General features: G+C 36.3%; 1 protein-coding gene across 1 annotated transcript; it reads right to left on the reverse strand.

Annotated features, from left to right (window-relative positions):
* Window positions 1–10,042: 10,042 nt before the first annotated feature.
* Window positions 10,043–106,573, reverse strand: LOC138176031 (guanine nucleotide-binding protein G(i) subunit alpha-1). Its single transcript, XM_069106764.1, has 8 exons — window positions 106,038–106,573; window positions 42,313–42,355; window positions 42,080–42,221; window positions 34,915–35,072; window positions 28,392–28,520; window positions 15,253–15,382; window positions 14,218–14,371; window positions 10,043–12,165 (listed from the first exon to the last, which is right to left on the reverse strand). Exons 1-8 carry the CDS (start codon window positions 106,153–106,155, stop codon window positions 11,975–11,977), a joined length of 1,065 nt encoding a protein of 354 aa, XP_068962865.1. The 5' UTR covers window positions 106,156–106,573; the 3' UTR covers window positions 10,043–11,974.
* Between the last annotated feature and the right edge of the window lie 37,606 nt (window positions 106,574–144,179).

Raw genomic sequence — 144,179 nt, forward strand, 5'->3', positions numbered from 1 at the left:
ATTCAGATAAAATGACTGGTATCAGGAAAGGGCTATTTAAAGTGAACTCACTTAAAGTGGGGGATTGAAATTCAAATTACATGAGGGGAAAATGTTTACTGACTTTATTTTGAAAAAATGAAACTAAAAATCTTGAAACTATTATATAGCTTAAGTTTATGAAATACAGTTGTAACTATGCAATAATACTTAGAATGAACAAAGAATGAAATACTCATACTTCAATGATTAACAAGCTCTTTCTCCCTTGGTCACACCATTCCCATCCTAGTGATTCTGAAACCTTGGCTGTCATCATTCAAATGACATTCATTGTCCATCAATTACTGTACAATTCCTGATTCTTTTTTTTTTTTTTTTTTTGCCTTTTGGAGGGCAATTGGGGTTAAGTAACTTGCCCAAGGTTACATAGATAGTTTTTTTTTGTGTGGGTGTTAGGTGTCTGAGGCTGGAACTGAACTTGGGTCCTCCTGACTCCAGGGCTGGCACTTTACTCACTGCGCCACCTAGCCACCCCCACAATTCCTTAATCTTATTCTTCTCTACCAATTCACCCTGTTTTCCCTCCACTGTCTCACTCTAAGGCTACTCCACCACTTCCACTGTGTTCTCTAGAACATATAGGCAACAACTTGATTTTATCTTGTCTTTTTCTTTTCCGTTGCTTCCATCTTCTGTTTTATCAACACCTGGCTCCCTCCTGATGATACAGACTCCTTGGACCCCCTTTCTAGTATTAGTTGCACTCTCTCTCATTCTGCTTACTAACTAGTCAAGGTGCAGTTGGAATACTCTTTGCTTGATTCCTATCACCATTTCTAGTTGTTGGAGATTTGGATATCATCTTTACTCATTTTCTCTGACCTATCATATGCAATCTGTTTCCAAGGTTTGTTTATTTTACATCCATTACTATCTCTCCCATATTACTCCTTCTCTCCTTTGACACTACCACCACCATGGTATAGTCCCTCATCACCTCTTGCCTGGAATACTGCAATATCTTTACAGTTGGTATCTCTGACACAATCTCTTCCCATGCCAATCCATCCATCATTCTCCTGCCACAGTAATCTTCCTAAAAGTCTATGTCATACTCCTACTCAAAAAAGAAAAAAAATCTAGTGGATCCTTGTCATTTCTAGGAAAAAAGTCCTATATAACCTGTGTCCACACCCACTCACCTTTTGGTCTTAACACTATTTTGTGAGACAGTGACACTGGCATTCTTGATATTTCTTTAAAAATATACTCCATCTCCCTACTGTGCATTTTCATTAATTGCCCTGCCACCATGCCTGAAATGCTCTCCATTCTCATCTCTGCCTCCAAGCTTCCTTCAAGTTCCACTTAAAATCCCACCTAATAGAACAAACCTTTTCCATTTCTCCTTAATTTGAGTCCTTCTTCTCTGTTGATTACTCACAATTTATCCTGTGTATGACTTGTGTGCATGTAGTCATTTGCAAGCTGCTCCCTACAGTAGACTGAGAGCTCCTTGAAAGCAGAGATTGTCCTTTGCCTTTGTATCCCTAGCACTTAGCACAGTGCCTGACAAATAGTAGCTTTTTAAAAAAAATATTTAATGACTTTAAAGACTTCTGAAGTCCTTTCTACTTCTACATCCATGTTTTCGGCACCTAGAATAAGTGGTGATTATTTTTTGTGTAATTTTTTTCAGAAAAAATTAACAATGGTATAACTTTCATTTCATGGTCAGTTTTCATAACCATTTTTACAAAAGGACCATTTTTACAAAAAAATAATTTTTAGCTTCATCAAATAGAAAAAAGGCTTCAATCTATAGTTATGGTCTTTCAAAACAAATGCACACATTAGCCATGTCCAGAAATGTATGTTTTTCTGCATTTTAAGTTCATCACATCTGTCAGGTGAGTGGTATGTTTTATCACCATTCTTTTTAACTATCATTGTACAGATCAAATTTATGATTTTGTAATTGCATAAATTGATTTAGTTCTCACTTTGCTCTGTATCTATTAATAAAAATCCTTTTAGTTTCTTCTGATATTGTCAGTTTCATCATTTCTTATGAAGCAGTAATATTTCATTGCATTCACATACAATATTTTGTTTAACCATTTCCAGTTAGCTTCCAATTTTTGGTTACTTCAAATATCCTGTTTTATTATTGTATGTATAAATTCTTTTCCTTTTTTGGGTGTAGAGGCCTAATAGTACTACAAGTGGATCTGCACAGCATATTAACTTTCTGGCAATAGCTGTAAATTGCATTCCAGAATGGCTTTACCATTCAAATCTTCACCAACATTGCATTAAGGTACCAGTATTTTCAGTCCCTTCAACATTTGTCATATTCTGCTTTTCTCCCCTTTTCCAGTCTTGTATGTGTGAAGAACTTTAAAAAAGTTTCAATTTGCATTTATCTAATTATTAATGACATAGAGGGGGGCATCTCTAGTCATGCTGATCTCTCTCTTGCCACTGGATCCAGATGGCTCCAGAGGAAAAAGTGAGCCTGATAGCTTTGCACAACCTTCCCTCACTTCAATTCACTTGAAAATCATGGCATCACCTTCCTGATGGCATGTTCCTCTTTGTCACAAAGAGCATTTCTTCACATAAGTGTTGATTACTTGGATTTCTTCCTTTGAAAATATTTTGACCATTTATCTATTGCATAATGGTTGTCTTATAAATTTGAATTCACCTGCCATTTCTCCTTCTTTTGTTGTTTCATCAGCAATTTTTCAGTTTGCTTTTGTTCATATTGCATTTTAAGCATTTTAAAAAAGTCATAATTCATGTAGGCTGTGTCCCACAAGAATAAATGTCAATGGCAGGGACAGTTATTGAATTCAAATTAAGCCTGGATTCCTAACAATAATAATGTTATCTAACGTGTATACCACGCCTATTATGTGCCCACACTGTGGTAAGTGCTTCATAAATATTATTGATTCTTACAACAATCTTGAAAGGTAGGTGCTGTTATTATTCCTATTTAAAATTCAGGAAACTGAGTCAGAGGTTAAATGACTTGCCCAAGGTCACATAGCTAGTTGGTGTCTGAGGTCAGATTTGAATTCAGATCCTCTTGACTCCCAGACCAGTACTTAATCCTTAGACCACGTAATTGCCTCTACATCTTCCATATTGCTTTCCAGTATTTCATAAGGAGCCTGAAGCATTGTAAAACTTTTCATGCTTCCTGAATCATCAGAAATGTTCAAATTATGCAGAATACAGTTTGTTTTCACTGCATTATGAGTATTCTCCTTCATAACTATTTGCTATGTGCCCTTTTCTTCCATAATAATCTTAGATATTTGAATAGTAAATAGTACTCACATGATATAGAGGGCCAGTCTTGAACGAAGTAAAACCTGGGTTCAATTCCTATCAGTGACAGACGCTAGCTATGTTTATTAGCAAGTCACTGAACCTCTAGGTAGCAACACTCTATACTCCAAATTACAGATAGTTTGCTGATTTGAGTGGACAGTTTTTGCACTGACAAAAATCACAATCCTGAGCGGGGTGGAGTCAAGATGGCAGAGTAGAAGCAGGACCTCTGCTGGGCTCCAGCTTCCAACTTCCCCAATCCATATAAAAAGGGGACTCTAAACAAACTTTGGAGCTGCAGAACCCACAAAATGACACAGAGAAGCTAACTTCCCGCTGAGGGCAGCCCGGCAGGCTGGCAGGAATTGGCCAGCGCTGCGCTCTGGGAGTCCAACCCAGCCCCACGCCCCCGAGGCTTTAGCCCCAGGGTAGGCCTGACCAGCCTCTGGCTAGAGGGACTCCAGATCAGCAGCAGCTGTGGCTGTTTCCAGATTTATCAACACATAGATGTGAAGGACAAAGTGAGAGGTCAGTGTAGTCTGGACTTTGGGACCCAGTAAGTGGGACTATGTGGCTTTTGCCCCAGGCGTGAGAAGCCCCTGAGACGTTGGCTGGTCAGCCAGCACCACATGGCAGCTTCAGCTTCTGGCCTGCAGAGTGTAGGGAGACCAAGCACCAGTCTGAGGGGTAATTGCTTTTGCTTTAACCTTCTTGGATCTGGATTGCAGTCTAGGATGGAGGTCCTGGAGTGTGTGTCCAGCTTGCCAGAGCATGTGGAGACCTCACAGAGGGCACCCATCTAATACCTCCAGCAGCTGAGAAAACACCAGAGTTTGGGATGAAAGATCCCCTGTCTGGTGGCAGAGTCCTACTATGGCAAAAAGCCCAGGGGTCAAGTGACTGAGGGGCGACATGACCAGGCAAAGGAAACAAAGCAGACAGGAGATTCCAACATTAGACACCTATTTTGGGGACAAAAAAGAGCAAAGCATGGAACAGGAGGAAGACAGTGAAGTCAGAACTCCTGCACCAAAATCTTCAAAGGAAAATATGAGCTGGTTACAGACCATAGAGGACCTTAAGAAGCAGATAAGAGAAGTGGAGGAAAAATTGGGAAGAGAAATGAGAACGATGCAAGAAAATTATGAAATGAGAGTCAACAGCCTGACTGAGGAAAATACTACCTTAAAAAATAGACTAACTTCAAATGGCAAAAGAGGCTCAAAAAGGCAATGAGGAGAAGAATGCCTTAAAAAGCCGAATTTGCCAGATGGAAAAAGAATCTCAAAAGCTCACTGAGGAGAATCATTGCTTCAGAATTAGATTGGAGCAAATGGAAGCTAATGACTTTATGAGAAATCAAGATGCTGTTAAACAGATCCAAACAAATGAAAGAATAGAAGGCAATGTGAAATATCTCATGGGAAAAACCACTGACCTGGAAAATAGATCCAAGAGAGATCATGTAAAAATTATTGGACTACCTGAAAGCCATGACCAAAGTAAGAACCTAGAAATCATCCTTCAAGAAATTCTCAAGGAAAATTGCCCCGATGTTTTAGAACCAGAGGGCAAAATAGAGGTTGAAAGAATCCACCGATCACCTCCTGAAAAAGATTCCCAAAAGAAAACTCCTAGGAATATTATAGCCAGGTTCCAGAATTCCTAGATGAAGGAGAGAATATTACAAGCAGCTAGGAAGAAACAATTTGAATATTGTGGAAAAACACAATCAGGATAACCCAGAATCTGGCAGCTTCTACACTGAGGGATCGAAGGGCTTGGAATATGACATTCTGGAGATCAAAGGAGCTGGGATTAAAACCAAGAGTCACCTACCCAGCAAAACTGAGTATCATGTTTCAGGGGAAAATATGGTCATTCAGTGGAATAGCGGACTTTCAAGCATTCTTGCTGAAAAATCCAGAGTTGAATAGAAAATTTAACATTCAGATACAAGAAGCAAGAGAGAAGCATGAGAAGGTAAACAGGGAAAAGAAATCATAAGGAACTTATAAAAGTTGAACTATTAACATTCCTACATGGAAAAACAGTAATTGTAACTTATGAAACTTTTCTCAGTAGTTGAAGGGAATATATATATATATATATATATATATATATGTCTCTGTATATATTATATATAAATGTATATATTATATATAAATAAATATAAATTATATTGTATAAATATATATAATTATTATATATATGTCGAAAGGGGTATGGGAGAAAATACGGGAGAGAGCAGATTGGAGGAGGGCATATACTGTGGGACTGCTATTTTGGGGCGATGGGTAGGGGGAAAACGGGGAGAAAATTTGTAACTCAAAATCTGGTGGAAATGAATGATGTAAATCAGAAGTTAATAAAGCATTTGGAAAAAAAATCATAATCCTGAAATCACTCAACACCCCCCCCCCCAATTAAATAAACAAAGTTAACAATTTTAAGAAATGGGTGAAATGATAACTTAGAATATTTGGATTATGCAACCAGAATTCCTCCTCCCTCAATATTTTGCTTCCTAGACTTTTTCTTCTCCCTTTCTGTATGCAGTTGAAATCTGATTTTATTCATTATTCATATACTTGAGTCATTTACATATGCATATTAAAAAATCTGTAGTCAATGTCTGAATGATCAATAATTTAGACTATGTGCCTGCTGACACCTGGTTTATTTAATAATATCTGGAGAAGTAGGGATGGTGAAAAAAAAATAGTAGGTGATGGGTAAGATCATTTACTGGCTTAAGCTATTACCTTATTATAGATTTAGAGCTATAAGGGATTTTAGAAGGTGACAGATGAGTGAACTGAATGCCAGAGAGGACCACACAAGTAGTGTCAGAGGCAGAATCTGAACCCATATGTTTGACATCCACTTTATCACACTGCCTCTCTAAAGAAAAACTTCCAGAATGGGGAAAATTGTACAGTGTCCATTCCAAAAGTAATTTAGAACACATGAGCGTACAAAAATCATCTATGCTGACATAGAGGCATCAATGACACACAAAGATGAAACAAGTAGACTTTCATAAATTTCATCAAATAATATCTTTAGTTAAAAGAAGTATAAAGAGAACAAGGTGTTAGTTTTTAAATGATAAATATTTGGTTCATAACCCAATGTAGCTTTAATGGCTCTCTAAGAACAATTCTCTGTATTTGCTAAAATGATATCATACTCTGTGAAAGATGCAAGTTTGCAGATAATTTTGTGTAATGATCTAAGTATCAAAATCAAGCAAGGCATAAAAGAAAAGACATGCTCACCTCCTCTAGTATCATGAAGGATATCCTGGAAGAATTAGAATAGAAAGACCTATGAATCTCCAAATATCAGTTTTGTGGTGACATTGTACTCATTTTAGAGTCCCAGAACACTACAAAGCAATCTTAGTGGGTAATCAGAGAGTAGTAAGTTTACCCATCACAGTGGAAGGAAAAAGTGAATGAAAAATTGAATAGTAAACAGTACTCACATGATATAGAGGGCCAGTCTTGAAACAAAGAAAAATCTGGGTTCAGTTCCTATCTGTGATACATGCTAGCTTTGTTATTAGCAAGTTACTGAATCTCTAGCTAGTAACACTCAATACTCCAAATTAGATAGTTTGCTGATTTTGACATGCAGTAGACATACAGTCCATTAAGTCAGCTTATCAATATATAACAATGATGACTCACATTTATACAGTGCTTTAGAATTTATAAAATACTTTTGTCACAAAAAGCCTAAGGCAAGTAGTTCAAGTATTATTATCATTCCTATTTTATACGTGTGGAAATCAAAACTCTAAGAAATTAAATGACTTGCCTACAAAGCTTGTTCTCAGCCAACCAATCAGCAGACATTACATATTTCCTGTGTGCCCAGCATTGGGGACGTGACAAAATATTAGTCTCTTTTCTCAGGTAGCTTACTTTTGAGAGAAGAAAAAAACAAATTTAAAAATTGATACAAAACACATACTAAATAAATTCTAGGGTATTTATAAGAGTGCAGCAGGGGAGGGGGAGCAAAGACTGCTAGCAGCTGGGAAGATCTCAAGGTCATAGATTTTAGAATTGGAGGTCAAGTTCAGCTTTCTCATTTTGTGGATCAGGAATTCCATAGAGATTAAATGACTGGCCGAGGTTAGGATAGTTAATCAACATCTGAGACATGATTCAAATCCACGTTTTGATTCCAGGGCTAGGAATCTGACACCACATTTCCTTTTTATGAAGACATTATGGAAATGGTACTTCAACTAAACTTTAAGGGAAACAATTGATTTTGAAAAAAAAATCCTTTTATTATCATGAATTTATCAATGAGTATCCTCTTTATAAATAGAACAGAGAGGATCCACTGTGAATCTCTCATATGTAGCTTCTGTACATATAAGTTAATGAGGTAGTTCTAACACTGCTCTTTCTGAACTTCCTTTTACTCTTCTTTGTCTTTTTGGTATTATCCCATTCATATGCCTAGTAGTGCGTGTGTGTGTGTGTGTGTGTGTATCCAATGAGATTGGAAAGATGAGTTTGGGGCCACATTGTGAAGAGCTTTAAAAATTAAACAGAAGAATAAATATTTTATTCTAGAGGCCACTGTAGTCTAACGGGGAGATACTTGAGGCAGAGACAACAATTTGGAAGCCTAAGCAAGAAGTAATAAAGGCATGAACTAAGATTGTAGTTATTGAGAAAGGGTAATATAGACCTATGTTGACACCTATATAGCTCCATTGGGTTTCATTATTATCTCGAAACTGATTATTATCTGATATAAGCATGAACTAAGATTGTAGCTGTTGAGAGGATATATATATATACATATACACACATATGCAGACATACACACATATGTCAAAAAGAGCATGTAGAGAGAAGATAGGGAGGGAAAAGGAGAGGAAAATTATGGACATGATCTGGATATTATACTAGCAAAGAAGACTGAAGAGTTGTTATATGGGTAGGAAAAACAAACCATAATAGTGTAATCAAAGGCTCAAAGAGAAAAAGGTATTTAGGAAGAGGTTGGTCAATAGCATTAAATGTAAATCAATAAACATGAGAAGTGAAAAAAAAATCAGATCCAGCAAGTAAAGGATCACTGGCAACTTTGAAGAGATGAGTTTCAATCAAGTGTTGAGGTTGAAAGGTTTGAGAAGACAGGGTGAAGGTAGTGAGTGTGGATGGCTTTTTTAGGAGGTGGACTGAGAAACATTAGCCACACAGAACAAGAACTTAAAGGGACGATAGATGCAGTGAAGTTTTGTTTGTTTTGCTTCTTATTTTCAGGATAGGGGAAAAAGGCATGTTTGGAGATAGTGAGGAAAGAGCCATTAGAGATTTGAAAGAGGAAAGGGAGGAAATGGTCACGTTGCAATTTGCTGAAAAAGATGGGAAGGGAAGGAGAAAATGGGATCACATGCACATATAGAGAGATTGGTCTTGGCAAGAAGGGCTTTATTGTCAAAGAATGAAAGCAGTAGAGACTGGGAGACATGATGAATGACCTTTGAGATAAAAAGAATGGGACAAAAAAGTGCTCATGTCTAATGTCTTCAATATTCTTAGTAAAGAATGAGGATAGGTCTTTAGCTAAGCAAAGTGGAAAACCTATTACTCTGTCCTAAGAATGAATTTTTAAGTAAGTCTTTTTCTATATATTTTTTTCAAATCTTGTGTACTGGAGGAATTTAAGGATTATACATAATAGTAGGCATTTCATTATGTACTTGGATCCAGTGTTATTCATTTCATACCCATTCAGGAAGTACAGGTATTACTATATTGATTTATATGCCTAATCCAATATCTTATTTCAGAAAACTCAGCTTATACTCACAAAGGCTTTTTAGATTATGAGGAACAGAGAAAAGAAAAAGAGCTCACATGCCAATAGTTAAGGGTGACAAAGAAAGTAAACTCAATTCTCCATACTGCCAACAGCTCTAATAAATAATGAAAACTTGCAAATGTTCATCAATCTTAGAATAATGGTATTGTAATAAAATACTTTTACAGAGAAGTTGGGGTATGCATCTCAAAAAATGTAAATTTATTATGCCTGATATGTAGAAAAAAAAACTTGGCAGATGGAAGGTTGTATATTTAGTTTATAGCCTGACTTACAAGTTCCATTCAAAAGAGGCTAATGATTAAAAGGAAAAAAATGCCAATATGATGATGTGTCTTCTTTATTCTTGCTTGAAAAGAAACTACTTCTCAATTTAACAACTCTGTTTCCTAAGGTTCTAACTCACCAATGCAAATGCCAGCTAATTTTCACAGCAGGGAAGAAGAGCACTTGGGAAATTCAAAAGTTACTCTTCTGCAATGACACTCACATGGAGGTTTAATAGGAAGGGTATAGAAGCCATGCTTTATTCCTTAATGAAAAGTTCTTCCACATCAAAGTGCTGGCTGAGCTTAAGTCATATCACTTTGGGAAATTAAGCCTTATGTAAGACATATGACACATTTTTGGGGGAAATATAAGATTTAACAATTTTCTGCTGCTCTGTACAAAGAAACAAAACAAAACAAAAAAGAATGGAGCAAACTGCAGGTCTAAGCAAAGAGGAAATACTGAGAGGCCTTGGCAAGTTTTATGACAGATTAAGAGAAAAAAATGGTAAAAATAGTTACTGAAACACCTATTGGACTGCAATATATTCAGAATTCACAGTAATACATAAAACCCACAAACTGGATTGTAAAATTTTAAAAATCTTAAATTTATTAGGCTTTATGAGTAACACAGAATTACACAGAGTAAAGTTCAGGTCCTCATCAGTGATGGCTCACCAATGTGTTTTTTTTGTTTTGTTTTTACTTTTAACCCTAAGTCTTATGATGAAAATTTCTTCATAGTATAATTTTACTTTATTCTCATCTTCATGCTGTGAACATATATAGCAGTTCTTCCATCAATAAATTCAATGAAAAACATTTTTTTTCAGAAAAGGCACATAAAGAATTTAGATCAACAAAGTTAGAAAATTTTGATAACTTCCAATTACTTCCAATTATTTTTTTAAAAAGCTTTTATAATTGAGACTGACATAAATGCAAAGTCATGTGTAAGTACTTTAAAGAACACAGACACACAAACTGAAGGATGCCAACTGGCAGAGTAAAACCAAATATGAGCTAAACACCACGTAACTCGCCTACAAGCAAACAACTGAAAAAGCAATTTTTCTGGGATAAGCAGAAGTCCCTTTGTATTTTTTGCTGGAAATGGCTTAAACAGGTACATAGGGAGACAAGCCCAAGTAATGGGAGAGTAATTTTTTTTTTATCAAAGTGCAACATCTCAGTGATATGTAACACTTAATGAGTATAGACTATTATTTACTTCTAATAAGTATTAGTACTTATACTTTGAAAACATAACTGTTCGTGTTTAAAAGAAATGAAACATTCAAAAATGAAATAAAACAGACCTAAGACACGTGAAGGCAATATGAATACTCTAAAAGAAGAAAAAAAGGGCAATTTCAGCATATCAAGATAATAAAATATGAATCTAGTTATACAGCTAAACTTAAAGCTTGTGCTGAATCAGTAGTAGACTATTCAAACTATCATGTATGCTAGGTACAAGGAGTTTCCCAAAGGAAATACACAAATAAATGTCTCTAAATTTATTACACTCACATTTTAGCCCACAAAAATGCTCTCAACATCCACTTCAAATTACTTATAAATAAAAACTTATTCATTTAAAATGTATAAAAATTAATCTTGGCACCACCATTAAGGCAATGCATATTTATCAATCACATAGTAAATTTAAGGGTGAAAACTTAAATTAAATGAATAAAAATTAGGTATAACACTAAGTGTGAGACTGTCTACAACATATCCAAAAAGTGAAAATGCATCTTAGTTTTGCAACTGAAACCTAAAAGAGAATAAGGCAGCATGCACCTTTAAAAAGAAAAAAAGAACTAAAATGTACAAGATTTGTTTAAATTATCAATCCAAAGGCAAGTATATTCATCCTCTTTTTTTAAGAGCATTTTAATAAAACAACAAATTTAGAGGACAAACCAAGTTATTAAAATATTTTGTTCAATGTTTGTACAAATAACATTCCTACAATTACAAGTATACATACAATCAAGGTAGTTTTTCAATGTTTCTTAGTATTACTGTACTTAAAAATTTACAAGACATGAACATAAATAAAGCTGTTTAAAACTGGCAAATACAGTACTGGTCTATCATTCAGCACAAGTCACTTTATATTTGTCACCTTGAAAACCATTCAGATTAGAATTTTGTGAAGCCATTCTTCAAACCTAAAGATCAATAATTAAACTTATAAATATAGGTATGCACAGAATAATTTCCACATTTGCAAATATGCAAACATCATACACTGGAGCCTCGCTATAACTTTGTCCTAGGTCCCATGCTTGAGGACTCTGTTATAGGCTTAACAGTGTTACAATAAAGTCCTTCTGATATTTCCAGTGGGGAGGAGGGGAACAATCTTCAATTGAGGTCTCTGATGGACCTGCCTTGTGAATTTCATGCTACAGCTGGTCATACTATAGTGAGGCTCCTGTGTATACAGCTCCAAATTTAATTACATTTGGCTTAAGAAACTTGATTTACCATTAACCTTAAAAATCTTAGAAGAGGCCACAATCCTTTAGATTATTTTTTATGATGACATCTGTTACGGCATCAAACACAAATTGAACATTCTTAGTATCTGTGGCACATGTGAAGTGGGTGTATATTTCCTTTGTGTCCTTTCTTTTGTTGAGGTCTTCAAACTGACACTGAATATATGCTGCTGCTTCTTCATACGTGTTTGAACCTTAAAAAGGAAAAATAGTGAAACAAAAAAATTAAATAAATTTCAAGTTAAAAAAAAGTAAACTGTTCAGCAAAGCTAAGCCATGACAAAAATTTTCAAGGTGGAAAATGGGACACAGGTTCAAATTTCATCTCTGATGAATGCCTGTTGGTAAATTCCTTCTCATGATGCCAACTGGCAATGCATCTGCTACTTTTGTTCTTTGAGATTTGCTTGAGACACATGAAGGCTGACTTGCCACAGTCACATATATGTCTAAGGCAGAAACTGAACTTAGGTCACCCTCACTACAAGGTAGGCCCTGTTATTCACTACAACTAAACAACTGTTATTCACTACAACCTTAACAACATGATTTTTTTTTCTTTTTTGAGTAAATTTTGTTTATTTTTAACATATATATATATACATATATGTTCGAAGTTCACTCCCCTCTTTCTAATCCTTCCCTCACTCACTGAGATCATCAATTATATATGTGAAGTCATGAAAACCATATTTTCATATTTGCCATGTTAAAAAAAAGGCAAGAAAAATAAATAAAATGAAAAAAATCTGCTCGAATCTGTACTCATAGTCCATGAGTTCTCTCTCTGGAAATGTATAGCATTTTTCATCATTACTCTTTGAATCATCTTGGATCACTGGAATGATTAGAGTAGTTAGTCTTTCATAACTGATCATCATTACAATATGGCTATTTCTGTGGACAATGTTCTATTGGTTTGATTACTTTACTGTGCATCAGTCCATATAAATCCTCCCAGGTTTTTTCTGAAACCATCCTCCTTGTCATTTCTTATAGCACAATAATATTCCATTACTATAGTTAACCCAACTTAAAAAAAAATCCAACAATGATTGGAATAGAATTTTTTTCCCATAAAGCAACATTTATTCCTGCTTAGCATTATTATTAATTAACTCTTATAAATAATTTCTTACACACATTCTCTCATTTGGTTCTAAATTGCCCTATGAGAGGAGTAGGGTGTGTATGTATGTATATGTGTATGTATATATGTATATAAACACATATATATGTATGTGCGTGTGTGTATTAGCAGTAAGAACGGAAAACCTTTCTGAAAAAGGACAATTCCATTTTTATCTATGACACTAACATAGTGATATTAAATATACCTTATCTTATGAATTAAAAACACAAAACAGAAAATTCTTCTAGCAATTTGCTTACCTTTCTAGACCTCTCTATTGCTATGCCCCAATACATGTTCTAGGTTTCAATTATTCATTATCTGCTGTATACTTCCAGTACCTCCTCTGTACCTTTGCTTGCTGCCTATTCAATTGTATCCACCTTTCAAGACCATTTTAAAAATAGTACCCTCTTCATGAAACCTTCCTGGATTCCCAGGGGAATACCTATTTCAAAATGGCTTTTTGTTCTTGTGATTTTAACAAGGTATTTTGTTTTCTAAAAACTTACTTTGTATAAGAAGGAACAAGGAAGAACTGAACTAAAGAACACACTCAAATAGAGTCTAGTTGTGTAGCCCCAAGCTAGATACTTCACTTCTCAATCAGTGATCGACATAATGGTGCAGGGTTATAAGTGATGGTAGAGCTACCCTGCTGGTGGGAACTCCCTTCCATCCCTACACTTGGAATGCAATCATAGCTCTGGTCCAAATATCCAAAAAATGTACCAAGTAATGGCTTAAAACATCAGGATGGACAACTTCCTCCAAGGCAGATTTGCAAATATAATTCAATTTATACTCCTAAATAGTTACTTAGGCCCTGATTAAGAGACTAACTAACCAACTTGGGGCTACACAACCTGACCTTGTCAGAAACATGCATTTGATCCCAGCTTTTCCCCACTTAAGAGCCAGCAAACAAATTTTAATCCACTAAGTGACATGGACTTTCTTCCATTATGAAACAGATCCTTAATAAATGTTGGTTTTCTCTAACTGGTTCTGGCAAGAACAATATCATATAAAAGTATGATTTTCCACTGAGAAAGTGTTCAGCTATACATAAAGAATAAGTGACTTGACAAGTTTTCCAAAGAAAGTAAAATACCTGCATATTCAGGATAGCAGATAGTGAGAGGACTCCTTTTAATTTTTTCTTCAAAGAGATCCTTCTTGTTTAGAAAAAGAATAATAGATGTGTCTGTAAACCATTTGTTGTTGCAGATGCTGTCAAACAACTTCATACTTTCATGCATCCGATTCTAATGAAAAATAACATAAATGCCATTATATCAAGAGTAACAATAATTGTATAAATGCACTAGCTTCTAACAAACCAATTCAAAACTAGCATCCTCTCATTATTAATGTGACATGAAAGTAAGGAAAAACCACAAGTTATAGGTTTTACTTGACCTATAACATATTTTAGAAAATTATGGTTTGGTAGGTTAAATATGATAATTAAAAAAAAACCTTCTTAACATTTACAATTTGTGTAAGGTAGCTCCTTAATGCCCCATGTAGTGCTGAAAAAATTTACTGCCCCTCTATTCTTTACCTCTCTCCTAAATTCATCCTTCTTCCTCCCAAAAAAATCTAGGTAGTAGCTTCAGGGGACATGTGCATTTTTTCTACATTATTTCAATACGAATAATGAAAAATTTATATGTAACAGATAACATATTGCTAAAATGTATTGACTGATGCACTGCTGTACGTAAAACATTGGGAAGTACAATCTTTGGTCTATGAGGAGTCACTTCATAAACTATTGCCATCTTTTGTACCACAGGTGTCATGTACTTATAGATATGAATGCAGAACTTTTTGTCTTCTTAGGTTCCTTTCTAAGGGAGTGGGAGGAGGAAGTGAAGAAACTAGAGTTCTTCCGCCTGTGGGAGTTGTGGGCCTGTCTGGAATGCAGAATTCATTATGTTGGATCACCAGAGATATTTAACTTACTGAAACCATGCCATCAAACCAATATTCCCTCCCTAGCAGATCATTTAGAACTAATAAAGGTCTTCTAGTAATGCTGATCTTTCGGTCAGTGATCAAAACTTTTTTAAAAAACAATATTGGATAAAATGACAATACTATTGCCTTTGACATTCAGCTCTTCACAAGTGATTATACTTGCCATTTCTTCATCTTCAGCCAGAACGAGGTCATAGTCACTTAGTGCTACACAAAATATGATAGCAGTTACTCCTTCAAAGCAATGGATCCACTTCTTCCTTTCAGATCTTTGTCCTCCCACATCAAACATTCTATAAAAGGAAAAACAGTTTGTTGACATGGTTTCAAAATATTCAGCAATCTTAGGAATACTGAACTGTCAACAAAATAGCTACAAGGCATCCTGATTAAGGATATAAAAAAAAAAACAGTGCAACATTCTGATTTTTTAAAAGCCCAAAATTATATCTTGGGGGAGTGGGAGAAGTGAGGAAGGCAAAAAACAAATCTTTTTTAAAAAAAATACTTAAAAATTAAGAATTTGTGAACTCCTATTAATGTCACAGTACTATTGTAAAATAGACAGATAATCCCTGTCCAAGAAGAGTTTATAATGAAGCATACCTCAAAAATATATATAAAAAACATTTAGAAAGGAACACACACAATTGTACAGATGAATACAATACAAACCACACACAGTTCAAAAAGCCTTGGATGGTGTGAAATACAACAGAAAGATAAAGACCTGACCAAGTTCACATCATCAATTAACAGACCCAGGTCTACGACCAGAAAGAAGCCAAGCTTCTTTCCTTGCTATTTCAGAGGATACAGGATATAGTCTGTTCACGAAGTAGATGATTTTAGGTCAGGGCTCTGAAGAAGGGAGAGTTATAATAAAGAGACAGGAGAGACAACATTAAGTTTAAGAACTATAAAGTTAAATTAAGTTGGCCAGAGAGTTAGATAGGCAGGCAGGGAAAAAGAATGAATAACGTATTATCGGAAGACACATGGATCATAGTGGCTCATGGTGTACACAGGAAGACCTTGTGGATCAAGATGGAAAAAAAAAACAACCTGATTTTCTACAATTAGGAAGAGAGAATTAATGGAGTATTTATATAGGCGAGTGTGGGTTTCCCAACAGGCAATGACATCAGTGTTATTTTAGGAAAAAAGCCCTTTTCCTTTTCCCCTCCTTACGTACTTAGGCACTTTCAATGATAAGCACTAAACTGAAATGAGTATAGGAAATACTGCATAACAACTGTTTATGTAAGAACATTACATAACTTGGTACCGTTTAAAAAAATTCATTCATATAGATGGTGCTCTAATTAAAGCGGGCATATTTAATTGTCACAGATAAGAATTTTCCCTGTAGAGCAGTATTAGGTAACAGTCCATGACTCTATCTACTGTGTATTAGTGTCCCAATTTTTCCAAATCACCTCTGGCATTTGTTACTTTCCGTTTCTGTCAGTTTAGCCAATCTGATAGGTATGAGGTGGTTCCTCAGAGTTGTTTTATTTTGCATTTCTCTAATCAATAGTGATTCAGAGCATTTTTATGTGACTTTTGATAGCTTTGATTTCTTTTTCTGGAAAATGCCTGTTCATATCTTTTGACAATTTATCAATTGAAGAATGGCTTGTATTCCCATTCATTTTTATAGATGATAAAAATTAAACTTAAAGATATCAAATGACAACCAACAAATAATAAATCAGTATGCCATGTAAAAAAGTAATAAAATTTATTACTACATAATTCAACAAAACAAAAAAGATGAGATTAAACATGAAGCAGATGGCAATAACAATAGATAGCATTTATATAGTACTTTAAGGTTTGCAAAACACTTTACAAATATTATATCATTTTATCCTCACAACAAACCTGGGAGGTAAATGCTATTTTTATACCCATTTTACAGATGAGGAAACTGAAGCAGAGGTTAAGTGACTTGCCCACAGTCACACAGCCTTAAATATCTAAAGATGAATATAAAATTGGGTCTTCCTGACTCTATAACCAATGCTCCATCCACTTCTCAACCTAGCTGCCTCTATTTAGTTCATATGGGCAAAAACCCAAATGTGTAAATATACATTCGTATTTATATATTTACAGGCATAAATATCTATCTGCTCAATTTCCTAAGGAAAAAATAGCAACAAAAACTTTTACAAAAAATTTACTGGAATCCAAACAACTGCAAATAAGATTTTCTTCAGCAACTGAAGAGGTAGTTATGCAAAGAGTGCCAACAAACATTCTTAAAACATCTAGCAATAAAAGACCTACATTGTTGCTATGTTTAAATTTGGAACTACAAATTAGCACATTGTATAGTATTTTAAATGTACAATGTAAAATAATTCCATGCTTCATTAGAGCCTCAAGTTGGTAATTAGAGGTAATGAGAATTTTACCATGGAAGTACCTTATATTTTTCACTAGAAATGCAGGGGAAAAAACACTAGGGTAGAAATGACATAAGTGATGTTCCTTTAGTCCACAGGTCAAGGGACACAGTGATTGAGAATAGGATGTTAACCTTGGTCAGAAGGTGGTAAACAATTGTATTAGTGAGAACAGTTTAGTGAATTGCATAGGGTAAAAGCCAGCTGGCTGAGGAACAAAGAAAACTCAAGGAAGAAAGACTGGTTGTTATTTTTGTATTGGCTCAGTGTGATTGTATAATAGGTCTAAGATGCATCAAAGAAATCTAAAATTATATGATATAGTATGTTTTATATGACAGACTATGTTTAAACATTGAAATGTTTCATTTGAAAAAGAAAGGCATTTAGAGATGTACTTTTCTCTACATCATTCATTTTGAGATTTTTTTTTTCCAGTAGTGGTGATGGATTGTGTTGAATCATACCTATTGTTTCATACCCTTTATGACCAAAGGAATAAATCTGTTACAGCTGGGAAAAACTTAAAAATATTTTGTGATTTTTTTTTCACCACTTACAGATGAATGGGAGTAAAAAAAAAAAAAGGACAGGTTGTTGGAGTAATCCAAAGATGGGATTTGCAAGGAATTATGGCAAAAGACTGAGGAGGCAAAAAATTCAAATGTAGAAAATCGTATAGAGATGAAACGATTAAGAGGTTTAGTTAGGGAAGGAAGGATGATGTAGGCACTATAGAGTATTGGCCTGCAAAAGAACAAAGGGGTAGACTAACTGGAAGTCTAAGTGAGAAGGAAGAATGAATTGGGGTAGCAAATGCAAAGAGAAAGGTGATCGAGGTGTTCTCTTGCTATCTCCTTGCTAATCTCCAGTTATCAACTCCCCATTTATTATTTTGTTCTGTCATTTCCAATGTAAAGGTCATTGTCCTTGACAAAACAGAAATAAGAATTGGGTAGCTCTACTTTATCCTTATTATCAGTTATCATTCTGTCTACTGCAAGGAGAGATCCGTTCCTTGATTCTCTTTTTTCTTCCAATAAAATCCCTTTGTTGTTGTTATTAGTAACCTTTCTCAGTCCCAGTCTCAATTCTTTTTGAGCTTTAGTATTCCTAATGCTATTTTGGGGGTGATGAAACCATGCTTGGAATTTGGCCCTGCTTCTGGGCTTTGTACATTTCTTTTAAAAATCTAAGTTGCCTATTGAATTATCTCTGCATACCATCAAACTCTTTGAATAAATCCCATTTTTCTTTTTCAGTGGAAAAATTATTCCATTTGTAGCTTCAGAATTTCATTCTTTGACATCTCCCATTACTCTTAGCCGGACTGATGCTGAAGGATTTTAGTCCACGAGGACATGCAATGAAATGTCCTTCTCAAAATCTAGGGAGCATATTAGCCTATGCCCAATTTTCCTCTCCCCAATCATTAACTTTAGGATGGTGTCATGACTTCCTGCCAAGGTTCCCATTTTTTTCCCATACCAGCAATCACTTACTTTTCTGTTAGTTTAAATTAAAGAATACAATAGTTTGTGTTCTGACCTCCAAGCAATTCCTAACAACAAACATTTTGACTTTTTAAGTCAATATGGAATTTACTAAGTGCTGAGGATGGCAAGAGACAATAGGTTTAAAGAAGAAAGACCTTCAACAATATCATACCCAAATCCCACTTGTCATGTCCCCTGCCAAATTTTATAGATGAGAAGACCGTCTCAGAGAAGCTAAATTACTTGTCCAAGTTTGCTGAACTAAGTGAGAACTGGAATCAAAATTTAATTCTACCCCAGTCTCCCATTTCAAATGCTAGTTTCTCTTTCCACTGCACTTAGAATGTGTGTGAGCACAAGTAAGGTGGGATTTTTTGTTGTTTTCTTTTTTCCTTCTGGTTGTTGGGAGTTGTTTTCCATGCTCAGGTTAAATTGTAAACATCTGAAAGGACTGATCTCCTTTGGTTCCTGATAATTCACAGGTGTATTGAGTCAAGTAGGTTTTGTGCCTTCTGGCTGTGAGTCAATCAGGGGCTGAGTCTTTGTTATGTATTCTGGGAGGTTGGCATTTTCCTTTGGGGGTTGAGAAGGATCTTTTGATTTCCTGGTTGAGACTCTGAGTAGCCATGTTCAGAACCCCCTGACTGCTTAGATGTCTGTGCTCCCTCAATCCAGTGATGTATGTAAAGTGTATAGCAATATTGCTTTACTCAGACAGCTGGAGCCCGGTCTATTGGTCTTTATGCTAATTTCTCTGCTTGTATTTTCTCCATATTCAGTGGTTGACCTTTCTTCTGAACTAGTGAATGTAATTAAAGTAAGAGACTGTCAACCTCTTTTCTGAGCAAAATTTCTTTTAAAAGCAGATCAAAGAACCTGTGCTAGCAGGCTATCCTGGGTATGCTGGGGTTCTTGCTAGTACATTCTGATAAAATACTACTGTACAAATTACCTCAGTTCTTTCAGTTATATATTCCAGAGAATGTAGGTAATAGAATATCTTGTATATTTTCATATTTTCACAAGAATAACATCTTTTAGGAAATGGCTTTAATTCCAAGAAATATTTTAATATATTATTTGGATAATTTTATTATATTACATATTAATATTACCAAATTACTTTGATAAGTCAATCATGCTTGTATGACACACAGAAATATCTAGACGGAAATGATCTTCCAACTCTACACAGTTCCATCTAACACATAAAGTATTCTCTTAACCTATACACACATATTTATATATGAAACTGCCCAAATTTAAATCTAAGTTCTCCTTTTTAAAAGAAAAAATTAATCCTACACTACTTCAATCAATGGATATCATATCTTTGCCATGATTTTGTCTTTGACAAAGTTTAGAAGACTATAGTAAAAATAATTTTACAGAAAATGAGTTAGCTGACTTCAGTCAATGAAGATGAACATAACAAAAGACATCCAACTGCATACCATACACACTAAGAGAAATCAAGGTATTTTTTATCTGCTATATGAAATGAGAGCTCTACATTCATTAAAAAATGGAACAAGATATGGATAGAAAGGTCAAAATCAAGGGAAAACTGTTGGAAAATTTGAAGAAAAATACTCAGTGGGAAAATTTTTAAGCTCAAAGGCAAAACAGCATAAGTGGAAGATGCTGTAAAATAAGATAAAAGCATAACAACTTGAAAAAAAAAAAGACTGAAAACATTACAAAGCATACAAAAGAGCCTGCTTAGATGACCTAAGAATTATAGTATTAACCTTTTTTTAAAAATGAGGAAAAAGTCTGACCACCATTTTCCATGTTATTGTTCAAGACAATCTCCTAGTCTAGAAAATACAGATGAACTACACATCTATAGAAATAGGACAGCTTTTGAGAGAGATATCAGACATTGCTCAACCAGTTACATGCTTATAGATGAAGAGTTAGAAATACTTCAGAAAACATCTAATTCAATATCTTCATTTGACAGATAAGGAAACTGAGGTTTAGTGAGGTTCAATGATTTTTCACAGGGTCTCACATATATATTAAGTATCACATTCAGGACTGGAACCCACATCTTCCAATTTTAGAGTCTTCTTTAACACTGCCATGAAATTCTAGCACTTAGTCAATAAAGAAAGGCTCTTAAAAGCATTTAAGAAAAATATCACCTTAAGTAACTGTGTATGAATCATGCAGAACACAGTAAAAGACTTCAACATGAATTAGATGAAGAGAAATCAAACTTTATTCCAGAATCTTCAACTAGATATTTAGGAATGACAAATTAAGATAATCAATTATTGTTATTATTATTAAATTATGTTCTACATATTTTATAAGCATTTTTACAAGAAAATGAAAATTTAGCTAAAGTCTACAATATGCAAAGCAGCTCAGGAGACCAAACTAGAAATTTGACAAGGAAATCAAGGGTAAATATAGAATAAAATTCTAAATCACTGAATTACCCGATTAATAATTTAAGTAATATCTTCAATATTAATATATTTTAAAAAGAAAGGAATATCAAGAAAAGGAAGTTTTAAATTGTGATGATGAATATAAAGGAAGTTGGTGATGGTGAGGGTATAGTTTGTCAGAGTGGGAAATTTTAATTGCCTACCTAGCGAAAAGAAAAAGGAAGTGATAAAATATATTTTAAAAATACAAGAACTTAGTACTGTTCTCATGTCTCTGTTTACATGCAAAGTTAATGGAAGGAGGGGAATTTTTAAATGCATAAGGCAAATCTGTGTTTTTAATAACTATTCATTTTAGGTTATGAATGGTGGGGGTGAAGTCTATATGTTGGCAAAGATTGGGTATAGAGCTGTGGGTGAAGGCATAAGCAAGTTTCTGAGTATGTTTACATGACTACGATTGGTATTTCCTTGGTTTTAGCTAAAAGGCTGACTTAAATGGAAATAAAATAAATTTAATGTTTGTCAAATCAACAAATATTTATTAGATGTCTACCATGTGCACTAGGTACTGTGAGTATGAAGACAGAAATAAATAAGTCCCTGCTTTAAGTTCATTTACTAATGGTAGGATGGGAGTGGGTAGGAGAATGCAACATATGCACAAATAAGCAAATATAAAGTAGCAAAAAGTAAACTGTACTAGGGGAATCAAGAAAAATATTATAGTCCACAAATTACAGAGGAAGGAAAAAACAAAGTCAATAATTTGACTAGTCAAAGAAATGAGTCCTATAAGCATCTTTGTGACAGACATTTAAAGGTTTAAACTGATAGCCTGGCAGGTCTCGGATTCAAGAGGACCTTAGGTCAAAGCCTGCTACTATAGTATGTAGTGTATCTTTACATAAGTCTTTAGGCGTTAGCATACAAGAAATCGGTAGAGCTGACATATCTCCTGGAATGGACTATAAAGGAATGTTAAAGGAGTATTAACTCTTTGTCAAGCAAACTATAGGTTAAAAAAATCAACATACCCAAATATTACAAAAGAAGTTGATAAAACACATAATTAAAGATGATTTGAAATATGGATTTTCATTCATTCCTAATTTTTTTACATCCATCTAACAAAAGTTTTGTGCCTGGAAATATTAGCGATGGTACAAGGCCATAGCAAGACATTTAAAAACTAAGCCAAAAAAGAGATGTCACTTTTAAAAACTCTAATAATTGTGCATTGGAAAACCTTGGAAACTGAATTTTCTAATCTGCTTAAAATCTATTAAATCAATAAATTACTGGTTTTTGATGCCATATTAAAAATATAAAAAGGATACCTTTTTCCCCAATTACTTTAAGAGCTGACATATCAGGAATGATAAGATACCTGGGTTAAAAAAAAAGCACAAAAGCACCCTTCACATAATTGGTGAATGGGATTGAAATTGAAACAGGATTGAAATCATTATTTAGAAGTTTTGTTTAATGATGAACTTCTCTCATTTTGACATACTCCTCACTGTAAGGTATCTTTTTCTTCTGCTAAGTATCAAAACAAACTGAACTAACAATCAGACTTCCTAACTGCTATATCACAAAATAAAAATATATACTATTTATATTAAATCACAGTTGAGTTTAGTGTCAGCAAAAAGTTTTTTTCCTATAAAAATAAAAACATTTAAGAATCATTTAATATTTATGTTTTTAAACATTTCTATTCTTGACTTTTATAACATACATAATTAAAACATTTACATAACTCAGAAATAACCTCACATACAAATATGTATGTATATATGCGTGCATGTGTGTGTATATATATATATATATATATACACACACACACATATAAAATACGATCATGAAAATAAAAAGAGTATTTATTATATACACACACATGTATGACCCTGCTGTTTGGTCTGTGGCACCCTGGTCAAGTCACTTAATACTGTCTGCCTCAGTTTCATCATCTGTAAAAGTAGCTGGAGAAGAAAATGGCAAACCACTTCAGTATCTTTGCCAAAAAAACCCCAAATGGGATCACAAAGAGTTGGGCATAACTGAAATGAATGAACGACAAAATTAAAAAGAGAACTGTCATCAAAATCAATTAACACTAGATACTAATAAGTACTTTGTTCAACTTAAATACACTCAGGTTTTCCATTAGGAACATCCAAAATATACTTTTGATTTTATTTTTCTAAGATCCACGTAATACTTATGGACAACTGACACCAATACTTTGGCAAAAATAGTAATCTAACATTACCATTTCAAAAATAAGACTTAAAATAATTTAAGAATTCCTAAATAACCCAAGATTATCCTTAAGCCATTAAATTACCCTAAATATATGTTATAAAACTCTATCTCGTCTGTAACATATATTTTGGGTACAAATCATCATGAGAAACAGCTTTATATAGCAGGTTAGTACTTGTCTGGTAAAAGACATGACAAAACTTTAGAAATCCAGCCTGGGAATAAAAATGATGACTCAAAGATGAATTTCCAAAACTCTGGCAAGCCAAAATTTAAAGCAATTGTTACACAGCAAATCTGCTTTATGTTCTAATAGCTTAATTATTAATTATTAGTTTCTTAAAATTAATCAGTGATGAATTTTTCAATATAGGTAGTCAATATCTTGCATGTGAGAAAAGTAGCTGGGAGTATCTATACATTTTTGGTATTAAGGAAGCAAACATAAAAGACCACAAAGGCACTTAGAGGCACATAGTGAGTAAAGATCCTAGGTCTCCTGACCATAAACTATGAACTGACAGTATTAAGTGAAAATGGTATTCTACATGAATTTACATAAATGGTCTCTTCCTATAATTACATAGATTTTGTTATTCTTTCTATCTTCAAAGAATACAATGCACCCATGCCTTCACATTCAGTGCTATTCTTACCTGATTTCTCATTCCCATCATTTTAATTTATTCCTGAAATTAGGGAACAATTAATTTTAGGAGGTTAGGAAATACTCTGGAGTTTTATAACAATTCTTACACTTTTGGGTCAATGCCATGGGACTCAATAATGGAAATTACTTTGTAGTGATTGCTGAAAAAACATCTAGCAACAGTCCATTATTTATCTGGATGCTAGACATCTGCAACCCAACCCTTTAGAACAAGTCCTTGAACAGAAAAGAAGTGAAAAAGGCTTCTGAACCTTCAATCAGATCATGATTTTGTCCAAGTGTGCACTCTTCCAATGGTGTTGATTTTAACCCATGTATGAATTTTCCATTCTGTTTAAGACTTGTCCCTTGTAAATCCTCCTGAGAGGGTATACCCAAAGTGCTTAGTACTTTCTTCCTCTAGAACTCTACCTCTAAAACTCATGGCAATGCATAAAACTCAGACCTCGCAGTCACAAATCTAGCTGTAAAATACAGCCCTGAGACTTCAGCAGAAAACTTAACTAATACTTTACAATTCATAACAAATTTTCTTAAAGTGGAAAGTTTGGGGTGGCTAGGTGGTGAAGTGAATAGAACACCAGCCTTGGAGTCAGGAGGACCTGAGTTCAAATTTGGACTCAGACACTTAACACTTAATAGCTGTGATACCTTGGGCAAGTCACTTAACCCCAACTGCCCTACCTTTCCCCCCCCCAAAAAGCAAAAAAAAAAAAAAAAAGTGGAAAATTGGAAGTGGGTGGGTCTAGCTGCTATTAAAATCAGACAAAATGAGAAAGGACATTAGACAGACTAACAAGAAGGAAGACAAGAGAAAAAAAAGCAGAGGTACAATTGTATTGCAAAATATAATGATCTTATGGATAACCGTCATCTAGAAAAGATTAAATTAAACTTAGTGTAAAAGGCCAATTTCATAAAGGTGATATAAAATGTGCCTGATAAAAAAAAAGCCCCAAAATAATTTAAGACAAAACAGAAAAAAATTGACCCTGTCAGAGAAAACTTTAGTTATTAGAAAGCTTAGTTATGTGCAACATCCCATGCTCCAAAGATGGGAGAAAAAAAATGAACAGTGAATGAATACACATTTTATCTATTTTTTGATACTCAAGCAAATGAAACTATTGGGAAAGGTTCCCAGGTGGATGTACCTGCCACCCTAAAATGTTCTGTACTATGGCAACTAATGTCAGAGAATAGGGCTTCTCCCAAATTATTTGATGATTGTCAGTTTTCTCTTGGGCTGACACCACAAGCAAAATTCTATGTTATTATTAATGGAATTCTAGTCTAGGACTTTCTAGAAGACAGTTCCAAAATTTCTACATACATATATTGATTTCCCTTAGATGTATGCCTTTGTATCATAAAACTTCCAATCAGGCTAAAAGAAGATGGGGATATGTGTAGAGGGAGAAAAGGTGTTCTAAAAGCTATACATGAAGTATTAGATAACTTTCATGCAACCTCAAAATTGTTTCAATGTCTTTTGTTGTAATCTAGGTTAAACTTCTGCAAGATATGATAAAATTCAGTAAATAATATGGAAAGCTTAACTGGACAGTTCTTTCTTTTTTGGAGGGGGAAGACAGGGTAATTTTGGTTAAGTGACTTACTCAAGGTCACATGGCTAGTAAGTGTGTCTGAATGTGGATTTGAACTCAGTACCTTCTGACTCCCAGGCCAGGGCATCCTACCTGCCCCATTAACTGGACATTTCTTATAATAAACAATAAAGTATCCAGATATTTTACAATGCCCTAATATTTGAAAAGTTGTAGGACTTTCAATTGGACTTTAAGCCTGGAGTTCTATTTCTGTTTTATGTGTGTGTATATGTATACATGCATACATACATTTATATATATATATATATATACACACACATATTCTATATATGTACATATATATTATATATAAATACTTGACTATATATTCTCTCCCCCTCACCCAATGTCTTTTGCATGTCTTATTTTCTCTATTCATACAGCTACCATCCTATTCCAGGCCTCCATAACCACTTGCAGAGTATTCCAATAAACCCTCCTAATTAACATGTCTTGTTTCATGTTTTTAATAACTCCAACTAGCTGCCAAAGAGACCTTCCTAAAATGTAGGTCTGGCTATCTCATCCCTTCTTCAATTCAATATATTAAGTGCCCTATACCTCTAAGATAAAATGGTTCCCTATTACCTCTAGGATCAAATATAAACACTTCTTTCTGGTATTTAAAGATCTTGCCAACATGGCCCCCTCTTAACATTCCAGGTCTTAAACATACTATGTTGTACATTCACACTGACTTTCTTGTTGTTCTTCCCACATAAGTCATTTCCTACCTCCATGCTCCATGCACTGGCTGCCCTCATATCATTTGATTCTTAGAATTCCTTCCTTCCTTCAAGACTAATCTAAAGCACCAACTCCTATAACAGGCTCTTTCTGGTCCCCATGGCTACTAGGGCTTTCCATTCTAAGGCTATTATTCTACTCTGTATTTGTCTTATATATATCTATCTACCCATATGTTGTTTTTCTTATTAAAACATAAGCTCCTTGATGGCAGGAGGTGTTTTGGGCTTTTCACTGTAACCCTAGAATTTAGCAAACTATCTGACACAGGGTAAACCAGCTAAACAGCTGACATTGCAGTAATGTTTTTGGATCCATGACATGAGACTGTTTTATAATGGAATATCCCACTCATTAGATATAGTAATATCCCATTCAATGAATGGGAGGCTTCTGGCAATTTCCTTAATGCTAGGCATACTATAGACATTTAAGAAATAATGTTTATTAAATATATTCTGGAAAAGAGGATATATAACAAAAAATATACCATTTGTTTTATTGTGATCTGAAATTGGTCGTTTAAGAAAACAAAACTGTAGCTCTACCAAAATTTTGACAAAGATGGAAGAACTAATGACAACAACCTATAACTGGTTTGGTTAACAATATAAAATAGAGTAGTCCTGCTGCTGTAAACCTGTCCCTAGAACTTTATGATCATGTGACAATAATTTCCCATTTCATTTGAAATATACACCTTAATTTTCTAAGAACACAGACTTTTCAAATTATAAGAAAAACGGCATAATGTGAATAGTAGTAATGCAGAAGAGAATAACATATGACATAAAGATTTAAATTAAAAAACATTAGGAAGTCAAAAGGGAAAAATTAAAGCACGAAGGTTTTAGCATGTGAGAACCAGGGAACAGTCAGAAACCAAAAGATGAGAAAAACATACCATTAAGTTTTATAAATAAAGCAGACACCCTTGTATGTAAAACAAGGTATTTGGGGATTTCACAAATCTATTTTATATATCTTCTGTGAAGTTCTATTTCTATTGATAAAAATTGAAAATACAGTAAACTTCACCGTGGGACTTCATTTAACCTCTGGGGCTCAGTTCCCTTATCCACAAAAAGAACATTGTACATCAAAGAACAATGTAAACAGTTGATAATAGTGTAATATTGTGCAAGACTGAGAAATCACAAGGTCAGAGATAACTGACAGATCTATAGACTCAAAAAAAAAAAAGAGAAAAGACTCCAAAGAAATTTTCATATTTTAAGTTATTTTACATTATTTCAAATTGTTCAATAATCTGAAATTCAATTATTTCAAATAATTTCATAATGTGTATACTTTGTCAAAATATAAATTCTCACCAAAATTTAGTCTTTTGGTATATAAAAATTAGTAGCATTGGTTTTCCAACTAAAAGGGCCCAATTATGGTCCATGACCTTTATAGAATAAAAAATCATATTTAAATCTCTCCAAAAAAATTTTAATGTAGGTAGGTAGAAATTGCATGCAATTTTTTTTTTCTGGCTAAAATTTAAATACCTCTTCCAGAATACCTCTATTTTTTTCATTGGAAACTCACCTTTTTCATTTCTGAGAAAACAACTTATCACTTCTCAGCATTTGGGTCTTCAAATATTTGTACTTTTAAGCCTTATGTTTCTTAAGCAATGAATTTTAGATTTAAAACTTATACATAATGCATTTTTTAGACACTCACTTAAAATGAAGATCCTTGAAAGTAAAATGTGTTTCAACTATTCCTGTCGTTTTCACTCTAGTTCTGAGAACATCCTGCTGTGTTGGGATATAATTTGGATGTGCTATTCTGTCCAAGTCATTCAGGTAGCTGGGGAAAAAAAAATATGGTAGGTTAAACATACTGATAAAGATGCACTAGAAAAAAGAAGAGAGTAAAACATTTTCTAAATACTTGCTCTGAGGCATTAGGCAAACAGAGATCAATAGGAGAGTATGTGCCTGCATAGATGAAATGGTGAATGCTTGAATTTTTAAGCAACAAACCCAACTTTACTGGCTTGGTTTTGTTTTTTTTTTATGAATCTGCCCAACTTTTTGTGGCTATATATTTATACAATCTATATCATATCCTTATGTTGTAAGCTGAGTTGGGTGAACTTTTGGCCAAAGGTTGTAGATATTCCTCCACAAAACTTCTCTCAGACTTTGACCACCACAGTCAGGTCCTGTTTTATTTTTTCCTAGTTTTTCTTTCCAGTCAATCAGTTTTCTGCTACTTATACCAAAGTGGTTCATTCAAGTCAACCAGCTTTTGCTCTATGTGCCTGGGGATTCATTTGACCACGTCTCCAGAACCATGTTATATCATAGAAGCAGCAAGGTGTTTTGTGTGTTAGAATATAGGTTAGGATAACAATATTTTTTGAGAAATGTAACTGTTAGCTAGGAAATACCTGGCAGAAGCTATAAGATACCTAGGTAAGTAACTGTCCTATCATTTTTTACCTTACTTTTTGTTCATGCCATTCCACCCATAAAATGATCTTCCTCCTCTTCTATTCTTCAAAACCTGCTTGAATCCCACATCTTCCATAACTTTTTCTAATTAACCCAATTTAAAGTGATCTCCTCCATTCTCAAGTCATCTAGCAATTATTATCTCTTACCTTAGTATAGTGAAAATAATAGTGGATATGGAGACAGTTATGTGACTTTCAGCAAGTCACCACCTTTCTGTGGTCGGTTTCCTTATTCATTAAAAAAAAAAGGGGAGACTGAATAATATGATCTCTACAATTCCTTTGATTTCTAGATCACTCTATGACTGCTAAACATGGTCACACATCTTAATGTTGATAATGAATGTGTTACCTTGTCATACCTCTATATTCAACAGCAAGTCTTTTAAATCTTTTGTTTTAACTTTTCACAGTTATATCATCTTGCCATAAGGTCCTTAAAAAGAGCATCCTACAATCTGTTTCCACCACAGTATCTAGCAGAGTGTCTTATGCATAACACATAGTAGGCATTTAATATGTTTTCAACTGAATTGTATTATACTAGATGAGAGTAATTTTCAGAATATTCTCTGCATTTTATATTTCAATTCCATAAATATTTATTAAATGCCTATTAGGTGCAAGGCACCATACCAGTAAATGATAGGGAGAAAGACCAACAAAAAAAGCAGAACCCACTTCAGCACATTCTACTGGGAAGATATAATAGGTAAAGGGACAAGCAAAAACATGAATTTATGGAGGGAGAGAACACCAACAAAAAGGCATTTTAAATGACAAGCAAAAGAACTTATATGTGATCCTACAGGTAGTAAAGGAACCACTGGAATTTAGTGGTAAATAGAGGTAAGTGACAAGGTTAGATCTGTGCTAAAGGAAAAATAATTATGATGGATATGTGGAAGATGGAATGGACTGCAAAGAGACTTGGGAAAGAAGAAGAAACTATGCGACACTGAAACAGACCAGGAAGAGGTGCTGAGGGTTCTGAACCAGGGTGGCAATCAAGTGACTGGAAAGGAGATGGATAAAAGAGATGTGATAGTAGAATCAACAAGACTAAGCAACTAACTATATAGAGAAAGGAATCTAGGAAAACCCAGAGACTACAAACCTTAGTGACAAGGATGATGGTTTCTTCAATTGCAATACAGAAGGAAGGACAAGGCCTCGGGTGAGGAGGAAATAATAAACTCTGTGTGTGACATGCAGAACTTGAGATGACTATAGGACATCCTAGCAAGAGATTGCTTAGAGACTAGGAGTAGGTATACACCTCTGAGAGTCATCTGCTTAAAGATCAATCTGGCTGACTTGGCAGTGTAACCAACAATGGGTATACTGGTGTACACTCTTAATGACAGAGTGATAACCCATTGGCAATGTACCCAGACATCAGTCTCTTCCCTGTCAGTTAGCTTCAGTCCTGCCCCACCCTCCTGTTGGAAAATTTGAAATGCTAAGTAATGACTTTTTTTTCAGGTCAAAATGATCTTAAATTGGTAGTTATTTTCAACATTTAGGTAACTGCATAGTTCATAACCTGTAAATACTACAGCTCACCATTCTAGCATATCTGGAGTTATACTACCTTCTTGATTTCATCTATTCCAGTGTTTGGAGGTTTCCATAATAGTTATTTTAAAAGTTCGGAACCCACATAGCTTTTGGATTAAGTAAAAAGTATTCTATGAATCCAACTGACCACTAATTTTTCAATTTCCTTCTCTTAGCGCCCTAATCACAAGTGCTAATACAGTGTTGGAAAATAGAAACTGATTTAATCCTCACAATTGTCATTCTGAGATTTCATAATTCAGTTTCAAATTAGGTCAGTGGAATTTGTATGCTTATATATGCTAATGGAGAGATAAAAAACAATTTATAAACCTTCAACACATCCACATTAAATACCTAATAAAAATAAAGTGGTCTTTGGAGACCGCTCATCCTTTGGAACTTCTACTTACATGGACGAACTTAATTTAATTAGTTTTAATTAGGATACTACTATGTGCCCTGACTATGCCAAATGGTGTTTGGGGATACAAAATTGTTGATCTCTAGGAACTTAAGTTAGGAAAAAGGGGAGACAGTAAGTACTAAAGAAGGCCCAAATACAACATAGGAATATGAGGCTAATTAGTCAAGGAAGGATAGCTAGAGAAGGTAAGAATAGAATTTATCCTTGATACACAGGTATGTTTGGTTATACAAAAAGGATGGAGAGAGCATTCTAGACAAAGGGAACTGTATTCTATCTTAGAAGGGCTGCTAGTAGCCCTTGCAATTTCAGAAATAAAGGCATAGAATCATTAAGTTAGCTGATGGCTAGTTAGTGATGGAACCAGGATCTAAACTCTAGTCTTCTAAGCTGAATGATATACTATCATATAACGAAATAGGTAAATAATAAAAGAAGCATTTTTGGGAAGACTAATCTGGTAACACAAGCAAAGACAAAGAGAGATCAATGAAGACATTATAGAAATTGTAAACTTTGTAAATCAGAATTGTCCCAGATAGTTTTCATTTATTTATTTACTTTAATATTACCCATTAATATTGAAACACAGCACAATGCCTTATATACAACAGGTGCTAGATAATCTTTAACTTAATGGGAGTCAGAATAGTGGAGAACCATTCAAATATTTTTGGCAAGAATAAGTAACTAATAATTAATTCTTTATAGTTATTAGGTGAAGCAGTACAATGGATAGAGGGCTGTCCTTGGAGGCACAGGTTCAAGTCTTGCTTTTGAGATGTTGACTATTTGAGCCTCAGGAAATTATTTAAACCTCTCAGTGGTTCAGACAAATATCTAAAACTATAAGCTGGAGAATTAGTTTTCCATCTACATTGATGAGGGAGATATCTTCAATAGGAGCTCCTTATACCAATGAAATCACAGGAAAAGACAAAAAAATCCCCTTTTAATAATAGAAAGGAACATGAGTGTACACATACCTATGTAAATGTATAAACACACACACATAATATGTAAGTCTGATTGCATATATATGAGAGAAAGGGATGCAATGTTACATCCCTTTAAAAAAATATTAGTGTTAAAATATCTAAAGGAATTCTGTTGTAAACATTTTTTAAAAAAAATGACAAATTGGGGCAGCTAAGTGGCTTGGTGAGAAAAACACTGGCCCTGGAGTCAGGAGGACCTGAGTTCATATCAAGACTCAGACACTGGACATTTACTAGCTATGTGACATTGGGCAAGTCACTTAACCCCAATTTGCCTTGCCTTCCCCCCTCCAAATAAAAAAAAGGAATGAAAATAATTGACAAATCCATAATTTTATCTGTTTTGTAAATTTCTGTATCTTGCTATAAGAAAACAGTTTATGGGTGGCTAGGTGGCACAGTGAGTAAAGCAACAGCCCCTGAGTCAGGAGGACCTGAGTTGTTTGGTTCTGGCCTCAGACACTTAGCACCCACACAAAAAAACTAGCCATGTAACTTTGGGCAAGTTACTTAACCCCAATGGCCCTCCAAAAGGCAAACAAAACAAACAAAAAAAACCAAAACAGTTTAAAAACAATGAGTTTAGGGGCAGCTGGGTGGTGCAGTGAATAGAGCACCAGCCCTGGAGTCAGGAAGACCTGAGTTCAAATCCAGCCTCAGACACTTAACACTTACTAGCCACGTGACCTTGTGCAAGTCAGTTGCCCTGCCTTCCACCCTCCAAAAAACAAACAAAAAAAAAACCAAAAACAATGCGTTTACAAAGTATAAAGAGGATTCCCTACAAATTATTCAACTAGTGAGCTCCTTCTAATACTTCTGGATTTATAAAAGTTCAATTTATGCATCAAATTTTCATTAATGGTTCTACTATAACAAAGATATATGTTTGCATTTCATGCTATTAAAAGGGGAGAATGGCGTGAACCTAAAGACTCTCACCAAAAAGTGTTCTAGAACCATAGAAAGGATCCCAAAAGGAATGTGAAAGTGACTATTACAAAGTTACTAAAGTCATTTATATGGTTAAAATAAGTACCACTGAATATTAATGGTTATACGATAGTCCTTTCCAGATTTCAATTGTCCTAATAAATAAAAAATTCAAGGTATGTGGAACATTTTATTTAAAATCAAAGTCTTTCTCTGAAATATACTGAAAATACATCTATTGAAAATTATGTAAATACTTCTATTGACAATTATTAATAGAGATTTTGTGAATTACTGGCTACATACCATTAATAATGCAAAAATAACAGGAAGAAAAGCATGAAAAAATACCAACCATTATGATTAACATTTACAAAGCACTCATTCTAAAAAAGATACTGTAATAGGTTATGAATATACAAAATTATTTAAGAAAAAATTCCTGCTTACAAGAATGCTGATAATAAAGATCCACAGAATACAAACATTTTTAAAAAACTGTAATTTAACTAATGAGTATGGGATAAACACCCAAAGAACATGAGGACAATAACTACTAAACATATTTTAAAAAGATATCCTGTGGAATGGGGCAATCAAGGAAGGCTTCACCATTCACATAACCCAAGAATCACATAATCTATCATGGGCTATTTCTCATTTAGTTTGTGTGTGTGTGTGTGTGTGTGTGTGTGTGTGTGTGTGTATGAGAGAGAGAGAGTGTGTGTATGTGTTTATTTAAGCCCTTTCTTACCATTCACTAATTACTCCATTATTTTATATTCAACATTTTATGTTACATTTGACTATTCTATTATTTTATAATTTACCTAATGGTCATTTGAACTGAAAAGTCAACAAGAAAATGAAACCATCTTGGAAAGTTCAGCAAGTACAGAATATGTGTTTTTTAGAAATGTTAAAGAATGAAAAACAAATTAAATTAACAGTAGATATTTTCTTTAGAATATTTCTTTTGCAGTGATCTGTAAACTCTGGGGTAAAATCTAAAAAACAGGCAAATTTTTAAAACTGCTTGCTTTATTAGGGGTAAACTGGGGAGGCTATTCATTGAAAGATATCACTTCTATCATCTCTCACAGGGTCTGCTGAAATATATGCTACACTATTGACTAAACTGTTATTTACAGCTGTGGCTTGGCACCATCCAAAGGAATCTCTACTTCAGGTCTACATCATTAGATCATGGCTTCTCAATACTAGGCTAGAAAGGGTTCCTTAATTTGTTTTCTATCACGGACCCCTTTGACAGTTTGGTCAAAGCTACAATGCCCTCTTTAGAATGATTTTTATTTGCTTTTTAATTAATAAATGAAAATGCTAAATTTTGGTTAGGGGTTACTTAAAGACCTCTTTTCCCCCTATCCTAACTGCAGGAACCTCTGAAATTTATTTCCAGATTCCTTGGTTAAAAACCCTTGAAGTAGAACAATAATGTGGCTATAATCCAATTATATTCTAATTTCTCTGTCTCCAGCCAGACTCTTAAGATTCTCACATATACACGTGACTATTGGCATTGGAGATAGTTTTTTTTTTTTCCTGGAAATGTATTTTAAAAACATTCCTGTGATACATATTTTCATTAAAAACACATGTATTCATTTCTTTAGGCACTTCTGGACACAAAGGAAATAACTAGCAATGATACACTGAAACATACAAAATAAACATCAAAGACAACTGAAATATTCTGAGTTGTATAACAATGCATCTAAAAATTTAGCAATAAAAATTTGAATTATAAGGAAACCTGCTTATAATTATTAATGATATTTTAGTTCTAAAGTTAAAATTACTTACTATGCTGCAGAATCATTAAGTTGGTACTCCCGGGACCTGTTGAAACAGGCTTGCACACCACTATCTTTCCACAATCTTTTGATAACACCTGCAAGTTCCGCAGTCATAAAACCTTCTTCCGCAGCTCCAGCAAGTACAAAAAGTTGCCGGGCATCATCCTGAACAATTATAAAACATTAGAAAAAGGTGGGGGAGAAGAACTCTTACAAAACAAAAGAAACATTTCATTCTGTTCAAAAACCATCAACAAAAAAAGACAAACATGCTCTTTCCCCAAATCACTATATATTTATATTAAGAAAACCATTAGAAATAAAGATTTACAGAATCAGAGCATGTTATTGCTGAAATATGCTACACCTGAAATGTAGATTAGAAACCATCTGTTTCAATTTTACAGAAAAAGAAAGTGAAGTCTGGAGAGAAATGATTTTGTCCAAGAGGTCTCCCAGGTCGTAGCAGATGTAGACCTAGAATCCGGGAGTCTAGAGGACGTCCTTCTGTGACATCATGCTACTTTGCCTGCAGCACATAGACGGTAGCAAGATACACTCCCTGTCCTCAAGGAGCTTACAATCTACTGTTAAAGACAATATAAAGAGTTGCAAATGAGTTAAATTCTTATAATTTAAATAACTCCAGGTTACAAAGAGCTTTACCCCCATAAACTTTGTGAGGTAGAGAATATATTATAATCCTCATTAACATAGATGAGGAGACTAGAACTCAGAGAAGTCTGGGACTGTTTCATACTAACAGCTAAGCCCTCTATTATGACTTCAAGTATAGCACTCTTTCCATCCTGACATTCAGTCTCAAATTGATTCTTTTACTTGGGATGCACTGTAATAGTTACTTTGGGCACCTAACAATACTTTGGGGCCTAGTCTTTAAGGAACCACAGACATTCTGGGGTAAGCCTAATGAAGATTTAAGCTGGAACTTGAAGGACAGATAGCACTCAGACACTTTAGGACCTAGGTAATGAGGAGATAAGTGTTCTAAGTAGACAAAAGAGCATAAAAAAAAAATGGAACAAACATTGTGTATGTTTGAAGGGTAAAAAATAGAGATGAAAATGGCCATGGCAGAAAAGTTTATTCTTTCATTTCAACTAGAATTCATTTAACTAAATGAACCAGAAGGTTCATTTTGGGGATCAGTGGGACGTAATATTGAACAAGTAGGTGGGGCTGGATTACTGAACATCCTTAAAGATAAACAGATTTAGATTTGAAGACTAATTTATTTACCTTATTTGGATTTTTTAAAAAAAATCCCCAGATACTTTGCACTAATGAATACAAAATGAAGGGTGAATAGAAAATAAAAATGAAGTTATTTTAAAATATTAAGTAAAAAATCCATTTTACCTAAGTATCTGGATATTTTCATTAAGCTACACAGGTATGGAATGAATCAAATTTTTTTGTTTGAATTTTTAAACTAATTTTTTCAGTATTACTTTTTCACTGCACTATACATAAAGGGTATGTGGTATGTGTATGTGTAAAGGAGAGAAAATGTCTATCTTAATTCAAATAAAATAGCAATATTAAAGATTAATGGGATTAATTTCCGTTTGGGCTTTAACAAAATAAATATTTTATTAAAATATTACAATCTTGATCGAAATCATAGTGTCTTATTAAATATATCCAAAGTCCAGAGGAAAGTAACCAGGAATGGTTAAAGACCTTGAGACTATGTCATGTAAGTACTGGATGCCTGGAGCAGAGAAAATTTTAAGTGGATGGGATGGTTGTCTTCCAGTATCTGAATAATTATCATGTGAAAGCTGAATTAGATGTGTTCCGTTTATTTGGCTCCAGCAACCATAACAGGAACTAAGTGCAGAAGTTTCAAAGAAATGAACAAATTTAGTTTTTTGTCAGGGAAAACAAATTTCCTAATACTAAGAGAGGTCCAAAAATAGAATAGTCTTGTCTCACAAAATGATTGGATATTTTCCCCCACTCCCTAGACATCTTTAAGCAGAGGTTAGGTGACCACTTTTTCATTGTATTATGGTGGTAATTCTTTTCAGATGAAGGTTTTACTAGATAACATTTGAGGGCCTTTCTAATACAGAAGTTGCGATTCTATATCTAAATGTTTCATTTTTACTTTAAAAAATATCATTATGCTCTAGGAAAAGGTACATCTATATACACAGTGCATTTTTTTCTATAGGTATACAACAAATTTTGAAAGAAAATTAATTTTGGATTCTTTTTCCTCTCTAACATCAAACTGAAATTTAGGTGTTATATTAGAAGACAGGAAAAAAATAATAAATGTATCTTATCACATAACAGATATAATGAATATTATTTTGATGCCATTAAAAAGGTTAGCAATTTTTTTCATCTTATCTATTATTAGTACATTTTTTGGGCAATTATATGAACATTTTTCAGAATATTGGACAGATTAGTATATTTTTAATATGTTTTACTGGATTTCTTAAAAGTCTATTTCATACACGCAAATTTTAAAAATGTAAACAATGTTAAAAAGTATTTTCCAAAAATATTAGGTCATTTTACCTACCTTTATGTTTCAATTACATGTGATTTTATAGCTAGTGTAGTATTAACTACACTCTCTGCATTTAGTTGGTAGTCTTCAAAAGCTGCTATGGCAAAACAATTCATCACCACATGGCCAACTTAGCAATGAACCTTCCAGAGCTTAACTAGACTATTTCTGAGACAAGACCTATCTGATGTTCTTCCAGCTGGTTAGCATATGCCAGCATTTGCAGCCTACTACTTTGACCACCTTTCAGAAGTCTCTAACATGCCACAATGAAACATTAGCACATTATGGACTAAATTACATTGTAATTTTTTAAAGTCAGCACTAGATTCTTGGTGATTTATTACCTCCAGTTAAAAACAGTATTATTTAAAGATGAAAGAGATCTGATTAAAGCATCGTATTCCTATCTTGAAGTATTACGAATTTGACTAAAATTATGTGGTCTATATAACTTTTTAATTGAGTATTTCTTTTTTTAACTCCTTAATGTTTTACATGTATTATGATTAATAATAAAGGAATAACTGCTTTGGCCATTTTCAAAGAGCTTATTTCTAAGACATTAAAAGTCACAATGCTCATAGGTATTCACTGTAGCCTATATTTTGTACTTTTTAAGCAAAATAGAAAAATATCATTGTTTATAAAAAACATATGATAAGTTATAGAGAAGAGGGAGTTTTGATGCAGTTGGGTAGTAGAGAATATTAGCTGAAAGAAAACAGAGCCTTTTTCTTGCCAAGTCATAAAGCTTACCACTTTTCCAGACGTGAACAAAATGTGAAAAATAATCAAGTCTTCCAGATGGGATCACAATACATAAGCATATGTTTCCTTTTTTTAGGAAATCTCAAGAAGAATGCATGCAATCAGCTACCACATGTGATATATCCTTAATAAACCCAAAGAAAACATATCCTTAAAGGCCCAAATTCCTGTGATCGTTTGTAAAATTAAAGTAAAAAGAAATTATTTGCTACTATTGAAAATAATGCTTCCATATCATCTAAACTGCAACCAATTTATATAAACCACTCCAATTTATTTAAAAGGCTCAGATTTAAGGTATGAGCTGAGATTTCTGTGAAAAAGAACTTTTATTTAATTATATCAGCTAATGATTATTTTCTTAATAGCTGGGGGACTAAAACTGTGGACACTACAAACACATCTAACTCTAAAGTAAGATCTAAGAAACAGAATGGGAACTTTAAAAACAGAACTTTCACTATACTTATGATGACATTTGTCCTTTCTATGATTTTTCAAAAGCAACCAACCCCTCCTAAAGATGTAAAATCATCCAAATGTCAATAAATTACTAACACATATTATCATTTGAAAGACAGTAGCAGTAAATCAAAATGAATGCGTACTTTCAGACATAACACTGAAGTCAGTTATTATAAATACATACATATATGTGTATGTGTGTATACATATATATTTAATAATCACTGGCATTGAAAATAAGCAGTGGGGAACAGGAGGAGAGTTTACAAACAAGCCAACAGGACCTTATGTTCAGTCAGTTTGGAACATAACAGAGATTCACAAAAAGCATACAGAAATGTAAATAACATTTATAAAAATGGAAATAAATAAAAAAGCATGAAGAGGCTATGCTCAATTAAATCAATTTTGCCAGAAAACAGGGAGTAATTAAATTGGCAAGATCTTAGTGTGGTTTAGTAGATAGGAGAGCTACCCTCAGAGATAGAAAGATCAAGATTTAAATCCTGCCTCTGAAATATAATGGCCATGTGACCCTGGGAAATCTATTTATCCTCTCATTGCCCAAGGCAATGCTCTAAGCCAGAGGTGTGAGACACAGGGCTAGCTAGACTGAAGGCAACATTGAGGCATACAGCCAGAACCAGACAAAAACATAACCAGAAATATTTAATTAAATAAAAATGTATATACGACATAGATAATGCTGATGTGGTTTTTAAAGTCAATATGCACAGACAGGGATCCTTATGTACTATTTAATGGCTGACCCTGTTTCTATTTGAATTTGACACTACTGCTCTTAAGAACATTTTAGAGCAGTTGAGCATCTGCACTGGTAGAACCTCACCTGCGTTTCACTACACCAGGGAAATCACAGGAAAACAAAAGATTGAGGTGACTAAGTGGTACAGTGGATAGAGTGCTGGGCTTGGAGTCAGGAAGACCCAAGTTCAGTAATTTACTAGCTATGTGACTCTAGGCAAGTCACTTAAGTTATGCTTGCTTCAGTTTCCTCATCTGTAAAATGGGGATAAAAATAACATCAAACTCCTAGGTGAGTAACAAATGGTGAGGAGCAAATGAGATAATAATTGTAAAACACTAAGCACAGTGTCTGGCACATAATTAGGTGCTATATCATTGTTAGTTATTATTATTATTATTATTAAATACATTGAATTAAAGATAAGTTTTTATAAGTTACAAAGGCAAAAGAGTCAATTTAATATGACATTCTTGTTTTAGGGATTAATGTAAAAAAAGTGCTTGAGGAAGAAAGTTGAAGAATCTAGTAGGAAGAACAGAAAAGGAGAATCTGACAGTAGAAAAGACTAGGGAAAAAAGCAGAGGAGCAGAAGGGCTAGAGTCCACATGTGAGGTCATAAAAATGTAAACGAGGGTGGTATCTGGGTAAATAAAAACCAGGAACCATTGTGGTGAAAAAGCCAGTAGAGCCTGATGATGACAAATATAAAGACACTTTGCTTTTTGTTTACTTCTAGAAGAAAATTTGGCTTATAGAGCAAAATGTTGCCTCCAAAAAGGCACTGCACATGAACATGCTAACATCATAAAAAGATTCCTTGACAGGTTAAGAAACAGGAATCTGTTTAATGATTCCAATTGCTAACATCCCATGACACACAAAACAGGCAGACAAACAGTATGGTACATTAGAAAGGGCCCTGGATCTGAAATCACAGGTCCTAGTTCTAATCAGCTTCTCAGGACCCAAGTTTGAATATGCTTTTGGGTAAAGTCACTTCACATCTCTGTGTCTCAATCTTCTCATCTCTAACATGAGGGTAGAGGGCCTTTTAAGGTTCCTTCTGATTTTAAACCAAGGAATCTATGATCTTCCAGGACCTACTTTATCTACCTTCATTTAATTACTGTGGTCATCATATCCTGTTACTCTCCACACACACACAAATCCTTTCCTACCTCTATTTAATGCTTAAGGTGATCTGAAAGGGGTGAAGGTAGAAATATAAATATACCTGTAGATCTAAAAGCTGGAAGGAATCTTAGAGGCCTATACAAATAGTGTCAGGGGTGAGATCATTTTCACTGAAAAATCTGCCATGTGGGACATAGAATTATAGCAGATAGTGATTATTCTATCATTTGTAGGTTTCTAATGTCACAGTTTATATGAAGTATTCCATTATAAACATCCCCTTGTCTGTCCTTTACACTTTTTAGTACTACTAGAGGTCCTCCTCTGAAGATGATTGTTATTTAAAGTGAACCTAGTCAAAATGGTGAATGATTTTTCATAGTATATAACTAAAAAGATTAATTAGGAATTCAGTTTGAGCAAATACAAACACACGTAACAGTTTTAGCAAAATTTCGAATATAACTGCATGTATGCACTGAATTCTAAACACCAGTCTTGATTTTGGAGGAGAATGATTTTTTTGATAAAATGTAATACATGTTTGAATTTCACTGGGAACTTATGAAGGTTTTGCTATTGCAAAACAATTTGTAGGTTATATCAATTTTCTCAAGAGTCATTCTTAATTCAAAAAAACTCTATTTGTTGTTCCTATCTACACTCAGGGTGAAAATGGGTGGGCACAGGCTTTAGTACTAATCAGAGAGAAGTATTTGAGTTCACTAGTGAAAATTTTGTGGTTGTAATCACTTTTTCTTCCTTAGACACCTAAGGAATGCTCCTAAGACACCACCATGCCACAGAGCCTTAGAGCCATGGAGTCATAGACAGAAAGTTAACCTCTGGGTCAGGAGGATCAGGGCTCAAGGTGCACTAGTTAGTCAAGAAGTATTTATTAAGCATCTGTTAAACATATTGGCTATATGATATTGCTGGCTGAAGATCTGAAGCCCATGTGACTTGACTATAAAATGAAGGACAGATGTTGATCTACACTGGTAAAATGAGTTTCCTCATTGGGAATTCTCTACCCCATAGAAATCACAGGTCCAAACCAAAACAAAACTATAGCCTGTGGGAACTGAGATAATGAATTTTCCACTAACATGGACCCCCCTAAACCTTTTCCTGCTTAAAATCAACATCAGATAGTTATGTAATTTACTGTTTCAATTTAAAATGATCCATACATCCCTACTAGGTGCTGGGGGCACAAATACATGATGCAACCCTTACAAGAAGCTTAAATTTAATGGGGAAAATAATGGCAAGCATGTGAATAAGTATATGTAGAATAAATGTGAAGTAAATAAATACAAAGGTAGCTTAAGAGAGAGGGCACTGTCAGTTGGGGAGAATCAGGAAAGGTTTCCTGTAGATAAGACGACAAGGTTATGTTCTTGAAGGAAAAAAAAAATGTGAGCAAATTATTCCAAAATCTAGTAGGACTCAGTTAAATGTGACTGTCCCAATGATACTTACCGCCCTAGCAGAGTCTCCAAAGTCTATCTTTAATCTCCCCATTGCCCTAATAATAGCAATAATTGACTGAATGGTGTTGCTGTAAACAACTGCTTTATATTGTTTACATTCTTCTTCTGAATAACCAGCTTCATGGATAATTCTAAGAAAGAAGGAAAAATAAAAATTTATTTGTCTTACCAGAAAGACATGTTCTAACTAGAAATCTCACAATGATTCTTAATTTCACTTACTTCATTTGTTTTACAATTGTGCTTTTCCCTGATTCACCAGCTCCTAAAAAATGAAGAGAGACAGTTAAGAACCTTTGAACAACATCATTTATTACAAGTTATTAAGTTTTTTTAATCTTTGATTTCAGAAAGCACTTCTATCTTTGAGAAAGCTCTCATGAAATAGGCCATTTTAAATTAGTTCAAGAAAGGAAAGAAGAGAGGAAGTCTTTTTAAATATATAATTCTAAATTATCCCTATCTATACTTCCCCCAAAATGCTGTTTCTATGTCAATTTTTTTTTAGTGTATTATCTGTAACTGAGTAGAAGCATAGTAAATAGAAGGCAAACCTCAAACCAGGAACACATCCTGGCCATGTGATCCAAGGCAAATGACTCGAACCCTGAGTGCTCTAGGGAACTCTCTTAAGATTATAAATCATAAAAAGTGTGCTGACCTGTATTGGTAGAATGAGTTTCCACATCTGGGAGTGAGTTACACCACTGTAATCATATCACTATTTTATTTGCATTTATATTTCCCAAGTTATCTTAATCTTATGTAATCTATAGAGTTACTCAGGGAGGGGAAGGGAACAGAATACTGGAAAAAAAGGAAGTGGAAAAACAGGAAGATTTTACTGCAACTTAAAACTTCCCCATCAGTTAGGACTACCAAAAAATGTTTGGCTAAATAAGTAGGAGGCAATATTTCTCTGCTATTCTAGGATTTTAAAGTTGCTCCCTGAAAAAAAATTATTTTGTTATTACATATCCCAATACTGACAATTTTTAAAAATACACTTTAAAATGACTCTCATTTTATAATTTCAAATCTACATTTCTCTCTGCTAGTTAAGGTGTTCTTAGATGCTGTTTACTAACTGTCCACTCCCCTTCATTATTATCCTTAACTTATATCGATATAACTTAAAAAATAAATTATATGGTTGTGGATACAATCAAATACAAGAGACTGCTGCGCATTTAGTCCTGTCAACAGATTTGAGTAGAGGGAGAGAGGAAGAGAGGGTCATTTATTAAGTATTCCTGTCATGCTAGGCATCCTTTTTGTGGTTTTCTTGGAATTTATAACTTGGAATGAGGGGAGGGTGCCTTCTCGCAGAGGGAATAAAACTTTGATAAAAATACAGAAGGGGAAGAAAATGTGCTGATGCTGGGCTGATTTCTACAGCAGTATTTGGCATGTTCATAAGAAGAAAACAAGAAAAAAAAGAGAGCTGAGGCTAGAAAACTGGACCCAAACAACCAAACTGCTCCTCAGGGTATATATAAGCAAGTGCTGTACAAAACAGTTCTCTGATCATCTTTACTAAATCCTCTCGATTGTATAAGGCTTAATTATCTAGTTTGTGGCTCACACTGGCTTCCTTTTTTGCCATTCCGTTAAAATGGTGAAGAGAAAGCTCAACTCATGAAAAGGCAACGGAGTCAAGAGTTGACAAAATAAGCGGGGGGGTGGGTAAAAGGGGAGTTGCAGCTATGTGCTAAAATTGGGTTTGGGATTAACTGGGGATTTAATTATCCATGGTATCCCAGGCCTATACTGTTGCAAATAATTTACAGCTGATGTGAATGCCTGGAAAAAAATTGTCATTCAATAATTTAAGAAATTAAACTCAACATTCAGTCCCCATGAAAAAGGGAAAAAAATAAACAGCCAAGAACTAGATACACAACAATGGCATTTACAGTCTGAGCTTTCTAGGGTATGTGCCAATGTACACAGTTCCAAGATAAACACCCCATTACTTATTAATCAATAATAGTGTACTTGGCACTGTGAAAATCACAATCTGAGTCTTTACAACTTAGTGAAGATAACTGTTTTTCAGCATTTTAGGACTAAACAACTTTAGCAACCCATCATGATCAGCTTTTATCGAGGGGCATACATAATAATGCGTCTTCCTGTGTTTTCCCAACATTTCTGGTACTTTCTGGCTAGTATTCTGTCACATCGTTAAAACATTCAGACAGTAATATCAAATATTGGTGAACCACTGCAGAAATAAACCCTGAAATCTATAATTAACTCAAAGGCTCCCATATCCGCTATTGTGGGGTAGATACCCCCTGTGGAAGCCATGTATACCACTGCACGGGTAAAGGATTACTTTAGGTATTCATGTCCAAAAAGATGCTGTTAAGACCTTCCACAGAAAGAATCATTCCTTAGTGGCAGAAATTTTCTTTAAAACTTAATTCCCTCCTTACCTATGAAGGTGATATGTGACACTAACTACTTTACTGGACCTGTCAAACATGTAGAGTGTCTCTGTATACTTTACAGCCCCAAAGCATGACAATTAATTTTTCAGTAAAAAGTGGGACATCACTTTAATTTTACTTTCCTCTAATTTAGTAAAGTATTAGGTTACTTGATGAAGTATGTTTATTTTTCTATGGAATAGATAACCACAGGCATTAATCCTTTGCGCCCTTTTCTAAATATCTTTCTTTTAATCAATCTTACTGACAGTCTTGTGTTGATCTCATGATAGCAATCTTCTAAATGCTATTAATAAAAGCTCTGAAACGGCACTTTCTGATACATTAGGTAACAAAACAGAAAATAACAGGTTAAACCCAAATTATTAATGTCCCAACTTTTGGGAATGTAGTGAAAAGATAGGAAAAATACTCTAGGTCATAAAGTGAATGATTTTCTAAGAGATTTTTTGCTTAACTTTTCTTCAAGGACACATTCACATGACTGACCTTGTTTCCTGAGACTATGGGCAGCTTAATGTTGTAAAATTAACTATTATTCAAGTATCAATCAAATCTACTTGTGAAAACACTCTTTTCTCTCTCATTTACCTATTTCAGGTAAGAAATTAAAATCTGGGCTCAGAATTATCATGCAAAGCAAATTGAAATATAATGAAATTAATCTACTATTCCAATTTAAAGCTATATCATGTAGCCAAACCATCAATTTTACTAATCCATATGTAGATACAAGTAAATTTGAATATATGCATATATGCAGATAACATTTTAAGTAGCTTTTCAATAATGAATCCATAATATGAACATTTGATTTTGGAACCCTTAAAAATGCCCAGCTTCCCTTATCCACTACTTGCATAAAGGATAGAAAAGAGTGATTCACTAAGGGATGGCTATCATAACATTACAATGATAAAATGCATACCCTTGTGTGAAGATTACCCTCTAACTAACTTCCCTATTAGACTAGCTCATGCCTTTCTTACCCTGGAAGAAGGAAGAAAGGAATGGAATAATTCAGGGTATATCCAGGTAAACCTTTTGATTTTAAAGGCTTTTTTTTACAGCTTTGCTAAAGGAAAAAGAAGATAACTCAATTCAAACCCAATAAAATGAAACCAAGTTGTAGACCTCAAAATTCCTTCTTTTCCAGTTTCTATTCAGTCTTAAGGAGACTGCAAAGAAATAACAGAGGCTGACACTGTTTCTGTTCTGCTTTATTTTAAGGTCACTTTCTGAAGTTTAGCTACCTATGAATAAGTAAAATCACAGACACTGTTCCCAAAAAAGTCCATATCAACTTCAATTTTTTATTTTCAATGTGACATATTGAATAGGGTTGGTCTAAGAAACAGGAAGGGGTGGGTTTAAAGTCTACCTCTCACACATACTGGCTTTGTGACCCCGGCAAATCACCTAATTTCTCAGTGTTTTCGGCAACTCTAAGAATCTAAGTTGCTGGGGAATAACTTTTTTATTTTTAAATCAGGTCCTTTAAGGTAATACTATGGGAAGATCTCAATAAAGTTTTCTATATTTTCCTAAATACACAGAGGAAGATAACACTGGCATGCTTCAAAGGCTTCAATTAGTATGTCTGACTAATGGTTGTTGTTTATCACTGAATGGACATTGCCTCAATGAAACTGAGACCTATTAAAGACCTGTTAAAAAGGCCAAGGTCCACTGCATCCTGGGCCATCTCTAGTCATCTTGATCTGTATCTCACCACTGGACCCAGATGGCTCCAGAGAAGAAAGGGAGGCTGGTGACTGCAGAGTTTCTCACTTAAATTCAATTGACTTGCACGTCATGGCATCACCTCTCAGATGTCATGGTCCATTTCGAGAATGAAGGGCAAATAACAACCACCACCCTGACTAATGGTGCAATAATGCAAAACTAAGGCGTTACTAAACCTTGGATACTTAAAAAAAAAAAAAGCTTACTAATAGTAAGAGTGGTCCTTAATTATTTCACATCTTTTAATCAAGACAAGATAGATAAGTTAAAAACTCTTTTCCCAAAAAACAAATGTATTGGATATATGGTGGTAGTACACATTATAGCTACAACTATAAGATGAATCCAAATAAAAGCTCAAACACTTATGGAATAGATTTTGGGAGAAGAATGAAAGGAGTTTATATCCCCCTTTCAAGTTCATATCAACTCTTTCAAGCAGATCTGGTACATGTCTATAAAAACAGCCTTAGAGAGTTGCAGAGGACACAAAGTGGTTAAAGGATTTGCTCGTTATCACATAGTCCTGATCTGTCAGAGGTAGGACTTGAATTCAGGGATTTGAATTTTTTTTGAATTGATTGAAATCAAGGATTTCAAGGCCAGTCCTTTCCTCCATTATGATGGTTTAAAATGAATATTACTTAAACACTAATATACTGTTGATAGAACAGTGAATTATCCTCAATTGTCAGAAAAGTAATTTTGAACTATGAAACCAAAGTCACTAAATTGTGTGTTTTTTTCTTAGCAATACTACTATTACTACTACATTTCTACATTAAAAAGTAAAAACAAAAACCAAGAAAATCCCCAAGCAAACCAGGAATCCAAAGGGGTGCCAATCAAATCAGGAATGACTGAACAAACTCTGATATATAAATGTAATATAGTGTTACTGCAACATAATAAATAATGAAATTAATAGTTTTAGAGAAACCCAGAAAAACTTGCATGGACGAATACAGAGTGATATGAGCAGGAGCAGAACAACATAAATAATAAAACTGAAAAGAAAACAACACACGCCTGTAATCATTACTACTGGGGAAGCAGAGGCTGGCAGACTGCTTGTACTGAGGAATTCTGAGATAATAGCATGTTCAACCAACTGGGTCTCCACAGTAAGTCTCTAAAGAATATGGTGACTCTCTTGCTCTTTGAAGTCATTAAGTTACCCATGGAGGGGGAAAAGGTTGGAAATGCAGAACTTCAAAACCACTGCTCCAGTCACTAGTGGCACTGGCCTTGTGGGTGGCTTTTGTACCAATCTAGGAGCAGCAGAGATATTGCAAAAACATTAAGAATTATGAGCAATATATCAACCAACAATGATTTCAAAGGACTAAAGTTGAAGCATGCTCCCCTTCTTCATGACAGAGGGTAAAGGAATGAAAGTTGGCTAATATGTCAATTTGTTTTGCTTGAATACATATTTGTTACAAGGGCTGGGTTTTGTTGCATTTTTCAACTGGGGTGAAAGGTAGCAGAGAGAGGAAGTATGGTGATAGGGCTACCTGATCTCCCTCCCAGCACCCCAAAGAAGATCACTGAAATATTTTTCATTTATAACAATGAAGAAAACAGAAGGAAAGCCAGAAGGAATTCAGATAAGCAAAACACCTTTAAAATTACACGTATTTATCATGTATTTTAAAGGAAAAGCACAGATTTGTAGCTTTGCCTTTGATCTTTTTCTGTTCTTTCATATATAAAAATGCTCATTTTATTATGTATTTAAATTGGGAATTTTAAAAAACAAAAAATAATTTTTTAAAGTCCCCAAACTAATTTGGTCAAGAAATATTTCTAAATTTGAAGCATACTGACTGAATCCACAATGAAGAGCTCCACATTCAAGGTCACCTGTCACTGTAAGGGAGATGGTACCATAATGGTGCATCAGTCGGGGGCAGGACAGAATTATGATAAAAGCAGAAAACAGTGGATTGAAAAATTAAACCAAAAGACAAGTCAGGGTTACAGTAATCCCTGTTTTATGCTGCTCACTTTTTTAGGGAAACTTAGGGAAAGAGATAAAAGACCAATGTTAAGGAATTGTTCTTCAGTACAATTCCTAGCTAGGGCAGACTTTTAGACTAGACCTGTGTTGGGGTCTCTTTTTCCTAGGGCTGCTACTTCCCTTCTCAGAAGGCAATGTTAGATGGTAAGTTGCTGAGTAACAACTACAGCTTAACAAGTCGGACCCCTTTATAGGTAAGAGGAATTTCTTTACAAATGGGAGGAGGCATATTTTAATAAAGGAATTACTATCATGAAAAAAGACCTCTGTGGATTGCCCAGATCACCAGAGCTCTATAGGAAACAAAAAGTGTGGAAAACAAAGATGAGGCAAATCATATTAAAATGAGCGAAAATGACTTTTCTACACTGTGCAATTGTAACTAAGTAGCCATTTTCACAAGTCAAAGATACATGCAATTGCAGAGAGCCTTATTGTTGATGTTCAGTGGTTTTTCAGCAGCATCTGACTCTTCGTGGCCCCATATGGTGTTTTCTTGAGCAAAGATACTGAATGGTTTGCCATTTCTTTCTTCAGCTCATTTTACAGATGAAGCAGAAGGAAATAGGGTTAAATGACTTGCCCAAGGTCACATAGAGCTAGTAAATGTCTGAGGCCAGATTTAACTCAGGAAGATAAGTCTTCCTGACTCTAGGTTTGGCATTCTATTCACTGCATCACTTAGCTGCCCACCGAACAGAGCCTAAAGAAATACAAAGGGTTTAAGAGTCAGAATCCTGCAGTGATAACACATACCAGACACTTCCCACCCCCACCACAAGTACATATACATTCCCTAGTCATTCAAACAACTAGTCGTACTCTGGGTCCTCCCTCTTCATGCTCCATCTGAAATCTGAAATTTTTTCAGGTGAGGGAACCACTGTCAGGTCAGGCAGCTCCCCACACCAGACACCATTTCTTCTCTGCCACCACCTCTTTCTTCCCCCTTAGGGGCATCTACTACATTAAGCTCTTCCCTTCTATGTTTCACTGTGAATAATCAATTCCATCTCAGGGACTCTCTTTCTCTCTCACACACATATATACATTAAAAAAAAATACAAGTCTTCTCCTATGTGTCTTCTAAAATTACTTTAGCAAAATTTCTTCCCTATTTCTCTCCCTCTAAATTTCCTTTATTTCATTTGAGTAAAAAAATTCTAATCATGAATGATTAATTTTAAAATAGTTCTAATAGCAAAATACTTTTATCTAAGATAAGGAAAGTTATAAGGGGGAGGAGAGGAAATCCAAGCTTACTAATTCCAAGAGTCCATTCAAAATATTCTCAAAAATCTCCATCTACCCTTTTTATCTTCATAAGTAAGTGTCTTCCCCCAAAACTGTCAACATTCAGATTCTTGAAAAGGTTCTTTCTTTTTCTGTTTTAACCACTTGGACATGAAAAATATGTAGTTCTCTATTATGTTTAATTGAAAATTTATAGCATCTCAAATACATTACTGATAAAAAAAACTATTTGCAGGATACCAATTGGATTTTAATTGCCTTTAATTACCTGTGAATATATTTCCCCATAGCAACAACATTAACATAATATATAATCGAAGACTGCCTGAATATATATCTCAAGAAAATACAGAAACCAGGATGCCAATGTATCATCAGAATCATGAAGCACATAAACTTACAGGAGCATAGAACTTAAAACATAAACTTTTTTCTTTTCTTTTTTTTAATGGGAGAGAGCTAAGACTAGGACTCCCTACATCGCTTAGGCTGGAAGTTCTGGCTAGTTCCAATACTGATCAGTCACAAAGCTTTAACCTATTCTGTTATTAGGAAATGGGATGACTTATTTGTCCCTCCTTAGACAACCTGGTGACCCTCTAGAGGCTCACCATATTGGTGCTTGACTTAATATACAACTAATGGCTTTTAGCCCTACTTAAGCTTAGAACTCCTGAACGCTAGCAATTTGTCAGCCTTAGTCTCGCAGCAGCAAGGACCACAGATGTGTACCAACACAATAATTTCACTGCTGAAACAGAAATAAATGCCTAAGGAAGCAATGCGATGAAAGCTAAATGCTGTCATTTCTTTTTTTATTTTAAAAGACTAAAACAATCATGATAGATGGCAGATAAAACTTGGGAAACCAGTAATAAGCAAACTAAACTAAGGAAGCAAAACAAAATTAATCATCATGAACACTTTGGTATATTATACCTATTATCAAAATTAAATTATTGGGTACTTTCTGATTTTTATTTTTCATTAAACTGTTAATATGTAATTGAAGAAGAGATTAAATAGACAAATTATTTAAAATTATACAGGGCAGGGGGAATAGGAAGGTTCATTCAAGATCTAAATCTATGATCTAAAGAATAACTTTGTGAGGAGAACAGTACCCCAACTTCTTCTCACAGTTACAAGGAATGACAGTAATGTATTCCTGTGTTAGTTTCTACCAGTGTCCTAACAGGTGTGGTCAAGGTGAAAGTAAAAAGTACATACAGTTTGTATATATAATCTTTATGACTATCTTGGAAACTATGTGACAGAGGATTTGAAATTCCCATTTAAAAAGTCTGGGCAAAGACCCTTTAATTGTTAACTATGGCTGTCCAAAGAAGTATAAGGTGTTCTAAGAGTAAATTGATGTATCAAATGTCAGGTAGTCCTGATACAGTGAAAGCAGTTCTACTTATAATTTAGCATAAATTAAGAAGGCAGGAGAATGTGAAGGAAGTGAAACACGCTGAATAATCCTTTACTTTGAAAAGGCTTATCTGTAGGAAAAACACAACTATCAAAAGCCAATGGTTTTCTGATCATCTATTATAGAAGCACTAAAGTCAACATATTAATTTGAAAGCCCTGTTTGTTAACAGGGAAATTTATCAAATGGAAAACCAATGTATTAATATAAACTTGCTTGGTCAGAATTTTTTCCACCCTAAATACACAAACATTCAAATCACTGCCATCCTAATTATGAATTGAGCAAATATGCTGCTAATTAAATCATAACTAATGTTTATTATAGCCACAACATTAGATTTGAGTTGTGCTCCTCTGTAGAATGCTATAGATAATAATAATGTAAACAGCATATCTGTGCTTATTTATATAAGGAATATAATTTTTACCTTCAATATATCATATTTTACCATCATATCTTAACTTTTTCTAATGTTGATCATACATTATGATTTGACATAAAGCCAGTGTCAGGAGTACAAACCTCGATGATAATATATCTCCCTATGATAATATGCCTCCCTCTCCCCCAAGAAGTTATAATCAAATTTGTGACACATCGTAGCAGTGAAATTAGAAACTTCCTATAATTCTGGCAAGGTTTATATCAAAGATAATTTAAATATGTTGTTAGTAATGTAATGTTTAAAAAGAAGGAAAAAAAAGGACAGGATTCTCAATTGAGAACTAGTTAGAAAAGTATGCCAAAGTGCTGTCTTATCCGCAGGAGAAATAGCTACCTAGAAGAAAACAGGAAAATAAATTGATGGATAGTGATAGAACATATAAAGACCTAACAAGTATATGGAGCTGTTAACAAATAAAATATTCTCATCCCTCTAAATATACACCCTCTAAAATGACAAGAATATCATTGAAAAATTATAATAGATATAAAATGCAGAAACACTGAAGTATTTAGACTGTTTATGAACACTTTTACTTATTATTAGTCTTTTACTTATTAGGTTAAAATATGAGCCCTATAAAATATTCCCATTCTACTGGTTACACCTAAAGGAATCTATTTTTTGTTTAATACATTTTATTTCACTAGATATTCCCAAATACATGTAAAAAAACATTCATTTCCCCAAAAATAATTAGTTCCAACTTCTTTCCATCCCTCCTGTCCCTATCTCCTCAAAAAGCTAGTGATTTGATATTGATTATACATATATGAAGTCATGCAAAACATATTTCCAGATTAGCCATGATGCAGAATAAAACAGACAAAAAAAAAGAAAGGAAGCTAAAAAAACTAAACATGTTTTAATCTGCATTAAGAGTTTATCCATTCTCTCTCTGGAGGTAGACAGAATTTTTCATCACGGGTCCTTTGGAAATGTCTTGGATCAAGACAATGATCTTGTCTTGAGCAGTTAAGCCTTTCACAGTTGATCATCCCTAAGATACTGTTGTTTTTTTTTTTAATTTTTATTATCTTATTATTTATTTATTTATATTGTACAATATTTCCCTGCTCACCTCACTTTGCATGAGTTCACATAAATCTTCCCAGGTTTTTCTGAACCATCCTGCTCATCATTTCTTACAGCTCACAGCATTCCACCATATTCCTATACCACAGTTTGTACAGCCATTCCCTAACTGATTTCCAATTCGCTGCCACCACAAAATATAAACATATTTGTAGGAATGAATATAAACATTTTTGCTATGAATGTTTTTGTACAAATAGGTCCTTTTCTTTTTTCTTTGATTTCTTTGGCATATAAATGTAGTGATGGTATTGCTGGGTCAAAGGCTATGCATAGTTTAATAACTGTTTGGACATAGTTACAAATTGTTCTCCAGAATGGTTGGACTAGATAACAAATCCACCCACACTGCATTAATATCCCAATTTTTCACACCCCTTCAGCTTTTGTCATTTTTCTTTTCTTTTCAGGTTAGCCAGTTTGATAGATGTGAGATAATATCTCAGACTTGTTTTAATTTGCATTTCTCTAATCAGTAGTTATTTAGATTTTTTTTGTCCTCTTGTGACTACTGATAGCTTTGATTTCTTCTGCTAAAAACTGCCAGTTATCATATGCTTCTGATCACTTATCAACTGAGGAATGGTTAGTATTTTTTTTATAAATTTGATTCTGTTCCCCACATATTTGAGAAATGAGGACTTTATCAGAACTTGCAGTAAAAATTTCCCCCAGTTTCCTGCTTTCCTTCTAATTCTGGATGCATCAGTTTTATTTGTGCAAATGCTTTTTAATTTCATGTAATCAAAATTATCTATTTTACTTCCTTTGATCTAATGTCTTGTTTGGTGATAACCTCTTCCCTTATCCATAGATCTGAGAGGTATACTTTCCCTTGCTTCTTTAATTTACTTATGATATCACCTTTTATGTCTAAATTATTTGTACCTTTTCAGCATACAGTGTGAGATATCTGTCCTGACCCTATTGCTTTCAAACTGCTTTCTAGTTCTCTCAGCAATTTTTGTCAAAGTCCTTACCCCAAAAGCTTGTATCTTTGGGTTTATTCAAAAAGAGATTACTATGGTCATTTACCACTACATATTATCAATATACTCTATTCCACTGATCCATCCCTCTATTTCTTTTTTTTTTTTTAAGCAAGTGGGGTTAACTAACTTGCTCAAGGTTACACGGCCAGTTATTATTTCTGGGTGTGGTGCTGAGTATCTGAGCCCAGATTTGATCCAGGTCATCCCAACACTGGAGCCGGTGCTCTTACTCGCTGAGCCACCTGGCCACCCCTAAGCAATCGGGGTTAAGTAACTTGCTCAAGGTTACACGGCCAGGTGTTTCTGGGTGGGTGCTAAGTGTCTGAGCCTGGGATTCTATCTCCAGGTCTTCTCAACACTGGAGCCGGTGCTCTTACTTGCTGTGCTACCTGGCCGCCCCTATCCCTCTATTTCTTAACCAGTAACAGGTTGTTTTCATGATTACTGGTTTGTAACATAATTTTAAAATCTGGAGCTATTATGCCACCTTCCTTCACATTTTTTGGTGATCTTTGTTCTTTCAGAGGAATTTTGTTATTATTTTTTCTAGCTCTATAAAATGATTCTTTGACAGTTTGGTTGCTATGAAACTGAATAAGTAAATTAACTAGGTACAATTGTCCCTTTAATTGGTTCAGCCTACCTGTGTGCAGTTAATATTTCTCCAGTTCTTTAGATCTGTCTTTATTTGTGCAAAACGTGTGTTGTAATTGTGTTCATACAGTCCCTGGTTTGTCTTGGCAGGCAGATTCCCAAGTATTTTATATTGTCTTCAGTTATTTTAAATAGTACTTCTCTGTCTCTTAGTGTTGGGTTTTACTGGTAGTATAAGGAATATTGATGATTCATGTGGGTTTATTTTATATCCTGTAACTTTCCTAAAGCTGTTAACAATTGTGACTATTTTTAGTTGAATTTCTATAGTTTTCCAAATATACTATCATGTCATCTTCAAAGAGTTATTGTTTTGTTTCTTCATTGCCTGTTTTTACTGATTTAATGTCTTTTTTTTAGTTTCACGGCTATGAATAGCATCATTAGTACACTACTGAATAGTGAGGGTAATAGACATCCTTACTTCACCCCTGATTTTATTGGAAAGACTTCAATTTTATTCCCATTGCACATAATGTTTGCACTTGGTTTTAGATGGATACTACTTATTTTAAGAAAGGCTCCATTTATCTCTATGCTTTCTAATATTGTATGGATGTTGTATTTTCTCAAAGGCTTTTTCTACTTCTGATATAATGTTATGGGAATGGGAATCTGAAGATCTTCCCTGCCCCTAGGCCCCTTGATAGGCCTAAGTGACTATGAGAACCTTCCCTGATTTGAAAATATACTCTGCCCCCTAATAGGCTGAATGTGGTCACATGGAACCTGTAGTGCAAGGCTTGTTTTTCAGGAATTCCCACATTAATAAATATGGGTAGTATTTATTAATACTATTTTTATTAATAAAATACTATTTATTAATGTATTTATTGATAAACACTTATTATTGCAGTAAAAATTTCCTACAAAAAAGCATTTGCACAAATAAAACTGATGCATTCACAATTAGAAGGAAAACAGGAAACTGGGGGAAATTTTTACTGCAATGATAATTTATTAATAAATAGTATTTTTTATTAATAAAATATTAATAAATACATTACTTTGTGATTGGGCAGTGGGTCAAGAGGTCCTCTGACCCAGGAGAAGGCTATATATATATCTTGATGTGAGGTTTTGCTTTGGGGCTCACTTTGAGAAGAGTTGTGTGATTTAACCAGACAAGATTCTGGGCAGCCATTGAGCCCCCTGGCTTTGAAAACCCAGATGTTGGTGCTTCCCTTTCTCATAATTGACTAGGTATAGATGTAATGGTCAGACAGGTGGAAGCCTGTCTGCTGATCTGTTTCTCTGTCTGCTTGTAACTTCTGCTTATAACTTCTGTTGCTATTCTCTGAAGTTCAGAGTGCTGACTTTCTCCCCCGAACTAGGTAAATGATATATGTTTGTTTGATTAAAGTAAGATTGTTAACCCATTTTGAGTTGCTTTCCTTTAGAAAAGCAAATCTAGGAACCTGTGCTAGCAGCCATCCTGAGTATGCTAGGGTACTTGCTTCTACATATAATCATATGATTTTTGTTGTTTTTGTTATTGATATGATCAATTATGCTGGCAATTTTTTCTTAATCATCCTTATTTCCTAATAATAAACTTGCTAGTAGTTTACTAATATTTCATAATGTTCCTAAAACATTTCAGCATAATGCTCATTCCTAAAATAAAATAGTAATTTTCCTAATACTAGATTTCCTAATAAATCTCACCTGGTCATAGAGTTTGATATTTGTGACATGTTGCTGTAATGTCCTTGCTAATATTTTATTTAAAATTTCTACAGTAATATTCTTTATAAAAATTGTCACACACTTTCTTTCTCTGTTTTTATTCTTCCTGGTTTGGGTATCTAAACCATGTTTGTATCATAAAAGGAACTTGGTAGGATTCCTTTATTTATTTTTTTTCAAATCTAGAACCATCACTAGCTATCCTGACCTATATCTTGCCACTGGACTTTGAATGACTCTGGAGAAAAGAGTGATGATGATGGCTCTGCACGGCCCTGTCTCACTTAAATCCAATTCAATTGCAAGTCAAGACCTTCATCCTCCTGATGTCATTGGTCCTCTTCAAGAATGAAGAATGAAGGATGAATAACAACAAAAACAATTTTTTTTCAAATAGTTCATATAGTATTGGGATTGACTGTTCCTTAACTATTTGGCAGGATTCACTTACAAATCAATCCAGTCTTGCAAATTTTTCTTAGGGAGATCATTTATGAATTATTTAATCTTTGTAAATATTCATCTATTTCACTTTAGATTGTCAGTTTTAATGACACATAATTGAGCAAAATAGCTCCAAAAATTTCTTTAATTGCATCTTCACTGGTAGTGCTTTCACATTTTACATTTTTGATACCTGTAATTTGGTTTTCATTTTTCTTTTTTAAATCAAATTAACCAATTTGTTTCCATTTTTTTTTTAACAAAACCAGCTCTTATATTCATTTCTTAGTTCATTTTTTTTTTACTTTTAATTGTATAATCTCTCCTTTGATTTTGAAGATTTCCATTTTGGGGTTTAATTAGGGATTTAAAATGTGTTTTATTCTATTTTTAATAATAGTTTCAATTCACTAATCTGCTCATTTTCTCTTTTGCTTATATATGAATTCAGACACATAAATGTCCTTCTAAGTATTGCTTTGGCTGTATACTGCAAATTATGGAAGGTTGTCTCACTGCTGTCATTGACAATTTCTATGATTTGTTCTTCAGACCATTTATTCCAATTAATTTTTAATCTATGCTTCCATGGCCATTTATTAAATTAATTTTTTAAATTTCATCATTGTTTGAAAACAGTGAATTTACTATTTCTGTTATTCTGAATTTAGTTGTGAGGTTTTTATGCTCTAATACATGGTCAATTTTTGTGAAGGTTCAGCTGAAAAAGAAATACTCCTTTATATGACCATTCAGTTTTCTCCAGAGGTCTACCATAGCTAACTTTTCTAAGACTCTATTCATCTCCTTGACTTCTTTCCTATTTATGGTTAGATTTATCTAGCTCTGAGAGGTGAAAGGTGGGGTTCCTCCATAATGTCAGTTTACTATCTATTTCCTCCAATAGTTCATTGAACTTTTCTTTTAACACTTTGAATGCAAGGCCATTTGGTGCATACATATTTAGTACTGTTATTACTTCATTGTCCATGATTCATTTTAGCAAGATAGAGTTACCCTATTTATTAGTTTTAATTAAGTCTAGTTTTGTTTTTGCTTTGTCTAATATCGTAATTTCTATTTTTTTTTAAAACTTCAGCATAATAAATTCTACTTCAGCCCCTTATTTTGGGTGTTTATCTCTTCCAAGTGTGTTTCTTGGAAATAAAGTAAGGTAGGATTCTGGTTTCCAATCCATTCTGCAATCCATTTTTGTTTCATGAGTGAGTTCATCCCATTCACATTCAGTTATGATTACTAACTTTGCATTTTCCTCTGTCCTGTCCTCTTCTGTTTATCCTCCTCTTTTATCCTTTCCCTTCTCTAAAATCTGTTTTGCTTTTAACTACTGACTTATTTTATCCACCCTTCCTTTTATTATCCTTTTCTTTCTCTTATTTCCCTTTTGGGCAAGAGATTTATATGACAAATTAAGTATGTGTGTGTGTATATGTGCATGCATGTACATCTGTGCACATGCATGTATGCATGCACATATGTGTGTATTTTCCTCTTTTGAACCAATTTAGATGTGAGTCAGGTTCAAGTGTTGCCACCATTAACTATCTGTTTTCCCATCACTATAAAAGCTCTTTCTAGCATGCCTCTATGTGAGGTAATTTTCCTCATTCTTCCTCTCTCTTACCCTTCTGCCAGGGCATTGATTCACTTCTTAAAGAGGTCTATTCACTGAATGGGCAAAAGTGAGAACCTGAAAAATCTTTAGCTTAAAAGGGCTAAGATGGGGTAGCTAAGTGGCGTAGTGAATAGAGCACCAACCCTGGAGTCGGGAGGACCTGGGTTCAAATCCAGCCTCAGACACTTGATACCCTTACTAGCCATGTGACTTTGGGCAAGTCACTTAACCCTAACTGCCCTCAAAAAAAAAAAAAAAAAGAAAAAGGGCCAAGATCTCCCACTGCATACTGCACCATCTCCAGTTATCCTAATCAATATCTGGTCACTGGACCCAGATGGCTCTGAAGGAGAAAATGAGGCTGGTAACATCACATAGCCCTGCCTCATTCAAATCAAAGTCAGTTGCAAGTCATGTCATCATCTCCATGATGTCATGGTCCTCTTTGAGAATGAAGGACAAACTATAACCTGTGAGTAGTCTTGAATTGTCTGAATGGGGACCAGCTGGCCAGTTCCAATTGGGCAACTCCTCCCCTCCCCTTCTCTGTTCTTTCTTCTCCTCTTGTCTGAGGGTCTTCTGCATAAAAGGAAGGTAAATTTTGATGGCTGAAAGCTACCTAGCTAACTTGGGGTTTACTGGCTAGATTTCTTTCATCTCCTGAACTGGACAACAATAGGTCCGTGCCCCCAAACCACTTACTGTTCATTTTTGGGCTCTTCTGGCTCAGTGAAAGTAAATAGTACCCGGTTCTCTTTTGGCCAGCAATCCTGAGGGTCTTCTCTCCCAGTTTGATTTTTTTTAATTAAAGGGGCTATACCTTGACTCATTTCTTAAAGAGGCCTATTCACTGAATGGGCATTGCCTCACTCAAAGTGAGAACCTGAAAAGACCTTAGCTAAAAAGAACCAAGGTCTCCCACTGTATCCTGGGCCACTTCAGTCCTCCTGATAGTTATCTGGCCATTGGACCTAAATGACTCTGGAGGAGAAGAGAGGTCGGTGACATTGTACAGCCATCCCTCACTCAAATCAAAGTCAGCTGCGCAAGTCATATCACCACCTGACATTGTGGTCCTCTTTGAGAACAAAGAGCAAACCACACACATACTCACAATCACAATTTTGTCACCTATTCATTTTTTTGTATATCAATCCAATATAAGTGACTCATTCCGACAGCCTCTATGTAGAATTGCTCTAACAGCTTTAAAAAATGATTAAGTTCTTAGCATTTACATGTATTATTTTCCTATATAGAAAAATAAGGAGTTTAACATCATTGAGGCCCTTATGATTTCTCTTTCATGTTTATCTTTTTATGTTTCTTGGGTCTTGTATTTTAAAGTCAAATTTTCTATTCAGCTATGGTCTTTCATTAGGTATGCTTCAAAGTCCTCCATTCCATTAAATGTCCATTTTTGCCTCGAAGAATTATATTCAGTTTTCCTGGGTAGGTGGTTCTTGGTTCTAACTTCAGCATTTTTGCCTTCCACAATATCATAATCTAAGCCCTCCTCTCCTTTAACATAGCAACTGCTAAATCTTATGTGATCCTGTGACTCCATGGTATTTGAAGGGTTTGTTTCTGGATGCTTGAAGTATTTCCTCTTTGACATGGGAGTTCTGGAATTTGGCTACAATATTCCTGAGAGTTTTCATTTGGGGATCTCTTTCAAATAGTGATCAGTGCATTTTTTCAATTTCTATTTTATCCTCTGGTTTTATAACAGGATAGTTTTCCTTGATAATTTCTTGAAACATGATATATAGGTTCTTTTTTTGATCATGGCATCCTGGTAGCCCCCCAAAATTCTTAAATTCCTCTCTTTAATCTACTTTTTAGATCAGTTGTTTTTTTCCACTGAGTAATTTCACAATTTCTTCTATTTTTTCCTCATTCTTTTGACTTTGTTTTATTGCTTCTTGAAGTCTCGTGGAGTCATTTGCTTCTAGTTACCTAATCCAAATTTTTAAGGAATTATTTTCTTCAGTATACTTTTGTACTTTTCCCAGATGAACCATCCTTTTTTTCTAAGTGTTATTTTCTTCACAATTTTCTGTGCCTCTTTTACTTAACTTTTAAATCTTTTCATATTTTTTCCTTGCTCTCATTCTGGTTCTTCATCCAGTGCTAGCACAAAGGTCCTCTGTAATCTCTTTCTGACCAGTTTTTAGGTACTCTTACTGTCTCTGGATTGAGATCTCCCAACACTGCTGATGCTTCTGTCACCAGCACCTAGTCCCACCAGTGGTGTTTCATCCACATGGACTTTGGGTCAGCCTCAACCCCTGCGTTAGGGATTTCTCTTTCCAACCTCTTAAATTGTCTTGGGCTGGAAGGATGTCTCACTCTGACCTTTTCTTGGCACTGCGATTCCAAAATTCATTATTTAAAATTGTTTGAAGGGAGATATCAGAAGAGCACAGCTGAATGCTTTCTTTACTCCTCCATCTTAACTCTACCCCAGAAGTCTGCACCTAATGAAATCCTGATAGGTCTTTGAAGAAAGAAAAGGATGCACAGTGAATGGAGAGCCCCCTGGACGTTGGAAGAGATTTGGAAAAAGAAACTGAATCAAGAAAATCAGAAAACAGAATAATCATGAAGTAGAAAGGGCTTTTAATGGTTTTATGTCTGTCTATCTATCTATCTATCTATCTGTCTGTCTGTCTGTCTACACACACACACACACACACACACACCCACACACACACACACACACATACAATATAGCTATTACTTCAAAGTGGTCTAATCAACTTAAATCATCTCTGACCTGTTATAATCTTCCCATTTTTAAAGACTTCCTGGGGGTTGGGGAGATATTACAACTTCCTTGAGAAAGCCATTCCAGAGTTTAATAACCTTTACAATCAGGAAATTCCTATTTATACTTAGCCTAAATTCTTCAGGGTACAGCTTAAGTTCATTTCCTCTTGTTTGGTCTTTGTGGGCTGAGAAGAACAGCTGGTCATCAAAACAAGCATGTAAAGATTCATAGGACAGTCAATCCTCAACTCTGTTTGCTAAGAATCATCCCAGATTGTTTGCATTTCTAAAAATAAAAATTTAAAAAAAACTTGCTTTATACATTTGCTATAGCAAACAAGGAGGAATAAGCTTTAATGAGATCTTTCTATCCTTCTTAAGTACAAGCTCCAGTACTAGACAATATTTTAAAATCCATCAAGTGTTAAATAAATTTCAAAGTTTACCTCATCTTTCTGCCTGCTACTTTTGATTCAGAAACAAAATTATTATGTTTCCTTCTTTGCACTGAAGCACCTTTGAGAATAGTGACAGAAGAAGTACAATTAAAAAGTTTCCTTTATTAAAAAATGCTAATTGCTCAAGCAAATTAAAGAAAAATTATATAGATGATATAGCCATGATTTAAACAAAGGACTTAAAGTTCATAGCACACTCGTGGACAAGATGGAGAAATGTGGGTCTGATGAAAGTACAGTTAAATGATTTGGTTGAACAATATTCACAAAGAATTTTAACTAATAAAGAAATGTTAATTAGGAGGGAGTTCTCCAGGTATCTGCAATATGACTATGTCCTAATTCTGCTGAAATGCTGAAGGAACATGAAGAAGATGATTATCCAATATGCAGATGTCACAAATCAGGGAGAAGTAAGCTAATTAATGTTGGATTTTTAAAAAAGCAAAAAAGTCAAAAAGACTAAGTTGGAGTTAAAAGCTCAGATAGGACAGTTTTTTTTTTTAACAAAGCTACACAAATTCTTTACTTAGATTACATACATTAATTTTAATGTAAGACAGGAGTGATGTATAGTGTTCATGTGAAAAATGTAAAGTTTATCTTACAAGTTTTGTTTGAGTCTAGGATGTGACATGGATGCTAGAGAAGTTAATGAAATCATTTATATTTTGATCACATGAAAGTTGTATCAAAAGTCAATTATTATGAATTTCTAATTATTTATACTGAGTGAAAATGGGGCCATCTCTAGTCATCTTGATCTATAACTTGCCATTGGACCCAGATGGCTCCAGGGGAGAAAGTAAGGGTGGTGACTTTGCACAGTCCTCCATTACTTAAATCCAATAAACTTGCAAGTTAAGGCATCACCTTCCTGATTTCATGGTCCTCTTCAAAAACAAAGGACAATAGGGGCGGCCAGGTGGCTCAGTGAGTAAGAGCACCAGCCCCAGAGTCAGGATGACCTGGGATGGAATCCGGGCTCTGATACTTAGCACCACACCCAGAAATAACTGGCCCTGTAACCTTGAGCAAGTTACTTAACCCCAATTGCTTTAAAAAAAAAAAAAGGACAAACAACAACTGAGGGAAGGAAAAAAAAACATTCTAACCAAAAGTACTGCTACATGATCTTTATAGATAATAGTGTGCTGATGAAAAAAAAAACAAAACCAACAGTTCCATAAGAAGAGACAACTTAGTAACTGAGATCAATTTAAAAGACCAAACCAACTATCTACAGAAGAAACAACATAATTAAGAATGGCTGTTAGAGGTGGAACAAAGATGGTGGAGAGAAGCCAAGAAGCTGTCTGAGCTCTCATCAGTTTTTTCATAAACATTAAATCAAGCCTCTAAACATATTCTGGAGTAACAGAATCCACAGAAGGGCAGAATGAAACAGTTTCCCAGCATAAAATAACTTAGTAGGATTTCAGGAAAGATCTGTATTACTTGGTGTAGCAGCAGGCACCCCAAGCACGTCCTCAGGGTTTGCTGCCCATACAGGTTCTTGGATCTGCTTTGTTAAAGGAAAGCAACTCAAAATGGGTTAACAAGCTTACTTTAATCAGTCAGACATATATCGTTTACCTTGTTCAGGGGAAAAGGTCAGCACCCTGAACTTCAAAATACACAGGCAGAATTATCAAGACAGAAACAGATCAAGTAGACAGATTTCCAAACTGTCCAACCATTACATCCATACCCAGTCAACATCTGGGTTTCCACATCTGGGTTTTTCAAAGGGGGAGGAGGGGCCTGGACAACGGCTTCCCAGGGTCCAGATCAAATCACAGAACACTTCTCAAAGTGAGTCCCAAAACAAAGCTACACATCAGGGCTTATATAGCCTTCTCCTGGCTCAGAGAATGTAACAACCTTTTGGACCCACTGGCCAATCAAAAAGTATCTACTGAAAAACAAGCCTCCCACCCCAGGCTTCAGGTGCACTTTAGCCTAGGGGCAGGGAAGATCTTCCAAATTTGCATTGCCATTACACTTGGATAAAAGTGAAGTGCATCCCAGCACATAACAGTGTCAGGACAAGCCAACACAAGGCTCTTAGCCACAGCACAGATCAACAAAGATCCTCTGATCCTGGCTCAGCAGGCCAGCTGTGAGGCCTCCAGATACAGGAGCAGGTACACAAACTGCCAGCCCTGGAACCTCAGCACAACAGGCACAATTAGACAGGGCCACCCCAGCACAGTGGGCAAACCTCAAGCACCTGAGGCCCTACAGCAGAAAGCTAGTGACCAGGTCCCTGGCCCTCACTGCAAAAAGCTTGAGACAGTGCCACTTTCCTCTTCTCCCAAAACAATCCTTTTCTTCACCCATAAAACAGCCATGATGATAAGCTTTTGCAAGGTGATATGCTCAGTTTTGCTGAATAATTGATTCTTGCTTATAGTCAAGGTTCTTTGCCTTCTTGAATATCATACTCTAAGCTTTACTCTACCAGTGAAAAATGTTACATAAGAGATGGCTTATAGTCTTATAAATTTAACTCAGGAAAGAAAAAAAAAGCCAACTGAGTGTGTATGTTAAACCCTCTTTGAGCCATATTAGGAGAGCTGGAAGAACTGTATATTTATTAGGGCAGGTGGAAGACAGACAGATAGATAGATAGATAGATAGGAGGGGAAAGAAATGGAGTGGGGGGCTGACAGAAGGAAGGGCAGATTGAGGGAGGTGTTAGTCTGAAGCAAAACACTGGTGCATATCCTTTGATCCAGCAATACTACTAGTTCTAGTTCTGTATCACAAAGGGATCATAAAAAAGGGAAAAGGACCCATGTGTACAAAAATATTTATAGCAGTTCTTTTTGTGGTGGTCAAGAATTGGAAATTGAGGAGGTGCCCATCAATTGGGGAATGGCTGAACAAGTTGTTGTATGTGAATGTCATGGAATACTATCGTGCAATAAGAAATGATGAGCAGGTAGATTTCAGAAAAAACCTGGGCTTACACCAACTGATGCTGAGTGAGGTGGGCAGAACCACTGTACACAGTAACAGCACCATTATGTGATGATCAACTTTGAAAGATTTAGCTTTTCTCATCAATACAATGAACTTAGACAATTCCAAGACTCATAATGGAAAATGTTTTACATTTCCAGAGAAAGAACTATAGAGTCTGAATGCATAGCAAAGCATACTGTTTTCCCTTTTTTGTTTTTTTTTCTTTTTTCTTTCTTGTTACTTGTCCCTTTTGTTCTTATTCTTCTTTCACAACATGACTAATGTGGAAATATGCTTAGCATGACTATACATGTATAACCTATATCAGACTGCTTGTTGTCTTGGGGAGGGGAGAAGAGAGGGAGGGAAAAAAAACTGGAACTCAAAATCTTACGGAAATGAATGTTGAAATCTATCTTTACATGTGACTGGAAAAAAAATACTATTAAGTGCAAAAAAAATGGTTGCTGTCAGTCTATGGATGACTCACAGAGCTGATTCATTAGCACAAATCTTGGGTTGACATTGTAAATGGACAATGAACTGGAACAGAACTGAATAGGAGAGAAGGTTGAATTACATTTCAGAACTGTTTCATGCTGGCAAATGACTCCATTTCCTTCCTGCAGTAAATACATTACATTTTAAACATAATATCCTTTTAATGATATATGTCTATGAATCATGGAATATCAACTTCAGAAGAATTAAATTGAGCTGAGGGACAATGGAAAGACACATAATGAGTGAAAATGTTGCTTCAATGCATAGAGTATCCAAATTAAGGGAGTATTATGAAAGTGCAATGATAAAGAGCACTTCTTAAGTACTACAGTCAGTTATGGTATAATGGATTTCAAAAATTCAGATTTGTTTCTGAGTTATGGAACATTCAGAGCATAGGACAAATTTTCTTCTGTGTGAATACTTCCCCAAGAAAGAGGAAGAATTCTGAAAACTGCAATACTTCTCAAGAACTCATAACCTGCAACCCTTCCCATGCCCACTACCATAAGCAAACTTCAGGTCTTTGATAAAGTAAAGTGGCATATATATTGATTATTTTCTGATGCAGTAGTAGTTGAAAGTAGAGAAGGGCTGGTCCTCACCACCCCTACTCCACATTCACAACCCATACCTTTCAGAAGGGACTCTCTTGGCTTGTTTGAGCAGCTTCTGGGCTTCAGGCTGAGCATCAGACTGAGGCAACATATCTGGCCACTATTTATTATAGTATTTATGTGTATAGAACTGTACTATCATTTCTTATTAGGATCCTATTTTTATGTGTTACTGATGAAATTTTTGAGCACTGCATACCACACTCTATTTTTCCCATATGCATTATGGTTCTTACTGCAAGATTTCATATAACAAGGAATTTTTTGGGGGGAAGGAGGGAAGGCATACCTCCTGTTACAGAAGACTTGCCAGTACTTTCAATTCTGGATGTCATTTCAAATAAAGACAGTGCACTAAAGAGCTGGAATGTATCCAGGAAAGGGAAATGGTTTCTAAATCACTCACTATCCCATTAACCTATAGAATTACTGTGACATTAAAAAAATGACCAAAAAAAGAGTATACATTTTTTACCTACATTTTTACCCCAGGGTGGAATGTTAGCTCTCTTATAAGTGAATGTGGGTCTTACTGAAAAGGCACTGTAATATTCCAGGGCTCGATACAATTGCTATAATGTGGACTTCTCTGGAGAAAAAAGTACTAACTTCAGGAAAGGAGCTATCAAAAAATAAATACCAAATTTCCTTCATTGAACAAATACTTCTTATCTATCATGGACAAGGAACTGTCAATGACAGCTACAAATATGAAAGAATCATGGGCCTTGCCTTAATGACTCTCACTAAGGAAGTCATAGAAAACTATTATAGGAGGTAAAGATCTGAAAGTGGAAGAAGAACAATAACAAAGTACGTGGATTCAGAGAGTAACTAGTATGGTCAAAAGACCTAACCATACCATATGAGGAGTGATTCTAGGTAGTAGGCAGGCTTAACCCAGAAAAAGAGAGTATTTGGGTTAAGAGAAAAAAAAAAGAATGGAATGGAGCCATCAAGTATTTGAAGAGGAGTCATGTGGGAGAAGGCTTAGATCTGTTTTTCTTGGACCTAGAGAACAGAACTAGGATCAGTGGGTGGAAATTTGTTTAAAAAAAAAAAAAGGCTGAACAAGTGACTTAATATTGAGAAAGACTTCCTTAAAATTAAGAGCTGTTCAAAAGTGGAATGAGCTACTCAGAACTTAATGAATTTGCATCATCTCCTCATTTCTTGAGGTTTTTAGGAAGAGATAGATTACCACTTGTCAAAGATGTTGGAAAGGAGATGTTTTTCAGATACAAAATGGAAAAGACTATTGCCTAAGAATAAAAACTTCTAGATACAAACGGTGCAATGGGAGTCCATAGCAAATACAGATTATCTTCAGCAAGTAGAGATAAGGGAGATAAGCTTCTGGGATGAACAGAAAAAGACAGATGGAGCTGGTAAAAAGGAGATTTCAGGTAGATGAAAAGATGTATGAAAATTACGAAGGGAGAAAAATCGCAAAGTAATTGAGAAAATAACAAGCAAGATGTCACCATTAACATTCACTTAAACATCATTTAGGGAGGGCTCATAGGACATAAAACACACAGGCAAAAAAAAAAAAAAAAGATTTCCTATGAAAAAGGACCAAGAAAAAAAGTTTGATATTTACTGAGCTATTTTCTTTAGTTCACAATACCTAATCCAGTGTTGGACATTTTGCAGTCAATAACAAGTCGACATATATTTATTAAGTGCTTACTGTGTATCAAGCGCTGTGCTAAGCACTGGGAATAAAAATACAAACAAAACAAATAAATAAAAAGAACCTTAAGAGGTTCTGACAGATTCTTAACATACAAATTAAAAATTATTTTTAGAAGCTAAAAAAATCTGAAAAAGTTTAAAGCAGAATACAGTACTTGAATATGTAGGCATCTTGCTTGGTTGACTCAGGGCAAAACTAGAACATTTAGCACACCTTTATCTCTCAGGTCCTCCCAACCCCTTAACCATATATTCCATCTAGCCATCCATCCAGGTCATCTTGTCATCTGCTTCCTGCCAAGTCTATCCCTTTCTCTGGGGACAGTAACTTAATGAGTTCTGCTAATTCTAGAAAGTACATGCCAACTGATTTTATTATGGATAAACTGACCATTTCTGTGACCCCCTAGAACACAACTCCATTCCCTAGCCACTTTGTTGGGGTATAAGCTACTCAAAGGGAGGAACTGGCTGTGTGTGTTGTGTGTGTGTGTGTGTGTGTAAATATACTTGTACCTTTAACACTTTTAACACTTAGTATAGGGCCTGGGACATGGCAAACACTTCATAATTGCTTATTCACTAATTCATTCATCTTCATCCATGTTTCTACCAATAATATAACCCAGAGCTCTCCCCTGTATCTTCTCTTTTCTTTTTATCACTCATCAACTCCCATGTATTCACCTATCACTTACTTAAACCTAGCCAGTCTTGAGCTCAAGTCTCACAACTCCAGCTACATGCTGGATAGGGATAGGCATGTCTTAACTGGTTGTTACAAGGGCATCTTAAAACCAACATGATCAAAAATATAACTCAAAAATTTATTTTCCAACACACAACCACACCTGGCGGGGGGATTGCTGTCCTTCCTAACTTCCCTATTTTCTGCTCATAATACCATCATTTTTTTTCCAGTTCCCTAGGAGTCTTGCTTAACTCTATGCTTTCACAAATGCCCTCTCATTCCAACATTCAATCAGCTGTCATATCTTGTCAATGCCATCTCCTCAATATCTCTTGCATTCATTCTTTTCTCTCCACAATCACACTTATTCAAAACCACCTCTCACCTAAACTAATATAACAGCCTAATTAGTTTCTCTGCATCTAGACTCTCCTCTCTTTCTAATCCAACCTCTATATAACTACTAAATTGATATTCCTAAATCATATATCTAACCCACATCACTAGCCTGGCTCAAGAAACTTTTATGGCTCACTGAATAAATGGCAAACCTTTTTTGTTCAGCAATTAAAGTACTTCACAATCTGGCTCCTTTCTATCTATCCAGGCTGATTACTCATTACTGCTCCATCAAGCACTCTACCCTTCAGCCAAAACTGGAGGCCTATAGCTATTCCCTATGTACAATATGCCATTCCTTCATCTGTGCCTTTGTAGAGATTATCCTGTGTTTCAAATGCTGTCCCCTTTCACCCTGCATATCTAAGAACTCTCAATTCCCTTCAAGACTCAGCTGAAGTGCCACCTCCTTTCAGAGGCCTTTCTTTATTTCCCCCTATTATATTACTATTATACTATTGTTAGTACCTATCTACCATGAGATATCTCTGTATTAACTTATCTGTGTTCTTGTTGGATCTCTATAGTAAATTATAAGGTCCTTGATAGCAGGGACTGCCTTTTGTATTTGTACACACAAGACCTAGCAATGCTCTGGGTATAAAAGATGCAAGTGCTTAATAAAAGCTGGACTGACTGGTAAAATCCAAATTTATCCCCCATACATGCTATATTCCCTAGAGTGCTCGACAAGAATGACTTAGGTCATTACACAATTAGTCATAGCCTGAGGAGTTTGTCACAAACTGTATAAACGTGAGTTGCATATGTAAACTCCCTTAATTTCCTGATGTCCATTTTCTCACCTATTAACAAAGTAATATGTTATAACTTGCCTAACATCTATCCCAGTGTGGTTTTTAAGTTCAGATGAAATAACCGGGATGTAAATAGTTTCACGTGTTATGTCAGTTTTATACAAAAATCAAGGCAGCATTATGCTTATTATTTTAGCTATAAAAGGGGGGGACCACATCACTGGAAATAACAAACTAATTTAAACTGAATTTTTGTCATTTGGTTTTGGGGTATGATATTATATGAATTTGACATTATAGAAATTACTTCAAATAAAATAACAAAACCACCCTGAAAGATCTGGCTCAGTAGGTGTTACTGAGAAACTAGGTGGTCAGTTTTCAAATCCTGACCTCATCTCAATACATCTGAGAAACTTACCCTTTAGTTTTTAAGGACAACTGATTTCTTAGATTTATATTAAAAAATAAATTTCCTTCCTTGGATAAGAAGCAGTGGTTATATGTTTGGATTTCAAAAGTAATTCCATACATAAACATTGGTTGCACATAAAAATCTCAGAGTAAGATATTAAAGTAGAATACATAAAAGGATATGTAAAGAAAGCAAATCAACTGGAGAACAGTGCCCAGATGCAGTCAATCAACTTACAAAACCATAGAATGCTGTGACAAGAAAAGAACTCTTTGGAGGGTGTCTCTCATTATCTCATTTTAGAAATGACAAAACTGACAGAGAGGGTAAGTGATATACAGAGTGTGGACCATAAATTAAGCATCCTGACTAATGTTCTGTGAACCACATTATATACTTCTTCAATTTGAAAACAAGTTAAAATGATCAAAAGAAAGATAACCTTTTTGTAGATAATGCAAATGGTGAAATGTTATAGTAAAAAAGTATGATTCAAGATCTCTCAGTATTGAAAAAGATGGATAGTCTGTATCATCTCTAGTTTGATAAGACAAGAAATTTAAAATATAATAACGGTGCAGAAACAATAACTATAGTAATTATGCACACAAAGACTTTGGTGACACTTGTGTAGCTAACACATTAGAACTACATTAGTATGCCTTCCTTTATGAGAAAAAGATAATTTTAAAATAGAAGTAGAAATTCTGAATTTTACTTAAAGTATCAAACTATGAATACTACTTCAAAGAAGAGAATATGATGGAATTAAACAAACAAAAAATCAATACAGAAACATGTCACGAGGTTTATTCCAATAAATCTCTTTTGTGTGTTTTTGTCACTGAAATATTCAAGCAGACTTGCCTCCTGGTATGCATATGAACTTTCTAACAGTCTGATCAGTGACACGCTTACTAGAAATTTTAACATCTAAGAGCATAAACTCTGGTATGCCATTTGCCACTTAAAATTCTAAAACCTCAATTATTATCACTGATCTTTAATAATAATAGAGATCAGCCCACTCATTGACTTTGACACCGATGACTAAGAGTGCAAAGTTTTGAAAACTAGAGTACATTAAAATATCTTTCAAGAAGAAAAGCAGCAATGACTATTTTGTTTTACTACCACAGAAAAAACATATCAGAATAAATAAGAAAAAAAGCCTGTTTGGGAATTTGGAAATTACTAAAAGCTTTATTGAAGGGGCGGCCAAGTAGTACAGTAAGAGCACCGGCCCCAGAGTCAGATGACCTGGGATCGAATCCGGGCTCAGATACTTAGCACCAAAACTGGCCGTGTAACCTTGAGCAAGTTACTTAACCCCAATTGCTTAAAAAAAAAAAAAAGCTTTATTGAAGATCTAAGATCTCCTTAAAACTATTTTTTTTAAAGAAAAGGTATTACATTCTAATTTTTAACTGGTGACTTGATTAAACTACAAACCTTAAAGTGCTATATGAATGTTAGATATTACTACTAGGTAAATTTCACATTAAAAAACAGGATTAAAATTATTTTCTAACATGTAATCCTGTACTAGTCCACCTGATACACTCCTACAAAACATTAACACACAGTCTTAAATATTCAAGATAAGCAATCAACAACAGTCAGCAATAAATGGTTCTTTTAGTAGAGCCATTTATGGCAAAGGATAGTTAGTTTATACAGTTCAGTTTTTATGATTCCCTCCCTAGCTCTCTCTATTTTCCTCAGATTTTCAATACTAATATTTTACCATGGGTGATAAACATTGTGTTTTAATTCCCTAAGGATATCACAAAGGTCAAAAGACTAAATAAACTCAATTAAGATAACACAAAAAGTAGTTCAAATGGAGTTAATACTGTTTTTATATAATAAAAACACTCACAGTCAAGGTACATTTTTTTGGATAACTCAATTTAAGGGTAAAGTTCTCCAGAAGACTCTACAATTTCTACAAGGCTGTGAAACTGAATTCACGTACCATAATGTCAACTTCAAACATGAAGGATTTCACCTACAGGGAATCCTTCAACTAAGACTCTTAACTGATTCTACTCTTATCATCATCACCATTACCAGTAACATCTCTAGAGGGCATGTGACTTTGTTTTCCACCTAATCTGATATAGTATTAACAATCCGAACAAATTTCTTCTGTTACATCTTTCAAAGCATTTTAAATAAGTTTAACATAGGCAGACACCTTATTGTAAGAAAGCCCTTAAAGTGGCACTTTTTAAAAAATAGAATCAATGCTTTTTTAAAATCAGCAAACAATAAGCTTAAACATTGTACTTCTTTGTTTTTTGCTTTTTTGGAGGGTAATTGGGGTTAAGTGACTTGCTCAAGGTCACATGGCTAGTAAGTGTTAAGTGTCTGAGGCCATATTTGAACTCAGATCCTCCTGACTTTAGGGCCGGTGGGTGCTCTGTTCAATGTACCACCTAGCCGCCCTGACATTGTACTTCTTTAAGTTCATTATGTGATGGCAAAGATATGGGGTACAACAGAATACTGTTTTGAAAAGTCTGCCTGTTCCATACTAATACTCTCATAAAGGATGTACCTGATACATGTATAGATTATTCTCATAAAATAGGAGTAGCACCCAAGGTGAGCAGTTGTGATTAGCGTTATCTGTTGCCTTTTTCCAAAACAGTAAGGTCTGAGTATTTTTTCCCTTGCTTTTGTTATCTTCCCATCTCCCCAATAGTTTCTCTTTCTTTGCCTCAATGCCTTTGTGGTTTTGTTGCTTCTAGCATGCATCTTCTCTGTATACTTGGTACTACCTCTGCAACTTTCAAACCTTTGTTCTCCACGATGCTATTTCCACCACCTCTAGAAGCCCATTCAGGAGCAGCGACATTAGTGTTCAAACATGGTGGCTCCACTCTTCCTAACCAGGAAAAGGATTTATTCTAGAATTCACTGCAGATCTTTCATATCTCTTGTACTTTTGTTGCCTTTCCAGCTTCATTCATAAACAACTCTGGAAGGTCTTTGCTTAGATGGTTCTTTCACCAAACTTTCTGTTAACTGCTTTTATTTTCAATTCATTTTCTGTTTTATGATGTGATATAACTATAATCTTGCAACACCTTTTCTAAGTGTGATTTTTGCAACCTGTTCATTCTGCAAACTGGAATGGCCCCTGGTTGCTATCTCTTACTGCTTGACAAATAAATTAAGAGCATGACTTCTGTCATGATGGTTACCTGAACTGAGGTTCCCTATGTACTTCAGAAAAAAACAACAAACCTTACATTTCTACCAGACCAGATATGTATTAACAAATACAATGGAAAACTAAACTAAGTCACTTTTTCTACTCTAGATCAAGATGAGTATCAGCCAGCAGCCTAGAGGCAATAGCAAAGATGGCCACAAAGCCAGCACTAAAAACAGACAAAAAAACCTTTGTCTCCCACCAAACTAGACAACGGCCAGAGAAACAAGTGTAATCAAAAGGTATTTTAGTCTGGAAAAAGAAACAGAAAAACAATTTGGGGTAAAGAAAGCCCCAGGAGGGTTGTAAACACATAAAGTTGGTCATACACTTGATCTTGCCATCACCCACAAACGTACCACCTCCATGTTCAAGAATTCTGATATCACTTTATTTGGATATAATTGATTGGCTTTTCACCTCTTTCATCTTGCCTTATACAATCCTACTCTTCATCCACACTGTGACCTCCAATCCCTTAACCCATCAAATCTCTCCCAAGCCATCTCCCCTGTACTAGCCACTCCCTCTTCTCCCCATTTTGACTCTTTGGTGAACCAATTTAACTCCACACTATCCTCTTCTCTTGAATCTCTTATCATATAGATGACTACACCCAGTCATCCTCAGCCATAGCTTAATTCCCAACCATTCACTGCTTTCTGGCCTACCACATGTGCTGATGAATGAAGATGGAGAAAATAATGAAACCATTCTGACTAGATTCACCACAATTTTTTGGTTACATAACCTCAACTAGACACTCAGTACTATGGACACTCACTACTACTACTTACTACCACCACCACTAGTACTACTACTACTACAACTACAAAATGCTACTATATCTCCCTTATCAACCTACTCTCCATAGTACCTCTTGCAATTCTTTTCATCCCTCTTTAAACCTTCCATAGATCCCCCTCCCCTGAAAACTCTGCCTCATATTTTATAGGAAAAAAAAAATGAAGCCATTGTCATGAAGTCCTTCTCCCCTCTTCTTTATCTCCTATCACACCTTCTGCCACTTTCTCCTCCTTCCCCAACAAGGCTAATCCCTCTGCTTGTTCAAGCAATCCCATTCTATCCCATCTCCTCCAATAGACTGTCTCCTGCCTCATGCATTCTCTCTCTTATTTTCAATCTCTCTCTACCATCTTATTTCCTAACACCTGTGAACATAACCCACATCTCCCCTACCCTGAGAAAACCCTCACGTGATCCTTCCATCCCTCTTCTGCCCTTCGTAGCTAAACTCCTCAGAAAGGCCATCTACAGCAGATGTTTCCACTCCCTCTCCTCTCCCTGCCTTCTTAACCCCTTATAGTCTGGCTTCGGACTTTATCATTCCACGGAAACTGCTCTTCAAAAGTTGCCAATTCCAATGACCTCATTCTCCTTGACCTCACTGCCAATCGCTCTCTAGGTTCTCAGGACATCATACTCTTCTCATTCTTGTGTGTGTGTAGGGGGGAGGGAGTGAAAACTCAGAACGTCCCTCCCCTTTCCCCCACTCCTTCTGCTGTTAATCAGCAGCAAGCCCTTTCAGGAGGCTTTCAGATTTCCCGCCTCTGCAGCCGCTCCTCCCTTTCCCTTGCTGTCAATCAGCCTCCTTTGCCATCTCCTCTGTTGTTTACTATTGGGGAAGATGTTCACGGCCAGACTTGAGCCTGCCCCCCCCCCCAACCAATGGGAGAAGGGACCCCATTAGGGCATAAAATCTTGTTCTGCCTTTTGTAGAGTGCCCCTTCCTCATGATTGGTCATGGGGAAGATCGCGCTCATCACCTGGGGAAGAGAATAAATTCCTGTTCCTATCCTAAGAGATCTCCATGTTCTTGGTTAAATTTTGGATGAGATTTTTCATCACACATATTCTTATCCTACCTATATGACTTCTCCTTCCCTTGTCTCCTTTGCTGACCTCCTCCAGATTGTGCCCTTTAGTCTCTGGTATCCCCCAGTCTGCCTCTTTCTTCTTCCTCTATATTACAGCACTTGGTGATGCCAACAGCTCCCAAGTATTTAATTACCATCTCTCTGCTGAAGATTCTTAAATCTACTTATCTTGCCCCACCCTCTCTACTGACCTCCAGTCTCACCTCTCCAATTGCCTCTCCCACACTTCAAAGTGGCTGTTCAGTTAATATCCTAAACTCATAAAGTCCAAAACGGAACTCATCTTTCTCCCTAAACCTTCCCTCTTTCTTACCTTTCCTATTACTATTGAGGGCACCACCTCAATTCCTCAGGCTCACAACAAAGGCGTAGATTCTTCAATATCTGTCACCTCCCATCCCCACAGTCACCAAGGTCAGTGGATTTCATCTTTGCCACATCTCTTGAATACACCCCCTTCTCTTGCACTATCACTATTCTAGTGCAGGTCCTTATCACCTCGAAACTGGATTATTGCAATAGTCCGCTGGCAGGTGTGCCTGTCAAATCTCTCCCCACTTCAACTGATTCTTCATTAAGATAAACTGATTTCCGCAAAGTACAGATGTTGCTGCCACTCTCTCCCCTTCCCCCAATAAATTCCAGTGGCTTCCTACTAGAAACATACAAAATTATGTCTGGCATTCAAAGACCTCCATAAACCTAGTCCCCTCTTGCCTTTGTAGATTTTTACACCTTAATCCTGGACACTTGGACTTTGATTCAGTGGCACTGGTCTACTGGATGTTCCATGAAGAAGACACTCTATCTCTCGGCCTTGAACATTTTCTTTGACTGTCCCTCCATGCCTGGAATGCTCTCCCTCCATTGCTCCAATTACTGACATCTCTAGCTTCCTTTAAGTCCCAACTAAAATAAGTCTTCCCCAATCTCCATTCCAGGACCTTTGGTTCACTAATTAATTTCTATTTAATCTGCATACAGTTTGCTTGTATATATTTGCAGTCTTCCCCATTGAATTGCAAAGGTCTTGAAGACAGGGATTGTCATTAGCTTCCTTTTGTATGCTCAGCATTTAGCAAAGTGCCTAACACAAAGGAGCCACTTAAATGATGACTGATTTATTGTAAACCCATAATGGGGTTCTTGGAAGCCCTGGGGAGTGGCAGCAACCATTGCAAGTATAACTCTCAACAGCAACACACTAGGTCTTAAAGAAGGAACTGAAAGGAGAATAAATTGCTTAGAAGAAAAAGTGGTAAACCTTACCTATGTAATTACTCCTTGCAAACTGGAATAGAGCAAACAGAATTTGATGACTACAATAAGCTTCAAGAATTATTAGAATAAAATCAAAATATGGAGGAAACAGAAGAAAATGTAAGCTGATATAAAAAAAATAACCTCGAAAGGGAGGGCAAATTGGGGTAGGGGGGTAGTCAGAAGAAAACACTTTTGAGGAGGGACAGGGTGAAAGGAGAGAAGGAATAGAATAAATTGGGGGGACAGGATGGAGGGATATAAAATTAGCAATAGTAACTGTGAAAAAAAATTTGAAGCAAGTTTCTTTGATAAAGGCCTCGTTTCTCAAAAATATAGAGAACTTGGTCAAATTTATATAAATAAGAACCATTCCTTAATTGATAAAATGATGAAAAAATTTTCATATGAAGTAATCAAAGTTATGTATAACCATATGAAAAATGCTCTAAACTCACTACTGAGTGGAGAAATATAAATTAAAACAATTCTGAGGTACTACCTCATACTTATTAGATTGGCTAAATAGGACAGAAAAAGGAAAATGACCAATGTTGGAGGGGATGTGGGAAAAACGAGACATTAATGCATTGTTGGTGGGGTTATAAACTGATTCAACCATTTTGTAGAGCAATTTGGAAGTATTCCCAAAGGGCTATAAAACCATGCATACCCTTTGACCTAGCAATACCACTACTGGGTCTGTATCTTGAAAGAGATTAAAAAAAAAAAAAAGGGAAAGGACCTATATGTACAAAAATATTTATAGTAGCTCTTTTCTTGGTGGCAAAGAATTGGAAACTGAGGGGATGCCTATCAATTGGGTAATGGCTGAACAAATTCTGCTATGTGATTATGATGGAATATTATTTTGCTATAAGAAATAAGCAGGAGGCTCTCAGAAAAACCTGGAAAGACTTAACATGAGCTGATGCAAAGTGAAATGTACTGTGTACAAAGTTAACAGCAATGTTGTAAGATAGTGATAAATAGATAAGTTGTGAAGGACTTAGCTATTCTCAGTAATTTCATGATCCAAGACAACTCTGAAGAAATTATGATGAAAAATTATACCCATCCCCAGAGAAACAACTGATAGCATCTGAATACAGACTGAGGTTTGAAGAAGATTTTTTCCCCTTTCTTTATTTTTCTTGAGTTTGGGGGTTTTTTGGTCTATGTTTTCTTTCACAACATGACTGATATGGAAATGTTTTGCTTGCCTACACAAACTATATAGAACTGCTTGCCTTCTCAATGAGGGGCAGGAGGAAGGGAGAGAACTGGGAACTCAAAAGTTTTACAAACAAATGTTAAACATTGTTTTTACATGTAACTGGAGGAAAGTAAAATACAAACTAAATTAAAAAAATAAAGAAAAACAATCTAAAAATGGCCTATAAAAAGATCAAGGAGAGAAAAACAACCATGTTTATTGAGTTATCTGTTGTGTTTGTACATTAGATTATAAATCCTTTTAAAGTGGAGGCTGTCTTTTACCTTTCTTTGCATCTTCAGGTGACAGATGAGGAACTACCCATTTACTGTTTCAAGTGTTAGCCCAATCTCCAATAAGACTTTAAAGTCCAAGAAAGAAAAGGTCATGACATCTTAAAAGGCAAGCAAAGTAGTACATTGCTGCTTGTTTCAGGTATTCAAGGGCCTTTGAACCTCACCTTTGATTGTGTCAATTCTTTGTTGGAAACAGTATACATTGTGTTGACCTTAATATATCTAAGGGGTTTTAGAGATCTTCCCTAACAGGCCTAACAGTATCATATAGAGCCCGCAGGGGGGGGGGGGGGGGGGGGGGGGGGAGTTTGCCGAAAGAGCGGAATGGGAAGGGCAGAACAGGAAGGAGCAGAGAAGATAAAAGCTCAAGCATGAGGTGGGACCAAGCAGAACTGAGAGAATGTTTGTGATGTCAGTGCTCTGTCTGTGTTGATTTCTCAGACAGAAATCCTGTGTGTTGTTCTGTATTTGTTTCTCAGACAGAAAGTGAATTGAGATGATAATGCCAGTAATGTATGTAAATATTGTTGTAGCCCTGTTGAGCTTTGTTTTTCTGGAAACAGAAACTGAAGAGCTTACAGTGCAGTAGCCCCTGTGAGCTGCAATATGGAACTGGAGCAGAGAGCTGCCTACCTGTGAATCCAGGCAACAGTCAGGTGAATCCAGTCAAGAGCTGGAAGCATGGAAAAGGAGCCATGGGGCTTAGAATTCAGCCTTGAGTTAAGATGAAAGGACACTTTACTTGCATATCAGTGCTGCCTGATGATATTGTAACTTACTTTGACCTAGGGGTGGATGGTGTTTGTACTTTCTGCTACCCCTTAAAGATGACTGGCTTAAGGATGATTGCTCCTTACGGATGGTTGGAAGCCAGTCTCAAGTCAAGATGAAAGAAGACTTTCCTCAGGTACTCTATATTGATTGAGGAGATTGTGACTTACAGAATGCTGTTTTGTTTACGACTATGTGGCCACTTTAGTAATAAGTTGTTATGGTATATTGTTATGAATGTTGTGCTTTAGTTTCTTGAATGTTTTGTTTTAGTTTACTGATGAATAAATAGAGAGTTCACTATACTAAGCAATTAAATCCTTAAAGTTATTCACAGCAGCAGTCCCCAGGAGAGCTGCTTCTGATTGGTTTTACATATATAGACTTCTGGATTTCCCACAGCATTGTGTTAGGCAAGTATAAGCTCTTAACAAATATTAACAGTTTGATTTTATAATGGATTTCCTATTTGTTCTTATGAATACCAAGCTATGTCAAATTTTCCTTAAAATTTTTATGAGTCAGCTAATTTCAAGCAGATGATAACTCTTTTCTATGGTTAAAAACACTTCACTGTTCACTCCAAATTAATAGTATCCAATTTGAATCTGGTCACAATGATGTCCGAGTCAAGTTAAATGTGTAGATAGATGACTCAACGCAAACTCTTTATCACTAACCATAAAATCCTAAAAATATATTATGCCTTTCTCTCTGTAGCTCTGTATAGCCATTTCTGTATATTCAACATCTCTAGAAACATTTCAGTAAAATTTATTTTTAAAAATGATTTTGTGTTTCCACTTCTATGGGGGGGGGGGTGAGGAATCCTTGGTAGGGAGACTGCCTGGGGGTATAGAGCCAAGATGGCAGAGTAAAGTCAGATACTTACCTTAGTTCTTCCAAATTCCCCTCCTAACAACTTTAAAATAATGCCACAAAATGAATTCTGGAGTGGCAGAACCAACAAAAGAATAGGGTGAAACAAATTTTTTAAGCCCAAAACAACTTAGAAGGTCAGTAAGAAAGGTTTATCTCATTGGGATGAGAGTGGAGCAAAGTCCAGCAATGTGTTGGACAGATTGCAATCCAGCAAGCCAGAAGTTGACCTTAGGGGCAATTGAACCACCATCTTTCAGGGTTCACAGCCTACAGACAGAAAGGGGATCAGACAACTCATCAAAAGGAGACCAAAGGGGACCCTTTACTGGCACTGAGTTCAAGACTTATTTGCACTGCCCATATACAGTTCTAGCTCAGAATCCCAGAGTGAGAAGGAGAAATAACATACTAGTGTGTGTGGCCACAGAAGACAACAAAGTCAAAATAGCTACATCCAAAACCTCAAAGAAAAATGTGAATTGGTCTCAGAACCAAAAAGAACTTCTGATAGAGCTCAAAAAGTATTTTCAAAATAAAATATGAGAAGCAGAAGAAAAAAATGGGAAAAGAAATGAGAGTGACACAAGAAAAATCATGTAAAAAAAGAGTCATCAGCTTGGTAAAGGAGGCACAAACAAATAGTCAAGAAAATATCACTTTAAATAGAACAGGCCCAATGGCAAAAGAGGCACAAAAAAAACCACTGAACAGAATAACTCCTTAGAAAATCAGAATTAGCCAAACAAAAAGAAAATATACAAAAATTCACTGAAGAAAAGAACTCCTTAAAGAACAGAACTGGCCAAATGGAAAAGGAGATACAAAAGCTCAATGAAGAAAATAATACCTTAAAAATTAGAACTGGAAAAACATAAAAATAAAATTAAAAAAAATTTATAATTGCACAAATGGGAAGTTAATGACTCCATGAGACATCAAGAAGCAATAAAAATGAAAAAAATAATGAAGAAAATATTGCAAGCAGTCAGAAAGAAACAATTTAAATATATAGGCACAGTCAGGATTACAAAGATTAAATAGCTTCTACATTAAAGGATCAGAGGGCTTAGAATATGATGTTCTGAAAGGCAAGAGAGGTAATATTACAACCAAGAATCACCTACCCGGAAAAAATGAATTCTCTTTCAGGGAGAAAAATAGACATTTAATGAAATAGAGGATTTTTGAAGCAGGTTCCTAATGAAAAACCAAAGCTGAATAGAAAAATATGACTTTCAAATACAAGACTAAAGAGAAGCATAAAATGGTAAATAGGAAAGAGAAATCATAAGGTATCCCATTTTTATTTTATTAAAAATTCCATATTTATTTTATTAAAAATTCCAATTTATGCATAAGGATAAATTGTTTGCATTCCTTCATAAGAAGATGATAATATAACTTCTAAGAACTTTAACATCATTAGGGCAGTTAGAAGGACTATACATAAACAGAGGGCATGGTTGTGAGTTTATTATGATGAGATATTTCAAAAAATAAAATTAAAAGGTGAGAAAAAAAGAATACACTGGGAAAAGGGGGAGGGAGAGGCAAAATGAGGTAAATTCCCTCACGTACAAGAGATGAAAGAGCTTCTACAGTGGATGGGGTTGGGGGAGAACAGAAAATGTTTGAACCTTACCCTACTCAGAATTGACTCAAAGAGGGAATAACATACCTGCTCAGTTGGGCATAGAAATATATCTGATTCTACAGAGAAGTAGGAAGGGATGGGCTTAAGGGAGCATAGGGGTGGATATGGGTAAGTGTGACAGAAGGTAGGGCAGACTGGGGGAGGCACTGGTCACAAACAAAACACTTTTGAGAAGGGAAGGGTAAAAAGAGACAGAGAGAAGAATAAACAGGAAAAATTGGATACCGAGAAATAGTTACTAATCATAGGTGTGAAAAAAACTTACATCACATTTTTCTGATAAAGACCTCATTTCTCGACTACATGGAGAATTGAGTCAAATTTATAAGAATACAAAATCATTCCCCAACTGATAAATGGTCAAACGGTAAGAATAGGCAGTTTTCAGATGCAGAAATGAAAGCTACCTATGCTCACATAAAAAATGCTCTAAATCACTACAAATTAGAAAAAAGCAAATTAAAACAACTCCGAGATACCACTTCACATCTATTAGATTGACTAATATAACAGAAAATGACAAATATTGTAAGAATTGTAGAAAAACTGGGAATATTAAAGCACTGTTGGTGGAGTTGTACACTGATCCAACTATTCTTGAGAGCAATTTGTAACTTGTAATAAGAATGTAAATTTTAAAGATCTTCCCTGCCCCTAGGCTAATGTGCACCTGAAGCCTGGGGTAGGGGAGGCTTGTTTTTCAGTTGATACTTCTTGATTGGCCAGTGAGTCAATAAGGTTTTTACATTTTCTGAGCCAGGAGAAGGCTATATAAGCCCTGATGTGTAGCTTTGTTTTGGGACTCACTTTGAGAAATGTTCTGTGATTTGATCTGAATTCTGGGAAGCCGTTGTTGAGAGTCCCCCGGCTTTGAAAAACCCAGATGTGGAAACCCAGATGTTGACTGGGTATGGATGTAATGGTTGGACAGTTTGGAAAGCTGTCTACTTGATCTGTTAATGTCTTGATAATTCTGTCTGTATACTTTAAAGTTTGGGGTGCTGACCTTTTTCTCCTGAACAAGGTAAACGATATATGTCTGACTGATTAAAGTAAGCTTGTTAACCTATTTTGAGTTGCTTTCCTTTAACAAAGCAGATCCAAGAACCTGTGGTGGCGGCAAACCCTGAGGACGCTTGGGGTGCTTGCTGCTACATAACTATATACCCAAAGGGCTAAAAAACTGTGTATAACCTTTCACCTAGCAATACCACTACTAGGTTTGTATACCAAAGAGATTTTAAAAAACAGAAAGGTGTTTATACATATTAAACTATTTATAGGAGCTATATTTTTTGTGGTGGTAAAGAATTGCATATGGAGGAGATGTCCATTAGCTGGAGAATGGCTAAACAAGTTGTATAGGACTGTAATGGAATATTATTGTACTATAAGAAATGATGAGTGAGATGCTTTCAGAAGAACCTAGATTTACATAAACTGATGCAAAATGAAGTAAGCAGAACCAGGATAACAGTGTACACTGTACACAGCAATATTTTACAATGATCAGCAGTTAATGTCTTAGCTTTTCTCCACTATACAATGATCAAAACAATTCTGAAGGACTTATGATTTTTAAAAAAATGCTATCTACCTCCAGAGAAAGAACTGATAAATGTGGATCAAAGCATTTTTTTTTTACTCTTTTTTGTGTCTTTGTTTTCTTTCACAAAATGAATGATATAAACTGCTTGTCTTCTTAATGAGCGTGGCAGGGGGAAAGGGAAAGAATTTTGAACTCAAAATTTTGTTCAAAAACTTTCACAAATTGTTTTTACATAGAATTAAATAAACTGCCTCCACAGTGGCAGGCCATAGGCAATTTAGAGTCTGTAATTTTAGGTCTTACAGAGTCATCTGGGACACTGAGATGATGAGCAACTTGCTTAGTCACAGACACAGGATTTATCAAAGGCAGAATTTGAACTCAAGTTTTTCTGACTCCAAGATCAGACATTCTCTCTATCCACTATACCAAGCTACCCTAAGAATTTCCACTTCTGTGAGTATCAGTATTTCAGCAGACTTGAGACCCAATCAAAGTGGGTTTGTGGGTTTATGAACATAATAAATAACTGATTGTCTCGCGCATTAAGTTAATGGCTTATAAAGAAATGGAAAAACACTGCAAATCAAAAGAGAGATTCTGAATATAAAGGAGAGTGTTGGAGACATTTATTTGGCTATAATTTGAAGAACCAGGCATGAAGGGTAGAAAAAAGGAAAGAGGTAGAAGACCTGAATTCAACTCTTAACTCAGTTACTAACTTATAGCAAATCATTATCCCCTGGTAACTCACTAAGACTTAAATTGGTCTGCTCAATGTTTACTACCTTTGTGGTCTTGGGAAAGTCATTTACTTCTCTGGGCCTCAATCTTCATTTCTGTAAAATGAGGAGCATGGACTACATAACTTGCAAGGTCCCTTCCAGTTCTAAATCTATGATATAATTAATAACACCAAGCAAGCACTAAACTACCAATCAACAAGTACTTTTTTCAGGAATGCAGCCAATAGCCTTGAGCTTTAAGTCAATATACAAGGACCCATCCAATAACTGATAACAACCCTGTCTCTACCACCCTTCCCCCAGGAAAGCATTAGTATGGAAATGATGTAAGTGGAGCCTCAATTGAGAGTGAGGATTCAGTGGTTACCTCCTAAAGACCATGGTTTAAAATACCAAAACCTTTTTTTCACATCATTTTTCATTTCTACAAACATTTATGAAGCACCTATGTTCACGCCACTGTGCTCTGCCCAGGCAGTCTGGAAACAAACTGTTTAGGATCACATTAGAATATGTTCCTGGAAATGCAATGCACTTAGCATTGTGAAAACAGAGATTTCATCCTGGGTTCTCAGTTGCCTAGTTACTATTAGGTTCTTGTAAATATTTAACATGCTGTCTTTTCCTGTTTTATTTACCAGAGAGGATAAAATATAGACAGTGACCAACTTACAAATGCATTACATTCCAAAAGTACAACTCTGAATCTTTATATTTGGAGTTTTGAACACATTTTCTTACAGACTTTTTTTTTTAATGAGGCTTTCTCAGACCATCCCTGAAGACTGTTCCAACTTTAAGTTAGGTGTTGTGCTAATAACATTATACTGAACTAGGATACTGTGTGCAGTACTCTAATACAAAACCAACACTGTTAACAATGAGCAATGTTTCTATTCGAAAATTCATTCACAAGTCTAAAAACACACCAGCAATACATTCCTTTCTCCTTCCTCTCAATTCTAAAGTGTCAGGATTCCTGGGGATGAGAACTGCCCTTTTCTCACCTTGCCTAGCTCAAAATAGGGTTTGCAGCATGAAAGGCAGGTGTCTAAAATGGCTTCAGGGTTTGGGCTAGGGATAGATAGGGTCAAGGTTCCTCAGTACATCCAGACAAATAAAAAAAATTCAAAAGGGGACTTGTTGAAGGCATAATATATCATTAACCAATTAATCAACACAGAATCTCAGTACCAGAACAACATAATTCAGGTGAAGGATGAAATAAAAACTGTGGGCCAATTAATAAGAAACTAGGATGTTTAAAGGGCTTTAGAAAAGGTGCTTCATTCCCTAGGTTTCACAAACTTTCTAATTTTTAATTTATAGCTAATAGAACTGGCCTCTATGTATCTAGATGGATCACCAGAAAGGACTGGTGTTAGAGACAGCAATGAGCAGGGATGGGGGAGGGGGAGGGAGAAAGAAGAGAGGGGAAAGAACTAAGAAGAGGTTGATGGGTATCCTGTGACTGCCAGGTTTCTGAAACAGCCTTGCTCTGCAATCAAAAAGACAAAGCCTACACTATACAGTTCCAGCTCACACCCCAGAGGTTGAAGTTCACCCTAGTTATGTTCCTTAGCCTCAATCTGTGGCCAGATGGTGAAAGAGACATGAAAATATACTCTAGGTCAGGAGGCCAAAAAAAAGTCTTCACCACTGTGGTTTGTTACGGTATAGCATTCCCTGCAGTACCTATACCTCCTCATAGTTACTGGCATTCAGCAGCTTACCTGTTTCCTCTTCCCTGTCAATCAGTAATGAATCAACAAATTTTTACTGAGTACTATGTGCTAAGAACAGTACTAAGCTCTGAAGAAACAAAAACAAAAATGAAATAGCCCTGTCCTGAAAAAGTTTATGTTCAAATGGGGGGAGGGTGTCGAGGACACATATGCATACAAGTAAACACCTATTATACACAAAATGAATATGAGGTAGTATGAAGAGGGGGTTCCCAGCAGCTAGGGGGAATCAAGAAAGGCTTTAAGATGAAGGTGGTATTTGAACTTAGTCTTTTCAAGGATATCATAAATTCTAAGGGGCAGAGGTAAGGAAGGAAAGTATCCATGGTATTCAGGACAGTCAGTGCAAAGTCACAAAGATGGGACCTGGGGTGCTGTGTGCTAAAAGGCCAGTATGGCTGGATATTAAGAGTGTGCGAAAGGCAATACTGTGTTGTAAATGACCAGAGTAATTTAGTGTTTGGTAAACCCAGAAAGGGAAAATGACAAATGTTGGAGGAGGGGTTGTGGGAAAATTGAGACATTAACACACTACTGGTGGAGTTGTATGCTGATCTAAGAATTCTGAAGAGCAATTTGGAACTATGGTCAAAGGGCTATAAAACTGTGCATACCCCTTGATCCAGCAATAAAACTATTAGGTCTGTATGGGGGGTGTGGAGAAATATGACAAAAGAACCCATTTGTACAAAACAATTTATAGCAGGTCTTTTTGTGGTGGCTAAGAACTGGAAATCGAGGGGATACCCATCAATTTGGGAATGGTTGAACAAGTTGTGGTATAAGATTGTAATGAAAAATTACTGTACTATAAAAATGAGTGGGATGACTTCAGAAAAACCTGGAAAGACTTACATAAACAGCTAGAGAGTGAAGTAAGCAGAACCGGGAGAACACTGTATATAACAGCAATACAGTACAATGACCACCTGTGAAAGACTTAGCAATTCTCAGCAATATAATGATCCAAGACAATCCCAAAGGACTCATGATGGAAAATGCTGTTTTCAAGAAAGAACTGATGGTATCAGAATACAAACTGCAGCATGCTATTTTTCACTTTCTTTCTTTTTTAGCTTGAGTTTTTTCCCACAAAATGACTAACATGGAAATGTTTTAAAAGTTGTACACATGTATAACTTATATTAGAATGCTTACCGTCTCAGAGAGGTGGGTGGGGAGGGAAGAAGAGATAGAATTTGGACCTCAAAACTAAAAAAAAAGTTAAAATTGTTTCATATGTAATTAGGGGAAAATAAAATATTATTTTAAAAAAGAATATGTGAAAGGGTTAAACATTGAAAAAATAGCCACATTAAGGAAGAATTTTAACTGTTAAAAGGACTTTACTTTTGATCCCAGCAGCAACCAGGAGCCCCTGGAGTTGAGTAGGGTACATGATCAGATCTATGATATATCTACACATATATTTATCTATCCATAAAATCATTTTAGGAAGTTATATGGAATAAGGGGTAGAGTAGGAAGAGTCATGAGGCAAGGAGACCAAAAAGAGGCTATTACAATAATCTAGGGGGAGAGGTTGGTAGAACCTGAACTAAGGAGCTGGCTGTAGGAGTTTGAAGGGGAGAGATATTATAGAAAAAGGGAGATTATAGAAATCAAAAAATCTGGCAACTGATTGGGATATATGGGGAGAAGGAAGAGTCTAGGGTAACACCCTGAATATGAAAGCAGAGTTATACTCCCCCAGTGGTAGTTATGGGCATTCCAGTAGAATGTCAGCTCCTTGGGGAAGATACTTTTTTTGTCTTTATCTTATCAGTACCTGGTAAGCACAGTAAATTGACTTAACAAAAAGAGAGTGTCTTTTGTTACATGTGGAGATAAACTGGGTGTTAGGTTGAGCTTACTCTTTCTTTTTGGATGATGAAAAAACAATTTTATGTGATTTATTAAAACAACTGCTCTCTCCTTTGGCTGGAGGAAGGGAAGAGACCTAGTTAGGTAACTAATTAAATAGGAGCCCATGTCACCAAACAGGTTCAGGGATCAAGAAGAAGAAGAGGGCTCCTTGAGTGTAGCCTGGAGTTAGAGATCCAAGTAAAAACTTGGACAATAGGTAATGTATGCTAGATTGGTTCCAAAGACTGGAGGTCAGCAATTTCTAAATCTGAAGGTCAGATCCCTTTTAGAAGGTATTGATGAGGGATCAGGAATTCCAGCTGGTGGCAACACCTGAAATACATCTTAGTCTTAAGAATCACTTCCCAAGTTTATCTCTCTCTTTATCAGGGCCCGGTGGACCAGCCTCATCACCTGACTATTTTCCCCAGGGACTCTCTTTCCTGTGACCCCAAGCAAAATAGGATATAGTGTGGCACACAGACATTTTATGATTACTTAGCTTTTTCTATGAAAGCTTTTACTTTTGAAAACTCTTGCTATTTTATAACTATTTAGAAAGCGAACAGAGAGAAACCATCAAGGAATAAAAAGGACTTTTTAAAAAATCCTTTACCATGTCCTCATTTTTCACTTGGTCCTTTTCAGAAAATAAAGTCACATATCAATCATGACATAGGTAACTACGTGGTAGGGTTTTGCACACAAGGAACTTAAGTAAGATTCATCTACATTACAGAGGAAAACTACTCTCAGGCTATCCTAATCATTTTGTCTGCTGCATTAATCTGGACTCTGGAGTGAAGAGGTTAAGACCACAGAGTAGAAAGGCTGGAGGCTAAGGAGGTGGAGTGAGAAGTCAGTCAAATAATAAGATTTATGACACATTTTCTGTCTATCATGCATTGTGCTAAGTGCTGGGATACAAAGCAAAAACATTATCTCTGGCCTCAAGAGCCTCATATTCTAACAGGAAAGACACTGTAACTGTAACTGTACACACACACAGAGATCTCCAAAACATATACAGTTGAAGTAGAAAGCAAAGTCAGAGGGAAGGCACTAATATCAGGAAGAGGAGTAATGAAGTCCTCCTACAACAGGTGGGATTTGGGCTGAGTCTTGAAGGAAGATCAAGGATGGAAAGTGGAAGCTGAGCAGGGGGAGGAAGAACATTTCAGGTCATGGAGAACACCTAAGGCAAAGTCACAAGAGTTGGGAGATGAAGTGTCAGTAGGAGGACCAGCAAGTGGGCAGGTCTAGTTGGATGGTAGAGTGTGTGGAGGAGAGTAAAGTTTTAGAAGGTAGGAAGGGGCTAAATTGTAATTGAGAAGGACTGTTAAGTGAAAGGTGATGAAATGAAAGTTCAATAACAGTGGTTCTGTCTTCCCTTCCAATCCTTCTAGGTTTATATCACTAGCCTTGACACCTAAAATATTGCCTTAGGGCCTACACAAACCACAAAGAAGCTGAAACTGGGAGGAAGCAAACAGGATAATGATCTCAGGAAAGAGAAAGAGGGGGGTGGAGTGAGGGGTGCAGCATTTATTAAGCACCTACTCTGTGCCAGGCACTCTGTTAAGTGCTATACAATATTATCTCAGCCAATCCTCACAACTTTTTGAGGTAGGTGCTATTAAATCCCAAATCAACTGGGGCTGGGTGGGGTATGTATGTGTAAGTAATGAAGCGTTCCTGTGGCCACAGATTGGCTGGTCTTTCCCTGTTTCTCTCCTCCCTTCCTCTTTCTCCCTCCTCCTCTCTGTGTATGTTTCCCTCTCCCTCTCCCTCTTTTTCTCTCTTTCCCCCTCTCTCCCTCTCTGTAACATATATTGGTGACTGCCTCTATTAAGGACAAATACAAATTAGAAATCATAAATCAATATAAATTGTGAAGGGTAAGCAAAACAAATAAAGCAATTCCTTTTTTTTTTTTAACAAATAAAACCTCTTCTTTGTAATTACGATTGATATCACTAAAACAAGATGCCTCTTGTTCTTCTAATCAACACCTGCTAATAAAGTGTTTTAGCTTTATTCAAATGTTAAAAGGTCAACCTCCAAACTAGTAAGAAATATTTTAACAAAACAAAACTTTTAAATTACACATACACAGAGGAATAGTCTTTTTCCTCCCTTTCTACAAGGTTCTGTCCAGTGGTTAAAAAATGAAACTATTTTTACCTACCTGCTAAACCTAAAAAAAAAAAAATTCCCTATTCAAATGAGCAGCATACATGTTTGTAATAAGCTAAAATAAAAAATAAAATACAGAATAGTTCAATAATGCAGTCTATATACATTATAAATTTAGATAATGCATGCTAAATGTCTTTCTTTCAATATTATTTGTTAGAGCTGAAATCTAGACTAAAAGAAATGTACCTAACTTTTTTATCTTCACCTACAAAACTGCAAACCTAGGATATTTTACTTTGTACTTCATGTTTTAAATCTTTCCAGATAACTGCCCAGATTGCAATTGTTGCTCTAAAACCTCAAGCTAAATACCAGTAAAAACTCTGAAAAGACCTCATATTTGAAAAAAGGCAAATACTATTTTCAAGGAATTTTTTTTAGCTTTTACTATGCTGGATCTGCATTTTTTTGTATGGATCAAAACCCAATTAATTAGATTAGGGGATTTATATTTTTAAAACCAATTCTGACAGTGAATATTATTGTTTAAGTATTTCTATAAAGATTTATAGTTGTAGCTACATAAATCTTATTTGTCTTTAAGTTATTTATTTTTACCTATACTTAATGGATTTATATCTTTTAATTTCTTCCTGATTTTTGTTAATACTATAAAAATGATGATTTTTGTGAATTTATTTTATATCCTTATAGTTCTCAGAAACTATTAATCATCTCAAATGCTTTACTCACTGATGCTCTGGGGTTTTATAAGTACACCATCAGTTCATCTGCATGTAAGGATAATTTTAACTCTCCTTTGACAATATTTATGCCTTTTGTTTTGTTATTATTCTTCTTGTTAGTATTTCTAGTACTATATTAAGTAATACTGGGGAGAGTGTGCATGCATCCTTTAACTGGGAATTTCTTAATTACAAATCGTATTAGCTTTTGGTATAAGATAAATGTTTTTGATTTTATTAGAAAAGAGACCTTTAGAATTATGGATGGGGGAGAAAAGTCACTACATCAAATATCTCTACTCAGCTTCTTAATTTCCTACATGCCTGTGTGATGATACAAATATATAAGACTAAAAGCCATTCATGCAATTGAAGAATATGAACAAGCTATACTCAAAAAAAGAATAACAAAACTATTAAAACCATGTGAGAGTTCCAATTTGAGAAACTATAATAGGTTTGCAAACATATTATCTCATTTGATTTCCACAAGGCTCTGATAGATTCTCATTTTACAAAAGAGAAAACTGAGGTTAAAAGAGATTAAGCAAATGGTATCACAAAAATCTATGACATAAATGTAATAGTATTTGCAGTAATGAATGAGGAATTCAAAGAAAGACAGGAAGATCTGTTTGAACAAATGCAGACCAAAATAAACAGAAGTGAAAGTATACACACAACAAATAAACAATACAAATGAAAAGGTCACTAAACATAAGTCAAAGTGAATATCTGAAAAGCTATAGAAGCTCCTGGAAAAAACAAGAGGAGAGAAGAGAGGTGGGGAAATGATGAAGGGAGGGAAGAGAGCTAAACTGTGCACATTAAGACAGATCAGAGGAAAAAAAGAACCATTTCTCTAGAATAGCACTAATAAACTAATATTTTGTCTGGTAGGAAAAAAAAAGGATTCAGAAAACCTTTATAATGCTCTCATTGCTGATATTCTAATAAACTCCCTCATTTATATATCAGCTAGAATTGGCACATCTGGTTCACATTAATCAAGTATCTTTGATAAATTACTCCATGTAACAAGAAGACAAACTGTCTCAGAAATCAGGTGAATACTGAATGTGATAGTTGGTCATGAAACATATCTCCTTGAAATTAAAGTCACTTACAATATAGGCAAAGTAACAGTAAGCACATTTAGTAATATAATACTATTATTACCAACTGAGAATAAATAGATGTAATTTATGGGCTTAAAAGGATAGCAAGCAACGGTGAGATCATGGAACTCCTCCCCAGTTGAGTCCTCCTGGATCAGGCTGATAAAATTATAGGATATAAAGATAAGGGAGCCCCCTTTTCAGGCTGAGTATCCCTTATTAGGATATTAGTAATTGATGATTTGCTGAGAGATCAGCTATGCTCTTTATAATCTAGATAAAAAGCAAGCTAGGTCCAAGCAGAGACAGTGGACAAGAGAGCTAGCTATGGGAAACGATCTCCTCACTTTGCTCCTGCTCCTCCTAATAAAGTACATAAATAATGGGGGGAAATCTGATGTCATCTAACAGAGTCCTTTAGCTGACTCAAGTGGAATCTATGAACATAGTTGTAGAGTCCAGATCCTAGAGCTGACTGCTGATGAGGAGACAGGCCCTCAACACCATGACTTCTACTGTACTCAGGAGGTACACAGGCTCCAGCTCATTCTTCAACTGTATGGCTTTAACCTGGGCCAGGATGTCAACTAAGCTAAATGCCGGAGGCATCTGTGACTATAGCCAGAGTAAAGCAACACCCACAAATGACTGATGACCCTGCAGCATTGAATGCATGAACTGCTTCTCAGCATGGTCCTGTGTTTCCTTTTAACTTGAGAAGTCTTAGTCCATTCTCCATATCGAAGCTCTATTAGTGAGAGTACTCTCTCCAGAGGATATTTTGGTGCTACTCTTCTTGCTACCCATGTTTCCCCGATAATAAGACCTATCCCGAAAATAAGCCCTCCCCTTACTGTGTAAGATTCCTCTAAAATAAGCCCTCCCCCGAAAATAAGCCCTATTGTAGTGAAGGTGATCCCCTGCACTACACGCTACCTCATGGTACCCCCTGTATGCACCCCCCCTCCCCCCCCCCCCCCCGTGAAACGCACGCAGCGCTCCTGAGCTGCATCCCATCCAATCAGAGCTGCAGCAGTGAGCGCGTCATCCTGTTCTTCCCCAGTGATTTGCTTGCTGGCGCCATTGAGAGCAGTGCTGCGGAGGAGAGCTGAGGCAGGACAACATAAAAACCCGGTATGTAAGCGGGAGTGAGGGGGCATGATGGAGGATAAAAAGGGCATGATGGAGGAAAAAAGAAGAACTCAGGGGGCATGATGGAGTGAAAAGAAGGACTGATGGTCATAATTTTATTATTCTGTCTGTTTTCACCCCCAGATATGAGTACAAAAAGGGAGAGCTATACTGTTGAGTATAAGAAAGCAATTGTAGAGGAGTCACATGTCATTGCTGTCAATGTTCATTAAAATAAGCCCTCCCCTGAAAATAAGCCCTGTGGTGTGTTTTTCTGTCCAAAAAATTAATAAGACAGTATCTTATTATCGGGGAAACACGGTATGCTGGTTTACTAAATACCTTTGTTTTGGGCTAATTGTGTTCTCTAGCTGACTAGAGTCAAGGGTAAAAATCATAATACATGGCAGCTGATGAGCTTTAGGTTTTAGAAATGCTAACTCATAAAGTACTTTGAACCTGAGAGAGTCATAGGTAGGTGGGCCCAATCTTCAAGTATAAATTGAGAACAAGGAAGAATAGTAACCCAGAGAGATATTAAACATTATGACTTTAACTTATACCTCAAAGTTTTCTTGCTATTACATGCCTCATCTCAAAATTCCCATTAACTCTCATCATACATGGTAGATTTGTCTGACTGTGAGGTGGTTATTTATATGCAATAAGCAATAGAAACCAACCATGAACTTGGTATTATCCATGGAATATTTCTTTCACGGAAAATAAAATGCTCAATATCATTTTCTCCAATTAGTCTCTGGTACCTTGTTGGAATGCACATAGGAATATACCGTACTTTTTGAATTAATATTCACCAAAAACTACATTAAATATACCAGGTTTTTTAAATCATAACCATAATAGTTCTGTGAAGTGGAGATATAACAACATAATTGCCAAATGAGAATAAAGAGATAAAACATATGGGCTTAAAAGTATTAGCAGGGGTGATCAAGGAACCCATGCTCAATTGAGTGTCTTGGGATCAGACTGACGAAACTACAGGAGTATAAGTGTGTCCCCATTTCAAATTATGGGGAGCCTATATGCAAATTTTAGTAGGACAATGACCATTGGATGAAGGCAACTGATGGTTCTTCTTCTTCTATTAGACACTACCCATTTACTGAATGTATAAAAATGTGTGAAAAGTTACATTAAGTTAGGCCACCAATAAAACCTGATAATATACTGATCCACAAGTCAAAAGGAATGCACAACCTGATATTCTTTAATATTATGACAAATTTAATTTTTTTTAAAGTTAATTTCTTTGAAAGGATTCATGAAAAGACTACTAAGTGGTCAAACTTTAGTACGAATATGACTGGGAAAACAAAAAAATTATTTAAAAATTCAATCAATAAAAGTTAATTCGTTAAGAGAAAGTAACTAAGGCTAATCCTTAATCTTAGAAGCCTTCAACCTTTCACTCAAGGGCTAATGAAAAAAATATATACAGTATCTAAAGCATCTCTTAAACCAAACTCAAAAGGTGAGGGATATGAGGGAGAGGATAAAGGGGGATAGCCTTAGAATCCTGAGGTTCTTAGAATCATGAGGTTGGAGTCTTGCCTCTGACACAATGGCAGTGGGAATACTGACAAGTAACTTGGCCTGGGTCTCAGCTCTCTCATACTATAAAACAAATCAAAATAAAATAAGCAAAATTAAAGGCCTGAGTAAAAAGGTGGTGGGCAAGGTAGGTAGTTGTCTATGGTACGATATACAGCAATGCTCATTTTTCTGAATATTCTGCTACCCAGATGATATCAAAGGAAAAAAGTTAATTTTGCTCTAAAACTCAATTACAGCTATTGATTTTCATTTGTGTGATTCCTTTCGGGTTTTATGTCTTTGAGGTTGTATGCCAGGATACAAAGACCAACAAGAGGCAAAAGCCTTAAGGAAAAGCCTTTAATGAGAGAATACAGAACTAAACAAGCAAAGGGAAATGGGGAAGAGAAATGTAAACAATCAGAGAAGACATTGCAAAAACCTTAAGGACAAATAAGGTAAATAGAGGGCAGATTTCAAAGGCAGAGCGGGAGATCAGAGATTTCAATCTGAAGTTGCTGGTTTGTTGAAAATTTCTACCACTAGGCTATTTGTGCAACAATCCAAATCTTTGTTTCTTTTCACAAATTTTGCCAATTAAATACTCATCAGAACAAAGCGAATAAGTGTTACAGGATATAGACAGTTCTTGCTTTATGTTGTGCAGACATCTACTTGAAGCTACTTTTATTCAATGAGAATTTGCCTATTAAAGTGGGAAATGGAAGAGGGAAGAGTGGTATAGTGGTGTAGGGGGGAGCCAGGGCAAAGTTTAAGGGCACATGGAAACAAAGGACAGAGAAGAATTGTGAGCAGAAGAAAGAAGATATGCAGTGGGCCCTGGGGGTGCCTGACCATACCAATCACACACCAAGAGAAAGAACAATGGGGGGCCATAAACATGGGGATCTGACACCGACAAGAGAGGATGAGTGACACATGAGGGGTGGGCAACAGATACAGTATCACAGCAAAGAGTTACAGAATACTAATGTGAAAGGGGTTGGGCATGTTGTTTTGTTTGGAAATGAAGGGGCGTTTTTTTTTTCTGGTTTTTGGGGTAGGGGTGGTAGGCCTTGGAACTCTGAGGGAGGAAAGGAGGGAAGGAGGGGGAAAGAGGGGTGGGGGGGGGAGGGAGGGAGGGAGAGAGAGAGAGAGAGAACATAGTACTGTAAAATTAACATAGGTATTTTGATTTATTTTTCTCTAAGATTTCTTTTAGAATTCTTTATGTAAAGTCAAATTTGCATAATGCAAATTTACCTAAATCTAGAACTGTCTACTGTTTTATGGAGGGCCAAGCACAATCTTGGGCAGCTAGGTGGTGCAGTTGATAAGAGTTCTGGGCCCAAAGTTAGGAAGATGAGTTTTACTACAAATCTGGTCTAGATACTAGCTGTGTGACCTTGGACAAGTCACTTAACCCTGTTTGCTTCAGTTCCTCATCTGTAAAATGAGCTGGAGAAAGAAATGGCAAACCACTTCAGTCTCTTTGCCAAGAAAACCCCAAATGGGGTCAGGTAGAGTTAGACTCAACTTAAAAATGATTGAACAAAGAAATAACAAAAACATAATGTTGGTGGGGGTTCCCCCAATACACATACATAGCTGTTTCTAAATTCAAGTTACTCAAATTTAGCAAAAGATAACCTTCATCTTACCATAAGACCAAAAATCTAGAACTGGAAGTGACCTCAGATGCTTTCTAATCTAACCCTTAATTTTTCCAGATGACAAAACTAAAGCTTTGGAAAGCAAAGTGATTTGCCCCCCTTCCCTGCAAAAAACCACACACTTATATAATAATGTGTCCAAGATGAGATTTGAACCCAAGCCCTCCAACTTGTTAGTCAGTGCTCTTTCCATTACACATAATGCTTACTTGTCCTCCTTTAGAAATTTAGGTTGTTAATTCTGGATTTAAAAACAGGAATCTGAATCATCAGAATAGTTCTTAAGTCAGGGTTTAGAATTACTTGAAAGTAATCATAAACTCTTCCAAAGAAAATATTTTCATGTGGAATTCATTGTCTTACAATTTATAGCTAATAGCTTCCTTCTCTGGGGAAATGGCGGGGGGTGGGGGTGGGGTGGATCTTAAAGAGACATCTGCAGCAATGTTTTTCTCAGAATGCAAGAACTTCATAGATTATTTAGCTGAACTTCTTCATGTTGCAAATCAGGAATCTGACTTTCACAAAGGTTTCAACTTGCCCAAAGTGACTAGAATCCAGAGATCCTGACTTGCAGTACTATCTTGCCTCTTAGTATTCGAGCTAAGTATCTAGGAAATTCCACTTCTGTGTGTATCATTACCATATCTGTGTTGAATGAACAAGTGCTATTTATTACTCCAAATGTATTACACAGTATTAAAACCCAGAAGACACTGTTGCAACCTGCATATCTACTATAATAACTATCAATTTTGTAGAGTAACAGATAGGACTCATCCGGACTATCCTTCCTAGAGATCATCTCTCTGGGAAAACAAACAAAAACACAAAACCTGAGGAGTTGATCTTCTTGGAAGTGAGGCATCATTTGTTTATTCAGTTCTAGAATTCCAGGACTTCAACTACAGATACAAAAGGTAATCTCTTAGGTGAAACAGTTTGCTGTCTCAATCAAGCATGCCTGCCTTCCTAGTCAGCAATTTGCATTTATCAAAGTCTTAAGGAGGACAGGTCTACATCCAAAGCTTAAGTAGCCAAATAGAGTTAAGCAGGTGACTCAGGCCCTAGATGAAAAGCTACAGCAGTGATTTCCAGAGTGAGCCACAGGGCCATTTGCTGGCTGTGCTACCGAGTTGTGCCAAGAATTGTACAGAGCTCATACTTGCAATCATATGCACATGTGCAAGTCTCTCAACTCTCCTGTAATGCTGCCAACTTAAACACTTACTGTGCCATGTATCCCTCATAGCAAAGAATAAAACTGTTGTAAGCCAAAAAAAAAAGTGAACCAGTGGTCTACAGGAAATTGACTGTTTTCTCAGAGTAGCAATCTTGAAACTATTGACATTTCTTGTATTGTAATTCCTTGCATGCTCATACCACTACTTATTCCACTTACTCTTCATGTACTTTCTGGTATTATTACATAAGATCTGAAAAGGGAAGTTCTCTAATTAATGTTACATGCTACTGGAGATGTCTTCCGTTGAAATCTTTACTTGTTCATACCTCTCTCAAGAGTATGGCCAAGAAGCACTTGTTAAGAGGGCAAAAGACAAGTCCTGATCAATTTTTCAGTGTCTCCAGGGTTGTCCCAAGAGACAGTATGGTACAAAGTTAGAGGACCCAACTCAAACCCTCCCCCCATCGTTTAGTGCTAGTATGACCTTAGGCAAGTTACTGAGACTAAATTCCTCACCTGTAAAATAAGGGGGCTGGACTAGCTGTCCTCTATGGTCTCTTCCAACTCCAAATCTATGACTCCAATATTTGTCATCATTCAAGGGGAAGGGTTTCAGTAACTAAGGATGACTTGGTTGTCTCAGAACTTAAGGAGGATGAACTCTCTTGGAAGAAGCAAAATTCCACGGTCTATGAACATGAGCGTAAAGACTCACTTGACATTTTTAGAACTCTTTTTTGCTCTGTCTTTGAGATTCTTAGAAAACTGTAAAGGAACTAAGAGTAAACATGAGTGCTGCCAATGGAAACCTTTAGATGTGCCATTAATGTATAGGTTAGCTGTATAGGTTTGACCACATGGCTTGAAGGCAGGTGCTGGGAGTACACTTTCTCAATCCAAGAGATGATAGCTGGGACAGAAGGAAATCTCCTACAGAAAGAAGTACATGGCTTCTTAAAGTATCAATTCACTTAGGCTGAAAGTTGAGTTCAAAGCCAAAATTTCCTGATTCCCTGCTTCTTAGTTAGAAGAGAGAATTCCCAGGCAGGATGACATCAAAACCAAGCATTCTAGAACAGAGGTATTAACTTTGCAGTCTACACTGAGACCAAACCAAATTAAAATGTAATTGGGAAATGTTTAACAAAATATACAAGGATCCAAAGTTTGATACTACTGTTTTAGATGATAAAGAATTTGGGGCCATATTAGCCCAAGTGTCTTGTTAGTAACCCCAAGTTCAAGAGTAAGAAGATTTGGCCTTCTATGAAAAAGGGGAGTTTCTGAGAAGCAAGTCTCTTGCAGAAAGAGGATGGGCCATAAAGCTGGCATTTTCATAAGGAACTGAAACCACAACATGGGGGAGATGATTTTATTTCCCTCTGGATAGTACCATGGGCTATCCATACTGGCAGTGAGGGTATGAGAGGAAGGGAATTCCTTTTTTAGCATCATCAAAATGTGTTTCACTTCTGGACAGTGACCAAATCGCAGGATGAAGTTAAGAGTTTGGGAGGGACTCTGTAGAACCAGGTAGGAAAGCTAGGGTTTCAGTATAATGTTAGATGTTGCAAAACTTCCAATTTTCTCTAAAAGAATTCTAGATAACAGGATAGGACACTGAGATGGAAAGCATTTTAGGAACCCACTAGAAGTAGGAAATTGTGTTGAAAGGTTACAGGTTACCATGAGTATTATATGTTTCCTTTATCAGCATGTGAAATGCACCATTGAGTCATCTAGTATGTCAAGCAAGACTAAAAAAGTTGCACACTTTTTACACTATGTCACCCTGCCTCTATGAGTAGGTGCCCAATAAATATTCATGATCACCACTGAATATACTATATAGGAAGAGATAAGGAAAACAGAGAAATCCAAAGGTGTGCCTCAGAACAAAACGACTTTAATTTGTGAACTAATATGACTGAAGTCAAGGCCTAGAAGTCAAGGCCCTGCACAGAGGCATCATCTACTCCTGACATTTAATTCTAATAAATTTCAAATCTACTAGTTATTTTCAAAGATCTTCATGAGTAAAGGTTAGGAAGTAGGGCAAACTAACAAAACCCTACAAATAAGCTATGATACTGATAGAGATATCCATCCTCTAATTTACCATTTCAAAGAAGTGCAAAGAGGAAAGTTCTTCAAAGTATATTAAATAAAGATCACTGAATAAAATATATTGACCTTAATTAACAAATGTGACAACAAATCTATGACCAGGTTTGGGATAGAAGAATAGCAACAATGGGGTGGCCAGGAGGTGCAATGAGTAAGAGCACCGCTGAGTCGGGAGACCTTGGCACCCACACAAAATAACTGGCTGTGTAACCTTGGGCAAGTTACTTAACCCCAATTGCTTTAAAAAAAAAAAAGAATAGCAACAATGATAGTATGTACACATTTATATACATACATACATATGTGTATAACAGATTTTTATGTATTAAGATACTGGAGTGGTTTGACATTTCCTTCTCCAGCTCATTTCATAGATGAGGAACTGAGGCAAACAGGATTAAGGGACTTGCCCAGAGTCATACAGCTAGTGTGTGTCTGATCTCAAATCTGAACTTGGGACATTAAGTCTTCCTGATTCCAAGTCCAGTGCTTTTAGGGGACCTAGATGTCGCCCCCTCCATATATATACATACATGTATGTGCATGCATGTGAGAGAGAGTTGTTAAAATGGAATCAAACTATTCCTATAATCTTAGCTTGCCTGTAGTCAGGATTTTACAAGGTAATTGTATAAAATCATCATATACCTAGAGAGACTACAGAGATCTTCTAATCAAACTTAATTTTACATACAAATAAAATAAAGCCCAATGAGGTGAAGTGATTTGTCCAAGGCTACCCAATTACTGATATGAAATATCAATTCCAAATTTTAAAAAACCAATTAAAACAACACTTCAGTATTCTAATCAAATTGAAAAAGAAACTCATTAGAAAGACAAATAGACAATATCTATTTAACCAATTATCACAACATGACCAGGATCATATACTATACTGGGTGAAGTATAATCATTTTCTTAGAGATAAACAGCCTTTGAACTTCTCTTTATTTTCAACATTTGCCAGTCCTTTTTAGCTTACAGTTCTCAACTTCTTTTAAAATTGGGTTAACAAAAATGAACAGTAATGTTTACATTCAAGATTTGTAAGTGAGAAATGAAACAGTTGTAAATGGGGGTTGGGAGCATTAATCACTTCTAAAAATACTCATATAATTTGTGATTTCAAATTGATCAGTTGCCAATATAGGACTTATGCAACAAAGAGAAACTATGTGACTCATGTTTAAATAATAGTTTATTTTTAAAAAACGAAATGTATTTAAAAGTTCAAATTCCAAGTGGTTTTTAACATATAACATTATAAAACTTCCATGTATCACTTTGAACTCTCTGGGTCTAAGGTTCTTCAACTACAAAGCTAAAGGATGAAAACTTGATAATCTCTAAGATCCATTCTGGCAATATACTCATATGTGCAAATTCAAAATAAAGACAGCAATATAGTGAAAGTCTTGCTTTGCCAGTATTTCCCCATTTTGGTCCAGATCTCTAGGGAAGTCATAGGTTAAAATCAAAGGAAACTAAGAAGATGAAGTGCCAAAATTCAAACAGCAGTTTGGTGGTGTTAGTGACAAGTGATACACTTAGGAACAAATTGACTAATTTTGATCTTCTTTCAACTCTAATTGTAAAACCCAGGAGAAAACTAAAACCTTCCTTTTTCTCTTTTTAGTGAAGATGGAATGTGATAAAGGTAACGGTACTGAAAAAATGTATTGAGACAGTTGACAAAATTGAGAACCACTATAGTCGTATACAAATGTTCCTTTTTCTTAAAAAAAAAAATCCAGTTTAGAAAGTTATGATCTAACATCTCTCTCTCTCTCTCTCTCTCTCTCTGTGTCTTTCTGTCATCTCTGTCTGTCTTTCCCCTCCCCCTCCCCCCCCCGTACTAAAAGTTAAGACTAGTTTTTCTTCTGGTAAAATATAGTGGTGTTAAATTGTGGCTTTCCCAAGAAAAACCCCACAGATATGAACTTTTCTTTTTCCTTTAAGAGAATTAACCAAGTGCAATGCAAAGAAAGTTGTTCTCTTAAAATAGTTTCCACACCCTGTTCTGATTCAAAAGAAAAGGACATTTATAATATGACCTTATCTGACCTAAATACTGAGAAATCTTTTCAATACTAAAGCATAACAAGTCAAACTTAAAAAAAAAAGAAAAAAGACCCAAACCAAGACATTAATAAATGAGTTAATTTCTTGGACTACGTCATCATAGTCCTCAATGATACAAAAAATAAATTAAATTTTAGCGCAATTATTTTATGTTTATAAAATCTATTCCCTACCAAATCCTATTTACAAGACTAAAATTTCAAAAAAGCACAACATATCTCCTATCCCTCCTCTTCAAGAGGGAGGAAAGGAAAAAAAAAGATTTAACATTTTAATACAGTCATAGAATTAAGGAGCAGGGACAAGAACTTAAGGATTCAGTCCAATCTCCCCATTTTTTACAGAGATGGGGTAAATGGGGATGTTTCCTTAAATTTAGTTTAAAGGCCTCATTGTCAAAAAGCAGAGATTAAAATACAGAAACAAACAAACAAACAACATGGAAATCACTTGGTCTACCAGTTAAGTTCAAAACCAAGGCTGAAACCTCAAAGTGAACCCTCTCTCGCCTGACCACCTATGGTTAATCAGTTGCTAAGTCTCATCCATTTTGCCTTGGCAAACTTCCTCTGATTAGTTTTTAATTCATACCATCACCTAGACTATTGCATAGTTTCCTAATTTTCTGCAATCCAACCTTCATAAACCTGCCAAAGTAATATTTTTAATGCCAAAGTCCTATCGGGATGAAAAAAACCAGAAGTCACAGAAAAGATGACAAAAGATGCAGTTCTCCTTCAAGTCAAAAGGATAAAAAAAACAGTCATCAGTGAGTGCCCACCTAGTGAAGGTGACTTCTAGTAAAGAATACACATGGATGGATATGTTTCCCTGCAACAGGACAGAAAGCTTGCAAAATCCCAGGTGTCTTCACCAAATTATAACCAAACAAGTTGTAAGGAATCAAAAAACATTGGTTCAGGGGAGGCCAGGTGGCTCAGTGAGTAAGAGCACAGGCTCCAGCATCGGGATGACCTGGGGATCAAATCCAGACTCAGATACTTAGCACCACACCCAGAAATAACTGGCCATGTAACCTTGAGCAAGTTACTTAACCCCGATTGCCTAAAAAAAAAAAAAAACCAACACTGGTAACCCCATTTACTGCAAGATAAAATGTAAACTTATCCTACCTCTCTTGTCTAATTTCATATTATCACTAGGGTCTACCAGCCAGTCCTCTTTTCCTTTCCCCTCTCCTCCTCTAAACATTCAGTCAAAGGTTATTCTATAATCAGAAGGACCTGTCTTAGGTTAAAGATTCTCTTCCTTTACATTGCAGGCCAGGTGCTACTTTCTCCATGAAGTCTCCTCCCTCAACTTCTTCAGCTGAAAAGGATCACTCCCATCTCGTATTTCTCATTACAGCGTGCCTAGACTTCAGCAAACACACTGGGGAGGGAGTAGTGGAAAGATTAGTAGACCTAGAGTCATCAGACTTGGACCTGAATTTTCAATTGGCCACTTACTCTCATGACCTTAGGCAGTCACTTAACTAACTTCCAGGAGCTCCAGTTTCTTCAACTCTTTTCAAAATATTAGAGATTTATAGCTAGAATAAACCTGAGAGTCCAACAAGTCCAACCCCTCATTTCACACTGAAGGAAACTGAGGCCTGAGGACATTAAGTAACTTGCTTTTTATTCTATCAATGTCACAGGGTTGTTAGGGGGCTCTCAAATGTGAGAACTATTCAAATGAAGCAATTCTTGAAGCACTGTGTAAAAATCAGCTATTATTTTTAAAAATGATTACTTCAGTGGGATGGAACAATGACTGAGTGCTAGACCTCAAACACGGAGTTCAAATCCAGTCTCGGTGACCCCAGGTAACTGTTCAAACTCTATCTACCTCAGTTTCCTCATGAGTAAAACATGTATAATAATAGCACCTACCTCACAGGTTGGTATAAAGTATTCTGCAAACTTAAAAGTGCTATATAAATGCTAGCTATTATTTTTATTTGTTTTAATTATAATTTTCCTTTCTACCATGTTGATTCATTTACATTCTTTATCCTAGCCCCCCCCCCCAATAGACTGTAACTCCCATAAAGGAAGTATGTTGTGTGCTTTTCATCTCTGTACTCTCAATGCCTAACATGATGCCTTGCAAATATTAGGCATTTAATAAAATTCTGTTTGACTAATTAGACAGAAAATGATTCTGGCCATATATGTTACCTGTAAATCATTTCGTATTCCCAGATAATACATTATGAACTTTGAATTGGAATGATTAAACTACCTATCAAATTTTTAGTAGCCAAAAAAGTCCAGAAGATTAGATTCTGTCAGTTTGTCAAGTCAAAGTCTGTATTCAAACATTCCAGAAAGGGAAATTTACGAAATTACTGAACTGTTAGTCAGGAAAACGTTAGGAGAACTCTGGGCTAAAGCTTGCTCCAACATCGCTATTAGGAGGAGGAGTAAAGAAAAGAGGGAACATGTGGAACAGCTAGGTGGTGCACCTGCCCTGGAGTCAGGAGAACCTGAGTTCAAATCCAGCCTCAGACACTTAACACTTACTAGCTGTGTGACCTTGGTCAAGTCACTTAACCCCAATTGCTCCGCCTTCCCCCATCCAAAAAAAAAAAGAGGGAACACAGAAGGACTTAACCATAATTTTGTTGAGAGAATTGGGAAGCCAAGACCAGAACAATAAAGAAAAAAGTTATGAAAATTCATTTTCACCCCCCATTGAGAATAATGAAAAATTATTTTGAAGTATTTCTAACGTAATTAGCATAAAGTATTTAATCTCTTGTGACTTTCTAAACACCATCAGCTTACTGGTTATTTTCCCTATAACCTACTGTAAAGATTCACATTGACATTCTTTGAAGATGTTACAAAATAAATAAAAATATTGATCAAATAAACATTTTAATAGAAAGAGTTCTTAAAAAAACATTAGTCCCCAAGAAGTGGAAAAAACAAAAGGGAGACTCTAGCCTTAGTTAGTTGTCTCCCCATTCTACAACTTCATTGCATGGCAGGGCAACATGGTAGAAAGAATGCTAGATTTGGAGGGAGTTAAAATCCCAACTTCCATATTTATTACAAGAATGACCTTGGGAAAATGAGAATCTCTGGAGGCTAAATTTCTTTCTCTGTAAAAAGATGAGGGCTTGGATTTGTTGTTCTCTAAAGTCCCTTCCAGCTTTCAAACTATAAACCTATCAGTACAATTGCTTTGAATAATAGCTTACATTTCTACAATATTAAACAGTTTGAAAGCCTCTTATGTTACTTATCTAATATGCAAAATTCAAATATTATTGCTGCCATTTTCCAGAGGAGAAAACTGACTTACAGAGAAGTCTTAGAAGTTACACAACTAAGAATTGGCAGAATCAGGGGCGGCTAGGTAGTGCAGTGAATAGAGCATGGGCCCTGGAGTCAGGAGCACCTGAGTTCAAATTTGACCTCAGACACTTAACACTAGCCATGTGACCTTGGGCAAGTCACTTAACCCCAAGTGCCCTGCCTTCTCCCCTCCAAAAAGAAGAAAAAGAATTGGCAAAATCAAGACCATTCATCATCATCATCTCTACTTACATAGCACTTCAAGTGAAAAGCTTGAGTCCTCATATTAATCAACTGAAAATTGTGTGAGCATTTTAAAGTTTCAGATACTGAAGCTTAAAAAAATTAACTTGTACCAAGATATTCTACTGCAGGTCCAGTGTTGTTTCTACTACTTGCCCAGCAGTTGTGTTTGACTCTTCTTGACCCTATCGGGGATTTTTTGGCAAAATACTGGAGTGGTTTGCCATTTCCTTCTCCAGCTCATTTTACAGATGACAGAACTGAGGCAAAAATTAGTCCAGCATCATAGTTATTTAGTGTCTTGAGGCCAGATTTAAATACTGGAAGATGAATCTTCCTGACTCCAGGTCTGGTACTCTATCTACTGTACCACCTATGCTATACTACAATGTTCAAAAGCATATTCTGCAATTTCAGTACTTCTTCATAAGAAATTAATGTTTTCTTTTCTTTTTTTTTTTTTTAATGAAGTGTTCTCCCAGTTGATTTTAAATTTGTTCTAGTGGGAACTTGTAAGATGGATTTCTCAAACTGACAACTGAATGGGGCCTATATCAGAACTTCAGAGTAACAATCCTGAAACTTGAAAGAAGCTTCTTGCTTTGCATGGGCTATCAAAAGCATTCAACTTAGACGATGATCATTCCCACAAGACAAATGGATATGAAGTCGAACAACTTTTTTTGCACACCATATAAATCTTTACCTTATCAGTATCATAATTATCAATTTGTTATGCTACATGCACTTCAAAAATAATATTAACTCTGAAAAAGTATCCATTAGCAAAAGAAAAGGTGGCCATCCTAGTCTTAAAAATTTCAGCTTGCCTGCAAAATGGCTTGTTTCATTACTACTTTTAATACTTGTAGGTTTGATGCTTTCATCATACCTACTATAAGTAACCAAAAGCCTCCATTTATTTTGTAGCTCATTAAACCAAGTAAAGTAAACCTAAAGGTTGCCCAAGCAAATTTTCTTCTTCTATTGTACCATTTTTTAAGAAAAACAAACAAAACTTCTTTTGAACCTAACAATCTCCAGAGTGAAAATAATTGCATCTCTAGTATTTTAAGTGTTTAAAGAGGGAAGAGTAACCTTTTATTTAAAAAAAAAAAACCCTCTAACAACTTAATATATCCCTGACTTATAAACCTTGTTCATTTTCTTTTCCTGTAAATAAAAGAAAGCAACTTTCACCTAAGCATTTGCTGACCAAGATAATGAATGGAAAAAAGCGAAATATTTTCCAAGTTTCACACAAGCTGACCACTTAAATTGGAAAGGAGGGGGAGGGAGAGAGGAAGAAAGGTGGGGTAGGTAAGAATGAATTTTTCATTTGGAAAATCACTCTACTATTTTTCAAACTGACGTTTTCACTTTCAAAATACCTTTTTTCTCTACATAAAAACCCCCCTGAATATCTCTAGTTAATGGCTGTATAAAAATTACAGTTCCTTTGCAACAAGAAATATCAGCCTTCTAAAGCAGTGCCGGCCTGCTGTAGAAAGCTTAAAAGCAATAATATTACCTTAATACTGAGGAAATGGCCTTTTGAAGTTCAATACCTAAGGCACGTTTGTAAAACCTAGGTACATAGCTTTGCAAAGACTGACTCTTGAACAGAAGCTGATAATACCTTTGTTGATTTTTTTGTTTAAACCCCTTCAGTAGAAAAATGCTAAATAAACTTCAAAAAGAACGTTTTAAAAAATGTACTCAGCTACGCCCTATCTCTGAAATCAAACCGAGCCTGTCTTTTTAATAAGGACTACATCAAAAGATTTTGGAGTAAAGCAAGGAAAAAAGATATCTACTCTACAACTAACCTCTTTGCAAGTTCTCGGGAGCACGCACATTAGGGGGGAGGAGGGAAGTGGGATGGGGAAAACCAAGGGTTGTCTTGCTCCTGCCCTACACTACACCACCAAACAGATCTTACTCCTTGACTGTGTATCTTTTAAAGTCCTTTAAAAGGAAAGGGAAGAAATAAAGAAAAATGTCCACCGTCTATCCCTTCCTCCCCTCCACCCCCCGGAAAGGATCCTGCATCTTTAAGAACATATTTCAATACCTCCCTCCAAGCTGTCTTCCGAAACCCACCCAATCTGTGAGCGTGATGGGCAAGGGAAAGGAGGCAATGTAGACTAACTCTATCCCCATCCTCATCCCACTCCACCCCACCCATTACCAGCTCGCTCCACCGAAAAGGCTCAACTCAGCAGAATGGGATCATTTGGTGATTCACACCAAAGCCACATTCACAAGGTCCGTCTCCCTCCCCCAGATAGAGAATAATCATAATATCATAGTGGTTGTAAGCAACACCCTTAGCCCATGACATCCTCCCAATGGGCTTCTTCTTCCTTACCCAGCAGAAGCAGTTTGACCTCCCGGGCGGCTTTCTCACCATCCTCCCGCAGGTTACGGTCAATCATCTTACTCCGTTCCACCGCCGCCTTGTCCTCCGCACTCAACGTACAGCCCATCTTGCGGAGCGTCGGGAAGGACCGTTCCTCCCTCCACCTCCAACGTCTACCTCTTCTTCCACAATTCCAAACGCAAGGCTCCCCCGCGGCCGCCTCTGGACTCACTCGTGGGCTTGAAGATAGGAAAGGTTCCAAGGCGTCCCTCTCCGGGCGCTCTCCCCACTTTCCTGTCCACTGGCGAAACTAGGAGTCTAGGAATCGAGCGCCAGCAGCATCCAGTGGAGGATTCTCAGGCCCTGAACTCCCCTCCCGGGAGGGGGCACCTCAACTCCCGGGGACCCAGACAGGAGGATGGAACGCAGGGGGATACTGTTGCAGCTGCCAAAACTGATACAGATAGTATTTACCGCCCCCGGAGCGCAGCCGCCGCCGCTACAGCTTGGGCTGCTGTAGCTGCACCTCCCCAGGAGTGCAATGCGCCCGCGTACTCTCGCCCCAGCCCAGTCCTGGCCGCGGCCCCGCCTCTTTCCCTTCCCTCCACTCCCCACAGCGCGCACTCGCACACGTGCACTCGGACAACACCTCCCTCTGCAGGACGCGCGCGCGCCCCCGCATTTCCTTTCCCACCCACTTCACTCCCCCGCCCCCCTTTTCGGAGGCCAGTGCGCAAATGCTTGCGCCCCCTCCTAGAGTACCCTTTGCGCGCGAGGCTTCCTGGCCCCGGTGGGGAAGAGGGTCAAGTTCTGGAAAAAAAGCAAAAGCACTGACATAGGCTGCCGCCCCCTCTTCCCCGCCTCCCTTCCAGGACTGTGAGAAATGGGTTTATTTCCTCCTGGGTTTTTTACACTTCCCAAATGCAGACCTGCCTGTTCTGATGCTGTGGGGTGGAGGAAGCTGCCAAACTTAGAAGCCAAAGAAACCCAGTCCTTGGTGTCTGAGCATGCCCAGCTCCATTGCTAAAGCCGCAGGGGAGTTCTCAAAGTGTAGATCTCGTGTCTGTTGGCGTTTGGGGCCTGTGGAAAGGGAGAGGAGGGAAGAAGAGAGCAGAAGCATTTGCTGAGTAGATACTCCCCATCACATCCCCTTCCTTAGTAAGGAAAGACAGAGGAGAAAAGTGGGAGGGAGTATCACCACTAGCATTGCTCTGACTAGTTTTGTCCAAAACAAAACGGCAACTGATTGCAAGATTTTCAAATAAACTAAGAAAATGTGGAACAAAGCGCCAGGATAAACACAGGTACCACAATTCAACTCCATTAGAAACTGTGGTGTATGATGTATCTTGAAGCCCTGAGCTTGTTTTATGATACTGTTCCCCTCCCCCACAACCTCTGAATGGACTATTCCCTGGCCTCACTCTCTACCTCTGCCTGATAGCCTTCCTCCTCTTCAAGGCTAAATTCACTCTCGTCTAGGCCTTTCTAGATTTTATTGTGAAAAGATCTCTTTCTCTTTGAATTTCTACCAGTTCTTTCTTTGGACTTGTACCCTAGTCTGCTTTAACTCCTGTTGAAGGTACTTGTGTTCTCGTCTTATTTACTCTAGATTATAAACTCCTTGAGAGTTAGGACCATATCTGTTTTCAGCCTTTTTCTCCAGCTTCTAGCAAAATTCGCTGCATATAGTAGGTGCTTATTAAATGCTGAATTTGTGTAATGGTTGGCATCGGCCAGTCAACTAGAAGAAGCTGAGTTCTGTACAAGGGTATGTATTCTTTTATGTTGGAAAGTGTACTGGAGTTTAAAAGTACTAGATTCAAATCCTAACTCTCTTCACCACCTCATACAAAATATCACCTTGGAAAAATCACTCAACCCATCCAGTCCTTTGTTTATCAGTGAAATGTAGGGGTTGTAGTAGATGACCTCCAGAATCTAAACTATAAAACTATGATCCTGTATTCTTGAGGGTACCCTGTTCATAATAAGACCTTAATAAATATTTGTTGAATTGCATAAATATCAATTTACCCTAATGTTCAGTTAGGTTAATTCCTTAAGAAGAGCCATATTTATTAAATTATGTTTCATGTCACCACAAAGACCTGCTACAATGCATTTCACATAGTAGGTGCTCATTAAGTGTTGCTGATGGACTACTCCAAGAAAATTAATTCAACATGTACTTATTAGAATGGTAGTGGAAATTGTTTTGTCAAGAAAATTGTTTTATTTTGTTTTTTAATTTCTTTGCAAGGTGTTCTTTTCCTACCAAAAAAGAAATAGTAGGCAATGGTAGTATTATACTAAGATTCTTTCCCTCAAGAAAAAGGGTGGACCTAAATTAATGATATAATCAAAATAACTTCAGATCAGATCACCAAAGAAAGCTCACTGGCAGAAGTCACATGGAGCAACTTGTGAATACATGTTCAGCTATAAGTCAGCCCAACTAAGCTTATTAGATGACATCTCTAGTCATGTTTCAAGTCTTTCCTATAATTGCTTGCAACACCAACAGGAACAGGTTCCAGATTATTCTTCATTCATCAGTTTATATTATATCCCTAAATACTGCCAAATTTTATATTAATTCTAGTCTGTCAAGTTAAATAAGGCAATTCTTAATAACCTTTCTCCCCGAAGCTTCAAGCTACCAGTTGGAGGCTAAGAGTTACATCAAAACAAAAAAGAATTTTAGACAGAATTAATGCAATTCTATAATAATAATGAGAGTAGCCTCAAATATACTGGAAAACTCAACCAGGAAACCAGGAATTGGACCATTATCACATGCTGAACTGATGTCTTTAATCGCTCAGGATGGTGGTCCAGAAAAGCATAAGAATCTCAGCATCCTAAAAAGATATTGTCAAACAAAGTTTTCATAATGTCCAAGTTAAAGTGCATGAAAAAAATTTAAAATAGAAACTTAGAAGAGGAGAAGAGAGTCATGAAGGAAGAGAATGGGATACATACCATCCATCACTGTTCTCCTATTTGCTACCAGAATTGTAATGAAGATGCCTGCAGTGAACCTACAAAAAACTACATAAAGCAACAGTTACAAAAAGCAGTTCTGTTATTTACCCATGTAATAGTCCATGGAACACTAGATATGATAGATTAACAGCGGAGATAGTAATGCATCTCATCACTCTTTCTTTCTATACTCCATTGAAAAAAAAAGAAGAGAGAAGGAAATGATAGCAAGACTAACAAGGACAGCAGAGGAAAGCAGTATCAGGCAAGGTGACATACAATGGGGACTTTGTGTGCCCTGAGACCACTGTAACAACTACAAACTTCCTGATTACTGTTAAGTGTCTATCACCTTCTTCTCAGGAAGCAACCTAGGTATCATCTTCTTCTCCTCATACTTTCTCTCCCATTGCATTCAATCATTTCATAAGTCCACTTGATTGTAAGTTTTATATCATCTCTCCTGTATACCCAATTCTCTCTTATGAAACTGCTACCACTCTGATGCAGGCCCTTATGCCTTGGCTATTGGGTTGCCCTTTTGGTTGGAGTCTGGCTCAATCCTTTCCCTACTCCAATCTATCTTCTTGTTGTCAAATTGATCTTCCTTAAGCACAGGTCTGACTATGTCTCTCCTCTATTCAAAAAACTCCATTGGTTCCCTGTTACCTCTAGCGTCTGATAAGAAATTCTCTGAGTTAAACCTCTTCATAACCAGGCTCCTTTCTACCTTTCAGATATTCTTACAATTTACCCTCCCCACAGGTACTTGGTAATCCAGTCACCTTACTCCTTCTCCTTTCTCTAGCATTTTCATTGGCTGACCCCTATGCCTGGAACTCTTTTTCATCTCATCTTTATCTTTTTATACCTTCCCTGATTTCCTTCTGGTTCCAGCTAAAATCCCTCCTTAAGAAGATTTTCCTGAACCCCTTTAATATTAGTGCCTTATCTCTAAGTTTATCATATCCATAGCTTGTTGGTACATAATTCTTTCTTGTTCTCTTTCCTATTACACTACGAGGGGCTGGTTTTTTCCTTTCTTTGTATCGCTGACACAACACAGTGCCTGGCACATTATAGGTACTTAATAAATGCTTGCTGTTGATTTAACATTCAGAAAGGAACCTTTTGCCCACCAGTCAGTTTCTGAAATCCCATTAGTTAGATTAACAACAGACCAGTGAGATGGAAGGACTCCTGTGAATCAAAGAAAGAGACAGTGACATAGGGGCTGTGCAAACTGTTCCTCCTCTGAGCCATTATGATGGTTAACCCAGAGGATAGTGGAGCAAGCTCCTTCTGTTCTACCATCTCAGGAAGGTGGCATATGTGAGAACAAATGACAAATACAAGTAACACATGTGCTAGAAAAAAATTTGGTGATAACTGTTTTTCATCACCATTATATAGGTTTTTTAGACACCTTCTAGATTTTTGATTACTAATTTTTCAGTGCCCAAATTATAAATTAACACTGGTATTATATAGATATTAATTGCTTGAAATTTGTTTTGACCTGTAAGTTTTGTCAGGGTGCCAGTCAGTCTGTTAACTTACGTAGCTTCTTTCTCCGTGATAGTCCTATTCCCAGTGTATCTTGTTTGAGGAAGACCAAGTGAAATACAAATGAAAGTTGAATTGTCACTTAAATCTGAAAAGGGAAAGTTGAAAAAACTGAAATCATTGGGAATAAGCATTCATTTTATTTTATTTTGGAGGCAATTGGGGTTAAGTAATTTGTCCAGGGTCACATTTAGGTCTTCCTGACTCCAGGGCCAGTGCACTATTCACTCTGCCACTTAGCTGCCCCAGAAGTATGCATCTAAATCAAATCTCAGAAGTGTTATTTAATAATGCTACATGGAAAAAAAACACACTAATGCTGATATTAGAAATGATTTTGAAAAAGAGATAGACACAGTTAGAATGGGACTTCAAAAAGTCCTTTTTGAGTTTGATAGCAAAAATCCAACTATTAGACCAAGTATAACAAAGCAGTATAATTTTAAAAAGTTGGTACCTGCTATGACCATCACGAACAAATGTTCTCCTGAACAAGAATGGATATTATATTGTTACCAAAACTTTTTTTAAAAGGCCTTATCACCCTGTAAGAAATATGGGTTTAATGCCAGCACAAAATCATAGTTCAGTTTTGATGCTGGGATGAAAAGAGACACTTGCAAGTCACTGAACATCTAACAGAAGGAGGTACTCAACAAGGATATGCAGCAATGATGGAGTGGCACTTAGCTTCTCTAGATGTAGCCCTATCGTCTCCGTATAAAAATGTATCTGCTCAGTAGGCAAGGATGCACTGCTAATTGTTTAACGACCAGCTCTTGGATATGTTTTTATATAAACACACACGCACATATATATTCGTGACACACTTTTAAGTTTAGTCTGCCTTATTAACATTTTCTTCATCATTTTCTCAAGTCTGGCAAAACAAGCAATTAAGTGCTCTTTGTAGGGTTTTCCCCTTTCCAAGGTACGAATGCTCAGACTGAAAATTTAACAATCAGATCTCTCTAGCCAGTTCAAGCTGGCTCCGGTACGTACACCCCGGTCAGCAGGGCAAAATAAGGTGATTCAAATGGACTTCAGAAGTCCACCCAGTCTGATGGGTCTGGATTCCACATGACTGGGTCTTTTTATGCCCTTTGATAACCAGGAAGCCTAGTGACCAGGGTTAAGCAGATCCCAGGAGTTAGTTGTAACTTCTTTTTGGGTTGCTGACAGACAAAAGGTTTGGGTTACCTGGACTGGGAAGGAAAGACTGGTGTCCAGTTGAAAGTTAAGTGTTTAATATATATCTGGCTTATGTTCTTTTTCTTTTTAATACCACTAAAAAGCTAAGCATCCTCCTCAAAACCCCTCCCTCTAGAATCACCTGAACTTTACCGTGACTGCCCCTGCGCTCTGATAGATGAGCTTTCCCCTTATCTTGGCTAGAACCAGGCATCCACATCACTGCAGAGCCATTTCCAATGGATGAGTGATGCCATACTTAGGTGATTAAGCTCCATTGAGACCACATGGGATAGGAAGAGGGATAGAGTTTTTCCAGTGGATTGGGGGTGACCCAGAATCTAGCTAACTAAATCCACTTATACTCTTGCCTTAATACTAATGAGGCTACTGTTAGCACCCATAAGAGGGAAGAAGCAAGGGGAGAGAAGTAACTACCTCTCTGAGAGCAATAGAAAGCTTGACCTCACCCCAGAGCATCCTGTTGTGTAGAATGACTAGCATCTCACTTGAGAGTAGCAGGTAACTTATGGTGCTTGGTCCCTTATTCCTGAAGAGCTCTTGGCACTTAGCCAGCAATGCTGCTTTGTGGTTAAACATTGTAATAGGGAGTCTTTTTGAGTGATATGTTTTTGAAGATGGTGATTCTAGCAGCTATGTAGAAAATGGATAAAATAAGGGGAAAATCCAAAAACAAAATGACTATAAGGAGGCAGTTCTAATGATCCATCTATGATGAAAAATTCATCATCAAATTTTAGAGATGGAGAGCGGCCAGGTAGCACAGCGAGTAAGAGCACCGGCCCCAGTGTCAGGTCGACCTGGGGATTGAATCCGGGCTCAGACACTTAGTACCCACCCAGAAACACCTGGCCGTGTAACCTTGAGCAAGTTACTTAACCCCAATTGCTTTAAAAAAAATTTTCTTAGAGATGGAGGTGAACAGAGAGATAATCCAATACAAATACTGCTTATTTTACAGATGACAAAAATTGAAACTAAACTTATCCTCACATTTATACTTTTTTTTCCTCAAAGGTGAGTCAACAAACATTTATTAAATACTTACTTTGTGTCAGGCACTGTCCAAAAGTGCTGAGAATAAACATGTAAGCAGAAAGAAAAACAGTTCCTTTCTTCAAAGAGCTTATTTTCTAATGGGGTTAAGATAACAGATAAAAGGAGGCTGAAAAGCAGAAATGGGGGATAATGGAAGAGAAAGTTGAGAGAGAGGAATGAAGCCTTGAGAGGAAAGAAGACATATATTGGCCTGAAACTTTCCTTAAAATGGAGGTTCTAGGAGGAATACACTAACTAGAGGGAAGGCTGCAGGGGTGGAATGGACTACCAGGGTGAGGAGAAATAGGAGTGCAGGCTAGAGGGTAATCTAAAAGTATATAAGGTCAAGTATAAAAGCATTTTATTTCATTTAAATCACATACTAAATTCCTACTTCAATACCTCGTGGTGGTGTGAAGTCATCATGGGTTCTCAAAATCTATGTCAGCAGAATAATATTCTATGGAAAATTACATTAAGCTTATCTATTACATGTATGAGCATGATGATTGCTGTATCTCTTTTGCCTAAGATCAGACTAGCTAAGTCCTGAGTAAGGCACAGGATGATTGATCATTTGGTGACAGTGCCTCTTGAAGACCATCTTTTTGTTGTAGATAGGCTGTGCTCTGTGTTAGAGGATAGAATGACCTGACTAACAAAATCATAGGTCCCTGATGTATTACTTCCAACTGCTCCATCATTCAAGGTAGATAAAGCAGGTGTTATCATTTCACCATTTTATAGATAGAAAAAATGCAGATATAATATAGTTTAATGACTTGCACAAGATTTGGGCATTAGAACTCAGTTATTCTAACTTCTGGTCTGCAATTCTTTCCACTATATAACATTGCTATCTGGACAATGGATATCTATATTTCTGAATATCAGGAAAGAAAAGGAAAAGGAAAGGAAGGGAAGGATACAGCTGGGACTATGTTGGCAGGGTTAGGTGATGGATTTGATATGAGATATGAAGGAAAAACAGGAAGCAAAAAGAATTCCAAGTTATGATAATATTGGAGATTATTAACTCGATAGTATATACGTGTATTAAGCTCAATTTTAATCACCTAAAATTCAGGTGTTAGTGAAACATCTATATGGAAGTGCTCTGCAGGCAACTGGACATAAAAGACTGGACAGAAAATGAACAAGTGCCAGAGATATAAAACTGAAAAGCACCTGCATACAGATGAGAGTTGAAATTACACAATAATATAAGATCACATGAGAAAAAATGTGTCTAAAAGAGAGTATCAAAAGATCTAGGACTCTTTGGGTAATGTCATAGGATAGAGGGAACCATCAAACAGAGTGGGTGCAGTCAAAAGATGTTTCTTAGAAAGGTAGAATGTCTCAGAAATGCAGGGTGGAAAGAATATTAAAAAAGAGAGTGTGATCAAGTGTCAGATGGAGTAGAAAGTACAAGATAATTGTAAACCAAAGAGAACACTGCATTTTTGCAACAAATTTTAGCCCAATGGTAAGAGAAGTTCAAAAGACTTTTATGAATGAAAACATTGAGGAAATGTAGGTAAAATGAATAGACTGCCCATTTAATGCTATTAGCCACAAAGAGTAGGAGAGAAATGGGATAATAGTTGGAAGAGTGTCTTACGTGCTCTGATTGTTGTAATTGTTTTAATCTATCCCTTTCCCTCTGTCAGCACAGAAAATACAAATCTGACTGATATATCTTTGAGGGCATCTAAGTTCAATAGATTAATTTTAGACATGATAAACAGACATATAAAAGCTTAGCATGTCAAATTGTAAACAAGTGTCAACATTTTTATGCATTCCTTAAAGCAACTGTAATCAAATGAATAAAACCACATAAGCAAGTTATGTGCAAAGAAAAGACAAACTGATAGTAAAGAATAAGATGATGGATAGTGAGGAATAAACTAAACTGAAAGCATTAGTGAGAGGGACACTGGTAAAAAGCCTTTCAAGTTCGAAGTGAGAAGTCAAATCTTCAAGCCATGGTGCCTATATTCATCTGACTCATTCCAAAATTGATATTATTTTGGATTCATTGGAAAAAATATTATAGAGATTTATGTTACATTTATATCAGTTTACTGATGTTTTCACACTTCTTAAAAATCTCTTACTCTTCCTATTTAGGATGAATATGAAAAATACATTTTAAATTTTTTGTTGTCTTACATAACAAAACAAATATTTAAGAAATTATTTTTATGCCTAGGATTGAATTTCAAAATTTCTGAATATCAGTCCAAGTAGTCAGACCCAATACAATAAAATTTCTCTAGTTGCCTGGGTAAAGGGGGCTGTTTTAAGGGTCATATTTATTTGTTTATTCACTATATTAGCTCTTACATGTATCACATATACACATGAATATATAGAATGTATACACATGCATGTACACATATCCATGCATACTTATGCATATGTGTATATACAATAACAATTTTTGTGTATTTTTGCTCCTTGCGCTGCCTCTCTTCTTTCTTCTCTCATTGCAACTCCCTGGTTAAGCAGTAAAAGTGACGCATTTCTGTTTATCAGCTCAGCAGGAGCTGTAACAGAAGGGCTGAGGGAGGGAAGAGGGTAGAAGATAGGCCAAAAAATAACAATAACATTACTATCATTAGTATTATTATTAGCTCTAATAATGATATTAACACATTTATAGCAAACATTTATAAAACACCAACAGTTGTGCTAGCTGCTATACAGATTAGGGGCAGACAAGGGATAATTTTTAAATAGACATACATGCATGCATACATACATATTAGGAATGACGATCCTAAACACCATGGAGATGCTGTCAAAGAAAAAGAGTCCCAGTCTACTGCATAGATAAATTCAAGCATCAAAACGCAGAATATTAGTTTGTGAGATTATTCAGTCTAAGCATATGACATATATGACATGCAAAGTAGAATGATGATTAGCCAGACATCCAATGGAAGTCCATGTCTTAACCTTCATTGTACTATTCTTTTTGAACAGAATTGCCAAGGCTGAATACCAAGGAAGAGAGACAACTAGTCTTGTCTACATTAAGTTGGTGGCTACCACACATTCCCAGAAATGGCTATTTCTGTTGAAGGAGTGACATTGCAAGATCATAGGTTCGCAGGAAACCCATCTGAGAGCTGGTGATTGATTCCATCAGTCCACCTTATGCCCTTAAGCCTTATTGAGGTAAATTCCTTTACTGTAATGATGCCCATAAAAGGACATGTGAGATAGGGGTAGAAAAATGCTATTGAAGAAGCAAGGATAGCAACAGAATTCAATAGTCTGGGGAGGCAGTATGCCTTTCCTGAATAATTCTCTTTTCTCTCTAACCCACATCCAAAATTGACCTCATTGAAAAATCTCTAGGTCTGTCCAGAGAAAAATATCTCATTTCATGATTTTTACGGTAGTAGAGATCTGGGAGATTTTTTTAAAGATATATTTTCTTTAAGATGTACCACCATTCTTTCTGTTGGTTGAAAAACATTCCTGTGTCCCTCAGAGGAATCATGTGGTCGAGTGGAAAGAGCATGGGGCTAAGGGTCAGAACTCAGTTTTAGACCCAGCGCTGCTCCTGATTAGCTGTGTGAGTTCAAGGAAGTCAGTTACATTTACTGTGGCTTAATTTCCTCATTGGAAAAAAAAAAGGGGGGGGGGGTTATACTTGCCCTATAGACTTCATAGGACTATTGTAAAGATCAAATGAAGTGAGATCTGTAAAAGTGCTTTGAAAAGTTTTTTTTTTTTTTAAGTGCTATAACCAGTGAAAGTTGGTATTCCCAAAAGCTAACAGTAAAGGTGAAATAGATTTGAGTTCCTTCTCACAGAATTGCCTATTAAATTATAGAAAAAGGTGTAAGACCACAGCAGTTTTGGTATGTATTTTCTCAGGCTGTCCTACATGAAAGTCAGAACAATTACCACACTTTTGAAACTGGGGGAAAAATCCAGGACTATTCCAATCCTGAGTGTTGCAAACATAACTGTTTTTTTTTTTTGGCAGAGAAAACTGAGTTGCATAAATCAGTGAATTATTATTTTTATCTAGAATAGAAACAGAATGACCAGTGGAAATGCATCCTAATTAAATGAGACTTCTGTATAATAATCATGGAGTATAAAAACCTATATTTTTCTCTGTTTAATTTTTGCTTAATGTAGTTAAAATCTATTCTGTATTTCAGTTCTTCTTCACTTGAAACTTAATTTCCCACTTAATTTGGGTTTTGAGACTTTTTTTCTTTTTATTTTTTTTTATTCTAAAGCAATCGGGGTTAAGTAATTTGCTCAAGGTTACACAGCCAGTTATTTCTGGGTGTGGTGCTGAGTATCTGAGCCCGGATTTGATCCAGGTCATCCCGACACTGGAGCCGGTGCTCTTACTCACTGAGCCACCTGGCCGCCCCTAAGCAATTAGGGTGAAGTAACTTGCTCAAGATTACACGGCCAGGTGTTTCTGGGTGGGTGCTAAGTGTCTGAGCTCGGGATTCGATCTCCAGGTCATCCAAACACTGGAGCCAGTGCTCTTACTCGCTGTGCTACCTGGCCGCCCCGGAGACGTTTTTTAATAACCATTTTCAGTTCAGTAAAATCTACAACCTGCAAGGAACTGGGGATCCAAATATGGATGCGACATAATGTCTGTTTTAAAAGACCTTACAATCAAACTGGGAGGAGGGGGTAAGGAAGGAAAGATGTGTATAAAAATGACTATTATACAAAGGAAAGTGAAATAAGCTCAATGGGAAGGTACAAACAAACCACTATGAGAAATTTTAGAAGAAAGACAACTGGCAGTAGGGAGGCATCAACCAATGAATAGGCATTTATGATGCTTGTAGGCTTTGTTTCTTAAGGCCTGCTATTTGACAGGCTCAATGGAAACTGCAAATACAAAAGTGAAAATGGTTACTGCCCTCAAGGTGCTGACTTTCTAGCTGAGGGAAGAACATGTACATATATGTATGTATGTATATATATATATATATATATATATATGTGTATATATATATGCAAACTAAATTCTAGGTGATTTTTTTTTAGGGTAAAGTTCTAGGATGGGTTTGGGGAGAAGGTTAGAGCTAGGAGTCATCAGGAAAAGTCTCATATGTGGTCCAGAAGCTGATCCTTCAAGATAACTTAGAATTCTAGGAGATGGTAGTAAGGAGGGAATTAATTATAAGAATGGAGTACAGCCAGTGAAAAGGCACAGAGGAAAGAGATTTTGAGTGTCTTAAATAAGCAACAGCAAACAGGCAAGTAAGTGTCCTGCAAAACTGAAAAAACCAGTGGTAGTTAATAGGAAATGGCCCTCCAAGGCAGGGAGATGCTTTAACAATTTCAAATGGAAGTTCATGGTGGAGTCTATTCCAAATATAAAAATGAGAAGAAGCAAGACAAAAACGAGATAGAGAGTGGTCCATTTGCCTTTACAGACCCAGCAAAAAGGTAAAGCTCAAACTCACAACAGCCAAACCAGTCAGTTCATCTACATTGAGTTGTGACAAATGGGCATGTCTAAACTCTTCATAGGTGAGATTCAGTCCCAAACAAAAGTTCACCACCTTGTTACCTCATCAGTTTAATTGGGACACTTCCCTGATTAACTCCCTGTACCTAGAACATAGAATATCTTCATCATCATCATAATAAAGGAAATTAGTATAATTCTGGGAAGTTATGTTGAAACCGAACTATAAAGGGCCTTCAATGCCATAACCAACCAGGAGTATAAAACAACTTGGGAGACAATGGATAATTGCTAACAGTTTCTTAGAGAGGAACAGTGTAATCAGAGGGATCATAGAATTGCAAATCTAGATCAGAGATTATAGCTCTGGAAAGGACCTTAGAAGTCACCTAATTCAGCCTACTTATTCTACAGATGAAAATCTGAGTACCAGAGAAGTTAAAGAATTTGTGCAAGGTCATAGAAGCATTAGTTACAAAGCCAGGGTTTGAACCAAGATCCTTTGAATGTTACTTAGATGGGGTATGGTAGTACCCTTGATAAAACAGGGAAGGATTGATCTAATTATTACCAGTGTGACCTTGGACAAGTCAGTTTACCTATAAAATGAGAGGGTTGTAACATGATGGCCTACAAAGTCCTTCTCCTAAAATCCTAAGATACTATTATTATAAAATGGGTAGACTAGGCCAATTGGAGCACCAGTTTGTGGATTATTACAAACCTTTAAGTGAGAAGTTGAGTAGGAATGGAAAGCAGGAAACAAATATAATACTTGCTGTCAAAGTAGAATATATAGGGCTTGTAAAATCCAATATTTTGGATATGAGAGATGAAAAATAGAAGATTCAAAGATTACTCCAAAGATGATGCAAAGAATGTATGGCCAAGAAAATAATGATAACATAGGGGTGGGAACAGGTTGGAGTGGTGAGTTCTGTTTTAGACATGTTGAGTTTGATGTCCTTGTGGAAATCTTAACCAACTAATTGGAAATGTAGCACTGAAACTCTAGGGAGAGGATAAGGAAAGAGATCTGGTCCTTGCATAGAGGCAGTAATTGAAGAAAGAAGAGAAAATGAACTAAGACAATGTCAGGAGATGATCATATTTAAGGACCAAAGGAAGGGGTTGAAGACCCAACAAAAATAGAAAAGCACTCTTCAGAGAAGTAAAGATTGCCATGAGAATTCAGTATCACAGAAAAGCAAAGGTTGACGGTTTCAAGGAGGAGGTATGGTAAACACTGTGAGATGTTACAAAGAGGTCAAAAAGAAAGAATAAGTTGGGTTTGATTTTTAAAAAATACATTCTTGATATAAAAATGCCTGAAAGACTGAGGATAACCAAACTTTTGCTTGAAGGATGAAAATTTGTGTCATTTATTTATTTGTGTATAAATGAGATTCCTGGTCCAACATAAACAAGGCTAGGAGTATGCAACTTTGGAAAACCTTACACAGAAACTACTTTTATGGGCATTGAAATTCTGATCAGCTTTTTTCTACCTTACAACCATTTTTATATCTTGGTACTTTAGAACACCCTTCCTCAAGGAATTTGTATTCCAGCAGGACAGACAATGTGTACACATGTATACACAAAATATATTCAAATTAAAATAATATTTTTCTCTTTTTATTTAATTTGGGATAGGGAGAGATTAGCACCTTGGAGGATTGGGAAATACTTTATATAGAAGGGGTCATGAGCTGAATTTGAAGGAAACCATGAATTCTAAGAGGCAACAATGAAGAGGAAATACATTCTAGGCATAAGGGATAGCCAGTGTGAAAATGCATGGAGGTAGGAGATGGAGTATCATGTGTGAGGGAGAGCAAGAAAGGCAGTTTAGCTGGACCATAGAGTATCTGAAGTGATTATAAGCCTGGAAAGGTGGTTTGGGGCCATATTGTGAAAGACTGTAAATACTAAACAGATGGCTGTGTATTTTACCCTAGGGATAATAGAGAGCTACTGGGGTTTATAGAATGGAATAGTTATATGGTCAGATCTGAGCTTTTGGGAAATGGCTTTGACAAATGAATGGAGGATAGATCAAAGAGGAGAGAGTCTTGAGTAAGAAAAATACATTAGGGGGTTATTGCAATATTCTGGGTAAGTGGTGATGAGTGCCTGAACTGGGGAGTGGCTATGTGAGTAGTAAAAAAAAAAAAGAGATGGAATGAAGAAATGTTTTGTGGTTAGAATCATCAAGACCTAAAAAATCAAAGATTTTTAAAAGTATGCATATAGGGTATATGAAAGTGAGGAGTTGAAGTTGAATCTAAAGTTAATGAAACTAGATGACTGGATATATAGTAATGCACTTGATAGCTTAGTGAAATGTGGCCTAAAAAAGGTGTTGTTAACCCAATTTGGGGGTTTCTTGGCCAAGATACTGGAGTGGTTTGCCGTTGCCTTTTCCAGCCCGTGTTACAGATGAGGAAACTGAGTCAAAGAGGATTAAGTGACTTGCTCAGGGTCACACAGAAGATAAGTTTTCCTGAGTTCAGGCCCAGCACTCTAGTCACTGTCCTATATAGCTATCCCTAAAAAAAGAAATAACTTAGTGAAGTGTGGGAATAAGAGTATATATACATATATATGTATATATATATATATATATATATATATTTATCCTTATTAAGAAAACAGACAATTCCAGTTCTACATCACAGGCTACTTTCCTTGAGATCTTCACAAAGACATCTGCTTCTTTACTCTTCCTATGCATATTATATATACTGTTGGGTTTCTTCTCAGGGAAGGACTTTTTCCCTGCCAAGTAATGCAAATACAACTTCTCACCCTCATCTGCAAGGAGAACTCTTGGAGAGGCAGCAATATATAGTGGATAGAGTCCTGTACTTGGAAGACATGGGTTGAAATTCTGACTCAGACACTACTAGCTGTGTGACTGTGGACAAATGATTTAACATCTCTGAGCTTCAGGTTCCTTATCTATAAAATGGGCGTAATAATAACACCTTTTTCATAGGGTTGTTGTGAGGATCAAATAAAATATGTGAGTAAAGTGCTTTTTTTAAACCTTAAAATGCTACATAATGCTAGCATTGTCATCATCATCATCATCATCATCATCATCATCATCTTTATAATTGTTGTTACATGTTGACAAATAGTTAAAACTTTATAGCTTGCTAAATCTCTAGGGCCTTGTTCTGCTTTGAAAAAGGCTTTCAGTTTGTATCTGTGACTTTGCATAGATAATAAAATCTTCCCCACAGAATATACTACTTCAATCAGATATTGTTCAAAATAGAAATGTCAGACATTGTCAGTGAATATGTGGCTACACATTCTCCTATCCCAAATGGCCTCCTTTATTATAAGCACAGATTTATTAGTGAGAAGGCAAGTATTTCAAAACCCCTTTTGTTTGCGAAAGTTTGTCTCTCCCCATTCACCCTCTCCTTTGAGAGAAAATGTTTTCTCTGAACCATGGTGGTTGGTGGGGAGAGAGATTACAAACTCAAAAACTGCCTATAAAATGGAGCAGGGCCTTGTAAGACAGTTTCTTTGCTTTTGAAAATAAAATAGGGATTCAAGAATATTTAACAGCTTACCATGCACCAGGCAGTTCTAAACCCTGGGGTTACAAAGCAGACAGCAATATTTCTTGGCCTTGAGGAGACTAAATACTAATAGAGTTAATAACATGTCAGTAAATAGATACATACAGTAGATGGCCTATAACCTTAGAGGGGAAGGCACTAGAAGTTATAGGAAAGGGAAAAGCCTCCTACAGAAAATGGCATTTAAGTTGAGATGGACATGTGTAAAAAACAGGTAGAAAACATGTATGTACATTTGACCAACATCCCATCCTTAACCTAGAAAGCCCAGAATATAATCATAAAGTGTTAATGAATGTTAAACCAACCATAAAAAAAATCTTCTGGGGCTAGTCTTAATCCCTTTAAGATGCATGAACACCTTACTCTAATGGAATTTAAGAGAATAACTTCATGAATGGCAAAAATGACCACCATGCCCACCTTTGCGTGGATTTCAATAGCTAAGCCATAGGAGAGAAGTAGGGAGTGAAGATGCAGGAGTACTTGTAGAGGACAGAGGAAAGGATTTCTTTGTATTGCTTCTGTGTGTGTTTGTGTATGTGTGTGTGTTTACATGTTATCTACATGATTAAGATGTCAAACTCAGCTCAAACACTATTTTCTGCTAGAAGCTTTACCCCTTTTCACAGCTTCCAGTGACTTCCTCTCTAAGGTTACCTTCATCTATTGTATTCATCTTCTATGTAATTTATTTATTTAGGTACAATTTCCTCTATTAGAATTTCAGTTCCTTGAGGGCAGGAAACATTGCTGCTTTTTCTTCTTTGTAACCTATCTTAGTGTCTAGTAACAACTTATCCAGAGGGAGACACTCTAAGTAGCAACTCAAGTGTTCATATTTTCAAAAGCATTCAATATACAATGGAGAGCAGGGACACCTACCTTCCAGACAGACAATCTGGAGGTGCAGAGATAGTCACTTCAGGGGGGAGGCAGCTTTGATGAATTGGACCTCTTATAGCAGAAAATAAAGAGAGGAGCAGACACTGAGAACCCAGATGGACCATCTGTGCAGCAGGGAGTTGTATAAGGATTCTGTGAAGAGAGAAAGGACTTATAGGCCTGCAGTATGAGAAGTTGTGTATTGTCTCTGCTGCGTGTCTATCCTACCTGTGTGTTTTGCTGCTCTAAAACTCTAAGTATGAGCCTACTCTTTTCATTGATGATGTCTATATTTGTGGGAGAGTGAACTTCAAGTCTAAGGGAGAATCTTTTGTAACTATTCTTTTTATTATGCTGTCTTAGTAAGTGCTTTTTAAAAGAACTAATTATTTCTGTTGGCTGATTGTTAGAGGGCTCTCATGTTAAGGGTTAAGACTGAGCAATCCTCTTGAACTCTGACTTAGTAGCTGCATTTTGCTACCTACAACTGTGAATACAAGTTGGGAGAGGGAGGTGGATGTATCACACACATATATGTGTATATATTATAGCATTTATATACATTTATCCAACTGTTTCAGTACATCTGCAGTGGAAGAGGTTGAAAGATAAATCTCTTGAGAAAGGCTTTGGATGTTTCAACAAGAATAATTAAAAATAACCATTAACTTTTATAGAAAGTTGGTATAATATGGATACATGTGTATACATACATACATATATATATATATACGTGTACACACATACACATAGCAACACACATATACACATTTCTTTTGGATTTGTGGAGCAGGGAAATGAGTATATCAATCAACAAGCATATACCAGAACCCTTACTACATGCCAGGTACAGTTCTGATCCTGAAGAGTCCACTTCTAACCAAAATGTACTCACTGTAGAATTTCTGATCAATTAATAAACATGAAGAGATTATAAGAACAAAATTCTGTATTTATTTTAAATGGAATTACTTTAGGTTGACTTTAGAACCGTACTGGATAACTTCAATCATTTGTTTCTGTTCAGTGTTTCAATAATACTATTGTTATTATTTAGATTTTGAAATTGACACCTGGCCTTTGACATCTGGACTTCATGAGGTACAGATTTTGGAAATATGAAAAAAAATGATGACATGACAATTCCTCCTGTGAAAAATGAGATTTTTTTGTATATGAGAGGAAAAATGTGAAAGAGCATTTTGTTATTGTTATTGAGTCATCTGGCCCCACATTGTTGCATTCTTGGAGGCCAGCATTGGTTTGATTTGGGAATTCCAAAGGCCTAATAAGGACACCTCATTCAGGGAAGCAGTCAATCCATCAACCAGCATTTCTACTATGTACCTTGCAGTATTCTAAGTACTAGGGATACAAAAGAAGGAAAAGATATGGTTTCTGCTTTTTTTTTGCTTTTTGGAGGGCAATTGGGGTTAAGTGACTCACCCAAAGTCACATGGCTAGCAAGTGTGTCAAGTTTCTGAGGCCAGATTTGAACTCAGGTCCTCCTGACTCCAAGGCCGGTACTCTATTCACTATGCCACCTTGCCGCCCTTGTTTCTATTCTTAAGGAACTCACATTTTAATGAGGAGACAACATGGAAAAAATTGTACATCCAAGATATATACAATGAAAATGGAAGATAATCTGAGAGGGAAGGCACTGGCAGTGGAGAGGCCTGGAAAGGCCCTTTTGCAAAAGGCAGGATTTGAGTTATCTTGAAAGAAGCTGGGAGAGGTAGGTGAGGAGGAAAATGGACTCCAGACATGGGAGACAGCTGAATTGGGAAGATGGAGCATCGTGTATGAGAAACAATGAGAAGGCCAGTGTCTCTGGATTGTAGGCTGCATAAAAGGGAGAAAAATGTAAGAACACTGGAGAGGAAGGAAAGCCACAGATTGTGAAGGGATTTAGAAGTCAAACAGAGGATTCCATATGTGATCCCTGAGGTAGTAAAGAATCATGAGAGTCTATTGAGTCAGGGTTGGTGGTGGTGGTGAGGTAGTGACATGATCACTTAGGAAGATCACTTTGGCACCTCAGGCAGAGGATGTGCTCCAGTGGGGAGAGACTTGAGGCAAAGGGATCAACAATTATGCTCCTGTAACTTCAGACCTTGAAGTTATAAAGTCCCGTATTGTGTTAGTGACTGGGTGGAGAGAGAAGGATGTGTATGAGAAATGTTGTGAAAGTAGAAATGTCCAGATTTGCCAAGAATGTATATGGAGGCTAGTTTGTGTGAGGGAGAAGTCAAGAATTGCACTAAAGTGAACTTGTGTGACTGAGAGGATGGTGGTGCCTTCCACAGTAATAGAGAAAATCAGAAGAAGAGAGAGTGAGGGAAAGATAATACTGTTTTGGACACGCTGAGTCTGAGATGTCTCTAGGACATCTGATAACAGATGTCCAACAGCTGTGATGTGAAATTGGAGCTAAAGAGAGAGACTCAGAATAGATAAATACATCTGAAAATCTTTTCTAGGAGAACCAGTACCAGATTCACCATTGATATTCTAGTCATCTCTCATTCAAAAAATTTTTTAATATATTTGCTTCTAGATTATATACATTTTATGTATGACCTCTCATTTCTCTTGTGTGGCCACTGAGTTATCACAAAATCAACAATTCAGATAGCTTTGGTTGTGATTGTTCAGTTGTTTCAGTCATGTCTAGCTCTTCATGACACCATTTGGGGTTTTCTTGGCAGAGATACTGGAGTGATTTGCCCTTTCCTTCTCTAGCTCATTTTACTGATGAAGAAACTGAGGCAAACAGGATTAAGTGAATTGCCCAGGGTCACATATCTAGTAGTATCTGCAGCCAGGTTTGAACTCAGGAAAATGAGTCTTCTTGACTTTAGGCCTAGCACTCTCTCTGCTATACAACCTAGCTGCCTAATTTAGAGAGCATGTTCTGCTAAATGGTGGGGGTAAACAGGAGAGCATAATCCTCTCTCCTGCCTCTATTAACCTCCACACCCCCAAACTATTACAAGTTTTCAAATTAGAAAGACTAGCTAACAAAGTCTAAGAAAGTTTATCTCTTCCAAGTGTTCCCAAAATGTTGGTGGGGAGATAATTAATAATAGCTATCACTTATATAGTAGTTCAAGATTTACAAACTACTCTACATATGTCACTGAATCTTCTCAACAATACTGTGAAGTAGATGGTAATATTTTTAACAAATGAGGAAACTGAAGTGATTTACCCAGGGTCACTAGTTTTTGAGGCAGGATTTGAATTCAGGTCTTCCTGATTCCAGTTTCAGTGCTCTAACTACCTCATCACCTAACTACTGCCACCATCACTATCATCAACATCATCATCATCATCCTTATCATCATCATCATATTTATATAGTACTTAGCATATTACAAATATCTCATTTTATCCTCAAAATAATCCTGGGCTATAATAATAATGAATAATAGTTAACACGTACACAGTGCTGACTATTTTCAGGCATTGTGCTAAGTGTTTTACAATTATTATCTTATTTGATCCTCACAACAGCCTGAGAGGTAGCTGCCATTATTATCCCCATTTTACAGATGAGGAAATTGAGGCAGACCCAAATTAAGTGATTTCCCAGATTCATACAGTAGTAAATATCTGAGGACAGATTTGAACTCAGATCTTTCTTATTCCAATCCTGGCTCTATATGTTGTGCCAACTAGTTTTCCCTATAATTAATATGTAATTAAAGTCTTCATATATTTACTTTCATATATTTTTCATATAGTTTTCCCTATAATTAATATGTAATTAAAGACTTTCATATATATTAGAAAACACATAATAACAGTAACTATTATAATAGTTTATATATGATGTATTATATTGTAATTATTATAATAGTGATTTGTGTACAATATCATAATTGATCTCATTATATTGTAAACTTCTTGAGGGCAAAGTCTATCTTTTGTTTCTTTTTTTGTCCTAGCACTTAGCACAATGTCTGGCACAGAGTAGGCACTTAATAAATGTTTGTTCATGGATTGATAATAGACTTTTGAAATAAATACTTCCAATACTGGGGCATCTAGGTGATTCAGTGGTTAGAATGCTAGACCTGGAGTAAGGAAGACCTAAATTCAAATCTGGCATCATACACTTACTAGCTATGTGACCCTAGGTAAGTTACTGAACCTCTGTGTTCCTAAATCCACTGGAGAAGGAAATAGCAAATCTCTCTAATATCTTTGGCAAGAAAAGCCAAGGGACAACACTGGCATGCTATGGTTCACTGGATCACAAAGAGTCAAACATGGTTGAATGAACAACAACAACTGCTAATATTAATTCTGTTCTATAGCTAAGGAAGCTGAGGTTTAAAGAGACTAAATGATTTTCTTGTGGTCACACAACTAGAATCCAATGGGAGATTTGAACCCTGGCCTCTCCGGACTTCATGTTCAATGCTGTGGACTTACAAAATAATTTGCTGATAGCATTCTTACATTCATGTAGCACCTGTAACTACTACATTTGCCTTCCTACTCTCTGTACCCATGACCACCTACTAAATTGTAGGGGAGGAGAAATGAGATCCAACTGTACAGTAGCACTTCTGTAATTTTTATTGTACATTGAGTTGGTACCCATAGCTAAACACTTTCATCTAGGGACAAGAAATTGAAAGTGTATTCGGCAGAAACAATTCAGAGAGGCAGCACTTAGCTGGATCTGAAATGCAGCCTGATCACTATCTCATCAGTAAAGTGAAGGAGTGGGATGGGATAGCTTCTGAGGTCTCCTACTTATTTGTGTGTCTGTGAGCATGCACCTGTGCTTTACAGGCTATGAACTTGGATCGACATGGGCACCTGTGATCACACCCTCTTCCCATCATCCCCATCTCTACCCTTTTGAAATTAGAAAGGACAGAGAAATAGCTCCAATATCACAGGTGCTATGACTATGCCAGTATACTCTCGTTAGAACTCACTCTGCTCATTCACCAAATGTTCTCTCTCCACTCCATTCACCAGTTCAAGCTGAGTTCCCCAATTCCCTTTCCATTACAGGACTCTCTTAAATGCCCTAGCTGAAGTGCCAGTATAATCAGTTCACTTGTCAGAGATTGAGAACCATAAAGAAATCCCTCATGGATAGCACAAAACATTGCTTCCTTCTTTTTTGCCTCTGCACTACATTGTATCCTGTTATTGTCCCTCCTAGACTGATAAAAGAACAGAAAGCATGCATCCTAACCTTTGTAATCTGTTCCTATAAGAACAAAGTTAAATTAATAGGAGAGTATGATATTATTTTCAGCAGAATCTGAGTAGTTGCATTGTTTTAGGATACAGAATAAGGTAATATCAGTAGTAGTAGCATATTTTGAATTTATAAAGAAAACATCAGTCCGTTTATTCTAGAAATTTGGCAACCATTCCATGTGAAAGCTAAACTGGGCAGAAATAGAGACCTACTGAGCTGTCACTGGCTGAGTTTTCTACTGGTGATAGACAGTTCTAGATTATGAAAGTATAGATGGTGATGTGATCCTTCCAAGGAGTGTTGCTGTTGCTTTAACGTGCTCTAATAGATGCCATTTTATATCCTTGAATCATAAAGAAAAATGTCATTGTCAATTTTCTAATCCATCTGTGCTATCCTACCTGGGGTTACCTAGGGGTAATTCTGTTGGATGCTGTCTCTCCTCAAAATTTCACAGAAAACTGTTGTGGGTCAGGGGGCTAGTCAATTGTGGTCAGAGAAATGAACATCTTTTTTGTGCCCATTTAGCATTATTTGATCTCCTTATAATATGCCTACTGTCACAGTATGATACAATGATACAATGACTCTACACACAAATCATGTATGCTGATGAGCTTCATTCAGTGGGGTACATCACAAGTGACTGGATTCTGAGAAGGATAAAGGCTACAAGGCTTAGGCTGCCTGAACTGAATGTGAATTATTTTCTTCTTCTAGAGTATCATCAGGGATGTGCTCTTTTTAGGTCACTGAAGTTACCTGCACTTACAACTGACATCAACACCAAGCACCAGCATTCAAAGAGAATCGTAGGGTGGAAGGTATCTCCCTCAGTGATTCAGGCTCTGTGATTTTATATTTGAGGGTGCTTCCCTTCTGAGGTATTATCTTCTATTCCCCATTTCCCAGGTGTAATTTGAGCTTTCCATAGTTTTGATGGGTGAGAAGACACTTTGCTCTTACATTTCTAAATGTATTCCTTGAGACTTTTATGAATTACAGTTGATAGAGCTAAAGAGGAATGCCCTTGATTCTTGGTGACTGGGCAAGGTTATCTTATACAAGAGACATGAGTTCCCTCTTGGTTACATGGCTTTGCAGCTAGTCATTTGTCTACCAACACATAACTCTTTCAAGTTGGAGGCCTAATATAGAAAGACTTCTTATAAGGTTCAGAACTGGAATTGGCAAACAAAAGTATTATAATGCATGTATATTTGTTATGTGGGGGTGTTTATAGGTGTTATTGAACATTTAACAACAAGCTTTACAAATTTTTTTGGCTCAAAGATCTAGAGGTAGAAAGGACTTCTGTGGCCATGTAATCCAATCATCTCATTTAACAGATTAGGAAAAATGAGACCCATAAGTATTAAACCATTTAACTAAGGTCACATAGGTAGTAAATGGTAATGCAAAGGATTTGAGCCTGGGTCCTCAAACTCCATATCCAAGGTTCTTTCCATAATACCATTTTACCTTTACTTCCTCTCCTGTTTTATCTTGTGAAAATTATTTGTAAAATCAAGTGTAAGACTTTTCACTTATCCTCATTAAATTTTCTCTTCTTAGGTACAGCCCAGTGTCATTTTTTTGAGGTGCTCACGTGGTCATTCAGTGTCTTAGTATCCCTCCAGACTTTGTTTTTTTCCAGAGGCAACTAGGTGGTACATTGCACTGAGAGCGGGACCTGGAGTCAGGGAGACTGGAGTGAAAACCAGCCTCAGAAACTTACTATGTAGTCCTGAGAAAGTCATATATCCTGCATTTGCCTCAGTTACATCAACTGTAACATGGAGCTAATATGGCATCTGCCTTCTTGAGTTGTTGTGAGGATCAAGAGTCATTGTTTGTAATAGTTCTGGGCACATACTGTGTTTCCCCGATAATAAGACACTGTCTTATTAATTTTTTTGGAAAGAAATACACCAGAGGGTTTATTTTCAGGGGAGGGCTTATGTTGTCCTGCCTCAGCTCTCCTCCGCGGCACTGCTCTCAATGGCGCCAGCAAGCAAATCACTGGGGAAGAACAGGATGACGTGCTCACTGCTGCAGCTCTGATTGGATGCAGCTCGGAGCGCGGGGTGCGTTTCATGGGGGGACGGTGCATACAGAGGGTACCGTAATGTAGCGTGTAGTGCAGGGGATCACCTTCACTACAGTAGCAATCTCAATAGGGCTTATTTTCAGGGGAGGGCTTATTTTAGAGGAATCTTACACAGTAAGGGGAGGGCTTATTTTCAGGATAGGTCTTATTATCAGGGGAACACGGTAGGAATGCTTAATTAATAAACTAATTTCCTTCTTTTTTTCCCCTACAAATTTGATAAGCATACTATATGCTTTTGTCCAAGTGATTCATAAAAGATATGACACAGAACCAAGCACAGACCCTGAGACACGGTGCCAAAGTCTTCTTGTCAAGTTGATATAAAACTAGTAATAATTATTGTTTGGGTTTGGCTATTTAATGGGTTTTGGATCTGCCTGACTGGTATTATTATCTTGCTCAATCTTTCCTGATCCTCACCCCTAAATAGCAGGAGATTGTGTCAAATGCTTTTCTAAAATCTAAGTAAGTCACATCTACAATAGTCTGTCAGAAAAGGAAATAAGGTAATTGTTTTGATGTACTGTTTGTCCTTTATCTTTGTAGATGTTCACTATTATACCTTTAATAATATATAGGTCATGCCAAATTTGTTCCTATCCATACACACATAATCATGGCAGGAATTTGGAGAAAAGGATTTGGAGTACGGTGTGATGATGTCACAGTGGGACAACCTAGATATTTTTGGTTATGTTTTTCCACAGCCAGTAATTTGCATAGAAGACTCAGAGGTTCTTGAGAGCTTTTGAAAGCTTAGGGGCTTCAGACCCACACAACCCAGGAGGATTATTATAGCACTCCTCCCTCCTTTCCTGGCAGGGGATTTGATTTCTAACACTTTGGGATGGTTTTCTGGGAAAACAAACTGTGATTCAGTTTGATACAGGGAGTTCCAGAACACAGATTTACAGCTTGAAGAAACCTTAGGAACCTCACTTTACAGATAGAGTAACTCTAGGCCCTTGTGCAGGTCATATGCTAGAAGTATCAGAGGCTAGATTTCAACCAGGTTCTCCTTATTCCAGGCCCAGAATTCCATCTGTTGTCTCTGTTCTAAAAGATTTTAACCTCAGTAGTCTAAGATTCTGTGAACTAATAGTTCCCTTTTCTAATTGTGAGAAATGCTACTTTTTCCTTATTTCAGTGACTAAGAATGTGAAAAGCCTGTCTTTTAGAAAAGAACTAAAACTTATACTTTTTTTTTTCTTTTTCAGTTGGGGTATGAAAGCGAATTCAGATTTCAATTAATGGTAAATGTTTAATTTAAAAAATATCACTCCAATTTCTTTTATAATAGTCACCAAGGCTTAATGGATACAACTTTAGAGACCTGGAATTTCTTTCCATGCATATACAGTGTATTCCAAAGTATGAGAACATTGCTTGAGTCTGGGTGAATGTTCTTATGTGCTTATCACACTCATTGAATGTATTCTCTACTTCATTAGTCAATTTTTCTTGTTTGCATTTCCTCCTTTGATTTTTTTTGATGTTCTTTAAGAGTTTCTTTTGCTTTCCTACTTTTTCACTTTCTCAATTTCTGTCCTCTCTTGGGCTGCAGCTCTTCTTTTCCTTATAGCTCCTCTCTTCATCTTCTTAATGTGAATTTTCTCAGTCAACAGTTGTTCCATCTTCATATTCTGTTTTTTTTTTTAATAACGTCTTCACCAAATACTCTTTCTGTGACTCCATCACATCACACTGCAAGTTAAGGGTGCTAAAAACCAAAACAAAAAAAAAAACAAAACTAACCAAACCAAAAAAAAAAAAACCCTCCCCCTAATTCATTCTTCCTACTAAGACCCATTTGGGGTCACTTTTTAACATTTAGGGGCACAACCTCTAAAATCACCCTTCTGGGTTCCAACAGAACCCTTTGTCCTTACAAACCTGATTTTGGGCATTGAAAGTCTCTCCCTTCAGGTAATTCTAAACTCTGACTTTCAGCTCCCTGTACCTGTTCTGAGTGAAAGTAATGATTCAAATATCACACTAAGGCTAGGGAAATGCTGCTAGCAGCAACAGGCTTAGTGTCCTGCTCTCCCATAGCAAAAAAAAGGCCTAGATCATCTCCCAACAACTGTGCCTTAGCAATTAGAGATGTCAGCCCAAATTCCATAGACTGTTTCTAGTACTGTTGTCTCTCATGTATGCCTTAGCCTGAAATGGCATTCAGATGCCACTGAGATAGATGGCTCCAGGCTCTACTCTGGGAACAGTGATATTCCCAGGTTCTACAATACTTCACCACTCTCATGGACTCCTCTGTAAATGCTGTTTGATACAACCTGAAGTTGGCTTTTCCTTCTCTGGAAATCCAGATGGCAAAACATTATATATACTCTGCTCCAGACCAAGTCTACTGCACCAAAAAACTTCAAAAGAAACAACTGGAGAAACTATATTTGGCTTCCTATGCTTAACACCATTTGCTTTCAACTTTCCAAAAGAGAACACAGAGGGACTGCTCCATTGTAGTGTTGATGATTCTGACATGAACTCCCCCAACCTCTCACCCCCACCAGGACACTCAGAATTATTTCCCATTTGTTAGTAATTACACTTAAACCTATACTCTGGGTTTACTGGCTTTTATACAAACCCTCTATTTTCCCCATGGAAACTCTTGATGATTCATAATTGACATAGTTGAGCCATGTATTTACATCTGTCAAGACTTGATCATTATGGTACCAAAAATTCTCCTTTTGCTCTGTGAGGATCAGGAAAGGACCTAGGACCAACACTGTCCTTGGTCAGCTGCACATCCAAGTGATTGAACAAAGGCTCCTTCCCCTGACATGCATATACAGCATGAAAATCTCTTCAAAGGTTCCTAGATGCATGTTCCTCTTCCCTCACATTTAGTCCCTAATATTCCACTCCCACTCTGCATGTATATAAACTGATACACAATTCTTGTTGCATCAAAAACCAATCCAGAATCCAGATACTGCAGCCATGCCACAGCCCATTAATTGTATCAAGAACATGTCTTGATTTATTGACTAGAGGGCAATTAATGACTGCCTTTTCTGCTGGGATTCTCAAATTTACCAGTATTGCCAATATCAAGCACAGTGCCTTGTACTAGGAAGTCATGCTGTCCTTTAGGGTGACAGTTTATTATTGGGGTATGAGCAAGAATCATATCGTGAAGTCCTATCATATTAAGATAAAAATATTATAAATATAAAAGTCATATCAATTAAAGTAGTTAATTAATATTAGTATTCAAAATCATATGTCAAAAGCCAAATATTAGACATAATCCTATAAGATATAGCAGTTAAGGCTAGTAGCTGGTGAGCAAATGATATTCAAAAGGATGTGATCAAGGGACATATCTAAAGTAGCATAGCAACAGGTAAGTAAATCAGATAAACATGGTAAAAGAGAAAGAAGCAAAATTTGAAAGAAGCAGTGAATCATCTCCAAGGTGAAAGGCTGATACAAAGTCAGAGGATAGAATCTTAGAGTACAATACCTATTAGGGAGAAATTACTATCGTCAAATAGAATTTAGAAATGAAAGGGATATTAGTAATAATTTATTTTAATTCCTTCATTTTCTATATTTTTATGCTGGACTTAACACCAAAAAACCCTAGCATTTTCATTTACCAAGTTGAACAGAAAAAAGATTGTATATTAAACTGTGAGCATTTGTCTCATATATCTTGCTTTTAAAAATCTAATACATTCAACACATACTTTACAGAACTGTCCTTATCTGTGCTTTCTTTTCAACTTTGTTCTATTCTCTTCTGGGAATAAAATAACAAATACAAAAAACCCCCAAACAAAAAAACTTCCAATAATTCTTTTCATTCTTTCTTTTTCTTTCTCATTGGTACCACTCTTACTACCACCTTTTCCCTCCCAAACTATCATGCATACTTTAGGCTCAATTAGCTAAAGCCTGGTACCATCTTTTTAAATTAAGGGGTTACAGAGCTAGCCACATTTCTCTGATCCATTCTATAGTTTTGTTATCACAGTGGCCCAAACAATGGAAGTTAGAATAATACAGCCCCAAGGTTTTTGACTTTTGTCTACAACAGGTAGACAAAATCTGGCAATTTCATGGGAGTTAGATAATTTCTTTGATTAAGCTCCATTTGAATGTCATTACATTCAGTAGTTGTTTAGGTATACATTGTAGGATCTCATGTTAAGAGTATGATCAGACTAGGTAATGAAATGCTTTTCAGCTGAAATTTGATTCAAATTGTGTTAGATGTTGATGTGAGTAGAAAGCTGACTTTCAGATGAACTTTTTACAATTTGAGTATATGCATTTTGCTCTTTGTAATAACATTTTGGCATTACAGCATTTGTCAGAATGATATATTTTAAGAGTTCCTAGGTTACCATTAACTACTTGGACCTGTTATTTCCCTTTTCTTCAAAGACTTTGCCTGACATAAAACTCTCATTGAGTTAATACTGATTAGGTTCTAGAAACATTGCCTATAAGCTAAAGTAGAAGAGCATAAATTCAGCTTCATGGGAGGAGAAAGTATTTAGGCACATATGACACTCAAGAGTGTACACAAAAAGATCTTCAAAAGGCCAAGGTAATCCTGCCTCATTCCAAGTCAAAGACTTCCACTGATTCTCAAGATTTTTTGCATTATTAGAGATGGAAAATCATCAATAAATAGGACTATTTTAAATCAAAGTTTTAGATTTGGAGAAAGCCTTAGAAGTAATTTAATTGAACTCTACTCTTTTCATAGGTGAGGAAAATGATATCCAAAAGGGTTAAAATGATTTACTCAAAGTTACCCATCTGGTTGCTGTGAGAATGAGGAAAGAAACTTGTTTCTCTTTCCTCTTGGCCCAGAGTTTTCTCTACTATGACATTTCACCCCTCCCTTTGGACTTCCATGAGAACCCTTAAACTGGCTTGTTATGAACATTTTTTCCCATAAATAAAATCCTGGGCATTATAGATAATTATTTCAATAGAAAGTCTTACAATTATATAGTAATGTTTAGGTATTCTTGCTTCTTAAAGGCCATGCTATTGGTTCTCAAAGGGTGTTCTGGTAGTTTTACTAAATGTGCTGCACCATTGTAGAATAATTTTATGAATAATTTTAACAAATGTTACTTTCCCAGCACAAACTAAACTCAACTTGCCTATTGTATATGTACACTAATTTTAAAATATTAGATATGGAATTTGCAAATAAAGCAAGAAAATTGATACTTTTTTAATGGAAGTTGCACATGTGAATCTCTCAATTCTCTCTCTCTGTCTCTGTCTGTCATTTCATGCATTCATTTATGCCACAATTCCTTATCAAAGTGTCATGAAGAGAAAAAGTTTTAGAACCACTGTTTTACCATATTTAAAAGCATGGGCATGGGCAATAGACTAGGTCTGGTTTCTGGGGACAAGCTTAGCTAAGTATGGAGAAATTTGTTAATAATGAGTTGATGAATTGGAGATGAATTCTTTTGCCCTGGCCATATATGGAACAAAGAAAAATTTTAAATGGCCTTCTTTTCTATGAAGTCTCCATTCACCTCTACAGTGATTGTGGAAGAATGGTAAACCAGGGAGCAGAGGGAGCTAAGAATCAGACAATTGATAAACTATTAACATTAACATGTTGGAACACTAAAAAGAAGATCTCGTCTAATAATCCACCAGTGGACATATTCTGGGAGGAACTGGATCACATCGATCTTGGCATTCTATCTATAGATGAAACTAAAAGGACAAAGGCAGATACATAAATGGAAAGATGGCACACAGAATCTCTTTGGATAGGTGGATCCCTCTTTTGGGATGCCATTAATTTGTGATTTGATGAGTCTCATATGTTACATAGATTAGAAATTAGATATGCACGTCATTATCCATTGCTATCTCAGTCACTTTTTTTTTTCAGAATTTATAAGGTCCAGATTTTTTTCCCGTGCCTTTATCTTCCCCTCCTTCAGATGTCTTGAGAAAAAGTCCTGTAATGCAGATCAGAGCATATCGCTTCCAGAACAGATCTCTTTATAGTTTTTCCAACTTGACTGCTTTTCCCTTCATTGTTTGCCCTACTGCCATTTTTTTCCTCTTGTAAACAAATCCAAAATGTGATATTAAAATCAAGCCTATTTTCTCTAGTTTCTAATAGTTTGTTAGGATTTTTTAAATTTGCAGATAATTTCTTATTTTCTTCTGTTTGTTGTTTTTCCCTTTTGATCTTTAAATGTGCAACTTGTTCAGTTATATTTCTTATTTATCTCCTTATAAACATTTTCTTCTTTACTATTTCTCTTTGGCTTATGGAGTAGGTCATACTGCTTATACTAATTAATCATCTATCTTTATAAGACTTTATGGATTAATATGTAGGTTTCTATTCTAAACCAGTATTGCCTTGGACTTCTTTTTCTTTCTGTTTGGCAAAGAAGTTAAGTGTTTGCTGGCCAAGAGATTTCTAGAATATTTGGTCACCTTCTTTTGGCACTTGATTATATTAAAAATTTTTTAAATTGTTATAATCAGTATTGATGCTATTTCTCCTGGCTAGTATCCATTTTTCATTGCCAGTTACCCTGAAGCATCTGACTTATGGATGACTATTATGTCAAAATAAAAGCCTTTTATCTGCCTATTAAATATAATCAATTTCCTTTTTTTTGTGATGTTATTGATGCTCACCTTATTCATTGGCATTTATACCCAAATTAACTACAAAGGGCCTATAAAGGAAGATGCTTTCTGCCTCCAGAGAAAGAACTGATAAGTAGATGTATAGAATTATTTTACATATATACCTATTTGTGTCTAATGATAACTTACGGTGGTGGGGAGGGAAGAAAAAAGAGAAAGAAAAAAAGAAAGTTTTGTACAATAACTTTATTATATATTTAAAAGGAATAGTAAGTTGTACATAATAGATTTGCCATTTCAGATACAATTATTTTTTTAACTCTACTATGTTATAAAAAGGTTTATGTTATTTTACAAATTAAAAGAACTTATCTTGAACTTATCTTTCTAAACTCACAAATTATTACTTGCATTTACAAAGGCCATAATCCTTCCAAACTGGTTTACTTGCTATTCTCCATACATGATATTTCATATTCTGCTTCTGAGTATCTTTGCACTGGATGATATCCTTCAGGCCTAAAATTCTCTCTCATTGATCTCTACCTTTTAGAATCACCAGCTCCCTTAAAGACTGAGGTGAAGTGTCACTTACTTTAAGAGGACTTTTCTGATTGCTTCATTTGTTGGTATCCTGAGCCCAAATGAATGTTTATTTATTTTATATGTGTAGATTATTTTTACTCTTTAGCAAACATACTATTCCCCAAGTTGAAGGTTAGTTCCTTGAGGGCAAGAACTGTCCCGCTTTTGTCTGGATTGCCTCAGCACCTAGAACATTGATTGGGACATAGTAGGTATTTAATAAATGCTTGTTGATTGATTAATATTTTATATTCCAAGTATAACATAAAATACTTGAGAGAAATGACTGTCTCATTTTTGTCTTTTCAGTAGTACATTGGAAACTTCCTTGTAATCAATCAGTCAACAAGCATTTACCAATTGCCTGCTATCTTTCAGGGACTGACAAATGCAGGGGATAAAATGACAAAAATAAAAATCCCTCCCCATTAGGGACTTACATACTATGAGGCACATATTAGAACTTTTATGAATCTTTGTTGAACTGAAATGGAAGCATGGTTTTTGATCACTAAAGTTGTAATAGGTTTTCCAAATAAAGCAGCTCTTCAATTATCTGGATTGTGGCCTGAGGATAGGCTGATGAGTTAGCCCTGATAAACTAAACTCACTCTTTTTTTTTAGATTTTTCTTTTTGCTTTTTGGAGGGGGGAAGTTAGGGCAATTGGGGTTAAGTTACTTGCCCAAGGTCACATGGCTAGTTTTCTGTTAAGTGTCTAAGGCCAGATTTGAACTCAGGTCCTCCTGACTCTAGGGCCAGTGCTCTATTCACTGTGCCACCTAGCTGCCCCACTAAATTCACTCTTTAAGTATAAAAATTAAAAAAAAATAAATTGTTTGCTTTTAACAGTGCATTAGCTTAACACACAGAGGATACTGGATAGAATGTAAATTTTTTGATGACTTAGGGTCATCATTTGTAAATATCAACTATTGTAATGTTCTGTATTATGCCAATGTCTTAATGTGCTGATGGGTTGTATGAGGCTATTTGGATTCTCACTGCGTATGTCCAGACATCTTTACTGTCCTAGTTTGTCTTTCTTTACTTTCTCCCTGGGGATCATCTTTGTTCTCTGCTCACTACAATATTCTCCTTTCTAATCTTTTCTCTTTTATGTTGTCTTCAGGCCCTTGGACAAACTCACCAACCTGATTTTTGCTTATTTTGCCAACTCTTCTTTTCTTTGTTCCATTTTTCTCCATTTCCTCTGGTTTCCCCAAAGCATCTCAGGTTTGTTGCAGGTGAAGCTTATCTTTTATGGCCATGGACAGATAATAAGTATGTCACCTTTCTCCTGGATGTCAATCAATCAATAAACACTTATTAAGCACCAACTATCTACCAGATACTGTGCAAAGTGCTGGGGATACAAAAAGAGTCAGAAGACAGTCTTGCCCTCAAGAAACTTATAATCTAACGAGGGGAGACAACATATAAAGAAATATATACAACGCAAACTGTATGCGGGATACATAGGAAATAATAAAGAGAGGGAAGGCACTAGAAATAAGAGGGATTGGAAAAGGCTTCCTATAGAAGATGGGATTTTAGTTGGGACTTAAAGGAATCAAGGGAGTTCAGTAGTGAGAATAGGGGAGGGAGAACATTATAGGCATGGGGGATAGCCAAAGCAAATGCTTCAAGTGGAGAGATGGAACAGCCTTGTTCATGGAACAGCCAAGAGAGCAGGGTCACTGGATCAAAGATCATGTTGGGGATTAAGGTTACAGAAGATTGGAAAGGTTGGAGGTGAGTAGGTTATGAAGGGCTGTGAATGCCAAAAAGACTATCTTGAATTTGATCCTGGAAGCGATATGTAGCCACTGGGGTTTATTGAATAGAGGAGTGATATAGTTGAATCTGTTTTAAGAAAATCTCTTTGGAAGCTGAAGGGAAGATGGGTTAGAGAGGGGAGAGACTTGAAACAGCCAGACCATTGACGCAATCACTTCATATATTATTTGATTTTAATACCTCTTGACTCATGGTTATTTTCAGCAGGACTTCTTTGGTTACTTCTAAAAATTTGAAGGTCTATGAGCCCTGGACACAAGGATTTGTCATTGTATCTGCATATCCTTGAGAATCCTAGCAGAAGAATATTGTCTTAGTAATTGCATCTAGTGTTCTGAAGAAGTGCTATATCATGGATCAGGTGGAATGAATTGCCTTAGGAGGTCCCAGATTTCCCCTCACTTGAGACTTTCAAGCAGAGGTGGAATGAGCACATTGGGAATGTAACAGGATATTCCTGTTCATGTACAGGTTGACTTATGCCCTCAGATTCTCTGAACTGAGATCTTGTGAATGTGAGTGAGTTTATTAGTGATGACATATTTCAAAAGTGTGAAAGTATAATCATAAATAAATGGATATAGAAGAATAAGAGAGTAAGGAAATGTTGTCACATTAAATATAGCTATTCTTTGCATTTTTCCAGTGGATAATTATTATTAGAAGGAATTTTTGGACTGGCCCAGTGATTTTGTTGGTATAGGGAACTCCTAATAATGGTACTCCTTCTAGCAATATAGGTTGGCATTTGTTTGGCATTAGACAGTTGTTTAGTGTTGATAAGGAATCAAAAGGTTAAGTGACTGGTCCAAGCTCACATAGATTATATATGTCTGAGGCAGGATTTGAATTCAGGTCATCTCTATGCCAAGGCTGATCCTCTTTCTACTATGCCACATAACCTTTAGAAATACTGACCTACATTGAGGGAGGTTCCTCACTGGAAACTATGAAATCAGAGTTCTATTAAACATACACACACACACTACAATATAAAACCCAAACTCCTCTTATGAAATTTGGTGGATTTCATAAAATCTTGTAGAAGAAATATGGTATTTTTAAATAATCCAGGATATACCTCACTTATCTGGCACTTTATAAAAGAGCTCTTTTAAATTGCTCTGCACTGGTAAAAGATTTAAAAGAATAATTATCATCTATGTTATATGTAAATACCTGAAGAAAGCAAAGGAACAAATCAAGAAGGAAATTTCCTAGATTTCTTTATTCAAAAATATGAATCAATATCTAAAAGCAAACAATGTCAATTTAGAATTCATGGATTATGACAGTTAATGAGGTCAATAACTGACACACAGGAGTCTGGCAGTGGAAACTTACAGTGGAAACTCAGTAGGATGGAAATCCTAGACTCACTACAAATGCAGGCTCTGTGATTTGGTTGTTTATGTAATAAGCTGCTCTGCCTTTGGCACTAAGTTCAAATCAAGAAGTATTTGTTATAGGTCAATTATGTACCTACCACTATGCTGTACATTTTGCATGTGTGCTCAGTTGGGGGTGGGGGTGGGGAACACAAACACTCTTAGAATCATATTATTCAGGGCTAGAAGGGACCTTAGAGATTTACTCTAAAAAACTTCCCCTTCCCCATTTTAGAGATGATGTAACTGAGGCCAGAAATGTGAAATGATTTTATTCAAGACCATACCATAACCGATAGCATATCAAACACTTGAATCAAACTACTAAGTAAACCCTGAAGTTGTGGGAGAAAACAACGATTAAAAACAAGGTGGTTAGAAGGAGTCTGAAGTTTGAACAGTGGGAAGAGGATATAAGGAAGCTCTGTTTCCCTTTAGTGGGTGGGGAGGCTTATCCTAAAGAAGATATAGAGTAGATATGATTGCATCTTTAAATATCTGTGGAGATATCAGGTAGAAGCATTAGAAGATTTGTTCTGCATTGCCCCCCCAAAAATCAATCAACAAGCATTTATTGAGTGGTTCACTTTGTATCAGCCACTGTGATAAGTGCTGGGGATATAAAGAATTAGTGAAATGGTCCTTGACTTCAGGTAGCATAACTTGAAAGGGGAAGAAAATATGAACATATATAGGTATATGCAAATCATATAAAAAAGCAAACAGAAGGTAATCTTGAATGGGAAGTAGGAGATCAAGAAGGGCTTCATGTAAAAGGTAGCATTTGACTTTAATCTTGAAGGAAATCATGGATTCTGAGAGAGAATTTGGGGCACGAAAGACAGCCAGTGCATTGGTACAGAGATGGGAGAATGTTCAGTATTTGAGGAATAGGCCAGCAATGCTAAATTATAAAGTATATGTGGAGGAATGATGTGTAAGATCACTGGCAAGGTATGAAAGGGCCAGGTTGAAAGAGCTTTTAAAGCCAAACAGATCAAGATCAAGGTTAAGGAGGATTTGGTGACAGCAGTGGCCTGGGGAGTGTGAGATGAAGAGAAAGAGAGAAGAGGGAGCTCTTCAGCAAATGCCTGCATTTTTTTTCAAGTAAGATATGAGGCAAGATCTCATATGAGAGAGTAGGGAAAGAGGAGCTAGGGGAGGTTTGAACAGGGATAAAATGATATGTAAAAGTCACTGTGGTGAGTGAGATAGGGCAGGGTATAAAAGGATTACCGTATCATAGTAAGGGTCTAGTAGAGATTATGTAACATAAATTTATAGTGGATACAGCACAGTTTCATTATTTTCTATAGTTCAGTAGCCTGTGAATGGCAGCAAAGGTAGTAGGTAGGTGACGGGATATGCCAATCCATGGCAAAATCTTGGCAGGCAAGATCCTCAGTAGGATAAGAGAGCAATGGATGGAGGGTGGAGGGTAAGGTAGCCAAATTGAGGTCCTCTAGTATAAGGGTAGGAATTAGGGAGGAGAGAAAGACTGTGAATGAGGTACTGAAAGTCATTAAAGAAAGAAGGGGAAGTGTCCTGGTGGCCCATAGACCAAAGCTACCAGAATTTTGATTGAGTAGTAGATTCGGATTGAGTGAACCTTAAAAGTCAAGAGGTTACTGAGAGATGATGGCAGAGGGAGAGCCTGGAAGTGACAGTGGAGAGGTACAAGGAGTGTTCCAACTTGCCTGTCTTGACTAGGGAGTGGAGGGTTAGGAGGCAGGGGGATAGGAAATGAATAAGAACACAACCAGTGCTGAGAAAGGTAGACAGGGAAACTGTGTCATTGGGAGGGGAGCCAGGTCTTAGTGGGAAAGAAAAGGATTTAAGATGAAAACACATTTGTTACCTATGAGCCAGGCATTCCAGAGAGAATGGTAGTCAGCTTTATAGTGGCCACTGGGGCCAAGAAGATTAGATTGTGGGGAGTGGGAATAAAGAATCAGGGAGTGGTAAGAGAAGAGGATTTTAGTTGGGGAATTCAGAATGGGATGGAGAGATTGTGACCGAGTAAGAGTTTCTGAGGGATGGATTCAGGTATATTATCAGCATGGCTAGGAGTTCAACCTCAGGATGGAATTCTCTCAAGAAGTTAGGCAGCTTTGATGTGGGGATCACTGAGTGAAGTTGATGGAATGGTATTTTTCTCCTTCCGTGGAAGAAAGAGACATGCCAGGCCAAGAATGATTGTGATAGAAAGAAGTATCTTTCCTTCAACTACAAGCAGGAAGAAGTCAGGCAAGGAGATTGGTAAGTGAAAAGTGGGTGTGTTTCTCCTTCCCCTGAAGAAAGGAAGACTCAGTAAGTAGATCAGAGTGTTTTGAAAAGGTGGCATTTCTTCCCTTTCCCAAAGGCAGGAAGAAATCAGGCCATGGCCTGGGTCATGTGGGGTACCCACATCCTTATATCTTGGAGTAAAAGAAGCTACTTCTTTCTAAATAAAACTCCATCCTATTTGGAAAGAGCCTCACACCTATTATATAGCTCCAAAGAATCAATCATTCAGCAGACATTTCAAAAAAATATTTTTTTTATTTATTTATTTTTAGTTTAGATCATTTAGTTTTACAAGCTTTCAAGTTTTAAATTTTCTCCTCCTTTATCCCCCCACCTCCTCTCTAACATGGTGTGCAATCTGATATAGGCTCTACATAAACATTCATTTTAAGCATATTATCATTTTAGTCATGTTATAAAGAAGAATTATAGCAATGGAATGAATTGGCTATAATTGGCAAAAAGAAGAAACAAAACAAAACAAAAAGGAGAGAGAGCAAATAGTATGCTTTGATCTGCATTCAGACTCCATAATTCTTTTTCTGGTTGTGGCTCACATTTTCCATCATGAACCTTTTGGAGTTGTCTTAGAATCTTCAGCACACACTAGCATCTACTTTGTATCAGTCTCTGTGGTAGGCCATGGTGATGATGAGGCATGGGCTCTGGGAGCCCCCTCAAGCGCTCCTTGAATCCTTGAGGTACAGGCTCTGTGAACCTCCCTTGGACTCCTGATTAAATCATCCCATTTGATGAGGCATTTGCATGAGGCAATAAGCCTTACATTGTGGCTGGGCCCAGACCTCTAGCCTAGTTAATAACTGTTAACTAATAACTCTAGCCTAGTTACTAGCCTAGCCCTCCATTGTTCATCTACTTCCCACCCTTGAGCCTATCAAAATATCGGATCCACCCTTGAACTGGCCTAGCCTACCATTGTCTGTAGTCTCCACGTGGCTTTCCACCCTTAATCACTCATTGACCTCATTAACTCCTCCTGAAGACCCTCCCTAAACTCCTCCCCTAGACCACCCCTAGATTCTTCCCACAACCTTTTGTATATAAGACCCCCATCCTGTCTTCATGTTTGTGAGAGCGCCATGGAATAGTGAGAGCACTGTAGAATGACCTACCACAGACTTTTACTCTGTGTCTAATACAAGCGAACTTTTAATAAACTTTACTTTTCTTTGGCTGAGAAGACTTGAATCGAATTCATTTGGCAGGACCCAGTGTGTTGGTATTTTGGGGTCTCCAAAGCAACCCTAACCTTCTTAGTGGGTAACCTCTTCATTTTTATATTCAAGGAATATCTGCTCATCTCATTCTGATGCCAATGAACTTGTGTGCTTGGAAG

The sequence above is a fragment of the Petaurus breviceps genome, unplaced genomic scaffold (assembly GCF_028583685.1).
Source record: "Petaurus breviceps papuanus isolate PSGF00001 unplaced genomic scaffold, PetGlider_PUasm1.0 80, whole genome shotgun sequence".
Taxonomy (NCBI): domain Eukaryota; kingdom Metazoa; phylum Chordata; class Mammalia; order Diprotodontia; family Petauridae; genus Petaurus; species Petaurus breviceps.

Coding starts and splice junctions, on each gene's coding strand:
- LOC138176031 (XM_069106764.1), bottom strand. CDS start 106,155: ATGGGCTGTACGTTGAGTGCGGAGGACAAGGCGGCGGTGGAACGGAGT. Junction 35,073..42,079: donor TTGGAGACTCTGCTAGGGCG/GTAAGTATCATT, acceptor ATAATTGTTCAG/GATGATGCCCGGCAACTTTT. Junction 15,383..28,391: donor TTCAAGGATCTTCATTTTAA/GTGAGTGTCTAA, acceptor TTCCTTTTATAG/AATGTTTGATGTGGGAGGAC.